Below are 113011 nucleotides of genomic sequence, written 5' to 3' on the forward strand. Positions count from 1 at the left end.
GAAAACTTTATTAATGTTGCTAGGCTTCTATGTGTCCATGGCACTGTCGTCCTCATGCCCTGCAGAGCTGCGCGGACAGGTACCCGGTGCCCTTTAATGTACGGATTACCGACTTTAATGCACAACAGAATTTGGGGAGGTTTTTTTTTTGTTTTTATGATGTTTAGAAATTGTAAGATTCGAAAAATGCTGCTTTTATTTAGTTATCTGTAACTAGGAGGTGACAAGGAAGGAAAAGAGCAGGAAATCGAACCCTTTTCTTCAGTGGGGGCATCTGATAACCTATTTTATACCATCTGGTGTCTCAGGACAAAAAATGCGCTCGCCTGAAAAGCTGCTTGTGCGTCATGCAAAACGCACCCCAGCCAATCCGGTAACTCGTCATAAACCAGGATTGGGGTGGGGGAGGGGTACAATGTACATTTGGTTTTTACTACCACATCTCTGAAGGTTTTTCAGGAGACACTTGGTGCCCCCCAAAGAGCTTCACTTGTCAGCTGGAAGGTCTGATGATGAGAGTTATGCTACATTAACCCTTTCTCTCCTGTTGGGGTTCCTGCAGAGATTTGCAGACTTGCTCTACAACAAATGGGCTATACTCTTGATATAAACTTATATTTCTACATATTATATATAAATATATAATTCTATTGGTTTAGAGGAAACAAAATGTCTCGCGGTCTTTGCTTCGAGTGATCCCAGAGCGATAATGAACGAGATTAGACCTTTATTTATATGGCGCTAATATATCCCGCAGCGCCGTACAGATATGATCATCGGTCCCCCTCGCCACCAAGGCTCACAGTCTAATATCCAAACTAACCCAATAGTATGTTGTAGGGGGGCAGGAAGAAAGCGGAGACCCTGGAGGTCTCCCATAAGGATACAGGGAGGACATCCAAAATCCTTTGTCAAATTCAGCACCAGGAACTCAAGACAATAGTATCGACCCCTGAGCCATCGATGCTCCATAGGTTGGCACCCCACATCTTGCCAGTCACGGCCTCATGGCCGCCTCCACTGTATGCAGGTAATATATAATATATCCTATGTATAAAGGTCCAGCACAAAACGACCACCCATCTGTAATAGGACATTCAGTGAGCACAGGCTGCCGTTGTTCTCGGCAGCACATTCTGTTTACACAAGACAATGCGCTGCCGAGAACGATAATCTTTTGTGCAGGAAAAAAGATCATTTCACTCAACGAACAAGCACATGGGGTGATCGTCAGCCTGTTTAGACTGCAGGATCATCGTGAGTGCACCTTAAGGATTCTTAAAGGGAGAGATTCATTTGATAACTGTACAACAAGCGAATTTCTGATGGAAGCCCCCGTCACGTCCAGAGTCAGCCAGCTCTGTGACTTTCTGTATAGATCATGCCATGGGCCAGCAAACCCAGTGAGCATGCTCCAGATAAGGCGGGCCCGAAGCAGAAAGTCCCTTGTTTGTAAAGCTAAATGATCAACGTAAGCGCGTCTCCTGCCTCCCCCCCCCCCCCCCCCGAGCGCCTCCTGCCTCCCCCCTCTCAGCGCCTCCTGCCTCCCCCCCCCCCAGGGCCTCCTGCCTCCCCCCTCTCAGCGCCTCCTGCCTCCCCCCTCTCAGCGTCTCCTGCCTCCCCCCCCCCGAGCGCCTCCTGCCTCCCCCCTCTCAGCGCCTCCTGCCTCCCCCCTCTCAGCGCCTCCTGCCTCCCCCCTCTCAGCGCCTCCTGCCTCCCCCCTCTCAGCGCCTCCTGCCTCCCCCCTCTCAGCGCCTCCTGCCTCCCCCCTCTCAGCGCCTCCTGCCTCCCCCCTCTCAGCGCCTCCTGCCTCCCCCCTCTCAGCGCCTCCTGCCTCCCCCCTCTCAGCGCCTCCTGCCTTCCCCCCTGAGCCTCCTGCCTCCCCCCTCTCAGCGCCTCCTGCCTCCCCCCCAGGGCCTCCTGCCTCCCCCCCCCCCAGGGCATCCTGCCTCCCCCCTCTCAGCGCCTCCTGCCTCCCCCCTCTCAGCTCCTCCTGCCTCCCCCCTCTCAGCGCCTCCTGCCTCCCCCCTCTCAGCGCCTCCTGCCTCCCCCCTCTCAGCGCCTCCTGCCTCCCCCCTCTCAGCGCCTCCTGCCTCCCCCCCAGGGCCTCCTGCCTCCCCCCTCTCAGTGCCTCCTGCCTTCCCCATCTCAGCGCCTCCTGCCTCCCCCCTCTCAGCGCCTCCTGCCTCCCCCCTCTCAGCGCCTCCTGCCTCCCCCCTCTCAGCGTCTCCTGCCTTCCCCATCTCAGCGCCTCCTGCCTCCCCCCTCTCAGTGCCTCCTGCCTCCCCCCTCTCAGTGCCTCCTGCCTTCCCCATCTCAGCGCCTCCTGCCTTCCCCATCTCAGCGCCTCCTGCCTTCCCCCTCTCAGCGCCTCCTGCCTCCCCCCTCTCAGCGCCTCCTGCCTCCCCCCTCTCAGCGTCTCCTGCCTCCCCCATCTCAGCGTCTCCTGCCTCCCCCATCTCAGCGTCTCCTGCCTCCCCCCTCTCAGCGCCTCCTGCCTCCCCCCTCTCAGCGCCTCCTGCCTCCCCCCTCTCAGCGCCTCCTGCATACAATGATGGTGGACTATCAGGTGCTGTTATATGCAAAGTCAGATGGCACCGCCTGGGACCCATTAGATGGAAATATCCTTATGACCTGCACTCTAGTTATACACAGAAAAAGTAGTCAGGTTATTTGTTTTATCTTGGTATATGTAAAGTAGGGCTCCGACTTTACTTACCACCTCACCTTTAACTCAAGTGATGGCGCCATATAAATACGGCCATATATTTCCTACATAATATTGCAATTCAGTTCCCAAATAATGCCACCATATACCGGGTGTTTTAATTTGCAGCCCCTATTAAATGAGGGTCTTGGACAACTGCCCAGTTTGCCTCCCTGTAATATTGGCTCTGCGTTTGTTGTCCTAATATTAGGTGTCAGATTATGTCACTTATTTCTATTAAATGCTACTTCGACCCCTCCCTGCTCAGTTTATTGATCGTCACCCCCCCCCCCTTTTATCCCGCTCCTTGTGACTGATGGTCCCGTCACCACAGCTTTAAATTGACACGCATGCACTTTAGTTTTAACGTCATTTTTTCCTTTTATCCCGTGCTCTGGCTTCACGTCAAAGCAAAGTCCGCCGTTCGCTTGTTTACTGATTTAAAGGGACGTTAACTTGTTTCTCGGTGTTTTGTGTATTGTATTTATGCCTGCGTTTACTTGCACATGATGGAGGGGAGAGAACGGCATTGATGGCACCTTAGCGGCGGAGCAGACTATGCATATCACAGCTACACGAAAACCTCACCGCCGTCCCGGGCCGCTGCGGTCTCACGTGTGAAATTAAGAATTTCTACTCCTCAAGGTGCCCGGAGTCCACAACTGATAGGAAGCTTAGAAGGGATGTGTATGAAACTGGATTTCAGAGCTCACAACTCCCAGCATCATGCACAAAGGGCGGCACGCTGGGAGTTGTAGTGATGGCGGTACCTACACCATTATCCGAGCCGTGCTACACTTGTCCTTCCTCCTCCAGAAATCAGGCGACTTTAGTGTCATTATTTCTTTAACGCACAAGTTTTAGCTTTGGATTAAGAACCACTAATAATTACCCCAGCGCCAAATGCCGATGTTCTGGAAGCGCCGGCTCGGTGTTGCATGCTATGGTAAGACATACTTGCTTCTTAGCACCAGACTACAATCCACTACTTGCCGTTTGCTAAGGAGCAACCGATAGAATGTTATAAGTGGGAAATCAAAGCGCCGAACTCGTCTCCACGGATCTGCGCCTGCTTAAAGGGCCAGTAGCCTAGGGGTTCATTCCGGGAACTAAAATACCTTTTCGCTGCTTCTGAAACATGGCGGCGTTCCCGCATAGTGAAGCAAAGGCGTCCATACACGCCGCGGCACAACCGGATGTGTACGTGTCATGTTCTCCACTATCTGGGTTTGTTTTCATTCTGATCGTGGCGGATATCTTGTAGCAGATTCACATCACCTTTGTAAAAACATATCAGAATTCTAACGAGGCGCCAAACTATAAGCGATTAAATTGTGCCGCCAAACCGCGCGTCATGTCCTCTATAGTCTGACGGACGGCTTCCCTGTCACTCCGGCTTACGACCACCTAGAAAAAAGCCTGCGGTGGGTTCCTAGCAATCCGCCGCCGTCACATCATCCGCATCTCGTGCTAGAACTTTGTAAAGCTTTGTTATTGTAGGGTTAGCCACTATTTTCCCTTGAATATAGGTAGAGGTGTAGACCAGTAGGGGGCGCTACAGACGAGACAAATGGTGACATATCTATGGTTTCTGATTGTCCGAAGCACTGGATTTAGAGAAGGAACCTAAACCTGCGGCCGGGCAGATGTCACCGCCAGTGACCCATGATTACACAGTCAATGTCTCGGCTCCAGGAACTTTTTATTTTATATGAAATGTTAGTTTCACCTCTTACACTACAATCGGGCCGATCGCTCATTAGCACATGCACACCCTGAATTTAGTAGATTAACATTTAGAATTTATCAGGTATTAAACATAAATTGCCTACGGCCGTCAATGATAATAAAAAAGAAACATGCAACTCATTTAAAGGGGTTGTCCAAGATTAGTAAACCATGCCTGTTCTCTTCCAGAAACAGTGCTGTCTACTGGTGGTGTCTGGTACTGCAGTAGTAAACAGAACTGAGCTGTAACACCACCTGTGGACAGGTGTGGCGCTGTTTCTAGAAGAAGGCCTCCATGCTTACCCCAGCACTGAGATGTAGTAATACGGGATTAGCAGTAGGGACGAGGTTTTGCTTTAATCCCCCAGACCCGCTTCCTCCATGCACTTACCAGGTGATACTTCGTCTTACCTTTTCCAGACATTGGATATTTTATTGGACCAAAGCATTCACCTTTTTAAAAGAAAAAAAAACAATCTTTTAATAAAAAAATAATTTGTGTTTTTATGTCATTTCCAAATCCCAGATTTACAGAATGTCTACAGTCTTTGATGCCCATAATATTCAGGGCGCCCCCTTTAGGACGCAGACTCGTCTGTAGATCACATCTCCTTATTGGTGGCACTTTAGGAGGATACAGCCTGTGACTACACCTGTGACATCACTCCTGCTCCGGTGATGTCATCCGCTGTCAGCACACACAGGCCGCATCCTGACAGATCTCACCTTAGGCCATTTGTCGTCTGGTTATTTGCCTCGGACAAGAGGACGCTTGGTAAGGTTCTTGGCAGTGTAAGGGTCACATACACCCGAGCCTTGGCTCCCATTAAACAGCAAGGAAATACTAATCTCTCTAAAAACAGGACGAAAACTCTCATCACGGTTTTAATTTTTTGTGTTTTACTTTGTAAATATAATTGGACGTGTGGGCTTGAGTATACAAAATGTAAATATATCATGTATTTGTACTAATTCTGATCCATTTGCTGTATAGCCTAGATGTGCAATGCAGATATATATATATAACTCTGTGTATTGGTAATCTTGCACCACTGGAAATGTTAGTGAACAAGACCTAACAATAAAAGTACAAGCCGTGCATTAACAGCTCGGGGCCCCGTGTCTTGTGTATACACCTGCATGATCAAGATTAGAAAAACATGGCTGCTTTCTCCCAAAAACAGCGCCACACCTGACTACTGGTTGTGCCTGGTATTGAAGCTCACACATCAGATGCATCCGCACTGGACTTATCCTTTGCAGACTTTCCACAAGGTGCAAATTTCATTGCAAAATCGCTGTAGATTTGCAAAGGTTGGTAAGCCATGATAAAAATGTGCAGCATTGATTGACATGCTGCAGATGTGATAAGAATGTGCAGCATTGATTGACATGCTGCAGATGTGATAAGAATGTGCAGCATTGATTGACATGCTGTGGATGTGATGACAATGTGCAGCATTGATTGACATGCAGATGTGATAAGAATGTGCAGCATTGATTGACATGCTGCAGATGTGATAAGAATGTGCAGCATTGACATGCTGCAGATGTGATGACAATGTGCAGCATTGATTGACATGCTGCAGATGTGATGACAATGTGCAGCATTGATTGACATGCTGCGGATGTGATAAGAATGTGCAGCATTGATTGACATGCTGCAGATGTGATGACAATGTGCAGCATTGGTTGACATGCAGATGTGATAAGAATGTGCAGCATTGATTGACATGCTGCAGATGTGATGACAATGTGCAGCATTGATTGACATGCTGCGGATGTGATAAGAATGTGCAGCATTGATTGACATGCTGCAGATGGGATAAGAATGTGCAGCATTGATTGACATGCTGCGGATGTGATGACAATGTGCAGCATTGATTGACATGCTGCAGATGTGATGACAATGTGCAGCATTGATTGACATGCTGCAGATGTGATAAGAATGTGCAGCATTGATTGACATGCTGCAGATGTGATAAGAATGTGCAGCATTGACATGCTGCAGATGTGATGACAATGTGCAGCATTGATTGACATGCTGCGGATGGGATAAGAATGTGCAGCATTGATTGACATGCTGCAGATGTGATGACAATGTGCAGCATTGATTGACATGCTGCAGATGTGATAAGAATGTGCAGCATTGATTGACATGCGGATGTGATAAGAATGTGCAGCATTGATTGACATGCTGCGGATGTGATAAGAATGTGCAGCATTGACATGCTGCAGATGTGATGACAATGTGCAGCATTGGTTGACATGCTGCAGATGTGATGACAATGTGCAGCATTGATTGACATGCTGCAGATGTGATAAGAATGTGCAGCATTGATTGACATGCTGCAGATGAGATAAGAATGTGCAGCATTGATTGACATGCTGCAGATGTGATGACAATGTGCAGCATTGATTGACATGCTGCAGATGTGATAAGAATGTGCAGCATTGATTGACATGCTGCAGATGTAATAAGAATGTGCAGCATTGATTGACATGCTGCAGATGTGATAAGAATGTGCAGCATTGATTGACATGCTGCAGATGTGATGACAATGTGCAGCATTGATTGACATGCTGCAGATGTGATGACAATGTGCAGCATTGATTGACATGCTGCAGATGAGATAAGAATGTGCAGCATTGATTGACATGCTGCAGATGTGATAAGAATGTGCAGCATTGATTGACATGCTGCAGATGTGATAAGAATGTGCAGCATTGATTGACATGCTGCAGATGTGATACGAATGTGCAGCATTGATTGACATGCTGCAGATGTGATACGAATGTGCAGCATTGATTGACATGCTGCAGATGTGATAAGAATGTGCAGCATTGATTGACATGCTGCGGATGTGATAAGAATGTGCAGCATTGATTGACATGCTGCAGATGTGATAAGAATGTGCAGCATTGATTGACATGCTGCAGATGTGATACGAATGTGCAGCATTGATTGACATGCTGCAGATGTGATACGAATGTGCAGCATTGATTGACATGCTGCAGATGTGATAAGAATGTGCAGCATTGATTGACATGCTGCAGATGTGATACAAATGTGCAGCATTGATTGACATGCTGCAGATGTGATAAGAATGTGCAGCATTGATTGACATGCTGCAGATGAGATAAGAATGTGCAGCATTGATTGACATGCTGCAGATGTGATAAGAATGTGCAGCATTGATTGACATGCTGCAGATGTAATAAGAATGTGCAGCATTGATTGACATGCTGCAGATGTGATAAGAATGTGCAGCATTGATTGACATGCTGCAGATGTGATGACAATGTGCAGCATTGATTGACATGCTGCAGATGTGATGACAATGTGCAGCATTGATTGACATGCTGCAGATGAGATAAGAATGTGCAGCATTGATTGACATGCTGCAGATGTGATAAGAATGTGCAGCATTGATTGACATGCTGCAGATGTGATAAGAATGTGCAGCATTGATTGACATGCTGCAGATGTGATACGAATGTGCAGCATTGATTGACATGCTGCAGATGTGATACGAATGTGCAGCATTGATTGACATGCTGCAGATGTGATAAGAATGTGCAGCATTGATTGACATGCTGCGGATGTGATAAGAATGTGCAGCATTGATTGACATGCTGCAGATGTGATAAGAATGTGCAGCATTGATTGACATGCTGCAGATGTGATACGAATGTGCAGCATTGATTGACATGCTGCAGATGTGATACGAATGTGCAGCATTGATTGACATGCTGCAGATGTGATAAGAATGTGCAGCATTGATTGACATGCTGCGGATGTGATAAGAATGTGCAGCATTGATTGACATGCTGCAGATGTGATAAGAATGTGCAGCATTGATTGACATGCTGCAGATGTGATACAAATGTGCAGCATTGATTGACATGCTGCAGATGTGATAAGAATGTGCAGCATTGATTGACATGCTGCCGATGTGAAGCCACATAGCTGGTCGCTTTTTGCTGCAGATTTTCTACGTTGTGTGTAGATGAGTTTCTTAAAATATTATCCATAATTCTTGTAACTGTAATAAGCAGTGAAATTTGCAGCTCCTTCATTTCATGTGTACATACCTTGATCCCTTGGCAACATCAACCTTAGGCCACGGCCCCACTATCAGTATTTGGTCAGTATTCGATCAGTATTTTTTCTCAGGAGTGGGAGCCAAAACCAGGAGTGGGCGATAAATGCAGAATTGGTGACTTGTTTCTATTATACCTTTTCTCTGATTGTTCCTCACCTGGTTTTGGCTCCCACTCTTGAGAAAAAACACTGACCAAATACTGATAGTGGGGCCGTGGCCTAACGTAGGATCTGCATGTATGGAGCAGGCTCAGGAGCTGAGCCTTCTCTATACAGCCGGCACCGGAGTGTAATTGCTGCTATTGGAGCTTGCTCCAGTTGCAGCAGTTTAACCCCTTATATGCAGCTGTAAATTCTGACAGCGGTGTTTCAGCAGGTGGAAGTGATCCATTTTGTCACACATGGGCTCCCCTGTTATGCAAATGTGGGGTGCTGAGATTGTGGAGGGAGCTAGGAGGCGTACTGAAGACCCCCATGTGCACCCTTTTTGCACCAGTGTTGCGTAAAAATTTTCAAAGTGTTTCTGTCATAAAAACTTTGAAGAATCGCGTCTTTTTGTGTTGAGACAAAGTGTATAGTATGTGAGTGTATGATAATGAGCAGCAGGATACTATACAGAGGGACACTGCAAAGAAATGCACACCATGCAGTACGCTTTTCTTTTTTTGACAGTGGGTCCCTATTTTGGACAGATGCCTTGGAAACCATCCTGACCGGCCCGGTCGGGCACGGTACCCCCTGGGCGTTTGCGCCGGTCGATAGCCACAAACAGTGTGGACCTAGCCTAACCGTTAGATCCAGGCCGCTTGTTGGGTGTTGGTGCAGGGTTGGCCTAAACTGGGGAGTAGGGTTAGATGCAATATAAACATGAACGGCCACAATCTGCTGCTGACTATGGAAGCTATCCAGCTCATTTAATAAGTCATTTTGACTCAGCAGATTTCGGCACTCCTCCCAGACAGGGCACAATAGAAGCTGACGACGGCCTGGAACCTTCCCTGCCGTGTCCTCACGTCCCACAGATCCATCTGAGATCTCGGCTGCTTTCTTGTCCTCCGCGGAATTCACCAGATTGCAAAAACAAGGAACTTTACATAGAAAGAAATCCATGAATTGTCCTCGTCTTATGTCAAGTTAATCAATGGATTCTCCACAGTTTCATAGTTCTGTATATTGCAGGGAAAGCTGAGTGACAGCCAGTATGGCTGCTATTGATCACGGCTTCTCATTAGGCTTTCCTGCACTCCTGTACGGCACCTCTTATTAAATTTTACAAAACTTTCTCCAGCTGTAAAACAAAATGCCAGTCTTGATCAATTCTCCTGTGACTATTTTCATTTATTTCTTAGTCTGTACTGATTAGGAGGGCACTAGAGAAGAAGCCGAGCAGGACAAGTGTTTGTCCCTTCCATAATGAGCAGAAACACATCTTTAATGCTGTATATCTATCTTCAGACTTTATTTTACAGCGGCCTATGTCTCCATAAACCCTGGAGTGAGGAAATCATAGGATCCCGAGAGAGAAGAGGGACGGTTTCACCACTCAGCGACTTCCACCCAAGAGTTATATTTCACATCCTTCCTCCTATGTAATATTGTAACACACCGACCCACAGTGGGCACATAGCCATCGCTGTTCTGTACATTGGATCACTGACTCGTCATAGACACAGATTCCTTGCTCTCAGTTCTATCCCTGGGAGAATTCGGCACCCGCAAGGACCCCATATCCCACAGGAAGAGCTGCTATGGAGCACATGGGAAGGAATGATGGCTCCTTCACACTTGCCTATGGCCCATTTGGATCCATATGGGAAGGATAACCCATCATCACAGGATAGTTTTTGTTTTTCCCCTTGGTTCATTTGGACCCCAGAACAAAATAGGGTCCAAGTGGGCCATAAGGAAGGAGCTATCGTATATGGAAAGAATAGCCCAGCACAGGCTAACTCCTTCCCGATAACCCACTTGGACCCCATCACATAACGCAAGGATAGCCCAGCACAAGATAGAGCCTTCCCGATGTGCCTTTAGACCCCAATATATATGGAAAGGATAGCCCAGCATAGGATAGTTCTTTCCCCTTGGGTCATCTGGACCACAGCACAAGAGAGAATTCAAATAGGCCATAGGGAAGAAGCTATCACATATGTAAAAAATAGCCCAGCACAGGATAGCTCCTTCCCGATGTCCTTTTAGACCCCAATATATATGCGAAGGATAGCCCAGCATAGGATAGTTCTTTCCCCTTGGGTCATCTGGACCCCAATACAAGATAGATCCTTCCCGATGACCCACTTGGACTCTGTAAGATATGAGAAGGGTAGCCCAGCACAAGATAGCGCCTTCCTGATCTCCATTTAGAACCCAATATATATGGGAAGGATAGCCCAGCATAGGATAGCTTTATCCCCTTGGGACATTTGTACCCCAGCATGAGCGAGAATCCAAGTGGGCAATAGGGAAGAAGTTATCACATATAGAAAGCATAGCCCAGCACAGGATAGCTACTTCTCTAAATCCTTTTAGACCTCAATATATATGGGAAGGATAGCCCAGCAAAGGATAGTTCTTTCCTCTTGGGTCATTTGGACCCTAGCACAAGATAACGCCTTCGCGATGTCCCATCAAACCTCAATATATATATGGGAAGGATAGCCCAGCATAATAGGATAGTTCTTTCCAGTTCAAAAATGACATCTACAGATTGGGAGAAATAGAACTAAGGAGGGCTGCCACCAGGAGTTTCGGGGCCTAATACTGGCAAAACTTTTGGGCCCCCTTGAGACTCCGCCCAGGGTCCACCCCAGCTCCGCCTCCATCCCTCGAACCTTCCACAGTCCCACCGCTCATTCCTGGAAAAACTCCACTTCTGTACCACGTCTTCACCAATCACACATTAACAGTTCCCATTGAACACCAGTTCACATACATAGCCAGCAGCTTTTGTTTTGGCCAAAAGATATTTTAAGTCGCCACCACGACAAGGTGACTCTTCTGGCCGAGTCCTACTCTACTCTAACCTATTAAACATTTCTTATAATACCCAATATTCTTTTTAGGTATATTTTATTTATGGGAATGTGTCACATACATTTTTCAAAATGACCAATAATATCACATGCGAGGCACAAATACCGTCAGACCATGACCATATCGCATATTACCACCACATAGTGACCGAATAATACCACATACAAGAGACAAATACTGCTACACCATGACCAGACCACATATTACCACCACATAGTGACCGAATAATACCACATACAAGGGACAAATACCGCCACACCGTGAGCAGATCACATATTACCACCACATAGTGACCGAATAATATCACATACAAGGGACAAATACCGCCACACCGTGACCAGATCACATATTACCACCACATAGTGGCCGAATACTACAATACTGATCCTTAATAAAAAAAACAGAATACTAATATTACCATAAGTGCCATTATACACAGGAGCTCTGTACATAGTCTACAGTGTATAGTGTCAGTGTACAGATAACACGTTGACTCACCGGTGCCGTCTCTAGTTGAAGTCCTTCATCTTCGCTTTTTCTCTTCATCCAGCGCAGACATCCATCACTTCTTCCAGCCAGGACTCGTCTCTGCATAAAATAACACAGTTATCTAGAGCAGCTTACAGAGCACATTCCCCAATTTTTTCCCAACTTCTACACTACACCAGATGAAGAAAAAAGTGACATATTGTCGCCCCGCACAGTAACAGGACCCCCCCCCACTGAAAACAGTATCCTCAAAAATAAAATACATCACAACAGTAGTAATATCCTTTAATTAGCCTTTACAGTAATAATGACCCACATCCTGCTCCCAATGTCTCCATCCTGCCCCCAATGTCTCTCCATTCTGCCCCTCATGTCTCCATTCTGCCCGCCCCATGTCTCTCCATCCTGCCCCTGATGTCTCCATTTTACCTCCATTCTGCCCCCCATGTCTCCATCCTGCCCCCCATGTCTCCATTTTGCCCCCATTCAGCCTGAATTCTGTCTCCATTCTGACCCCCATGGTGCGGCTTTAAAAAAAAAATGTTTCTTCTTACCTTGCGGAGCTCCAGCAACGCTCAGCTCTCCCATCACCAGAAGCACGATCACTGGTGCATGACAGTGACGTCATACGCCAGCGACATGGGCGCTGACGTCAGCTGCCGGCCTGTGATTGGCTAGCGGCTGTTAACTGTTGCTGTGCGGGAGGCTTCCAGCACGGCAATAGATTTAAAGTGAACCTGTGTCCGAGGATGCACATTCACAGTGACTGAATATGCAGAGGGCAGCTGGGGGCCCAGTGACCACTGCCGCTGGGGCCCGTTGCGCAGAACAACGGGGCCCCCTCTGTTCACCGGGCCCCATACTCCAGTAAGGGCAGTAATACCCTGATGGCGGCCCTGGAACTAAGCAACAGCACGTGTGAAAAAGACTTGGGTATACTAATAGATCACAGACTGCACGAGTCAACAGTGTGATGCAGCAGCAAAAAGGGCAAATACAATTCTGGGATGTAGTAAGAGAAGCATAGAGTCTAGATCACGTGAAGTAATTATCCCACTCTACTCCTCTTTGTTCAGACCTCATCTGGATACTGTGTCCAGTTCTGGCCACCACATTTTAAAAAAGACATTGAAAAACTGGAGCAAGTTCAGAGAAGAGCGACCAGGATGGTGAGCGGACTGCAAACTATGTCCTACGGGGAACAGTTAAAGGATCTGGGAATGTTTAGCTTGCAAAAAAAAAAAGGCTAAGAAGAGACTTAATAGCTGTCTACAAATATCTGAAGTGCTGTCACAGTGTAGAAGGATCATCCTTATTCTCATTTGCACATGGAAACACGAGAAGCAATGGGAAGAAACTGAAAGGGAGAAGATACAGATTAGATATTAGAAAAAACTTTTTGACAGTGAGGGTGATCAATGAGTGGAACAGGCGGCCACGAGAGGTGGTGAGTTCTCCTTCAATGGAAGTCTTCACACAGAGGCTGGACAGACATCTGTCTGAGATGATTTAGTGAATCCTGCATTGAGCAGGGGGTTGGACACGAGGACCCTGGAGGTCCCTTCCAACTCTAACATTCTAGGATTCTTCTTGGATGATTTGGACCCCAGCACAGGATAGCTCCTTCCCGATGGCCCATTTAGACCCATCACATATGGATAGGATAGCCCAGCACAAGACGGTTCACCCTGATGGCCCACTTGGACCCCATCACTCCTACAAGGGGAAGAAAAAAAAATTGCATACTAATCACTGCGTCCTCCTGTATTACTAAGGTCCGTTTACAGACCGCGATGTCCAGACTGGCGCTCAGCATATATGACTATGAGGCTTTAGCATTCGGGTCAGGAGACCCTCGGCCGGTCTGGATTCGGACTGTGAATGTCGGATGTGTGAAATCAGCCTGATGGATTTCTGGAAGCCTCATGACAGCTGCTAAAATTTCTGCCTGAAATCTATAGTGTGAATATACCCGAATACCGGCCATAACGAAGGATCAATGCACAGAAAGGCTACAGAGGGGATTTTTATACTTTATTATCCCAAACAATTATTTAATAACAAGAGCGTCATCACTTCCCCCTGCTGCTCCCCGCCGGCCTTTACTGACTTGATCGCTGCAGCCAATCACTGGGATCTGGTGTGATGTCATCTACGTCAGCGCTGCAGCCTGTTACAGACCAGCAGGAGACTAGGAATGATACTTATTAATTTTAGGGAGAAGAAGCCTTGGGATAGTAAAATTTAAAAAAAAAAGACAACCCCTTTAAGAAATCCTGAACCAGAGGCCGTTCTCGTGAATTGCATTTGCCAAATCTTGAGAATTTTCAGTCTTTTTTTTCCAAGAGAAAAACCTTCCACCCTCCTGACTTCACTGCTCTTGTCGAGGATTAGATAAACATGGTGGGTGTCTTCCACAAACAGCACCACCCTTGTTCACAGGTTGTGCCTGGTACTGCAGCTGCATTGACGTTCATGAGGCTGAGAAGTAATTCCACAGACATCCTGCTGCAATGTGTAGCGCTGTTTTTATTATTACTAAAAGAAGAAAGCAAACGTGTGTGGAAGCTGCAGTATAATCTGCTGACAGCCTGTCGGGGTCACAGTGATGATGATGTAATGGCCTCCCCGGCTGCAGCCAGTCACCCACCTTCCCCCTCCAGGCAGGTGAGGAGCAGCTTCCTGCAATGTCATCGCCCTGTCAGCAGGCGCAGGGTTAACAGCTCGGGCTGTGATTGCTCTGGTCTGATTGGTCGGCTCACTGCCTGACGAGCCACCGTCCCCTCGCATAGGACGAGTCACCACCAGGCCACGCCCCTTTACATGATCCGGGGCCAATCGTAACGAGCCACCGTCCCCTCGCATAGGACGAGTCACCACCAGGCCACGCCCCTTTACATGATCCGGGGCCAATCGTAGAGAGGACAGGGCGTGACGTCAGATGGTTTTTAGAGAACTACACGGACTGAAGTCTGGATCTGTCACACGGCGGCGAGAGGAGGACACGGCAACAACCGGCACCGGCATCACCGAGCAACAAACATGGCGGAGTGAGTGCGGGGGGAGACGTCACTGCGGGGAGACGTGCAGCCCCAGTGTCCTGCTCCTCAGCCTGCGGGCGGCACCTGGCAGGGCATGCTGAGACTTACAGTTCTCAAGCTGCAGCTGGTCACGTTACTTGACATCCGGGGTCACAGTGCAATAGTGACAGGTGTAAGGGTCCCCAGATAGCGGGGTCTGAGGGCGGCTGCCCCCTGTCTGCACCCCTGTAATCTGCACCCCTAGTATTTTATCCCCCTGTATCTGTGCCCCCTATATTCTCCCTCTGTTCCCCAGACAAGGTGCCCACTGCGTCCCTGATCTCTGCGTCCCTGACTGCTCCCTCTGCGCCCTGATGACAGCCACCCCTGACTGCTCCCTCTGCGCCCTGATGACAGCCACCCCCGACTGCTCCCTCTGCGCCCTGGTGACAGCCACCCCCGACTGCTCCCTCTGCGCCCTGATGACAGCCACCCCTGACTGCTCCCTCTGCGCCCTGATGACAGCCACCCCTGACTGCTCCCTCTGCGCCCTGATGACAGCCACCCCCGACTGCTCCCTCTGCGCCCTGATGACAGCCACCCCCGACTGCTCCCTCTGCGCCCTGGTGACAGCCACCCCCGACTGCTCCCTCCGCGCCCTGGTGACAGCCACCCCCGACTGCTCCCTCCGCGCCCTGGTGACAGCCACCCCCGACTGCTCCCTCCGCGCCCTGGTGACAGCCACCCCCGACTGCTCCCTCCGCGCCCTGGTGACAGCCACCCCCGACTGCTCCCTCTGCGCCCTGGTGACAGCCACCCCCGACTGCTCCCTCTGCGCCCTGGTGACAGCCGCCCCCGACTGCTCCCTCTGCGCCCTGGTGACAGCCGCCCCCGACTGCTCCCTCTGCGCCCTGGTGACAGCCGCCCCCGACTGCTCCCTCTGCGCCCTGGTGACAGCCACCCCCGACTGCTCCCTCTGCGCCCTGGTGACAGCCACCCCCGACTGCTCCCTCTGCGCCCTGGTGACAGCCACCCCCGACTGCTCCCTCTGCGCCCTGGTGACAGCCACCCCCGACTGCTCCCTCTGCGCCCTGGTGACAGCCACCCCCGACTGCTCCCTCTGCGCCCTGGTGACAGCCACCCCCGACTGCTCCCTCTGCGCCTCCTATACATATATATATATTATTCTTCCTCTCTGTAGATGTCAGTGACCTTGTTGTTTCAGTGATTTCCATTGACTTCTATGAAGTTCCTGTAATGGGCCCCAACATACAACATGTAGGAAGACTTGTCACCCGCCGTAACCTTAAAGGGGTCACTCACAGACACAACGCATCGCTGGGGTTCAGGGGTCCCGTGTTCTCTCTTTATCGGAGCGGTGGCCGGACTCCTGCGCCTCCATTCCCTTTATTGTCTATACGGGGCTGGGGGTGTTGGGCTCCTGGAGTCTTTGTCCAACATTTACTGACACTTTTACACCAACATTCAGTGTTCTCTGCACTGGAGGATCTGGTGATGCCTTCATTGTAGCTCTATTCTTTGGGTGTTGGGTGCTCTTGGCCCCCTCTTAGTAACGCTTTTTGCCCTTTTAGTGAGTTGGTTCTCGGCCTGGTTCAGTTGGCCATAATTCTCGGTTCTTATATGGACTGTAATTCACCGACCTCCGGCCTCGCAGCCTGAGCCTAGTTTTGCAAGTGAAAAGTCGTTCTACTGGAGATATCGCCCACCCATTAGCATTCAGTCTGTAAGCTGCAGTGAGACCTGCGCCTGTATCTCCGCAGCGGGGAGGCCGCTTCTTTAGCTTTTATACCGTTTGTCTATTGAGAAGATTTTAGACTAACGCGGACACCAATAGACGGAGCAGCGGAGCTGGAGCCGCTGATCGTAGCTGCCTCTCCTGCAGATTGTTCTGTGGATTTCAGACCAGATCCACAGTGGAGATTTCTCGCCATGTGTTCACTTAACCTTAGAGCAGATACAGACACCGACCTTAGAGGATTGGTTGCAGCATATAAAGGGTTAACAGTGACCCCGAGTCCCGGTAATGGGAAATCCTTAACTTCCCTGATTCTAATCCGTCTCTCGGCGGCAGTGATGTAACGTGACAGCGATGGAATCTGGATTTTCCCAAGGAATCCAGTAATCCTGTGTAGTAATGAGATCTCCGGGGGTTATTTATATACCTGTTAGATGATCTATGGTAATTAGCTCCAGAAAACGGTTATGGGCGATATGCAAAACGCCGCTGGTCAGGAGATTACACCTACAGGATATCCTAGAGCTGTGGAACATTGTGAATGCTGGATGATCATACAGAGCCTTCTGGTTCATATCCGGATCTGCTATAAGTGATATTGGGGCAGATGCAGAATTTCTCTTTTCTATTCCAAAATGCGAATGTTTAAAATAGACGCTCCCTCCTCTGATTCACACCAGGGGAGGCGGATGTCAGTGTTCTTCTTCTTCTTCAGGAAGGCGTGTCAGGCCGTGTAGAAATCCGGGACTTTACAGTTTAATCCTGTCCATGCGGGAGAGGGTTAATCCCCGCTGCCCTTGTTTGTTCTAGCTGCATGCCGTGTCATGCCATCGCCTGGTGCATCCAGCGCCTGCACAGAGCGGGCAGGTTTCTATGGCTGTGTATGGGATTGGCATCCGTCGGTGAGGTAGAGAGCGCCTCGTGCCTCCATGACCGCAGTGTCGTTGACTTGTGTCTGCACCTGGGCCCATTACCCGTAGGCCGAAAAAGCGGGAGATTGCAGGATAAGTTTTCCCCAAGTAACGAGATAACAAACTGCTCCAAAATGAAGGAAGACTTGAGTATGTTCCAATAGAGCAGATTTTTGTGCCTATATAGCACAGCAACAGGTTACGAAATCGGCGGAAAAATTGTCAGCGTGCGCTGACCTGAACAGTACAAGTTGCGGATGTCACCGCAGTGCAAGGGGTGAGCAGTGCCGCGGATCTGCCGCAGTGAAGGCTGCACTGGTGTGTGCGCCCCTGCAGCAGGAGGTCTGTGCAGAAACGTCACGTGGGAATATACCCTTAAAGAGAGTTATAACCTCAGGGCTGATGATCAGAGGGGGTCACAGTGGCTCTGCTCCATTCATGCTCTATGGAGAGAGCGGAGAGGTGCAATTGGATATCTTCAGCAGAGTGGATGGAGCGGTGGCGCACATCCCTTGCATGATAACGGAGATAAGACGTGACGTTTATAACAGACATACGCAGTTTTATTATCCACACAAAGTTCCACACTCTTTCCAAAATCAACACCTGAAGTGACTGCGGTGAGTGATGTCCTTTGTGCACGTTCCCCGATCCTGTCATCGCTGCTTGTTCGGCTGGGTGTGTGCGATAATCTCCCCCCGCCGTGTCCTCTGCTGATCTCCGAGTTCATGAAACTTTATTTTTATTTATTTTTTTTTTTCTCTCTACCAGAGCTGATATCGCTCTCATCGGATTGGCTGTGATGGGCCAGAACCTGATCCTGAACATGAACGACCACGGCTATGTGGTAAGTGGTGAGATGGCGAAACGCGTCGTTGGTTCATCTCTGGATTATGTAACGCCCGGCTCTTGGGTGACTTCCTTCCTTGCTGAACATTAAATATGTGCCAATATAGCAAAATAATGGAAAAATTGCAAATTGTGGGCTAATACTACGCCTCCCAGCGGGGCATGATGAGAGCTGAAGCTTTGCAATTGGAAGTCAAAGCCCTATATCACGGGCTTGTATGTCAACCTTCGTAGCATATACGCAGTTGTGCGGGTTATACGTGGTCCGATATGTGACTGTTCTCCTCCACCAGGTTTGTGCATTTAACCGGACGGTTTCTAAAGTTGACGAGTTCCTGGCTAATGAGGCAAAAGGCACCAAGGTGATCGGGGCACATTCCTTACAAGAAATGGTCTCCAAGCTGAAGAAACCTCGTAGGATCATGATGTTGGTGAAGGCCGGGACGGCGGTGGACGACTTCATTAATAGCCTGGTATGTATTGATAGCCGTATAGGGCACCATCGCTGTGTAGGAGTATGGGGTCAACCTGTCGTTGCCCAATTCGATGAGGCCTGGTGCTGCCCATGGCCACCCTGTCATCACATGCTTTTTATAGTCGTGTTGATCCTGTGCGGGCACTAGGGGGCATCTCACAATGCAGGGTGGAGGACGCGTGATCCGGTCTGATTATTACTCCCTATCTGCCCAATATTTAATCACAATCTGGAAATACACAGGATCCTTTGTCCCGGGCCCGCTCCCAATGGGCACGGCCTGCACCCTGTTGACATTACCAGCTTAGTAAGGATTCCCTCGCTGCCAGGTGTGACTACAATCTCCTGAGTCATCTGATCTGGGCATTTCTGGCCGCTGGTAACGTCATCTTGTTCTATGGCTGCAGGTTCCTCTTCTTTCACCTGGCGACATCATCATCGATGGCGGCAATTCGGAGTATAGTGACAGCACGGTAGGTTTCCATCTGGGCTGCCGTGATTACAGCATAGTCGTATCTGCAAAATCTTTACTGTATTTATATTTTTTTGCTTTCCTTTCAGAGGCGCTGTAAGCAGCTGAAGGCCAAGGGCATCCGGTTTGTGGGCAGCGGTGTCAGCGGAGGAGAGGACGGGGCCAGATATGGACCCTCGCTGATGCCCGGAGGAGATAATGAAGCTTGGTAAGAGTTCTGAAAAGTTCACGCACCTGTTAGAGTTTTATTCGCCCCAATAAAGTTGGGGTTAGAGATCAAATGCCCGCCGTGCCCTCTGCAGACGTGCCAGGGAACACTCAGGGGTTTCTCTCTTCTTTTTCAGGCCTTACATTAAGGACATTTTCCAGAGCATCGCAGCGAAGGTCGGCAATGAGCCGTGCTGTGACTGGGTGAGTGAATGTCCATGATGACTCGGGACCAAAGTCCTCGTTATTATATTGCGTCATTAGGATTAGAGAGGGTCTCTAAGAAACCCCCTCCCCCATGAATGAGCAGATACAAAGAGCGCTGCAGAGGAATTGCCCACTGCTGTATAGGATGGGGACCTTAAAGGGTTAACTCAGCATTGGCTGTTACTGGATCCTTTGATTGGCAGGATGTAGTTCCTACATGTATGTGCAGAAGTCGTGTACAGTGCCCCCTGGTGGTTCTGTGCCAGTTTAACCCCGTGTGGATTATGTATACTTTCTTATCTTCAGTCTTCCTCATGCCTTTATACCTGGACCTGACGCCATACTGTGATTCTCTCTTTCTGGGCAGGTGGGTGACGAAGGCTCCGGACACTTCGTGAAGATGGTTCACAATGGCATTGAATACGGGGACATGCAGCTGATCTGCGAGGCTTACCATCTGATGAAGGACATCCTGGGGATGGAGCAGGACGAGATGGCCAAGGTGCAGCGTTGGGACGTGCACTAGAAAAAAAAAAAACTTCCAAAAATTCAACATTTTTTACTTTATTATTTTTGCGCTCATTGTGTATAATTGTTTTCTATTCAGACGTTTGAGGACTGGAACAAGACGGAGCTGGACTCGTTCCTGATCGAGATTACGGCCGACATTCTGAAATTCCGGGACACGGATGGAAAGCACCTGCTCCCGAAGATCCAGGACACGGCTGGGCAGAAAGGCACCGGAAAGTGGACCGCCATCTCCGCTCTAGATTTCGGGGTCCCGGTTACTCTCATCGGTAAGCACTTTATTTATTTTTTTTCTTCTCCAGTCACATCTAAAGCTGCATTCAGAACTTTGCTAGTGCATTGTTGGAGCTGGACGGGTTTTATACGTCAGAGGGCAGGCGGCAGAATTTGGAAAGCATCCTTGGTGTGAATGCACTGATCAAGCTGTATTGCAGCATTTTTGCTTCTTTATGGCTTTTTGCAGCAGCTGCTCTCTAGGGGTCCAGCAGGGGGTCCCCCTTTACTGCGTCCAAACTTACTATTAAGTAACAGCAGAGATCACCTAAAAATGTAGCGTCACATACATGTGGTGTTAATGTAGGATCAGCTGAGGGGATGGAAAAGTAAACTGCATTTTTGGGGTGTTCAGGATTAAACAAAAGAAAAAACATTGCAGCTTTCTTCCAAAACAGCACCATGCCTATCTACAGGTTGTGTCTGGTATTGCAACTCTCGGCTCCTTTTTGAAGTGAATTAAAGATGCATTACCAAACACAACCTGCAAACAAGTGTGGCGCTCTAATTCTGTGCAATGTGATAATCCAGAAGCTTTCTGGACACATTATCTGTTCCTGGTGAAGATACTTCTTATCAGACCTCATAATTCCCTTTTTTTTTTTTTTTTTTTTTTTTACATAAGCTGGTAAATTGACATTGCAGTAAGAGTCGTATAACTTGTTGGGGAGGATTTCATGTTTTTCAGTCCCTTTCGCGCCCGCTCCCCCGCTCACAGTGTTGTAATCCCATCAGGAAGCGCTGCACAACTTTAATTGTGTCATCGTGAAACCAGTTCTGTGGGATGATGCTACTGACGGGGTTAAAATATATAGTCGCAGCGCTGTCCTGATGAAGCGGAGAATCTTACTACCCGCTTCTGCAGAGCATCACATCTGTCTCGGGCAGATCAGGGAATGATGTGGCCGCTGGTCCTGTGAATCTAGTCACTCAGCTTCCTGCACCTCCGCTGCAATAGAGCTGCAGTACCAGGCACAGCCACACTCTTGTGTGGCGCTGTCTGCAGTGATTGCCTGAGCGCCCTTCATTCCTCTGAATCGGGGTTAGGTGATCAGTATTTTTCGTAAGTTTCGTGCAGTGAGAACCTGGCTGGAGATACTGGTGGAAATCTTCTTACACTTGTCCTCCATCCCGCAGGTGAAGCAGTGTTTGCTCGCTGTCTGTCATCCTTGAAGAAAGAGAGGATTGTGGCGAGCCAGCAGCTTCGGGGACCAAAACAGGCGCCATTCAAAGGAGACAAGAAGGCGTTCCTGGAGGACATCCGCAAGGTATGCACTAAAGGAAAGGAGCATTTTGCTAATGCTGAGAACAGACCTAAGACTAATAATATAAATGAAAACTGCAGACCCTGAATCAGCAGGAAATGGGAGACGTAAGCTATGAAATCTGCAGTATTATGAATGCAGCTCTGGAGTATCTTAACAACATGTGTGAACAGTGAATTCTGGCTTCTCATACACTTTGCTGGTACTGCCAGACGCAGCTGAAAATTTACATAAAAATCTGCAGCAAAACACAACGTGTGTGCACTTACCCTAAAAGTATTTTTTATATCTATTTTTTTTATTTTTCCCCTTCAGGCTTTATATGCATCTAAGATCATTTCTTACGCACAAGGATTCATCCTGTTCCGTCAGGCGGCGAAGGATTTTGGTTGGAAGTTAAATTACGGAGGAATTGCAATGATGTGGAGAGGAGGCTGCATCATCCGCAGGTAACGGGAGGGTTTTAGAGCGACTTTCCAGCTGCTTTAAAACTACAACTCCCAGCGTGTCCTGATGGCTCGGTTGTGATTTTTGCAGCAGCTGGAGAGCGAGAGGTCGGATCTCACGATGTAAAGAACTAAATCTCTACATCGACGCCTGTTTCTCATTTTTGCTGCAACTTTAGGATTCTTCCCTTTTTCTATTCTTTTTTATGATTAATAAATGAGAAAAAAAAAAAAAAAAAAAAAGCATGCATATATTTATTTATTTTTATTTTTTACAGTGTGTTCTTAGGCAAAATCAAGGAAGCCTTCGACAGGAATCCTGATCTCCAAAACCTCTTGCTGGATGATTTCTTCAAAAAGGAGATGCACAACTGCCAGGTGAGCGCGGGGGGAGCAGATAAAGGAGGGCGTCCATTAGGTCCGACACTACGCCATCTGTAGCTTAATCCTTTCGGCTCCATTTCCTGAATTAATGTTTGCAGAACTCTTAGCGCCCATGGATGCTTATTGGTCCTATTATCAGGGGTCCGCAGGTTGTGGGTCGTTCACTTGCTATATAAGATGATGGCGATGCTATAAAGTACATGTAGGGGTTGTGGGCCCCTATTAAAGATGTTTGCATTCACTCACTGGTTCCCTCCTGTCCCCCAGGAGTCCTGGCGCCGAGCGGTGAGCACTGGGGTGCAGCATGGGATCCCTATGCCGTGCTTCACCACAGCTTTGTCTTTCTATGACGGCTACAGGCATGAAATGTTACCAGCAAACCTGATCCAGGTGAGGGGTTTATTTCCTGTAATTTGGTGGTCTCCGGCTGCTGCTGAACTACAACTCCCATCATGCCCTGGTGGACTTGGGTTGCAGAGTTGATGGTGTTTCGTTTTATTATTTATTTCAGGCTCAGAGAGATTACTTTGGGGCTCACACCTACGAGCTCCTGACCAAACCTGGAAATTACGTTCACACTAACTGGACCGGTCATGGAGGCAACGTGTCTTCTTCTTCCTACAATGTGTGAGCTGCTCGTCCGTTGTCTGAGAGAGTCGTCCGGACCCATCATAGTCGCTGTCTTATGTGTTGTCCGTTTTATTTTTTATTTTTTTCTAATCTGTTTAGTACGAGAATAAATGTTTTTATATGGTTGCTGCCTTGTGCCGTGACTGAGATATTAATCTGTCTTCCTCATACGGTAACGAGGGTCTAATGACATCAGAACTCTTACAATATTTTCTATAAAAGGGAAGAAAACTTTTTTCTCTGCTCCTGAATCCTCAGATGCGTCGTTTTCTTACTCGCTTTCACTCCAGCTGTACGTTTCCCGCACCTCCATCTTTCTGACTTTGCATTCAGACTGGATTGACTCCCGCCTTCTCTTTTTGTTTCTAGAATATAAAAAGGTAAAATCCTTCATCTGAAAAAAAAAAGGTTCCTTAAAAATCCAAATCCTTCCCTTTATAACACTGTAAGGGAAGAGCAGACGGCCGTATAATTCGAACGAGGATCACAACGCAATCCTCGGACTGGCCGGCAGCTCTCTTTACCCGAGCATGACAGCTGCATAGAAATATACGGCGTCACTCTTGGGTCGGGAGAGCCGCCGGCCAGTCCAAGCAGTGTTGCGATCCTCATCCGTCTGCTCTTCTCTTACAGTGTTATCAGGATGAGCTTTGTCCGTTTTTTTTTTTTAATTATAGGTTTTTGTTACTTGTTTAACGTCCAAAAAATGTTCAGTTCTCCCGCCTTGGTTACCCCGAGGTCTGAATGGCAGTCGGTGATGATGGGATGTTCTCACCTCACCTGAGTGATTTAATCTCCTGCATGTAGAGAACAAAACATATTCTGGAATCGCGACGGGGTCCTACCTAAATCCCGCCATCTGGGATGTGTTGCAGAAGGACTCTGTAGTATTGTACAGTTCTTCCACAATTTTTTTATAGTTGTGCAAAAACTTTGCAACTTTTGTTATTTTTACACCATTATTTTGCTCCGTGTGTAGAATGACAAATTCATAGTTTTTATGTCCAAAAAAATAGCCTAAATTACAATAAAAATATATACTCGGGTCCCTGACAAGAGTAAAATGGATTTGGTGCCTCTTAATCCAGCAAACTCTTCGGAGACCGGCGTGCAATGAACGAGTGTCCCTTTGGCCTCCATCAGGGATGAATAAATTGGTAATGCTGCTCTCCTTTCCCTCCAGATGGATTAGTTTAGTCAGTTCTGCTGTTCTAGCTAGAGACATCGCCGAAAAAAAAAAAACCTGCATCCCTCAACTACAGTGGGGAAATAAGTATTTGATACTCTGCCGATTTTGCAAATTTTCCTACCAACAAAGAATGGAGAGGTCTGTAATTTTTATCGTAGGTCACTTCACCTGTGAGAGACAGAAACTAAAAATAAAATATGTAAAATCCTACAATGTGATTTTTCTGGAATTAAATTGCATTTTATTGCATGAAATAAGTATTTGATCACCGACCAACCAGCAAGAATTCTGCCTCTCACAGAACTGTTCCTTTTTTCTTTAAGAAGCCCTCCTACTCTGCACTCATTACCTGTATTAATTGCAGCTGTTTGAACTTGTTACCTGTATAAAAGACATCTGTCCACACACTCCAACCTCTCCACCATGGCCAAGACCAAAGAGCTGTCTAAGGACACCAGGGACAAAATTGTGGACCAGGACAAAAGGCAAGCAGCCTGGTGAGAAGGCAACAACTGTTGGCGCAATTATTAGAAAATGGAAGAAACACAAGATGACTGTCAATCTTCCTCGGTCTGGGGTTCCATGCAAGATCTCGCCTTGTGGGGTAAGGAGGACTGAGAAAGGTAAGGAATCAGCCCAGAACTACACGGGAGAACCTGATCACTGACCTGAAGAGAGCTAGGACCACAGTCTCAAACATTACCGTTAGTAACACACTACACAGTCATGGATTAAAATCCTGCAGGGCACGCAAGGTCCCCCCGATCATGCCAGCACATGTCTAGGCCCGTTTGAAGTTCGCCAATGACCATCTGGATCATCCAGAGGAGGCATGGGAGAAGGTCATGTGGTCAGATGAGACCAAAATAGAACTTTTTGGTATCAACTCCACTTGCCGTGTTTGGAGGAAGAAGGATGAGTACAAACCTAAGAACACCGTCCCAACCGTGAAGCATGGTGGGGGATACATCATACCTTGGGGGTGCTTTCTGCAAAGTGGATAGGATGACTGCACCGTATTGAAGGGAGGATACATGGGGTCATGTATTGTGAGATTTTGGCCAACAGCCTCCTTCCCTCAGTAAGAGCATTGGAGATGGGTTGTGGCCGGGTCTTCCAGCATGACAATGACCCGAAACACACAGTCAGGACAACTAAGGAGTGGCTCTGTAAGAAGCATTTCAAGGTCCTGGAGTGGCCTAGCCTGTCTCCAGCCCTGAACCCAATAGATAATCTTTGGAGAGAGCTGAAACTCAATGTTGCCCAGTGACAGCCCCAAAACCTGAAAGATCTGGAGAAGATCTGTGTGGAGGAGGGGGCCAAAATCCCTGCTGCAGTGTGTGCAAACCTGGTGAAGAACTAGAGGAAACGTCTGACCTCTGTAATTATATCAAAGGTTTCTGGACCAAATGTTAAGTTCTGTTTTTCTATTGTATTAAATACTTATTTCTTGCAATAAAATGCAAATTAATTATGTAAAAATCATACAATGTGATTCTCTGGATTTTTTTTTAAGATTCTGTCTCTCACAGATGAAGTGACCTATCATAAAAATTACAGACCTCTCCAGTCTTTGTAGGTGGGAAACCTTGCAAAATCGACAGTGTATCAAATACTTATTTTCCCCACTGTATATGAGAAATCTGTCGCTGCTGCCCATAGAGAAGCATCGAGCGGAGGGTCTCACTCTTGGGCTCTTTCTTCCTCTCCACTAAGGGCTCGCTGATATGAGCGAACAAATAGGACAAGTGCACTCCGATAAAAAATCGGATTGCACTCGCCCCAATGTTACCCTATGGTGCAGCTCACATCTGAGATTATTTTCTCATGCCGATTCAGCATGCTGCGAATGGTTTGAGAATCTGAACCTGAAAAGCCACAGGGTCACATGCGCCAATCTGGGGCTGCAGCCTTTCCACCATTGCGGTGAATTCTGAATGTGATGTGTGAAGGTTTTCTTGTCCCCTCACTCTTCCCTGGGGGTGTATGACCCCGGCCCGCGCCCTCACGGCCTAATTGCTCCGCTGTGGGTGTGCACGACCTCCTCGCTCTGCTGTGGTGGTGTACAACCCCGGCCTGCTCCCTCCTCGCTCCGCTATAGGGTTGTACGACCCCGACCCACGCCCTCCTCGCTCCGCTGTGGGGGTGTACGACCCTGGCCCACACCCTAATTGCTCCGCTGTGGGGGTGCATGACCTCGGCCCGCGCCCTTCTCACCCTGCTGTGGGGGTGCACAGCCTCGGCCCGCGCCCTCACACTCCGCTGTGGTGGGTGTACGACCCCAGCCCGCGCCCTCCTCACTCAGCTGTGGGGGTGTATGACCCCGGCCTGTGCCCTCACGGTCTTCTCGCTCCGCTGTGGGGGTGTACGACCTTGGCCCACACCCTAATTGCTCCGCTGTAAGGGTGCATGACCTCGGCCCGCGCCCTTCTCACTCCGCTGTGGGGGTGCACGGCCCCAGCCCTAACACTCCACTGTGGGGGTGTACGACCCCAGCCAGCGCTCTGCTGTGAGGGTGTATGACCCTGGCCTGTGCCCTCACGGTCTTCTCGCTCCACTGTGGGGGTGTACGAACCCGGCCCGCGACCTCACAGCCTAATCGCTCCACTGTGGAGGTGCACAAACTCAGCCCGCGCCCTCCTCGCTCCGCTGTGGGGGTGTACAACCCCGGCCCGCGCCCTCACTCCACTGTGGGTACATGACCCGGCACGCGCCCTCACGGCCTAATTGCTCCCCTGTGGGGGTGCACGGCCTCCTCGCTCCACTGTGGGGGTGTATGACCCCGACCCGCGCCCTCCTCGCTCCACTGTGGGGGTGTAAGACCCTGGCCCGCACACTCACGGCCTCCTCACTCCGCTGTAAGGGTGCACGACCCTGGCTCGCACCCTCACGGTCTCCTTGCTCCACTGTGGGGGTGTAAGACCCCGACCTGCGCCCTCACAGCCTAATCGCTCTGCTGTGGGTGCATGACCCCGGCCCTCATGGCTTAATCGCTCCTCTGTGGGGCCCTCACAGACCTCGGCCCGCTCCTTCACACCCTCCTCGCTCCACTGTGCGAGCATACGACCCTGACCCGCGCCCTCCTCGCTCCCCTGAGGGGGTGTACAACCCCGGCCCGCGCCCTCCTCGCTCCGCTGAGGGGGTGTACGACCCCGGCCCACGCCCTCCTCACTTCAATGTGGGGGTGTACGACCCTGACCCGCGCCCTCCTCGCTCCCCTGAGGGGGTGTACAACCCCGGCCCGCGCCCTCCTCACTCCGCTGAGGGGGTGTACGACCCCGGCCCACGCCCTCCTCACTTCAATGTGGGGGTGTACGACCCCGGCCCACGCCCTCCTCACTTCGCTGTGGGGGTGTACGACCCCGGCCCACGCCCTCCTCACTTCGCTGTGGGGGTGTACGACCCCGGCCCACGCCCTCCTCACTTCGCTGTGGGGGTGTACGACCCCGGCCCACGCCCTCCTCACTTCGCTGTGGGGGTGTACGACCCCGGCCCACGCCCTCCTCACTTCGCTGTGGGGGTGTACGACCCCGGCCCACGCCCTCCTCACTTCGCTGTGGGGGTGTACGACCCCGGCCCACGCCCTCCTCACTTCGCTGTGGGGGTGTACGACCCCGGCCCACGCCCTCCTCACTTCGCTGTGGGGGTGTACGACCCCAGCACCCGCCCTCCTCACTTCGCTGTGGGGGTGTACAACCCCGGCCCGTGCCCTCACCAGCCTCTCTATACGCCGCCATCTCTACACCGTACATATGGTAATGATATAATGAGTATGGACGAGAATTCAGCCTGAAGTTGCACAAAACTGAATTCTGTGGAGTTGTAGGACACAAACTGAACCCGCACCCTGCTAAATGGTGTAATAACGACATGTGGCTCAACCATAGCCCTGATATTGATGACCTGAGGGCATAACCTGCTGGGACTTGTAGTTCTACAGCTGCAGGAAAGTTCTGCTTATAAATACACTGGTACCAGTAGGGAATAGCCTGGAAGAGACCCAGCAGGAGCAGAAAGTGGCCCATATTTACGCTTCGCGCTGCAGCTTGGTCCGCCTCGGTGCCCGTAGTTGACATTTGGCGGTAAAGTGTGGAGGGAGTTGGTGACGGCTGACTCTCGTTACGGGGCGTTATGGCGGAGGAAGAGGAGCAACGACTGCCGCACACCCAGGTAACAGTCTACTAGTAACTTATGTGCCGGTTATTACCGGAGTATCCGGCGAGTTACAGCCCGGTGTACGCTCTGACATCTTACATCTGCTCAGTACAGCGCGGCGGGACTGTGACTGTGCTCACTGCGCCATCTGGCGGTGGTTTTGTGAAATTACATATTTTTTTTCCCCTCAGCGCGCCCTCTGCTGGCCACTTCAGTGATGAGCACCCGTGTTCCTGCTGTGCAGCGTTTTCATTGCTGGTTATGACGTCACATTTGTGCGATGACGTCATAATTGTAGAAGAAAGTCACGAGAGAAACTGTCTCACTTTTTCTTTTTTTTTTAAATGCATTGCTGATCATGTTGTATTTTGTCTATTTGGGATATGTGTTATATTGATAAAACTCATACGGTATATATATATGTATACACACACACTGCAGAATTTTCATTGTCTCTGCTGTTTCTCTTTCTAGGTCTATTGGTATATTTTTGAGTAAAATGGACATTGTTGTTTTAGTCTATAAACTACTGACAACTTGTCTCCGAAATTCAAAGCTAAAAATTTTGCATTTATTTGCAGAAAATGAGAAATCGTCAAAATAATAAAAAAGAAACAGAGATCCAGTGATCCAGAGATCCAGTGCTTCCAGACCTCAAATAATGCCAAGAAAACAAGTTCTTAGTCATTTAGAAACAACAATCCTCGAGCTTTATCTCAGGCAGAGTTCAGACATCAATACTTGGTGGAATATCCATGATTTTTGATCCCGGCTTTCCTGCGTCTTGGCTGCTTTCCTCCAGTCTTTCACGCTGCTTTTGGGTGACCTTATGCCACTCCTGCCGTTCTTCTTTGATGGCTTGTGACCGTCCATCTTCCTCTTGATTACATTCCAGAGGTTTTCCATGGGGTTCAGGTCTGGAGATTGGGCGGCCATGACAGGGTCTTGATGTGATGCCCCTTCATCCACACATTGATTGACCTAGCTGTGTGGCATGGGGCATTGTCCTCAGAGTTGGGGACCATTGCCTGAGCAGAAGGAAGCAAGTGTTTTTCCAGGATAACCTTGTATGCGGCTGGATTCATACGTCCTTCGCCCAATTCCAGCCTTGCTGAAGCATCCCCAGATCATCACCGATCCTCCACCAGATTTCACAGTGGGTGCAGACACTGTGGCTTGTACGCCTCTCCAGATCTCCGTCTAACCATTAGACGACCAGGTGTTGGGCAAAGCTGAAAATTAGACTCATCAGAGAAGATGACCTTACTCCAGTCCTCTATGGTCCAATCCTTATGGTCTTTGGTCATCTTCAGCCTGGCTCTCCATTGCTTCTCATTGATGGAAGGCTTTTTCCTAGCTTTACATGACTTGAGGCCTCTAGGAGCCGGTTATGAACTGTTCCTGCCGTGCTCTTCACCCCGGCTGCCATTCCTTTTGTCGGTCACTTGATGTCATCCTGCGGTTGCTGAGTGACATTGGAATAAGATGACGGTCATCCCGGTCAGTGGAGAGTCGCTTTCGCCCTCTGCCGGTCTGTAGCTTTGTTGTCCCCAATGTCTGCTGCTTGACCTTGTTGTAATGGACTGCCGTCTTCCAAATTTTATGGATGGAGGCAACATGACGCTCACTGTATCCCTCTGCTAGTAAAGCCAGAATTGAGCCCTTCTTTTCCTCACTCAAGACTTTTCTTTTCAGCTCCTTTGGCATGGTGAAAAGTTATTTTTTCATTCCAATTACTTTTGGGCTCTTCCTAGCACTTGTTTTGCCATCCAGCTTGTCCTATTGCCAGAGGATTGTGAAGACCACCGCAGTTGTTTTTTTTTTATACTTTCCCTCATTACATAAGATTTGGTTCAGGTGATCACGATTCACTGATCAGTATTTACCAGAATGGTGTAAATCTGCTTGAAATGTAACTACATTTTCGCACAACTTTTAGAAAAGTGGGTGGAGTTTATGCCGACGGGGCGTGGCCAAGGGGCGCCCGACAAATTTACCATAATTTACGCCGGACTCGTCGGTACCATAGACCTGTACTTTTATTATTTTCTTTACTTATTTTTAGCCATATTGTATCTTTTTTTTTGTACAGAAACATTTTTTTTTTTTTTTTTTTTAATCTCAAATTCTCAGAATATTTTTTTCACTATTTTTCTTTATTTTATTTTTTATAAAAATTCTGATGGTTCTTTAGACTTACAGATGTTCAAGGTTTTTCTTTTAAATTCCTCACTTATTTTTATTTTTTTTCGCCCCAGAACAGGATATTATTACTTTTCGGACTCGTTAGGGAGTTTTTGTTTTTTTTGTTTTTTTTTTCTTGGGTTACAAAAAAAAAAATGCAAAATCAATGAGATCTCCAACATCTCATTCACATTGTGTCTTTTTTTTTTTTCTTCCCCTTTTGTAAGTTGACCTGCTTTGCCGTATGTTAATTATTTTACCATTTCTACTGCTATTTTTTTTTTTTTTTTTTTTTTTTTTGAGATCAATTCGAAAAAAAAAGGAAAAAACGTTTTCTACAGAAAAAAAAAAAATCACATAAAAAAAAAAAAATGAACAATTTAAAGTGGAATGGCCGCTGCAGCGAGGACGCTCCGGCGATCAGAACCTCCGATCTGCTTTGTAATATTTCTGTAGTTGCAGTTTTCTTGGCGAATCCCCAGCAGTGAGAATTACCCGATTGACCGTCGGGATCGGGGGTCCCATTCTTCGGACCCTTATCCTTTTGATTTGTTTTCATTCTGGACACCCCGCTTTAGGAGACTGATCCTTTCTTGCTTATTTTCCCTCTTTTTTTCCCAGCAGTTGAGGGCTGCGGTGCATTATACTGTGGGGGGCCTCTGCCAGGAGATTGCCGAGGAAAAGCAAGTTGCTTTCAGTAAGCAAGCTGTCGCAGCGATTTCAGAAATCACCTTCAGACAATGCGGTAAGAGAGAACTCGAAAGTCAAAATTAAATTAGAAAGCTACATAAGTTTTCATTATACGATGATTAAGTTGTATTTCCTAAACCAGAAACCCCCCCCCCCCTTTAATTACTACCCTCCTCCCGCCCTCGCAGACCCCATCCCCCCCATCTGTGACTTACCGCCACATTGTCCTTTTTAGGTTGCTGACGAATTCACGTGAAGCGCTCGCTCCTCTGTCTTGATGTCCTTCCAAGGTTTTTAATGATGAGTTTTCCCAGCCGCGCTAATTAAGGATCTCATTTCCATTTTTTTTCTCACTCAACAGAAACGTTTGCAAAGGACCTTGAGATATTTGCACGGTAAGTGTGAGAGCGATGAGACATGATGATTGCAGATCCCGGCACCCCACAGTCATGTGACCAGCGGCAGCACCAGATCTCATGTCATACGTGTGTAACTGCACAGGAAAGCTGTATCTCCAGTATTGTGCTCCAGAGCTGCACTCACTATTCTGCTGGTGGAGTCACTGTGTACATACATTACATTACTGATCCTGAGTTACATCCTGTATTATACTCCAGAGCTGCACTCACTATTCTGCTGGTGCAGTCACTGTGTACATACATTACATTACTGATCCTGAGTTACATCCTGTATTATACTCCAGAGCTGCACTCACTATTCTGCTGGTGCAGTCACTGTGTACATGCATTACATTACTGATCCTGAGTTACATCCTGTATTATACTCCAGAGCTGCACTCACTATTCTGCTGGTGCAGTCACTGTGTACATACATTACTGATCCTGAGTTACATCCTGTATTATACTCCAGAGCTGCACTCACTATTCTGCTGGTGCAGTCACTGTGTACATACATTACATTACTGATCCTGAGTTACATCCTGTATTATACTCCAGAGCTGCACTCACTATTCTGCTGGTGCAGTCACTGTGTACATACATTACATTACTGATCCTGAGTTACATCCTGTATTATACTGCAGAGCTGCACTCACTATTCTGCTGGTGCAGTCACTGTGTACATACATTACATTACTGATCCTGCGTTACATCCTGTATTATACTCCAGAGCTGCACTCACTATTCTGCTGGTGCAGTCACTGTGTACACACATTACATTACTGATCCGGAGTTACCTCCTGTATTATACTCCAGAGCTGCACTCACTATTCTGCTGGTGCAGTCACTGTGTACATACATTACTGATCCTGAGTTACATCCTGTATTATACTCCAGAGCTGCACTCACTATTCTGCTGGTGCAGTCACTGTGTACATACATTACTGATCCTGAGTTACATTCTGTATTATACTCCAGAGCTGCACTCACTATTCTGCTGGTGCAGTCACTGTGTACATACATTACATTACTGATCCTGAGTTACATCCTGTATTATACTCCAGAGCTGCACTCACTATTCTGCTGGTGCAGTCACTGTGTACATACATTACATTACTGATCCTGAGTTACATCCTGTATTATACTGCAGAGCTGCACTCACTATTCTGCTGGTGCAGTCACTGTGTACATACATTACATTACTGATCCTGAGTTACATCCTGTATTATACTCCAGAGCTGCACTCACTATTCTGCTGGTGCAGTCACTGTGTACATACATTACATTACTGATCCTGAGTTACATCCTGTATTATACTCCAGAGCTGCACTCACTATTCTGCTGGTGCAGTCACTGTGTACATACATTACTGATCCTGAGTTACATTCTGTATTATACTCCAGAGCTGCACTCACTATTCTGCTGGTGCAGTCACTGTGTACATACATTACATTACTGATCCTGAGTTACATCCTGTATTATACTCCAGAGCTGCACTCACTATTCTGCTGGTGCAGTCACTGTGTACATACATTACATTACTGATCCTGAGTTACATCCTGTATTATACTGCAGAGCTGCACTCACTATTCTGCTGGTGCAGTCACTGTGTACATACATTACATTACTGATCCTGAGTTACATCCTGTATTATACTCCAGAGCTGCACTCACTATTCTGCTGGTGCAGTCACTGTGTACATACATTACATTACTGATCCTGAGTTACATCCTGTATTATACTCCAGAGCTGCACTCACTATTCTGCTGGTGCAGTCACTGTGTACATACATTACTGATCCTGAGTTACATTCTGTATTATACTCCAGAGCTGCACTCACTATTCTGCTGGTGCAGTCACTGTGTACATACATTACATTACTGATCCTGAGTTACATCCTGTATTATACTCCAGAGCTGCACTCACTATTCTGCTGGTGCAGTCACTGTGTACATACATTACATTACTGATCCTGAGTTACATCCTGTATTATACTGCAGAGCTGCACTCACTATTCTGCTGGTGCAGTCACTGTGTACATACATTACATTACTGATCCTGCGTTACATCCTGTATTATACTCCAGAGCTGCACTCACTATTCTGCTGGTGCAGTCACTGTGTACACACATTACATTACTGATCCGGAGTTACCTCCTGTATTATACTCCAGAGCTGCACTCACTATTCTGCTGGTGCAGTCACTGTGTACATACATTACTGATCCTGAGTTACATCCTGTATTATACTCCAGAGCTGCACTCACTATTCTGCTGGTGCAGTCACTGTGTACATACATTACATTACTGATCCTGAGTTACATCCTGTATTATACTCCAGAGCTGCACTCACTATTCTGCTGATGCAGTCACTGTGTACATACATTACATTACTGATCCTGAGTTACATCCTGTATTATACTCCAGAGCTGCACTCACTATTCTGCTGGTGCAGTCACTGTGTACATACATTACTGATCCTGAGTTACATCCTGTATTATACTCCAGAGCTGCACTCACTATTCTGCTAGTGCAGTCACTGTGTACATACATTACATTACTGATCCTGAGTTACATCCTGTATTATCCTCCAGAGCTGCACTCACTATTCTGCTGGTGCAGTCACTGTGTACATTCATTACATTACTGATCCTGAGTTACCTCCTGTATTATACTCCAGAGCTGCACTCCCTATTCTGCTGGTGCAGTTACTGTGTACATTACAGTACTGATCCTGAGTTACCTCCTGTATTATACTCCAGAGCTGCACTCACTATTCAGCTGGTGCAGTCACTGTGTACATACATTACATTACTGATCCTGAGTTACTTCCTGTATTATACTCCAGAGCTGCACTCACTATTCTGCTGATGCAGTCACTGTGTACATACATTACATTACTGATCCTGAGTTACATCCTGTATTATACTCCAGAGCTACACTCACTATTCTGCTGGTGCAGTCACTGTGTACATACATTACTGATCCTGAGTTACATCCTGTATTATACTCCAGAGCTGCACTCACTATTCTGCTGGTGCAGTCACTGTGTACATACATTACATTACTGATCCTGAGTTACATCCTGTATTATACTCCAGAGCTGCACTCACTATTCTGCTGGTGCAGTCACTGTGTACATACATTACATTACTGATCCTGAGTTACATCCTGTATTATACTCCAGAGCTGCACTCACTATTCTGCTGGTGCAGTCACTGTGTACATACATTACTGATCCTGAGTTACATCCTGTATTATACTCCAGAGCTGCACTCACTATTCTGCTGGTGCAGTCACTGTGTACATACATTACATTACTGATCCTGAGTTACATCCTGTATTATACTCCAGAGCTGCACTCACTATTCTGCTGGTGCAGTCACTGTGTACATACATTACATTACTGATCCTGAGTTACATCCTGTATTATACTGCAGAGCTGCACTCACTATTCTGCTGGTGCAGTCACTGTGTACATACATTACATTACTGATCCTGAGTTACATCCTGTATTATACTCCAGAGCTGCACTCACTATTCTGCTGGTGCAGTCACTGTGTACATACATTACTGATCCTGAGTTACATCCTGTATTATACTCCAGGGCTGCACTCACTATTCTGCTGGTGCAGTCACTGTGTACATACATTACATTACTGATCCTGCGTTACATCCTGTATTATACTCCAGAGCTGCACTCACTACTCTGCTGGTGCAGTCACTGTGTACATACATTACATTACTGATCCTGTGTTACATCCTGTATTATACTCCAGAGCTGCACTCACTATTCTGCTGGTGCAGTCACTGTGTACACACATTACATTACTGATCCGGAGTTACCTCCTGTATTATACTCCAGAGCTGCACTCACTATTCTGCTGGTGCAGTCACTGTGTACATACATTACTGATCCTGAGTTACATCCTGTATTATACTCCAGAGCTGCACTCACTATTCTGCTGGTGCAGTCACTGTGTACATACATTACATTACTGATCCTGAGTTACATCCTGTATTATACTCCAGAGCTGCACTCACTATTCTGCTGGTGCAGTCACTGTGTACATACATTACTGATCCTGAGTTACATCCTGTATTATACTCCAGAGCTGCACTCACTATTCTGCTGGTGCAGTCACTGTGTACATACATTACATTACTGATCCTGAGTTACATCCTGTATTATACTCCAGAGCTGCACTCACTATTCTGCTGGTGCAGTCACTGTGTACATTCATTACATTACTGATCCTGAGTTACCTCCTGTATTATACTCCAGAGCTGCACTCCCTATTCTGCTGGTGCAGTTACTGTGTACATTACAGTACTGATCCTGAGTTACCTCCTGTATTATACTCCAGAGCTGCACTCACTATTCAGCTGGTGCAGTCACTGTGTACATACATTACATTACTGATCCTGAGTTACTTCCTGTATTATACTCCAGAGCTGCACTCACTATTCTGCTGGTGCAGTCACTGTGTACATACATTACATTACTGATCCTGAGTAACATCCTGTATTATACTCCAGAGCTGCACTCACTATTCTGCTGGTGCAGTCACTGTGTACATACATTACATTACTGATCCTGAGTTACATCCTGTATTATACTCCAGCGCTGCACTCACTATTCTGCTGGTGCAGTCACTGTGTACATACATTACATTACTGATCCTGAGTTACATCCTGTATTATACTCCAGAGCTGCACTCACTATTCTGCTGATGCAGTCACTGTGTACATACATTACATTACTGATCCTGAGTTACATCCTGTATTATACTCCAGAGCTACACTCACTATTCTGCTGGTGCAGTCACTGTGTACATACATTACTGATCCTGAGTTACATCCTGTATTATACTCCAGAGCTGCACTCACTATTCTGCTGGTGCAGTCACTGTGTACATACATTACATTACTGATCCTGAGTTACATCCTGTATTATACTCCAGAGCTGCACTCACTATTCTGCTGGTGCAGTCACTGTGTACATTCATTACATTACTGATCCTGAGTTACCTCCTGTATTATACTCCAGAGCTGCACTCCCTATTCTGCTGGTGCAGTTACTGTGTACATACTTTACATTACTGATCCTGAGTTACATCCTGTATTATACTCCAGAGCTGCACTCACTATTCTGCTGGTGCAGTCACTGTGTACATACATTACATTACTGATCCTGAGTTACTTCCTGTATTATACTCCAGAGCTGCACTCACTATTCTGCTGGTGCAGTCACTGTGTACATACATTACATTACTGATCCTGAGTTACATCCTGTATTATACCCCAGAGCAACACTCACTATTCTGCTGGTGCAGTCACTGTGTACATACATTACATTACTGATCCTGAGTAGCATCCTGTATTATACTCCAGAGCTGCACTCACTATTCTGCTGGTGCAGTCACTGTGTACATACATTACATTACTGATCCTGAGTTACATCCTGTATTATACTCCAGAGCTGCACTCACTATTCTGCTGGTGAAGTCACTGTGTACATACATTACATTACTGATCCTGAGTTACATCCTGTATTATACTCCAGAGCTGCACTCACTATTCTGCTGGTGCAGTAACTGTGTACATACATTACATTACTGATCCTGAGTAACATCCTGTATTATACTCCAGAGCTGCACTCACTATTCTGCTGGTGCAGTCACTGTGTACATACATTACATTACTGATCCTGAGTAACATCCTGTATTATACTCCAGAGCTGCACTCACTATTCTGCTGGTGCAGTCACTGTGCACATACATTACACTACTGATCCTGAGTTACATCCTGTATTATACCCCAGAGCAACACTCACTATTCTGCTGGTGCAGTCACTGTGTACATACATTACATTACTGATCCTGAGTAACATCCTGTATTATACTCCAGAGCTGCACTCACTATTCTGCTGGTGCAGTCACTGTGTACATACATTACATTACTGATCCTGAGTTACATCCTGTATTATACTCCAGAGCTGCACTCACTATTCTGCTGGTGCAGTCACTGTGTACATACATTACATTATTGATCCTGAGTAACATCCTGTATTATACTCCAGAGCTGCACTCACTATTCTGCTGGTGCAGTCACTGTGTACATACATTACATTACTGATCCTGAATTACATCCTGTATTATGCCCCAGAGCTGCACTCACTATTCTGCTGGTGCAGTCACTGTGTACATACATTACTGATCCTGAGTTACATCCTGTATTATACTCCAGAGCAACACTCACTATTCTGCTGGTGCAGTCACTGTGTACATACATTACATTACTGATCCTGAGTAACATCCTGTATTATACTCCAGAGCTGCACTCACTATTCTGCTGGTGCAGTCACTGTGTACATACATTACTGATCCTGAGTTACATCCTGTATTATACTCCAGAGCTGCACTCACTATTCTGCTGGTGCAGTCACTGTGTACATACATTACATTAGTGATCCTGCGTTACATCCTGTATTATACTCCAGAGCTGCACTCACTATTCTGCTGGTGCAGTCACTGTGTACATACATTACATTACTGATCCTGAGTTACATCCTGTATTATACTCCAGAGCTGCACTCACTATTCTGCTGATGCAGTCACTGTGTACATACATTACATTACTGATCCTGAGTTACATCCTGTATTATACTCCAGAGCTGCACTCACTATTCTGCTGGTGCAGTCACTGTGTACATACATTACATTACTGATCCTGAGTTACATCCTGTATTATACTCCAGAGCTGCACTCACTATTCTGCTGGTGCAGTCACTGTGTACATACATTACTGATCCTGAGTTACATCCTGTATTATACTCCAGAGCAACACTCACTATTCTGCTGGTGCAGTCACTGTGTACATACATTACATTACTGATCCTGAGTAACATCCTGTATTATACTCCAGAGCTGCACTCACTATTCTGCTGGTGCAGTCACTGTGTACATACATTACATTACTGATCCTGAGTTACATCCTGTATTATACTCCAGAGCTGCACTCACTATTCTGCTGGTGCAGTCACTGTGTACATACATTACACTACTGATCCTGAGTTACATCCTGTATTATACTCCAGAGCTGCACTCACTATTCTGCTGGTGCAGTCACTGTGTACATACATTACATTACTGATCCTGAGTTACATCCTGTATTATACCCCAGAGCAACACTCACTATTCTGCTGGTGCAGTCACTGTGTACATACATTACATTACTGATCCTGAGTAACATCCTGTATTATGCTCCAGAGCTGCACTCACTATTCTGCTGGTGCAGTCACTGTGTACATACATTACATTACTGATCCTGAGTTACATCCTGTATTATACTCCAGAGCTGCACTCACTATTCTGCTGGTGCAGTCACTGTGTACATACATTACATTACTGATCCTGAGTTACATCCTGTATTATACTCCAGAGCTGCACTCACTATTCTGCTGGTGCAGTCACTGTGTACATACATTACACTACTGATCCTGAGTTACATCCTGTATTATACTCCAGAGCTGCACTCACTATTCTGCTGGTGCAGTCACTGTGTACATACATTACATTACTGATCCTGAGTTACATCCTGTATTATACCCCAGAGCAACACTCACTATTCTGCTGGTGCAGTCACTGTGTACATACATTACATTACTGATCCTGAGTAACATCCTGTATTATACTCCAGAGCTGCACTCACTATTCTGCTGGTGCAGTCACTGTGTACATACATTACATTACTGATCCTGAGTTACATTCTGTATTATACTCCAGAGCTGCACTCACTATTCTGCTGGTGCAGTCACTGTGTACATACATTACATTACTGATACTGAGTTACATCCTGTATTATACTCCAGAGCTGCAGTCACTATTCAGCTGGTGCAGTCACTGTGTACATACATTACATTACTGATCCTGAGTTACATCCTGTATTATACTCCAGAGCTGCACTCACTATTCTGCTGGTGCAGTCACTGTGTACATACATTACATTACTGATCCTGAGTAACATCCTGTATTATACTCCAGAGCTGCACTCACTATTCTGCTGGTGCAGTCACTGTGTACATACATTACATTACTGATCCTGAGTTACATCCTGTATTATGCCCCAGAGCTGCACTCACTATTCTGCTGGTGCAGTCACTGTGTACATACATTACTGATCCTGAGTTACATCCTGTATTATACTCCAGAGCTGCACTCACTATTCTGCTGGTGCAGTCACTGTGTACATACATTACATTACCTATCCTGAGTTAGATCCTGTATTATACCCCAGAGCAACACTCACTATTCTGCTGGTGCAGTCACTGTGTACATACATTACATTACTGATCCTGAGTAACATCCTGTATTATACTCCAGAGCTGCACTCACTATTCTGCTGGTGCAGTCACTGTGTACATACATTACATTACTGATCCTGAGTTACATCCTGTATTATACTCCAGAGCTGCACTCACTATTCTGCTGGTGCAGTCACTGTGTACATACATTACTGATCCTGAGTTACATCCTGTATTATACTCCAGAGCTGCACTCACTATTCTGCTGGTGCAGTCACTGTGTACATACATTACTGATCCTGAGTTACATCCTGTATTATACTCCAGAGCTGCACTCACTATTCTGCTGATGCAGTCACTGTGTACATACATTACATTACTGATCCTGAGTTACATCCTGTATTATACTCCAGAGCTGCACTCACTATTCTGCTGGTGCAGTCACTGTGTACATACATTACTGATCCTGAGTTACATCCTGTATTATACTCCAGAGCTGCACTCACTATTCTGCTGGTGCAGTCACTGTGTACATACATTACCTTACTGATCCTGAGTTACATCCTGTATTATACTCCAGAGCTGCACTCACTATTCTGCTGGTGCAGTCACTGTGTACATTCATTACATTACTGATCCTGAGTTACCTCCTGTATTATACTCCAGAGCTGCACTCCCTATTCTGCTGGTGCAGTTACTGTGTACATTACAGTACTGATCCTGAGTTACCTCCTGTATTATACTCCAGAGCTGCACTCACTATTCAGCTGGTGCAGTCACTGTGTACATACATTACATTACTGATCCTGAGTTACATCCTGTATTATACTCCAGAGCTGCACTCACTATTCTGCTGGTGCAGTCACTGTGTACATACATTACATTACTGATCCTGAGTTACATCCTGTATTATACTCCAGAGCTGCACTCACTATTCTGCTGGTGCAGTCACTGTGTACATACATTACATTACTGATCCTGAGTAACATCCTGTATTATACTCCAGAGCTGCACTCACTATTCTGCTGGTGCAGTCACTGTGTACATACATTACATTACTGATCCTGAGTTACATCCTGTATTATACTCCAGAGCTGCACTCACTATTCTGCTGGTGCAGTCACTGTGTACATACATTACTGATCCTGAGTTACATCCTGTATTATACTCCAGAGCTGCACTCACTATTCTGCTGGTGCAGTCACTGTGTACATACATTACATTAGTGATCCTGAGTTACATCCTGTATTATACTCCAGAGCTGCACTCACTATTCTGCTGATGCAGTCACTGTGTACATACATTACATTACTGATCCTGAGTTACATCCTGTATTATACTCCAGAGCTGCACTCACTATTCTGCTGGTGCAGTCACTGTGTGCATACATTACATTACTGATCCTGAGTTACATCCTGTATTATACTCCAGAGCTGCACTCACTATTCTGCTGGTGCAGTCACTGTGTACATACATTTCTGATCCTGAGTTACATCCTGTATTATACTCCAGAGCAACACTCACTATTCTGCTGGTGCAGTCACTGTGTACATACATTACATTACTGATCCTGAGTAACATCCTGTATTATACTCCAGAGCTGCACTCACTATTCTGCTGGTGCAGTCACTGTGTACATACATTACATTACTGATCCTGAGTTACATCCTGTATTATACTCCAGAGCTGCACTCACTATTCTGCTGGTGCAGTCACTGTGTACATACATTACATTACTGATCCTGAGTTACATCCTGTATTATACCCCAGAGCAACACTCACTATTCTGCTGGTGCAGTCACTGTGTACATACATTACATTACTGATCCTGAGTTACATCCTGTATTATACTCCAGAGCTGCACTCACTATTCTGCTGGTGCAGTCACTGTGTACATACATTACTGATCCTGAGTTACATCCTGTATTATACTCCAGAGCTGCACTCACTATTCTGCTGGTGCAGTCACTGTGTACATACATTACTGATCCTGAGTTACATCCTGTATTATACTCCAGAGCTGCACTCACTATTCTGCTAGTGCAGTCACTGTGTACATACATTACTGATCCTGAGTTACATCCTGTATTATACTCCAGAGCTGCACTCACTATTCTGCTGGTGCAGTCACTGTGTACATACATTACCTTACTGATCCTGAGTTACATCCTGTATTATACTCCAGAGCTGCACTCACTATTCTGCTGGTGCAGTCACTGTGTACATTCATTACATTACTGATCCTGAGTTACCTCCTGTATTATACTCCAGAGCTGCACTCCCTATTCTGCTGGTGCAGTTACTGTGTACATTACAGTACTGATCCTGAGTTACCTCCTGTATTATACTCCAGAGCTGCACTCACTATTCAGCTGGTGCAGTCACTGTGTACATACATTACATTACTGATCCTGAGTTACATCCTGTATTATACTCCAGAGCTGCACTCACTATTCTGCTGGTGCAGTCACTGTGTACATACATTACATTACTGATCCTGAGTTACATCCTGTATTATACTCCAGAGCTGCACTCACTATTCTGCTGGTGCAGTCACTGTGTACATACATTACTTTACTGATCCTGAGTTACATCCTGTATTATACTCCAGAGCTGCACTCACTATTCTGCTGGTGCAGTCACTGTGTACATACATTACATTACTGATCCGGAGTTACATCCTGTATTATACTCCAGAGCTGCACTCACTATTCTGCTGGTGCTGTAACTGTGTACATACATTACATTACCTATCCTGAGTTACATCCTGTATTATACTCCGGAGCTGCACTCACTATTCTGCTGGTGGAGTCACTGTGTACATACATTACATTACTGATCCTGAGTTACCTTCTGTATTATACTCCAGAGCTGCACTCACTATTCTGCTGGTGCAGTCACTGTGTACATACATTACATTACTGATCCTGAGTTACATCCTGTATTATACTCCAGAGCTGCACTCACTGTTCTGCTGGTGCAGTCACTGTGTACATACATTACATTACTGATCCTGAGTTACATCCTGTATTATACTCCAGAGCTGCACTCACTATTCTGCTGGTGCAGTCACTGTGTACATACATTACATTACTGATCCTGAGTTACATCCTGTATTATACTCCAGAGCTGCACTCACTATTCTGCTGGTGCAGTCACTGTGTACATACATTACATTACTGATCCTGAGTTACAGCCTGTATTATACTACAGAGCTGCACTCATTATTCTGCTGGTGCACTCACTGTGTACATACATTACATTACTGATCCTGAGTTACATCCTGTATTATACTCCAGAGCTGCACTCACTATTCTGCTGGTGCAGTCACTGTGTACATACATTACATTACTGATCCTGAGTTACATCCTGTGTTATACTCCAGAGCTGCACTCATTATTCTGCTGGTGCAGTCACTGTGTACATACATTACATTACTGATCCTGAGTTACATTCTGTATTATACCCCAGAGCTGCACTCACTATTCTGCTGGTGCAGTCACTGTGTACATACATTACATTACTGATCCTGAGTTACATCCTGTATTATACTTCAGAGCTGCACTCACTATTCTGCTGGTGCAGTCACTGTGTACAGACATTACATTACTGATCCAGAGTTACATCCTTTATTATACTCCAGAGCTGCACTCAAGATTCGGCTGGTGCAGTCACTGTGTACATACATTACATTACTGATCCTGAGTTACATCCTGTATTATACTCCAGAGCTGCACTCACTATTCTGCTGGTGCAGTCACTGTGTACATACATTACATTACTGATCCTCAGTTACCTCCTGTATTATACTCCAGAGCTGCACTTAGTATTCTGCTGGTTCGGTCATTGTGTACATACATTACATTACTGATCCTGAATTACCTCCTGTATTATACTCCAGAGCTGCACTCAGTATTCTGCTGGTTCGGTCATTGTGTACATACATTACATTACTGATCCTGAATTACATTCTGTATTATACCCCAGAGCTGCACTCACTATTCTGCTGGTGCAGTCACTGTGTACATACATTACATTACTGATCCTGAGTTACATCCTGTATTATACTCCAGAGCTGCACTCACTATTCTGCTGGTGCAGTCACTGTGTACATACATTACATTACTGATCCTCCGTTACCTCCTGTATTATACCCCAGAGCTGCACTCACTATTCTGCTGGTGCAGTCACTGTGTACATACATTACATTACTGATCCTGAGTTACATCCTGTATTATACTCCAGAGCTGCACTCACTATTCTGCTGGTGCAGTCACTGTGTACATATATTACATTACTGATCCTCAGTTACCTCCTGTATTATACTCCAGAGCTGCTCTCACTATTCTGCTGGTGCAGTCACTGTGTACATACATTACATTACTGATCCTGAGTTACCTCCTGTATTATACTCCAGAGCTGCACTCACTATTCTGCTGATGCAGTCACTGTGTACATACATTACATTACTGATCCTGAGTTACATCCTGTATTATACTCCAGAGCTGCACTCACTATTCTGCTGGTGCAGTCACTGTGTACATACATTACTGATCCTGAGTTACATCCTGTATTATACTCCAGAGCTGCACTCACTATTCTGCTGGTGCAGTCACTGTGTACATACATTACCTTACTGATCCTGAGTTACATCCTGTATTATACTCCAGAGCTGCACTCACTATTCTGCTGGTGCAGTCACTGTGTACATTCATTACATTACTGATCCTGAGTTACCTCCTGTATTATACTCCAGAGCTGCACTCCCTATTCTGCTGGTGCAGTTACTGTGTACATTACAGTACTGATCCTGAGTTACCTCCTGTATTATACTCCAGAGCTGCACTCACTATTCAGCTGGTGCAGTCACTGTGTACATACATTACATTACTGATCCTGAGTTACATCCTGTATTATACTCCAGAGCTGCACTCACTATTCTGCTGGTGCAGTCACTGTGTACATACATTACATTACTGATCCTGAGTTACATCCTGTATTATACTCCAGAGCTGCACTCACTATTCTGCTGGTGCAGTCACTGTGTACATACATTACCTTACTGATCCTGAGTTACATCCTGTATTATACTCCAGAGCTGCACTCACTATTCTGCTGGTGCAGTCACTGTGTACATACATTACATTACTGATCCTGAGTTACATCCTGTATTATACTCCAGAGCTGCACTCACTATTCTGCTAGTGCAGTCACTGTGTACATACATTACATTACTGATCCTGAGTTACATCCTGTATTATACTCCAGAGCTGCACTCACTATTCTGCTGGTGCAGTCACTGTGTACATACATTACTGATCCTGAGTTACATCCTGTATTATACTCCAGAGCTGCACTCACTATTCTGCTGGTGCAGTCACTGTGTACATACATTTCTGATCCTGAGTTACATCCTGTATTATACTCCAGAGCAACACTCACTATTCTGCTGGTGCAGTCACTGTGTACATACATTACATTACTGATCCTGAGTAACATCCTGTATTATACTCCAGAGCTGCACTCACTATTCTGCTGGTGCAGTCACTGTGTACATACATTACATTACTGATCCTGAGTTACATCCTGTATTATACTCCAGAGCTGCACTCACTATTCTGCTGGTGCAGTCACTGTGTACATACATTACATTACTGATCCTGAGTTACATCCTGTATTATACCCCAGAGCAACACTCACTATTCTGCTGGTGCAGTCACTGTGTACATACATTACATTACTGATCCTGAGTAACATCCTGTATTATACTCCAGAGCTGCACTCACTATTCTGCTGGTGCAGTCACTGTGTACATACATTACATTACTGATCCTGAGTTACATCCTGTATTATACTCCAGAGCTGCACTCACTATTCTGCTGGTGCAGTCACTGTGTACATACATTACTGATCCTGAGTTACATCCTGTATTATACTCCAGAGCTGCACTCACTATTCTGCTGGTGCAGTCACTGTGTACATACATTACTGATCCTGAGTTACATCCTGTATTATACTCCAGAGCTGCACTCACTATTCTGCTGGTGCAGTCACTGTGTACATACATTACCTTACTGATCCTGAGTTACATCCTGTATTATACTCCAGAGCTGCACTCACTATTCTGCTGGTGCAGTCACTGTGTACATTCATTACATTACTGATCCTGAGTTACCTCCTGTATTATACTCCAGAGCTGCACTCCCTATTCTGCTGGTGCAGTTACTGTGTACATTACAGTACTGATCCTGAGTTACCTCCTGTATTATACTCCAGAGCTGCACTCACTATTCAGCTGGTGCAGTCACTGTGTACATACATTACATTACTGATCCTGAGTTACATCCTGTATTATACTCCAGAGCTGCACTCACTATTCTGCTGGTGCAGTCACTGTGTACATACATTACATTACTGATCCTGAGTTACATCCTGTATTATACTCCAGAGCTGCACTCACTATTCTGCTGGTGCAGTCACTGTGTACATACATTACTTTACTGATCCTGAGTTACATCCTGTATTATACTCCAGAGCTGCACTCACTATTCTGCTGGTGCAGTCACTGTGTACATACATTACATTACTGATCCGGAGTTACATCCTGTATTATACTCCAGAGCTGCACTCACTATTCTGCTGGTGCAGTCACTGTGTACATACATTACATTACCTATCCTGAGTTACATCCTGTATTATACTCCGGAGCTGCACTCACTATTCTGCTGGTGGAGTCACTGTGTACATACATTACATTACTGATCCTGAGTTACCTTCTGTATTATACTCCAGAGCTGCACTCACTATTCTGCTGGTGCAGTCACTGTGTACATACATTACATTACTGATCCTGAGTTACATCCTGTATTATACTCCAGAGCTGCACTCACTGTTCTGCTGGTGCAGTCACTGTGTACATACATTACATTACTGATCCTGAGTTACATCCTGTATTATACTCCAGAGCTGCACTCACTATTCTGCTGGTGCAGTCACTGTGTACATACATTACATTACTGATCCTGAGTTACATCCTGTATTATACTCCAGAGCTGCACTCACTATTCTGCTGGTGCAGTCACTGTGTACATACATTACATTACTGATCCTGAGTTACAGCCTGTATTATACTCCAGAGCTGCACTCACTATTCTGCTGGTGCAGTCTCTGTGTACATACATTACATTACTGATCCTGAGTTACAGCCTGTATTATACTACAGAGCTGCACTCATTATTCTGCTGGTGCACTCACTGTGTACATACATTACATTACTGATCCTGAGTTACATCCTGTATTATACTCCAGAGCTGCACTCACTATTCTGCTGGTGCAGTCACTGTGTACATACATTACATTACTGATCCTGAGTTACATCCTGTATTATACTCCAGAGCTGCACTCACTATTCTGCTGGTGCAGTCACTGTGTACATACATTACATTACTGATCCTGAGTTACATCCTGTATTATACTCCAGAGCTGCACTCACTATTCTGCTGGTGCAGTCACTGTGTACATACATTACATTACTGATCCTGAGTTACATCCTGTGTTATACTCCAGAGCTGCACTCACTATTCTGATGGTGCAGTCACTGTGTACATACATTACATTACTGATCCTGAGTTACATCCTGTATTATACTCCAGAGCTGCACTCACTATTCTGCTGGTGCAGTCACTGTGTACATACATTACATTACTGATCCTGAGTTACATCCTGTATTATACTCCAGAGCTGCACTCACTATTCTGCTGGTGCAGTCTCTGTGTACATACATTACATTACTGATCCTGAGTTACAGCCTGTATTATACTACAGAGCTGCACTCATTATTCTGCTGGTGCACTCACTGTGTACATACATTACATTACTGATCCTGAGTTACATCCTGTATTATACTCCAGAGCTGCACTCACTATTCTGCTGGTGCAGTCACTGTGTACATACATTACATTACTGATCCTGAGTTACATCCTGTATTATACTCCAGAGCTGCACTCACTATTCTGCTGGTGCAGTCACTGTGTACATACATTACATTACTGATCCTGAGTTACATCCTGTATTATACTCCAGAGCTGCACTCACTATTCTGCTGGTGCAGTCACTGTGTACATACATTACATTACATTACAGATCCTGAGTTACATCCTGTATTATACTCCAGAGCTGCACTCACTATTCTGCTGGTGCAGTCACTGTGTACATACATTACATTACTGATCCTGAGTTACATCCTGTATTATACTCCAGAGCTGCACTCACTATTCTGCTGGTGCAGTCACTGTGTACATACATTACATTACTGATCCTGAGTTACATCCTGTGTTATACTCCAGAGCTGCACTCACTATTCTGCTGGTGCAGTCACTGTGTACATACATTACATTACTGATCCTGAGTTACATCCTGTATTATACTCCAGAGCTGCACTCACTATTCTGCTGGTGCAGTCACTGTGTACATACATTACATTACTGATCCTGAGTTACATCCTGTATTATACTCCAGAGCTGCACTCACTATTCTGCTGGTGCAGTCACTGTGTACATACATTACATTACTGATCCTGAGTTACAGCCTGTATTATACTACAGAGCTGCACTCATTATTCTGCTGGTGCACTCACTGTGTTACATACATTACATTACTGATCCTGAGTTACATCCTGTATTATACTCCAGAGCTGCACTCACTATTCTGCTGGTGCAGTCACTGTGTACATACATTACATTACTGATCCTGAGTTACATCCTGTATTATACTCCAGAGCTGCACTCACTATTCTGCTGGTGCAGTCACTGTGTACATACATTACATTGCTGATCCTGAGTTACATCCTGTATTATACTCCAGAGCTGCACTCACTATTCTGCTGGTGCAGTCACTGTGTACATACATTACATTACAGATCCTGAGTTACATCCTGTATTATACTCCAGAGCTGCACTCACTATTCTGCTGGTGCAGTCACTGTGTACATACATTACATTACTGATCCTGAGTTACATCCTGTATTATACTCCAGAGCTGCACTCACTATTCTGCTGGTGCAGTCACTGTGTACATACTTTACATTACTGATCCTGAGTTACATCCTGTATATACTCCAGAGCTGCACTCACTATTCTGCTGGTGCAGTCACTGTGTACATACATTACATTACTGATCCTGAGTTACATCCTGTATTATACTCCAGAGCTGCACTCACTATTCGGCTGGTGCAGTCACTGTGTACATACATTACATTACTGATCCTGAGTTACATCCTGTATTATACTCCAGAGCTGCACTCACTATTCTGCTGGTGCAGTCACTGTGTACATACATTACATTACATTACTGATCCTCAGTTACCTCCTGTATTATACTCGAGAGCTGCACTCAGTATTCTGCTGGTTCGGTCATTGTGTACATACATTACATTACTGATCCTGAATTACCTCCTGTATTATACTCCAGAGCTGCACTCAGTATTCTGCTGGTTCGGTCATTGTGTACATACATTACATTACTGATCCTGAATTACATTCTGTATTATACCCCAGAGCTGCACTCACTATTCTGCTGGTGCAGTCACTGTGTACATACATTACATTACTGATCCTGAGTTACATCCTGTATTATACTCCAGAGCTGCACTCACTATTCTGCTGGTGCAGTCACTGTGTACATACATTACATTACTGATCCTCCGTTACCTCCTGTATTATACTCCAGAGCTGCACTCACTATTCTGCTGGTGCAGTCACTGTGTACATACATTACATTACTGATCCTCAGTTACCTCCTGTATTATACTCCAGAGCTGCACTCACTATTCTGCTGGTGCAGTCACTGTGTACATACATTACATTACTGATCCTCAGTTACCTCCTGTATTATACTCCAGAGCTGCACTCACTATTCTGCTGGTGCAGTCACTGTGTACATATATTACATTACTGATCCTCAGTTACCTCCTGTATTATACTCCAGAGCTGCTCTCACTATTCTGCTGGTGCAGTCACTGTGTACATACATTACATTACTGATCCTGAGTTACCTCCTGTATTATACTCCAGAGCTGCACTCACTATTCTGCTGGTGCAGTCACTGTGTACATACATTACATTACTGATCCTCAGTTACCTCCTGTATTATACTCCAGAGCTGCACTCACTATTCTGCTGGTGCAGTCACTGTGTACATACATTACATTACTGATCCTGAGTTACATCCTGTATTATACTCCAGAGCTGCACTCACTATTCTGCTGGTGCAGTCACTGTGTACATACATTACATTACTGATCCTCAGTTACCTCCTGTATTATACTCCAGAGCTGCACTCAGTATTCTGCTGGTTCGGTCACTGTGTTATTGTTGGGGGCTGACATCTGGTGACTATAACTACATCACAATAGGCCGCTGTTTGCTCTTGAGCCTTCTCTTTGTTCTGATGCGTGAGTTTCGCTGTGACACTTGCCTCCGGCCCCGGGATGTCACGCTGCGCATTGTTGATGATGCACGACGCCTGGTCGATGTGATCGGAGCGATCTCTGCGCTCTATGACATTCTTTCCTGACGTCACGGCATTAGTGCGACGCTCTCCTCCGTGCTGAGCTCAGTGTTTGCCGAGATCCGATCCATCACATTACCTGCAGGTGTCAGGAGATTGTGGGGTAATTGTCTCCATTGTCCTGAGACCCTTCAATCTGCCAGTAGAAGGGTCTGCAGTATCACAGGGTCCTCAGTCCTCGCAGGTGCCTCGCGCTCGTGTGCGGTGACGGCTTTCTGTAATGGGATGTAATTGCTTTTCTATATCCAGATTGCTTTCATCTTCCACCAACACCCACTCCGCCGCCGCTTCTTCACCGTTTGCATTGACTTTTCTTTTTTCAGCTTTGAAGATCTTAAACTTTCTTTTTATGAAAATGTTGTTTTTTTTCTTTAAAAGAGACTTTCTGATTTCAGAAAAGTTGTTTCCCCAGGTCCAACGCAGCTCTCCTGATCTCTTTTAATTGCCCGCAGAGGTAACGTCCCATTGACAACGCTGCAGCCAATCAGTCAGCTCAGCAGCTCGCGCCAACTACATTTATGCCTGGGGAAAACTGGAAAATCCTTTATTTTTATTTTTTTATCTGCATGAAAATCACAATATTTCTATGTGCAAAAAAATAAACAAAAAAATTCACTTTCATTGTCTTATAAAATTAAAAAATAAATGTTCCGGAGCTTCTAATTGCAAGAATATAAGACTTTACAGTTGCAGCGTCTGCCGCGGCCTGGACGAGCTCTCGCTTTTATCTTCAGATCTGTAAAATCCTTTTCTTCACTTCTTACATAGACATGGAAAAAGGAGCACGATCAGCATGGACGACGTGAAGCTGCTCTGCAGGCGCAGCCGATCGCTGGTAAGTATATTTCTATACGGTGAATGTATCCTAAGGGGAGACTCCGGAGGACTTCTCATTCTTGGGCTGTGTTCACATTTTGCTTTTTTATGCAAATACTGATCTGTTGCGTAAATGATACAGACAGATTATGGGGTCTCTCTGGGCTCCTTTTTGTGTTTGTTTTTAGAATGAAGAATAAATTCTGCTGCTGCTTTTTTCTCTTTCTTCTTCTTCTGTTCTGAAAACGAACAACTGACAGAATCCAAACGGCCTCCAAAATAATAAATGGAGGACCTCCTCTTTTGTGTAGTACAGGCCCAGTTTCTGTGTTATACAGTCACTCATACTCATTCCTGTTTTCTAGCTCAATCACATCTCCACCCACAGTGATGAGATTGCGGCCAGCAACCAGGAGCAGAAAGCGAAAAGAAAGAAGTCTGTCACCGCCGGGAAGAGGCGGTCGGATGGTAATTCAGAGGTGGCCGAGAGCGAGGACCACAACATGGATTGAAGGAGTCATGTACGGGTCTCCTCTGCGACAGATCACAAAATAATGTAAATATACCTGGAATTATCTCCCAGGTCTGAGGTGTAAAATATCTGTTTGTCTTTTTTGTGTGAAAATGTCAGTATTGTTTAAAAATAAATAAATCCGTTTTATAGATATTCTCATTCTGTGTGGAACTTTTTTTCTTGTAATAAATACATTTATTTCAGTGGGGAAATGGGAGTAAGACCTTTCCGTTCTCCCTCCTCCACTCCCGTCTGTACGTCCTTTCTCCCTCCTCCGCTCCCGTCCGGCCATTCTCCCTCCTCCGCTCCCGTCCGGCCGTTCTCCCTCCTCCGCTCCCGTCCGGCCGTTCTCCCTCCTCCGCTCCCGTCCGGCCGTTCTCCCTCCTCCACTCCCGTCCGGCCGTTCTCCCTCCTCCACTCCCGTCCGGCCGTTCTCCCTCCTCCACTCCCGTCCGGCCGTTCTCCCTCCTCCCGCTCCCGTCCGTCCGTTCTCCCGCTCCCCCCGTCCGTCCGTTCTCCCTCCTCCCGTCCGTTCTCCCTCCTCCCGTCCGTCCGTCCGTTCTCCCTCCTCCCGTCCGTTCTCCCTCCTCCCGCTCCCATCCGTTCTCCCTCCTCCCGCTCCCGTCCGTCCGTTCTCCTGCTCCCGTTCGTTTTCTCTCCTCCCGTCCGTTCGTTCTCTCTCCTCCCGTCCGTTCGTTCTCTCTCCTCCCGTCCGTCCGTTCTCTCTCCTCCTGTCCGTCCGTTCTCCTGTCCGTCCGTTCTCCCTCCTCCCGTCCGTCCGTTCTCCCTCCTCCCGTCCGTCCGTTCTCCCTCCTCCCGTCCGGCCGTTCTCCCTCCTCCCGTCCGGCCGTTCTCCCTCCTCCCGCTCCCGTCCGGCCGTTCTCCCTCCTCCACTCCCGTCCGTCCGTTCTCCCTCCTCCCGCTCCCGTCCGTTCTCCCTCCTCCCGTCCGTTCTCCCTCCTCCCGTCCGTCCGTTCTCCCTCCTCCCGCTCCCGTCCGTTCTCCCTCCTCCCGTCCGTCCGTTCTCCCTCCTCCACTCCCGTCCGTCCGTTCTCCCTCCTCCACTCCCGTCCGTCCGCTCTCCCTCCTCCCGCTCCCGTCCGTCCCCTCTCCCGCTCCCGTCCGTCCGCTCTCCCTCCTCCCGCTCCCGTCCGTCCGTTCTCCCTCCTCCCGCTCCCGTCCGTCCGTTCTCCCGTCCGTCCGTCCGTTCTCCCTCCTCCCGCTCCCGTCCGTCCGTTCTCCCGCTCCCGTCCGTCCGTTCTCCCGTCCGTCCGTTCTCCCTCCTCCCGCTCCCGTCCGTCCGTTCTCCCTCCTCCACTCCCGTCCGTTCTCCAGAAAAACGAAGAGTCTGGAAAAGTCAAACTGCAAAATTTCTAGTTAAACCCAATTTGATTTATTTATTTTTTTTAGCCCCAAAGACATTCATTTGATTAAAAAAAATTCCCCAGAGAACACCGCAGCAGCTTTACCACATGAGTATCCTGCATACAGCAGCTCGTGTCTCAGCTTCCTGAAAACTATTATTTATGGGGATTAAAGTTGACTTGAAATTAGGACTCGGTTCTATTGTTAGACACAACAACCCCCTTTGAACTTTTGCAAAAATTAATTAAAAAGAAAGAAAAAAAAGTATCCCCTTACCGTTCCTTTCACATCGTACGTATTGTGCGTACAAAGCTGCAGCTGGTTTCCAAGAAGTGGAATTAGGATTTGATTGAATGTATGTGACGATCCTGTAAATGAGGGCTGACAATAAGTGTGAACACACGCATAGGAGACGCAGGAAGCTATTTCTTCTCATTTCAGCCCCTTATGTAACGTATCACCTTTTCATAAGTTTCTACTCACAAAAGAAGGTGCTTTACCCTCCTCCAGTATAAAGCGTGTTCTCTAATCACCGCATTAAACCCTCCTAGCAAATTGCTCTCCATTAAGCGTCACAGTCGAGGTTCTCTGCTTATATAAAGAGCTGCCAGGTGATGGCAAGGAAGCTGTGAACGATCCGCCAGCTGCGTCCCATCAGACATGTGCCAGTCGCTCAGCACCACACAACTCTTACTGGTCCTCCTGGCGAGCTGCACAGTGAGATCGACTGCGCCCATGAAACAGGACAGGGGAACAGCAAGTGACAGCATGGTAGGTATCAAGGCGGGGCAGTATTATAGTAGTTATATTCTTGTACATAGGGGCAGTATTATAGCAGTTATATTCTTGTACATAGGAGCAGTATTATAGTAGCTATATTCTTGTACATAGGGGGCAGTATTATAGTAGTTATATTCTTGTACATAGGAGCAGTATTATAGTAGTTAGGGGCAGTATTATAGTAGTTATATTCTTGTACATAGGGGCAATATTATAGTAGTTATATTCTTGTATATAGGAGCAGTATTATAGCAGTTATATTCTTGTACATAGGAGCAGTATTATAGTAGCTATATTCTTGTACATAGGGGGCAGTATTATAGTAGTTATATTCTTGTACATAGGAGCAGTATTATAGTAGTTATATTCTTGTACATAGGGGCAGTATTATAGTAGTTATATTCTTGTACATAGGGGCAGTATTATAGTAGTTATATTCTTGTACATAGGGAGCAGTATTATAGTAGTTATATTCTTGTACATAGGGTGCAGTATTATAGTAGTTATATTCTTGTACATAGGGGGTAGTATTATAGTAGTTATATTCTTGTACATAGGAGCAGTATTATAGTAGTTATATTCTTGTACATAGGGGCAGTATTATAGTAGTTATATTCTGTACATAGGGGGCAGTATTATAGTAGTTATATTCTTGTATATAGGAGCAGTATTATAGTAGCTATATTCTTGTACATAGGGGGCAGTGTTATAGTAGTTATATTCTTGTACATAGGAGCAGTATTATAGTAGTTATATTCTTGTACATAGGGGGCAGTATTATAGTAGTTATATTCTTGTACATAGGGGCAGTATTATAGTAGTTATATTCTAGTACATAGGGGCAGTATTATAGTAGTTATATTCTTGTATATAGGAGCAGTATTATAGCAGTTATATTCTTGTACATAGGAGCAGTATTATAGTAGTTATATTCTTGTACATAGGGGGCAGTATTATAGTAGTTATATTCTTGTACATAGGGGCAGTATTATAGTAGTTATATTCTTGTATATAGGAGCAGTATTATAGCAGTTATATTCTTGTACATAGGAGCAGTATTATAGTAGTTATATTCTTGTAGATAGGAGGCAGTATTATAGTAGTTATATTCTTGTACATAGGAGGCAGTATTATAGTAGTTATATTCTTGTACATAGGGGGCAGTATTATAGTGGTTATATTCTTGTACATAGGAGGCAGTATTATAGTTGTTATATTCTTGTACATAGGAGGCAGTATTATAGTAGTTATATTCTTGTACATATGGGGCAGTATTATAGTGGTTATATTCTTGTACATAGGAGGCAGTATTATAGTAGTTATATTCTTGTACATAGGAGGCAGTATTATAGTAGTTATATTCTTGTACATAGGGGGCAGTATTATAGTGGTTATATTCTTGTACATAGGAGGCAGTATTATAGTAGTTATATTCTTGTACATATGGGGCAGTATTATAGTGGTTATATTCTTGTACATAGGGGGCAATATTATACTAGTTATATTCTTGTACATAAGGAGCAGTATTATAGTAGTTATATTCTTGTACATAGGGGCAGTATTATAGTAGTTATATTCTTGTACATAGGGGGCAGTATTATAGTAGTTATATTCTTGTACTTAGGGGCAGTATTATAGTAGTTATATTCTTGTACATAGGGGCAGTATTATAGTAGTTATATTCTTGTACATAGGGGGCAGTATTATAGTAGTTATATTCTTGTACATAGGGGCAGTATTATAGTAGTTATATTCTTGTACATAGGGGCAGTATTATAGTATATTCTTGTACATAGGAGGCAGTAATATAGTAGTTATATTCTTGTACATAGGAGGCAGTATTATAGTAGTTATATTCTTGTACATAGGGGCAGTATTATAGTATATTCTTGTACATAGGAGGCAGTAATATAGTAGTTATATTCTTGTACATATGGGGCAGTATTATAGTGGTTATATTCTTGTACATAGGGGGCAATATTATACTAGTTATATTCTTGTACATAAGGAGCAGTATTATAGTAGTTATATTCTTGTACATAGGGGCAGTATTATAGTAGTTATATTCTTGTACATAGGGGGCAGTATTATAGTAGTTATATTCTTGTACTTAGGGGCAGTATTATAGTAGTTATATTCTTGTACATAGGGGCAGTATTATAGTAGTTATATTCTTGTACATAGGGGGCAGTATTATAGTAGTTATATTCTTGTACATAGGGGCAGTATTATAGTAGTTATATTCTTGTACATAGGGGCAGTATTATAGTATATTCTTGTACATAGGAGGCAGTAATATAGTAGTTATATTCTTGTACATAGGAGGCAGTATTATAGTAGTTATATTCTTGTACATAGGGGCAGTATTATAGTATATTCTTGTACATAGGAGGCAGTAATATAGTAGTTATATTCTTGTACATAGGGGGCAGTATTATAGTAGTTATATTCTTGTACATAGGGGGCAGTATTATAGTAGTTATATTCTTGTACATAGGGGCAGTATTATAGTAGTTATATTCTTGTACATAGGGGCAGTATTATAGTATATTCTTGTACATAGGAGGCAGTATTATAGTAGTTATATTCTTGTACATAGGAGGCAGTATTATAGTAGCTATATTCTTGTACATAGAGTCAGTATTATAGTAGTTATATTCTTGTACATAGGGGCAATATTATAGTATATTATTGTACATAGGAGGCAGTAATATAGTAATATTCTTGTACATAGGAGGCAGTAATATAGTAGTTATATTCTTGTACATAGGAGGCAGTATTATAGTAGTTATATTCTTTTACATAGGGGGCAGTAATATAGTAGTTATATTCTTGTACATAGGAGGCAGTATTATAGTAGTTATATTCTTGTACATAGGAGCAGTATTATAGTAGTTATATTCTTGTACATAGGAGCAGTATTATAGTAGTTATATTCTTTTACATAGGGGGCAGTATTTTAGTAGTTATATTCTTGTACACAGGAGCTGTATTATAGTAGTTATATTCTTGTACATAGGAGCAGTATTATAGTAGTTATATTCTTGTACATAGGAGCAGTATTATAGTAGTTATATTCTTGTACATAGGGGGCAGTATTATAGTAGTTATATTCTTGTACATAGGGGGCAGTATTATAGTAGTTATATTCTTGTACATAGGAGCAGTATTATAGTAGTTATATTCTTGTACATGGGGGCAGTATTATAGTAGTTATATTCTTTTACATAGGGGGCAGTATTATAGTAGTTATATTCTTGTACATAGGGAGCAGTATTATAGTTATATTCTTGTACATAGGGGGCAGTATTATAGTAGTTATATTCTTGTACATAGGGGGCAGTATTATAGCAGTTATATTCTTGTACATAGGAGCAGTATTATAGTAGTTATATTCTTGTACATAGGGAGCAATATTATAGTAGTTATATTCTTGTACATAGGAGCAGTATTATAGTAGTTATATTCTTGTACATAGGGGGCAGTATTATAGTAGTTATATTCTTGTACATAGGAGCAGTATTATAGTAGTTATATTCTTGTACATAGGGGGCATTATTATAGTATATTCTTGTACATAGGAGGCAGTAATATAGTAGTTATATTCTTGTACATAGGGGGCAGTATTATAGTAGTTATATTCTTGTACATAGGGGGCAGTATTATAGTAGTTATATACTTGTACATAGGGGCAGTATTATAGTAGTTATATTCTTGTACATAGGGGCAGTATTATAGTATATTCTTGTACATAGGAGGCAGTATTATAGTAGTTATATTCTTGTACATAGGAGGCAGTAATATAGTAGTTATATTCTTGTACATAGGAGGCAGTATTATAGTAGCTATATTCTTGTACATAGAGGCAGTATTATAGTAGTTATATTCTTGTACATAGGGGCAGTATTATAGTATATTATTGTACATAGGAGGCAGTAATATAGTAATATTCTTGTACATAGGAGGCAGTAATATAGTAGTTATATTCTTGTACATAGGAGGCAGTATTATAGTAGTTATATTCTTTTACATAGGGGGCAGTAATATAGTAGTTATATTCTTGTACATAGGAGGCAGTATTATAGTAGTTATATTCTTGTACATAGGAGCAGTATTATAGTAGTTATATTCTTGTACATAGGAGCAGTATTATAGTAGTTATATTCTTTTACATAGGGGGCAGTATTTTAGTAGTTATATTCTTGTACACAGGAGCTGTATTATAGTAGTTATATTCTTGTACATAGGAGCAGTATTATAGTAGTTATATTCTTGTACATAGGAGCAGTATTATAGTAGTTATATTCTTGTACATAGGGGGCAGTATTATAGTAGTTATATTCTTGTACATAGGGGGCAGTATTATAGTAGTTATATTCTTGTACATAGGAGCAGTTTATAGTAGTTATATTCTTGTACATGGGGGCAGTATTATAGTAGTTATATTCTTTTACATAGGGGGCAGTATTATAGTAGTTATATTCTTGTACATAGGGAGCAGTATTATAGTTATATTCTTGTACATAGGGGGCAGTATTATAGTAGTTATATTCTTGTACATAGGGGGCAGTATTATAGCAGTTATATTCTTGTACATAGGAGCAGTATTATAGTAGTTATATTCTTGTACATAGGGAGCAATATTATAGTAGTTATATTCTTGTACATAGGAGCAGTATTATAGTAGTTATATTCTTGTACATAGGGGGCAGTATTATAGTAGTTATATTCTTGTACATAGGAGCAGTATTATAGTAGTTATATTCTTGTACATAGGGGGCATTATTATAGTATATTCTTGTACATAGGAGGCAGTAATATAGTAGTTATATTCTTGTACATAGGGGGCAGTATTATAGTAGTTATATTCTTGTACATAGGGGGCAGTATTATAGTAGTTATATTCTTGTACATAGGGGCAGTATTATAGTAGTTATATTCTTGTACATAGGGGCAGTATTATAGTATATTCTTGTACATAGGAGGCAGTATTATAGTAGTTATATTCTTGTACATAGGAGGCAGTAATATAGTAGTTATATTCTTGTACATAGGAGGCAGTATTATAGTAGCTATATTCTTGTACATAGAGGCAGTATTATAGTAGTTATATTCTTGTACATAGGGGCAGTATTATAGTATATTATTGTACATAGGAGGCAGTAATATAGTAATATTCTTGTACATAGGAGGCAGTAATATAGTAGTTATATTCTTGTACATAGGAGGCAGTATTATAGTAGTTATATTCTTTTACATAGGGGGCAGTAATATAGTAGTTATATTCTTGTACATAGGAGGCAGTATTATAGTAGTTATATTCTTGTACATAGGAGCAGTATTATAGTAGTTATATTCTTGTACATAGGAGCAGTATTATAGTAGTTATATTCTTTTACATAGGGGGCAGTATTTTAGTAGTTATATTCTTGTACACAGGAGCTGTATTATAGTAGTTATATTCTTGTACATAGGAGCAGTATTATAGTAGTTATATTCTTGTACATAGGAGCAGTATTATAGTAGTTATATTCTTGTACATAGGGGGCAGTATTATAGTAGTTATATTCTTGTACATAGGGGGCAGTATTATAGTAGTTATATTCTTGTACATAGGAGCAGTATTATAGTAGTTATATTCTTGTACATGGGGGCAGTATTATAGTAGTTATATTCTTTTACATAGGGGGCAGTATTATAGTAGTTATATTCTTGTACATAGGGAGCAGTATTATAGTTATATTCTTGTACATAGGGGGCAGTATTATAGTAGTTATATTCTTGTACATAGGGGGCAGTATTATAGCAGTTATATTCTTGTACATAGGAGCAGTATTATAGTAGTTATATTCTTGTACATAGGGAGCAATATTATAGTAGTTATATTCTTGTACATAGGAGCAGTATTATAGTAGTTATATTCTTGTACATAGGGGGCAGTATTATAGTAGTTATATTCTTGTACATAGGAGCAGTATTATAGTAGTTATATTCTTGTACATAGGGGACATTATTATAGTAGTTATATTCTTGTACATAGGGAGCAGTATTATAGTAGTTATATTCTTGTAAATAGGGGGCAGTATTATAGTAGTTATATTCTTGTGCATAGGAGCAGTATTATAGTAGTTATATTCTTGTACGTAGGAGGCAGTATTATAGTGGTTATATTCTTGTACATAGGGGGCAGTATTATAGTAGTTATATTCTTGTGCATAGGAGCAGTATTATAGTAGTTATATTCTTGTACATAGGGGGCAGTATTATAGTGGTTATTTTCTTGTACATAGGGGGCAATATTATACTAGTTATATTCTTGTACATAAGGAGCAGTATTATAGTAGTTATATTCTTGTACATAGGGGCAGTATTATAGTAGTGATATTCTTTTACATAGGGGGCAGTATTATAGTAGTTATATTCTTGTACATAGGGATCAGTATTATAGTTATATTCTTATACATAGGGGGCAGTCTTATAGTAGTTATATTCTTGTACATAGGAGCAGTATTATAGTAGTTATATTCTTGTACATAGGGGGCAGTATTATAGTAGTTAAATTCTTGTACATAGGGGCATTATTATAGTAGTTATATTCTTATATATAGGGGCAGTATTATAGCATATTCTTGTACATAGCAGGATGTAATATTGTAGTTATATTCTTGTACATAGAAGGCAGTATTATAGTAGTTATACTCTTGTACATAGGGGCAGTATTATAGTATATTCTTGCACATAGGAGGCAGTAATATAGTAGTTATATTCTTGTACATAGGGAGCAGTATCATAGTAGTTATATTCTTGTACATAGGGGCAGTATTATAGTAGTTATATTCTTGTACATAGGGGCAGTATTATAGTAGTTATATTCTTGTACGTAGGAGGCAGTATTATAGTGGTTATATTCTTTTACATAGGGGGCAGTATTATAGTAGTTATATTCTTGTGCATAGGAGCAGTATTATAGTAGTTATATTTTTGTACATAGGGGGCAGTATTATAGTAGTTATATTCTTGTACATAGGGGGCAGTATTATAGTAGTTATATTCTTGTAGATAGGAGGCAGTATTATAGTAGTTATATTCTTGTACATAGGAGGCAGTATTATAGTAGTTATATTCTTGTACATAGGGGGCAGTATTATAGTGGTTATATTCTTGTACATAGGAGGCAGTATTATAGTTGTTATATTCTTGTACATAGGAGGCAGTATTATAGTAGTTATATTCTTGTACATATGGGGCAGTATTATAGTGGTTATATTCTTGTACATAGGGGGCAATATTATACTAGTTATATTCTTGTACATAAGGAGCAGTATTATAGTAGTTATATTCTTGTACATAGGGGCAGTATTATAGTAGTGATATTCTTTTACATAGGGGGCAGTATTATAGTAGTTATATTCTTGTACATAGGGATCAGTATTATAGTTATATTCTTATACATAGGGGGCAGTATTATAGTAGTTATATTCTTGTACATAGGAGCAGTATTATAGTAGTTATATTCTTGTACATAGGGGGCAGTATTATAGTAGTTAAATTCTTGTACATAGGGGCATTATTATAGTAGTTATATTCTTATATATAGGGGCAGTATTATAGCATATTCTTGTACATAGCAGGATGTAATATAGTAGTTATATTCTTGTACATAGGAGGCAGTAATATTGTAGTTATATTCTTGTACATAGAAGGCAGTATTATAGTAGTTATACTCTTGTACATAGGGGCAGTATTATAGTATATTCTTGCACATAGGAGGCAGTAATATAGTAGTTATATTCTTGTACATAGGGAGCAGTATTATAGTAGTTATATTCTTGTACATAGGGGCAGTATTATAGTAGTTATATTCTTGTACATAGGGGCAGTATTATAGTAGTTATATTCTTGTACATAGGGGCAGTATTATAGTAGTTAAATTCTTGTACATAGGGGCAGTATTATAGTAGTTATATTCTTGTACATAGGGGGCAGTATTATAGTAGTTATATTCTTGTACACAGGGGCAGTATTATAGTAGTTATATTCTTGTACATAGGGGCAGTATTATAGTATATTCTTGTACATAGGAGGCAGTAATATAGTAGTTATATTCTTGTACATAGGAGGCAGTATTATAGTAGTTATATTCTTGTACATAGGGGCAGTATTATAGTATATTCTTGTACATAGGAGGCAAGTAATATAGTAGTTATATTCTTGTACATAGGGGGCAGTATTATAGTAGTTATATTCTTGTACATAGGGGGCAGTATTATAGTAGTTATATTCTTGTACATAGGGGCAGTATTATAGTAGTTATATTCTTGTACATAGGGGCAGTATTATAGTATATTCTTGTACATAGGAGGCAGTATTATAGTGGTTATATTCTTGTACATAGGAGGCAGTAATGTAGTTATATTCTTGCACATAGGAGGCAGTATTATAGTAGCTATATTCTTGTACATAGAGGCAGTATTATAGTAGTTATATTCTTGTACATAGGGGCAGTATTATAGTATATTATTGTACATAGGAGGCAGTAATATAGTAATATTCTTGTACATAGGAGGCAGTAATATAGTAGTTATATTCTTGTACATAGGAGGCAGTATTATAGTAGTTATATTCTTTTACATAGGGGGCAGTAATATAGTAGTTATATTCTTGTACATAGGAGGCAGTATTATAGTAGTTATATTCTTGTACATAGGAGCAGTATTATAGTAGTTATATTCTTGTACATAGGAGCAGTATTATAGTAGTTATATTCTTTTACATAGGGGGCAGTATTTTAGTAGTTAAATTCTTGCACATAGGGGCAGTATTATAGTAGTTATATTCTTGTACATAGGGGCAGTATTATAGTATATTCTTGTACATAGGAGGCAGTATTATAGTAGTTATATTCTTGTACGTAGGAGGCAGTAATATAGTAGTTATATTCTTGTACATAGGAGGCAGTATTATAGTAGCTATATTCTTGTACATAGAGGCAGTATTATAGTAGTTATATTCTTGTACATAGGGGCAGTATTATAGTATATTATTGTACATAGGAGGCAGTAATATAGTAATATTCTTGTACATAGGAGGCAGTAATATAGTAGTTATATTCTTGTACATAGGAGGCAGTATTATAGTAGTTATATTCTTGTACATAGGGGCAGTAGTATAGTAGCTATATTCTTGTACATAGGGGCAGTATTATAGTAGTTATATTCTTGTACATAGGGGCAGTATTATAGTATATTCTCTTACATAGGAGGCAGTAATATAGTAGTTATATTCTTGTACATAGGGGCAGTTTTATAGTATATTCTCTTACATAGGAGGCAGTAATATAGCAGTTATATTCTTGTACATAGGAGGCAGTAATATAGTAGTTATATTCTTGTACATAGGGGCAGTATTATAGTAGTTATATTATTGTACATAGGGGGCAGTATTATAGTAGATAATAGTTATATTCTTGTACATAGGGGCAGTATTGTAGTTATTTTCTTGTACATAGGGGGCAGTATTATAGTAGTTATATTCTTGTACATAGGGGCAGTATTATAGTAGTTATATTCTTGTACATAGGAGCAGTATTATAGTAGTTATATTCTTGTACATAGGGGCCGTATTATAGTAGTTATATTCTTGTATATAGGGGCAGTATTATAGTATATTCTTGTACATAGGAGGCAGTAATATAGTAGTTATATTCTTGTACATAGGAGGCAGTAATATTGTAATTATATTCTTGTACATAGGAGGCAGTATTATAGTAGTTATAGTCTTGTACATAGGGGCAGTATTATAGTAGTTATATTCTTGTACATAGGAGCAGTATTATAGTAGTTATATTCTTGTACATAGGGGCAGTAATATAGTAATTATATTCATGTATATAGGAGGCAGTAATATAGTAGTTATATTCTTGTACATAGGAGGCAGTATTATAGCAGCTATAATCTTGTACATAGGGGCAGTATTATAGTAGTTATATTCTTGTACATAGGGGCAGTATTATAGTATATTATTGTACATAGGAGGCAGTATTATAGTAGTTATATTCTTGTACATATGAGGCAGTAATATAGTAGTTATATTCTTGTACATAGGAGGCAGTATTATAGTAGTTATATTCTTGTACATAGGGAGCAGTATTATAGTTATATTCTTGTAGATAGGGGGCAGTAATATAGTAGTTATATTCTTGTACATAGGAGGCAGTATTATAGTAGTTATATTCTTGTACATAGGAGCAGTATTATAGTTATATTCTTGTAGATAGGGGGCAGTAATATAGTAGTTATATTCTTGTACATAGGAGGCAGTATTATAGTAGTTATATTCTTGTACATAGGAGCAGTATTATAGTAGTTATATTCTTGTACATAGGAGCAGTATTATAGTAGTTATATTCTTTTACATAGGGGGCAGTATTTTAGTAGTTAAATTCTTGCACATAAGGGCAGTATTATAGTAGTTATATTCTTGTACATAGGGAGCAGTATTATAGTTATATTCTTGTAGATAGGGGGCAGTATTATAGTAGTTATATTCTTGTACATAGGAGCAGTATTATAGTAGTTATATTCTTGTACATAGGGGGCAGTATTATAGTAGTTATATTCTTGTATATAGGGGTCAGTATTATAGTAGTTATATTCTTGTATATAGGGGCAGTATTATAGTATATTCTTGTACATAGGAGGCAGTAATATAGTAGTTATATTCTTGTACATAGGAGGCAGTAATATTGTAGTTATATTCTTGTACATAGGAGGCAGTATTATAGTAGTTATACTCTTGTACATAGGGGCAGTATTATAGTACATTCTTGTACATAGGAGGCAGTAATATAGTAATTATATTCATGTATATAGGAGGCAGTAATATAGTAGTTATATTCTTGTACATAGCAGCAGTATTATAGTAGTTATATTCTTGTACATAGGGGGCAGTCTTATAGTAGTTATATTCTTGTACATAGGAGCAGTATTATAGTAGTTATATTCTTGTACATAGGAGGCAGTATTATAGTAGTTATATTATTGTACACAGGGTCAGTATTATAGTAGTTATATTCTTGTACATAGGGGGTAGTATTATAGTAGTACATTCTTGTACATAGGAGCAGTATTATAGTAGTTATATTCTTTTACATAGGAGCAGTATTATAGTAGTTATATTCTTGTACATAGGAGCAGTATTATAGTAGTTATATTCTTGTACATAGGGGGTAGTATTATAGTAGTACATTCTTGTACATAGGGGGTAGTATTATAGTAGTACATTCTTGTACATAGGAGCAATATTATAGTAGTTATATTCTTTTACATAGGAGCAGTATTATAGTAGTTATATTCTTGTACATAGTGGGCAGTATTATAGTAGTTATATTCTTGTCATAGGGGCAGTATTATAGTATATTCTTGTACATAGGAGGCAGTATTATAGTAGTTATATTCTTGCACATAGGAGGCAGTATTATAGTAGCTATATTCTTGTACATAGAGGCAGTATTATAGTAGTTATATTCTTGTACATAGGGGCAGTATTATAGTATATTATTGTACATAGAAGGCAGTAATATAGTAATATTCTTGTACATAGGAGGCAGTAATATAGTAGTTATATTCTTGTACATAGGAGGCAATATTATAGTAGTTATATTCTTTTACATAGGGGGCAGTAATATAGTAGTTATATTCTTGTACATAGGAGGCAGTATTATAGTAGTTATATTCTTGTACATAGGAGCAGTATTATAGTAGTTATATTCTTGTACATAGGAGCAGTATTATAGTAGTTATATTCTTTTACATAGGGGGCAGTATTTTAGTAGTTAAATTCTTGCACATAGGGGCAGTATTATAGTAGTTATATTCTTGTACATAGGGGCAGTATTATAGTATATTCTTGCACATAGGAGGCAGTATTATAGTAGTTATATTCTTGTACATAGGAGGCAGTAATATAGTAGTTATATTCTTGTACATAGGAGGCAGTATTATAGTAGCTATATTCTTGTACATAGAGGCAGTATTATAGTAGTTATATTCTTGTACATAGGGGCAGTATGATAGTATATTATTGTACATAGGAGGCAGTAATATAGTAATATTCTTGTACATAGGAGGCAGTAATATAGTAGTTATATTCTTGTACATAGGAGGCAGTGTTATAGTAGTTATGTTCTTGTACATAGGGGCAGTAGTAGAGTAGCTATATTCTTGTACATAGGGGCAGTATTATAGTAGTTATATTCTTGTACATAGGGGCAGTATTATAGTATATTCTCTTACATAGGAGGCAGTAATATAGTAGTTATATTCTTGTACATAGGGGCAGTATTATAGTATATTCTCTTACATAGGAGGCAGTAATATAGCAGTTATATTCTTGTACATAGGAGGCAGTAATATAGTAGTTATATTCTTGTACATAGGGGCAGTATTATAGTAGTTATATTCTTGTACATAGGGGGCAGTATTATAATAGATAATAGTTATATTCTTGTACATAGGGGCAGTATTGTAGTTATTTTCTTGTACATAGGGGGCAGTATTATAGTAGTTATATTCTTGTACATAGGGGCAGTATTATAGTAGTTATATTCTTGTACATAGGAGCAGTATTATAGTAGTTATATTCTTGTACATAGGGGCCGTATTATAGTAGTTATATTCTTGTATATAGGGGCAGTATTATAGTATATTCTTGTACATAGGAGGCAGTAATATAGTAGTTATATTCTTGTACATAGGAGGCAGTAATATTGTAATTATATTCTTGTACATAGGAGGCAGTATTATAGTAGTTATAGTCTTGTACATAGGGGCAGTATTATAGTAGTTATATTCTTGTACATAGGAGCAGTATTATAGTAGTTATATTCTTGTACATAGGGGCAGTAATATAGTAATTATATTCATGTATATAGGAGGCAGTAATATAGTAGTTATATTCTTGTACATAGGAGGCAGTATTATAGCAGCTATATTCTTGTACATAGGGGCAGTATTATAGTAGTTATATTCTTGTACATAGGGGCAGTATTATAGTATATTATTGTACATAGGAGGCAGTATTATAGTAGTTATATTCTTGTACATAGGAGGCAGTAATATAGTAGTTATATTCTTGTACATAGGAGGCAGTATTATAGTAGTTATATTCTTTTACATAGGGGGCAGTATTATAGTAGTTAAATTCTTGCACATAGGGGCAGTATTATAGTAGTTATATTCTTGTACATAGGGAGCAGTATTATAGTTATATTCTTGTAGATAGGGGGCAGTAATATAGTAGTTATATTCTTGTACATAGGAGGCAGTATTATAGTAGTTATATTCTTGTACATAGGAGCAGTATTATAGTAGTTATATTCTTGTACATAGGAGCAGTATTATAGTAGTTATATTCTTTTACATAGGGGGCAGTATTTTAGTAGTTAAATTCTTGCACATAGGGGCAGTATTATAGTAGTTATATTCTTGTACATAGGGAGCAGTATTATAGTTATATTCTTGTAGATAGGGGGCAGTATTATAGTAGTTATATTCTTGTACATAGGAGCAGTATTATAGTAGTTATATTCTTGTACATAGGGGGCAGTATTATAGTAGTTATATTCTTGTATATAGGGGTCAGTATTATAGTAGTTATATTCTTGTATATTGGGGCAGTATTATAGTATATTCTTGTACATAGGAGGCAGTAATATAGTAGTTATATTCTTGTACATAGGAGGCAGTAATATTGTAGTTATATTCTTGTACATAGGAGGCAGTATTATAGTAGTTATACTCTTGTACATAGGGGCAGTATTATAGTACATTCTTGTACATAGGAGGCAGTAATATAGTAATTATATTCATGTATATAGGAGGCAGTAATATAGTAGTTATATTCTTGTACATAGGAGCAGTATTATAGTAGTTATATTCTTGTACATAGGGGGCAGTATTATAGTAGTTATATTCTTGTACATAGGAGCAGTATTATAGTAGTTATATTCTTGTACATAGGAGGCAGTATTATTGTAGTTATATTATTGTACACAGGGTCAGTATTATAGTAGATATATTCTTGTACATAGGGGGCAGTATTATAGTAGTTATATTCTTGTACATAGGAGCAGTATTATAGTAGTTATATTCTTGTACATAGGGGCCGTATTATAGTAGTTATATTCTTGTATATAGGGGCAGTATTATAGTATATTCTTGTACATAGGAGGCAGTAATATAGTAGTTATATTCTTGTACATAGGAGGCAGTAATATTGTAATTATATTCTTGTACATAGGAGGCAGTATTATAGTAGTTATAGTCTTGTACATAGGGGCAGTATTATAGTAGTTATATTCTTGTACATAGGAGCAGTATTATAGTAGTTATATTCTTGTACATAGGGGCAGTAATATAGTAATTATATTCATGTATATAGGAGGCAGTAATATAGTAGTTATATTCTTGTACATAGGAGGCAGTATTATAGCAGCTATATTCTTGTACATAGGGGCAGTATTATAGTAGTTATATTCTTGTACATAGGGGCAGTATTATAGTATATTATTGTACATAGGAGGCAGTATTATAGTAGTTATATTCTTGTACATAGGAGGCAGTAATATAGTAGTTATATTCTTGTACATAGGAGGCAGTATTATAGTAGTTATATTCTTTTACATAGGGGGCAGTATTATAGTAGTTAAATTCTTGCACATAGGGGCAGTATTATAGTAGTTATATTCTTGTACATAGGGAGCAGTATTATAGTTATATTCTTGTAGATAGGGGGCAGTAATATAGTAGTTATATTCTTGTACATAGGAGGCAGTATTATAGTAGTTATATTCTTGTACATAGGAGCAGTATTATAGTAGTTATATTCTTGTACATAGGAGCAGTATTATAGTAGTTATATTCTTTTACATAGGGGGCAGTATTTTAGTAGTTAAATTCTTGCACATAGGGGCAGTATTATAGTAGTTATATTCTTGTACATAGGGAGCAGTATTATAGTTATATTCTTGTAGATAGGGGGCAGTATTATAGTAGTTATATTCTTGTACATAGGAGCAGTATTATAGTAGTTATATTCTTGTACATAGGGGGCAGTATTATAGTAGTTATATTCTTGTATATAGGGGTCAGTATTATAGTAGTTATATTCTTGTATATTGAGGCAGTATTATAGTATATTCTTGTACATAGGAGGCAGTAATATAGTAGTTATATTCTTGTACATAGGAGGCAGTAATATTGTAGTTATATTCTTGTACATAGGAGGCAGTATTATAGTAGTTATACTCTTGTACATAGGGGCAGTATTATAGTACATTCTTGTACATAGGAGGCAGTAATATAGTAATTATATTCATGTATATAGGAGGCAGTAATATAGTAGTTATATTCTTGTACATAGGAGCAGTATTATAGTAGTTATATTCTTGTACATAGGGGGCAGTATTATAGTAGTTATATTCTTGTACATAGGAGCAGTATTATAGTAGTTATATTCTTGTACATAGGAGGCAGTATTATTGTAGTTATATTATTGTACACAGGGTCAGTATTATAGTAGATATATTCTTGTACATAGGGGGTAGTATTATAGTAGTACATTCTTGTACATAGGAGCAGTATTATAGTAGTTATATTCTTTTACATAGGAGCAGTATTATAGTAGTTATATTCTTGTACATAGGAGCAGTATTATAGTAGTTATATTCTTGTACATAGGGGGTAGTATTATAGTAGTACATTCTTGTACATAGGGGGTAGTATTATAGTAGTACATTCTTGTACATAGGAGCAATATTATAGTAGTTATATTCTTTTACATAGGAGCAGTATTATAGTAGTTATATTCTTGTACATAGGAGCAGTATTATAGCAGTTATATTCTTGTACATAGGAGCAGTATTATAGTAGTTATATTCTTTTACATAGGAGCAGTATTATAGTAGTTATATTCTTGTACATAGGAGCAGTATTATAGTAGTTATATTCTTGTACATAGGAGGCAGTATTATAGTAGTTATATTCTTGTACATATGGGGCAGTATTATAGTGGTTATATTCTTGTACATAGGGGGCAATATTATACTAGTTATATTCTTGTACATAAGGAGCAGTATTATAGTAGTTATATTCTTGTACATAGGGGCAGTATTATAGTAGTGATATTCTTTTACATAGGGGGCAGTATTATAGTAGTTATATTCTTGTACATAGAAGGCAGTATTATAGTAGTTATACTCTTGTACATAGGGGCAGTATTATAGTATATTCTTGCACATAGGAGGCAGTAATATAGTAGTTATATTCTTGTACATAGGGAGCAGTATTATAGTAGTTATATTCTTGTACATAGGGGCAGTATTATAGTAGTTATATTCTTGTACATAGGGGCAGTATTATAGTAGTTATATTCTTGTACATAGGGGCAGTATTATAGTAGTTATATTATTGTACATAGGGGCAGTATTATAGTAGTTATATTCTTGTACATAGGGGCAGTATTATAGTAGTTATATTCTTGTACATAGGGGCAGTATTATAGTAGTTATATTCTTGTACATAGGGGGCAGTATTATAGTAGTTATATTCTTGTACTTAGGGGCAGTATTATAGTAGTTAAATTCTTGTACATAGGGGCAGTATTATAGTAGTTATATTCTTGTACATAGGGGGCAGTATTATAGTAGTTATATTCTTGTACATAGGGGCAGTATTATAGTAGTTATATTCTTGTACATAGGGGCAGTATTATAGTATATTCTTGTACATAGGAGGCAGTAATATAGTAGTTATATTCTTGTACATAGGAGGCAGTATTATAGTAGTTATATTCTTGTACATAGGGGCAGTATTATAGTATATTCTTGTACATAGGAGGCAGTAATATAGTAGTTATATTCTTGTACATAGGAGCAGTATTATAGTAGTTATATTCTTGTACATAGGGGGCAGTATTATAGTTGTTATATTCTTGTACATAGGAGCAGTATTATAGTAGTTATATTCTTGTACATAGGAGGCAGTATTATAGTAGTTATATTATTGTACACAGGGTCAGTATTATAGTAGTTATATTCTTGTACATAGGGGGTAGTATTATAGTAGTGCATTCTTGTACATAGGAGCAGTATTATAGTAGTTATATTCTTTTACATAGGAGCAGTATTATAGTAGTTATATTCTTGTACATAGGAGCAGTATTATAGTAGTTATATTCTTGTACATAGGGGGTAGTATTATAGTAGTACATTCTTGTACATAGGAGGTAGTATTATAGTAGTACATTCTTGTACATAGGAGCAATATTATAGTAGTTATATTCTTTTACATAGGAGCAGTATTATAGTAGTTATATTCTTGTACATAGTGGGCAGTATTATAGTAGTTATATTCTTGTACATAGGGGCAGTATTATAGTAGTTATATTCTTGTACATAGGGGCAGTATTATAGTATATTCTTGTACATAGGAGGCAGTATTATAGTAGTTATATTCTTGTACATAGGAGGCAGTAATATAGTAGTTATATTCTTGCACATAGGAGGCAGTATTATAGTAGCTATATTCTTGTACATAGAGGCAGTATTATAGTAGTTATATTCTTGTACATAGGGGCAGTATTATAGTATATTATTGTACATAGGAGACAGTAATATAGTAATATTCTTGTACATAGGAGGCAGTAATATAGTAGTTATATTCTTGTACATAGGAGGCAGTATTATAGTAGTTATATTCTTTTACATAGGGGGCAGTAATATAGTAGTTATATTCTTGTACATAGGAGGCAGTATTATAGTAGTTATATTCTTGTACATAGGAGCAGTATTATAGTAGTTATATTCTTGTACATAGGAGCAGTATTATAGTAGTTATATTCTTTTACATAGGGGCAGTATTTTAGTAGTTAAATTCTTGCACATAGGGGCAGTATTATAGTAGTTATATTCTTGTACATAGGGGCAGTATTATAGTATATTCTTGTACATAGGAGGCAGTATTATAGTAGTTATATTCTTGTACATAGGAGGCAGTAATATAGTAGTTATATTCTTGTACATAGGAGGCAGTATTATAGTAGCTATATTCTTGTACATAGAGGCAGTATTATAGTAGTTATATTCTTGTACATAGGGGCAGTATTATAGTATATTATTGTACATAGGAGGCAGTAATATAGTAATATTCTTGTACATAGGAGGCAGTAATATAGTAGTTATATTCTTGTACATAGGAGGCAGTATTATAGTAGTTATATTCTTTTACATAGGGGGCAGTATTTTAGTAGTTAAATTCTTGCACATAGGGGCAGTATTATAGTAGTTATATTCTTGTACATAGGGAGCAGTATTATAGTTATATTCTTGTAGATAGGGGGCAGTATTATAGTAGTTATATTCTTGTACATAGGAGCAGTATTATAGTAGTTATATTCTTATACATAGGGGGCAGTATTATAGTAGTTATATTCTTGTATATAGGGGTCAGTATTATAGTAGTTATATTCTTGTATATTGGGGCAGTATTATAGTATATTCTTGTACATAGGAGGCAGTAATATAGTAGTTATATTCTTGTACATAGGAGGCAGTAATATTGTAGTTATATTCTTGTACATAGGAGGCAGTATTATAGTAGTTATACTCTTGTACATAGGGGCAGTATTATAGTACATTCTTGTACATAGGAGGCAGTAATATAGTAATTATATTCATGTATATAGGAGGCAGTAATATAGTAGTTATATTCTTGTACATAGGAGCAGTATTATAGTAGTTATATTCTTGTACATAGGGGGCAGTATTATAGTAGTTATATTCTTGTACATAGGAGCAGTATTATAGTAGTTATATTCTTGTACATAGGAGGCAGTATTATTGTAGTTATATTATTGTACACAGGGTCAGTATTATAGTAGATATATTCTTGTACATAGGGGGTAGTATTATAGTAGTACATTCTTGTACATAGGAGCAGTATTATAGTAGTTATATTCTTTTACATAGGAGCAGTATTATAGTAGTTATATTCTTGTACATAGGAGCAGTATTATAGTAGTTATATTCTTGTACATAGGGGGTAGTATTATAGTAGTACATTCTTGTACATAGGGGGTAGTATTATAGTAGTACATTCTTGTACATAGGAGCAATATTATAGTAGTTATATTCTTTTACATAGGAGCAGTATTATAGTAGTTATATTCTTGTACATAGGAGCAGTATTATAGTAGTTATATTCTTGTACATAGGAGCAGTATTATAGTAGTTATATTCTTTTACATAGGAGCAGTATTATAGTAGTTATATTCTTGTACATAGGAGCAGTATTATAGTAGTTATATTCTTGTACATAGGAGGCAGTATTATAGTAGTTATATTCTTGTACATATGGGGCAGTATTATAGTGGTTATATTCTTGTACATAGGGGGCAATATTATACTAGTTATATTCTTGTACATAAGGAGCAGTATTATAGTAGTTATATTCTTGTACATAGGGGCAGTATTATAGTAGTGATATTCTTTTACATAGGGGGCAGTATTATAGTAGTTATATTCTTGTACATAGAAGGCAGTATTATAGTAGTTATACTCTTGTACATAGGGGCAGTATTATAGTATATTCTTGCACATAGGAGGCAGTAATATAGTAGTTATATTCTTGTACATAGGGAGCAGTATTATAGTAGTTATATTCTTGTACATAGGGGCAGTATTATAGTAGTTATATTCTTGTACATAGGGGCAGTATTATAGTAGTTATATTCTTGTACATAGGGGCAGTATTATAGTAGTTATATTCTTGTACATAGGGGCAGTATTATAGTAGTTATATTCTTGTACATAGGGGCAGTATTATAGTAGTTATATTCTTGTACATAGGGGCAGTATTATAGTAGTTATATTCTTGTACATAGGGGGCAGTATTATAGTAGTTATATTCTTGTACTTAGGGGCAGTATTATAGTAGTTAAATTCTTGTACATAGGGGCAGTATTATAGTAGTTATATTCTTGTACATAGGGGTCAGTATTATAGTAGTTATATTCTTGTACATAGGGGCAGTATTATAGTAGTTATATTCTTGTACATAGGGGCAGTATTATAGTATATTCTTGTACATAGGAGGCAGTAATATAGTAGTTATATTCTTGTACATAGGAGGCAGTATTATAGTAGTTATATTCTTGTACATAGGGGCAGTATTATAGTATATTCTTGTACATAGGAGGCAGTAATATAGTAGTTATATTCTTGTACATAGGAGCAGTATTATAGTCGTTATATTCTTGTACATAGGGGGCAGTATTATAGTAGTTATATTCTTGTACATAGGAGCAGTATTATAGTAGTTATATTCTTGTACATAGGAGGCAGTATTATAGTAGTTATATTATTGTACACAGGGTCAGTATTATAGTAGTTATATTCTTGTACATAGGGGGTAGTATTATAGTAGTGCATTCTTGTACATAGGAGCAGTATTATAGTAGTTATATTCTTTTACATAGGAGCAGTATTATAGTAGTTATATTCTTGTACATAGGAGCAGTATTATAGTAGTTATATTCTTGTACATAGGGGGTAGTATTATAGTAGTACATTCTTGTACATAGGAGGTAGTATTATAGTAGTACATTCTTGTACATAGGAGCAATATTATAGTAGTTATATTCTTTTACATAGGAGCAGTATTATAGTAGTTATATTCTTGTACATAGTGGGCAGTATTATAGTAGTTATATTCTTGTACATAGGGGCAGTATTATAGTAGTTATATTCTTGTACATAGGGGCAGTATTATAGTATATTCTTGTACATAGGAGGCAGTATTATAGTAGTTATATTCCTGTACATAGGAGGCAGTAATATAGTAGTTATATTCTTGCACATAGGAGGCAGTATTATAGTAGCTATATTCTTGTACATAGAGGCAGTATTATAGTAGTTATATTCTTGTACATAGGGGCAGTATTATAGTATATTATTGTACATAGGAGGCAGTAATATAGTAATATTCTTGTACATAGGAGGCAGTAATATAGTAGTTATATTCTTGTACATAGGAGGCAGTATTATAGTAGTTATATTCTTTTACATAGGGGGCAGTAATATAGTAGTTATATTCTTTTACATAGGGGCAGTATTTTAGTAGTTAAATTCTTGCACATAGGGGCAGTATTATAGTAGTTATATTCTTGTACATAGGGGCAGTATTATAGTATATTCTTGTACATAGGAGGCAGTATTATAGTAGTTATATTCTTGTACATAGGAGGCAGTAATATAGTAGTTATATTCTTGTACATAGGAGGCAGTATTATAGTAGCTATATTCTTGTACATAGAGGCAGTATTATAGTAGTTATATTCTTGTACATAGGGGCAGTATTATAGTATATTATTGTACATAGGAGGCAGTAATATAGTAATATTCTTGTACATAGGAGGCAGTAATATAGTAGTTATATTCTTGTACATAGGAGGCAGTATTATAGTAGTTATGTTCTTGTACATAGGGGCAGTAGTATAGTAGCTATATTCTTGTACATAGGGGCAGTATTATAGTAGTTATATTCTTGTACATAGGGGCAGTATTATAGTATATTCTCTTACATAGGAGGCAGTAATATAGTAGTTATATTTTTGTACATAGGGGCAGTATTATAGTATATTCTCTTACATAGGAGGCAGTAATATAGCAGTTATATTCTTGTACATAGGAGGCAGTAATATAGTAGTTATATTCTTGTACATAGGGGCAGTATTATAGTAGTTATATTCTTGTACATAGGGGGCAGTATTATAATAGATAATAGTTATATTCTTGTACATAGGGGCAGTATTGTAGTTATTTTCTTGTACATAGGGGGTAGTATTATAGTAGTACATTCTTGTACATAGGAGGTAGTATTATAGTAGTACATTCTTGTACATAGGAGCAATATTATAGTAGTTATATTCTTTTACATAGGTGCAGTATTATAGTAGTTATATTCTTGTACATAGGGGCAGTATTATAGTATATTATTGTACATAGGAGGCAGTATTATAGTAGTTATATTCTTGTACATAGGAGGCAGTATTATAGTAGTTATATTCTTTTACATAGGGGGCAGTATTATAGTAGTTAAATTCTTGCACATAGGGGCAGTATTATAGTAGTTATATTCTTGTACATAGGGAGCAGTATTATAGTTATATTCTTGTAGATAGGGGGCAGTAATATAGTAGTTATATTCTTGTACATAGGAGGCAGTATTATAGTAGTTATATTCTTGTACATAGGAGCAGTATTATAGTAGTTATATTCTTGTACATAGGAGCAGTATTATAGTAGTTATATTCTTTTACATAAGGGGCAGTATTTTAGTAGTTAAATTCTTGCACATAGGGGCAGTATTATAGTAGTTATATTCTTGTACATAGGGAGCAGTATTATAGTTATATTCTTGTAGATAGGGGGCAGTATTATAGTAGTTATATTCTTGTACATAGGAGCAGTATTATAGTAGTTATATTCTTGTACATAGGGGGCAGTATTATAGTAGTTATATTCTTGTATATAGGGGTCAGTATTATAGTAGTTATATTCTTGTATATAGGGGCAGTATTATAGTATATTCTTGTACATAGGAGGCAGTAATATAGTAGTTATATTCTTGTACATAGGAGGCAGTAATATTGTAGTTATATTCTTGTACATAGGAGGCAGTATTATAGTAGTTATACTCTTGTACATAGGGGCAGTATTATAGCACATTCTTGTACATAGGAGGCAGTAATATAGTAATTATATTCATGTATATAGGAGGCAGTAATATAGTAGTTATATTCTTGTACATAGGAGCAGTATTATAGTAGTTATATTCTTGTACATAGGGGGCAGTATTATAGTAGTTATATTCTTGTACATAGGAGCAGTATTATAGTAGTTATATTCTTGTACATAGGAGGCAGTATTATTGTAGTTATATCATTGTACACAGGGTCAGTATTATAGTAGTTATATTCTTGTACATAGGGGGTAGTATTATAGTAGTACATTCTTGTACATAGGGGGTAGTATTATAGTAGTACATTCTTGTACATAGGAGCAATATTATAGTAGTTATATTCTTTTACATAGGAGCAGTATTATAGTAGTTATATTCTTGTACATAGGAGCAGTATTATAGTAGTTATATTCTTGTACATAGGAGCAGTATTATAGTAGTTATATTCTTGTACATAGGAGGCAGTATTATAGTAGTTATATTCTTGTACATAGGAGGCAGTATTATAGTAGTTATATTCTTGTACATAGGGGGCAGTATTATAGTAGTTATATTATTGTACACAGGGTCAGTATTATAGTAGTTATATTCTTGTACATAGGGGGTAGTATTATAGTAGTACATTCTTGTACGTAGGAGCAGTATTATAGTAGTTATATTCTTGTACATAGGGGGCAGTATTATAGTAGTTATATTCTTGTACATAGGAGCAGTATTATAGTAGTTATATTCTTGTACATAGGAGCAGTATTATAGTAGTTATATTCATGTACATAGGAGGCAGTATTATAGTAGTTATATTCTTGTACATAGGGGGCAGTATTATAGTAGTTATATTCTTGTACATAGGGGGCAGTATTATAGTAGTTATATTCTTGTACACAGGGGCAGTATTATAGTAGTTATATTCTTGTACATAGGGGGTAGTATTATAGTAGTACATTCTTGTACATAGGAGCAGTATTATAGTAGTTATATTCTTGTACATAGGGGGCAGTATTATAGTAGTTATATTATTGTACACAGGGTCAGTATTATAGTAGTTATATTCTTGTACATAGGGGGTAGTATTATAGTAGTACATTCTTGTACATAGGAGCAGTATTATAGTAGTTATATTCTTGTACATAGGAGCAGTATTATAGTAGTTATATTCTTGTACATAGGGGGCAGTATTATAGTAGTTATATTCTTGTACATAGGGGCAGTATTATAGTAGTTATATTCTTGTACATAGGGGGCAGTATTATAGTAGTTATATTCTTGTACATAGGGGGCAGTATTATAGTAGTTATATTCTTGTACATAGGGGGCAGTATTATAGTAGTTATATTCTTGTACATAGGGGGCAGTATTATAGTAGTTATATTCTTGTACATAGGGGGCAGTATTATAGTAGTTATATTCTTGTACATAGGGGGCAGTATTATAGTATTTATATTCTTGTACATAGGGGCAGTATTATAGTAGTTATATTCTTGTACATAGGGGGCAGTATTATAGTAGTTATATTCTTGTACATAGGAGCAGTATTATAGTAGTTATATTCTTGTACATAGGGGCAGTATTATAGTAGTTATATTCTTGTACATAGGGGCAGTATTATAGTAGTTATATTCTTGTACATAGGAGCAGTATTATAGTTGTTATATTCTTGTACATAGGAGCAGTATTATAGTAGTTATATTCTTGTACATAGGGAGCAGTATTATAGTAGTTATATTCTTGTACATAGGAGCAGTATTATAGTAGTTATATTCTTGTACATAGGGGGTAGTATTATAGTAGTACATTCTTGTACATAGGAGCAGTATTATAGTAGTTATATTCTTGTACATAGGAGCAGTATTATAGTAGTTATATTCTTGTACATAGGGGGCAGTATTATAGTAGTTATATTCTTGTACATAGGAGCAGTATTATAGTAGTTATATTCTTGTACATAGGAGCAGTATTATAGTAGTTATATTCTTGTACATAGGGGGCAGTATTATAGTAGTTATATTCTTGTACATAGGGGGCAGTATTATAGTAGTTATATTCTTGTACATAGGGGCAGTATTATAGTAGTTATATTCTTGTACATAGGGGCAGTATTATAGTAGTTATATTCTTGTACATAGGAGCAGTATTATAGTAGTTATATTCTTTTACATAGGGGGTAGTATTATAGTAGTACATTCTTGTACATAGTAGCAGTATTGTAGTAGTTATATTCTTGTACATAGGAGCAGTATTATAGTAGTTATATTCTTGTACATAGGGGGCAGTATTATAGTAGTTATATTCTTGTACATAGGAGCAGTATTATAGTAGTTATATTCTTGTACATAGGGAGCAGTATTATAGTAGTTATATTCTTGTACATAGGAGCAGTATTATAGTAGTTATATTCTTGTACATAGGGGGTAGTATTATAGTAGTACATTCTTGTACATAGGAGCAGTATTATAGTAGTTATATTCTTGTACATAGGAGCAGTATTATAGTAGTTATATTCTTGTACATAGGGGGCAGTATTATAGTAGTTATATTCTTGTACATAGGAGCAGTATTATAGTAGTTATATTCTTGTACATAGGGGCAGTATTATAGTAGTTATATTCTTGTACTTGGGGGGCAGTATTATAGTAGTTATATTCTTGTACATAGAGGCAGTATTATAGTAGTTATATTCTTGTACATAGGGGGCAGTATTATAGTAGTTATATTCTTGTACATAGGGGCAGTATTATAGTAGTTATATTCTTGTACTTGGGGGGCAGTATTATAGTAGTTATATTCTTGTACATAGATTCAGTATTATAGTAGTTATATTCTTGTACATAGTGAGCAGTATTATAGTGGTTATATTCTTGTACATAGGGAGCAGTATTATAGTAGTTATATTCTTGTACAGAGGGGCAGTATTATAGTAGTTATATTCTTGTACTTGGGGGGCAGTATTATAGTAGTTATATTCTTGTACATAGGAGCAGTATTATAGTAGTTATATTCTTGTACATAGGGGGCAGTATTATAGTAGTTATATTCTTGTACATAGGAGCAGTATTATAGTAGTTATATTCTTGTACATAGGAGCAGTATTATAGTAGTTATATTCTTGTACATAGGGGGCAGTATTATAGTAGTTATATTCTTGTACATAGGGGGCAGTATTATAGTAGTTATATTCTTGTACATAGGGGCAGTATTATAGTAGTTATATTCTTGTACATAGGGGCAGTATTATAGTAGTTATATTCTTGTACATAGGAGCAGTATTATAGTAGTTATATTCTTTTACATAGGGGGTAGTATTATAGTAGTACATTCTTGTACATAGGAGCAGTATTATAGTAGTTATATTCTTGTACATAGGAGCAGTATTATAGTAGTTATATTCTTGTACATAGGGGGCAGTATTATAGTAGTTATATTCTTGTACATAGGAGCAGTATTATAGTAGTTATATTCTTGTACATAGGGAGCAGTATTATAGTAGTTATATTCTTGTACATAGGAGCAGTATTATAGTAGTTATATTCTTGTACATAGGGGGTAGTATTATAGTAGTACATTCTTGTACATAGGAGCAGTATTATAGTAGTTATATTCTTGTACATAGGAGCAGTATTATAGTAGTTATATTCTTGTACATAGGGGGCAGTATTATAGTATTTATATTCTTGTACTTGGGGGGCAGTATTATAGTAGTTATATTCTTGTACATAGAGGCAGTATTATAGTAGTTATATTCTTGTACATAGGGGGCAGTATTATAGTAGTTATATTCTTGTACATAGGGGGCAGTATTATAGTAGTTATATTCTTGTACATAGAGGCAGTATTATAGTAGTTATATTCTTGTACATAGTGAGCAGTATTATAGTGGTTATATTCTTGTACATAGTGAGCAGTATTATAGTAGTTATATTCTTGTACAGAGGGGCAGTATTATAGTAGTTATATTCTTGTACTTGGGGGGCAGTATTATAGTAGTTATATTCTTGTACATAGAGGCAGTATTATAGTAGTTATATTCTTGTACATAGGGGGCAGTATTATAGTAGTTATATTCTTGTACATAGGGGGCAGTATTATAGTAGTTATATTCTTGTACACAGGGGCAGTATTATAGTAGTTATATTCTTGTACTTAGGGGCAGTATTGTAGTAGTTATATTCTTGTACATAGGGGCAGTATTATAGTAGTTATATTCTTGTACATAGGGGCAGTATTATAGTAGTTATATTCTTGTACATAGGGGCAGTATTATAGTAGTTATATTCTTGTACATAGGGGGCAGTATTATAGTAGTTATATTCTTGTACATAGGGGCAGTATTATAGTAGTTATATTCTTGTACATAGGGGCAGTATTATAGTGGTTATATTCTTGTACATAGGGGCAGTATTATAGTAGTTATATTCTTGTACATAGGGGGCAGTATTATAGTAGGTATATTCTTGTACTTAGGGGCAGTATTGTAGTAGTTATATTCTTGTACATAGGGGGCAGTATTTAAAAAAGAGGAGGAAAGCTCAGCATATCATTGCAAAAAGAGTGTCTTTATTAAACATATGTAAAGAGGTAACTGAGTAGGAACACACTAGTACTCCAATATATGCACTAATAGGACAAAGGTTATAGCCCTTGGTAAAATTGCACACTAGCCCAAGATAGAACATAAAACATAAATAGTAGAAGCCATAAATGTGCTAAATATAATACAAGCATTTCACTATGTCAGGTAAAAGGGTACTCTTAATGTGGCAGAGCAAAATATTGCTATATATCAAGGGGGCGCACCAACATTAACCAAATATCAGGGCAAAATTTATAAAGAGGAGTATGTTACCTGTAGAAGGAACTCCCAGTCACAGTGGAAAGGAGGGGGAGAAAAGAAAGGGTGGTGATAACACGGAGCCCGACGCGCGTTTCGCGGTAAAACCGCTTTCTCAAGGGCGGGTAATGGATGTATGGCGCCCCCAAGGCATATATATATGTCCATATCCCTTTGATATTAATAAAACTAGATGCAGCTGTGATGCGGGACTCGCACCCGGAAGTGGCCAGCTAAACCGGGGGCGTGTCCCGCAAGTCACATGAAGTGAGATGAAACTGATAGCGGCGCATGCGCACGGGCGAGACGTGCGCGCCGTGTGCGAACCGGCCGTCAAGCCGCTACTGCGCACGCGCGAATCAAAAAAGGTTCGCGCAAGCGCAGAGAGGCATAAAGACGGCCAGGCGAGCGCGCGACACAATCCCCCACACCACACACGCACGCGCACATCACGTCAGTGAATAGCACCGCCAGACTACAGGTATGAAAAGGAAGAAACGGGAACAAGGGCTATAACCTTTGTCCTATTAGTGCATATATTGGAGTACTAGTGTGTTCCTACTCAGTTACCTCTTACCTACAATTTGTCTGGTCTTAATATTTACCTCTTTACATATGTTTAATAAAGACACTCTTTTTGCAAAGATATGCTGAGCTTTCCTCCTCTTTTTTATATGATGTTTTCAGCGTGCGTTTGGATGGATGCCCGCCCCCTCTTTCGTAGCTATATGTGGCTTTTTTCTGTATTTTTATAGGGGGCAGTATTATAGTAGTTATATTCTTGTACATAGGGGGCAGTATTATAGTAGATATATTCCTGTACATAGGGAGCAGTATTATAGTGGTTATATTCTTGTACATAGGGGCAGTATTATAGTAGTTATATTCTTGTACATAGGGAGCAGTATTATAGTTATATTCTTGTACATAGGGGGCAGTATTATAGTAGTTATATTCTTGTACATAGGAGCAGTATTATACTAGTTATATTCTTGTACATAGGAGCAGTATTATACTAGTTATATTCTTGTACATAGGAGCAGTATTATACTAGTTATATTCTTGTACATAGGAGCAGTATTATAGTAGTTATATTCTTGTACATAGGGGCAGTATTATAGTAGTTATATTCTTGTACATAGGAGCAGTATTATAGTAGTTATATTCTTGTACATAGGGGCAGTATTATAGTAGTTATATTCTTGTACATAGGGGGCAGTATTATAGTAGTTATATTCTTGTACATAGGGGCAGTATTATAGTAGTTATATTCTTGTACATAGGGGGCAGTATTATAGTAGTTATATTCTTGTACATAGGGGGCAGTATTATAGTAGTTATATTCTTGTACATAGGGGCAGTATTATAGTAGTTATATTCTTGTACATAGGAGCAGTATTATAGTAGTTATATTCTTGTACATAGGGGCAGTATTATAGTAGTTATATTCTTGTACATAGGAGCAGTATTATAGTAGTTATATTCTTGTACATAGGGGCAGTATTATAGTAGTTATATTCTTGTACATAGGGGGCAGTATTATAGTAGTTATATTCTTGTACATAGGGGGCAGTATTATAGTAGTTATATTCTTGTACATAGGGGGCAGTATTATAGTAGTCATATTCTTGTACATGAGGGGCAGTATTATAGTAGTTATATTCTTGTACATAGGGGCAGTATTATAGTAGTTATATTCTTGTACATAGGAGCAGTATTATAGTAGTTATATTCTTGTACATAGGGGGCAGTATTATAGTAGTTATATTCTTGTACATAGGGAGCAGTATTATAGTAGTTATATTCTTGTACATAGGGGGCAGTATTATAGTAGTTATATTCTTGTACATAGGGGGCAGTATTATAGTAGTTATATTCTTGTACATAGGGAGCAGTATTATAGTAGTTATATTCTTGTACATAGGGAGCAGTATTATAATAGCTATATTCTTGTACATAGGGGGCGGTATTATAGTAGTTATATTCTTGTACATAGGAGCAGTATTATAGTAGTTATATTCTTGTACATAGGGGGCAGTATTATAGTAGTTATATTCTTGTACACAGGGGCAGTATTATAGTAGTTATATTCTTGTACATAGGAGGCAGTATTATAGTAGTAATATTCTTGTACATAGGAGCAGTATTATAGTAGTTATATTCTTGTACATAGGGGGCAGTATTATAGTAGTTATATTCTTGTACATAGGGAGCAGTATTATAGTTATATTCTTGTACATAGGGGGCAGTATTATAGTTATATTCTTGTACATAGGGGGCAGTGTTATAGTAGTTAGAATTTGTACATTATCTCTTAATATAGTTAATGTTACATAAAAAAAATGGCTGCGTTATTCATTCACTTCCCAATTAGTTGCTAAAGCCGCGTACCCTGTTGTTTATGGAATAGGGTAGATAATCCAGTAAAAAAAAAATGCTTTACGGGGCCACTTGTCACATAAAAGTTTACTGACATGGAAGTCAGATCCAATGTAGCCGCTCGGCTGATTTGTGTCCGCGCACAACACGGCTGTTTGCAGATAAGTGCCTTTATATGTTTAGCTTAATAAGAGGCTGCATCTAAAGAACGGAAAAAAATATACAAGAAGGTGAATTGAAAGGAAATCAATGGTAAAATAAAGTTATGTATGACGGATGAAATCCTGCGATTGGCTGCGACTTCAGGCCTGGACAGTTAATTAAATCCTCTCCGTTTTACAGGCTCCTATTTCAGAGATTCATTTACTTCTTAGTTTTCTTTTTTTTTTTTTTCCATTTTTTTTTTTTTTTTGAAAAAGTTCCAGGAAACAGTCCATAAATGTAACCATTAAAGCGGATTATTACATTAAAATGGTGCGGGGAAGTGCAGGACTGGAGCCCGGCAGTAGATTATCTGTCAGAATCTGTCATATTCTTCTGAATTGCCTCCAGACTGATGTGGAAAAGGTTAGGACCCCTTATATTTAAAGAACCACTGATGTCACGCAAAAATAATGAGGGTGCGGAATAATGAGGCCGGTGATTTGTTCTCTCCGTCCCTTTTTAACTAACATCTGTGTAAAAAGGAAAGAAGAAAAAAAAAATACAAAAGGAAAATAATTTTATTTTACCATCATCAAATGCCACAGGCGTAAATCAAAAGCATCGTGCGTGTCCAGGGAGGAGAAAAATGGCCATTTGTGGAAGATTTAGCAAATGTAACGTATTAACCTGCCGAGACGCTTCTAAATTAAATTCCGAAGATCGGGCTCATCATCATTTATTCTTCCCATAAAGCCGCAGAATTGGATTTAAAGGGGTTGTTTCCACTAAAATAATCAATTTTCTTATACCCCTTTAAAGGGATACAGACGTCATCGAGGTTAGGGGGTTCCCACCTGGATAACCAGGGAGGACTTTGGACCATGTTCACACAACAACAATCCATGTGCAAAGTGGAGAGGACGTGGACTAATGGCGGCCACATGGAATATTACAGCATGTTATATGCTGGCGCATTTTACAGCCGAGAACAGTGCATGTAATGGACGAGGGCACGGAGCTGGGCACTGATCCTACCACGTATGCAATTGAAGGCAGGAAGACATCCAGCCACCGCAATGTAAAGAACTATAAAAAACATTATTTGTTAGTAACTATTAAAACATCAAAAGAGTGAAAAAATAAAAAAAAAAACACATTAAGCCGACGCGTTTTGAGCACTAAGGCTCTTAATCATAGGATTGAAAACGCGTAGGTCTAGCGTGTTTTTTGTTTGTTTGTTTGTTCCTTTTGATATTTTAATAGTTACTAATAAATAATGTTTTATGGTCCCATCCATTGCGGTTGCTGGATGTCTTCCGGCCGTCATCCTGATCATTTTCACCCCGGAGCCGGCCCGGGGTCTCTGTCCTTATTAGATTAAAGGATATCTGGACAGGCAGGATGAGCCGATGTGATATTTTTCTTTGCCTTTGTTCAACTTTTAGCTATGAGTGGCCCAATTATTTCCTCGACTGTCTTCAATCGTAACGCCTTAGTGCTGGAAACGCGTCGGTTTAGTTCCGGATAATGAAGCCGTCCGGTTCCTTTTAAATTAATGTTTTGTAATCTTGTGTCTTATTTTCTGCAGGATGCGGATGATGACGTTAAGAGGAGTAACCTTCTGAATGTCCTGGCTGCCATATTTGAACGGCAGATACCAGAGAGCGACGCAGAGATAAACTTCGAGGGTCCCGAGCTGCCCTTTAGGCCGCAGAGGTCTATGTATAACCCACAGCTGGGAAGAGAAAAGACCACGTGTAAAAACTTCTTTTGGAAGACATTTTCTGCTTGTTGAGCTCAGGGTCCTCTTATAAGAAGTCCTGTGGGGTCCGCTCCCCGTCCCGTGCATGCAGTCATGGTGTCGGCCATTTATGGGTCATGCGGCCTGAGCCTTAAAGGGGTTATCCAGGACTTCACAATTAATTACTTTCCCATAAAATAGGTTATCAATATGATTGATGGGGGTCCCACAACTGGACATAAGCAATGTATGGGGGGAAAGACAGCAGCCCTATAAGTTACTATAAGTGGCCGCTGACTTCAGTGGGAGATAAACTCGTTAACAGCCACAAGTGGGAATTGCTTATGGCACAGACCTCAGTTGATAGGTGGGGGGCGCCGAAGGTCAAACTCCCACCAATCTCATATTGACGACCTATCTCATTGCTAGTGTTTAAAGGAGTTTTCCAAAAACCCCCCAAAAAACATTCTAAGTCCTGAACATCCCCTTTAAGCTAATGGTAGATACTACCTTGATATTTGTATATATTTCTTGTATATATTTTGTCTCTCCGTCTTTGTGTGAAGGATGGATTCAGCTTAAATGAAGGACTTCGGGTTATAAGTATAACTATATGGCGGTATATATGTATCCAGGGAAAACTAGAGAAAAGCAGCCGCCATTTTTATGACTACACAGATGATTTTAGTTTTGTTGATTTTTTTGGCATGGGGTGTCACAATGTATATAAAATGCATAAAAAGCATGAATGTACCTGCAAAATAAAAGCATTGTGTGCACAAGCGTTACCGACGTTCCTGAGCACAGCCTGCGACTGGACCGAAAGTTCTGGAGTATCTGAGTCCAAGGTGCCGGTACTGCATTTACTATAAAGAGGTAAGCTGCAGTACCAGGCACTACCTATGAACAAGGGTGGTGCTGTTCCCAGAGAGGGAAAAGCATTTTTTTTTCTACTCTTTTAACTATTGTAATTACTTTGTCTCCTGGTATTAAAAAAATACAAAAAAAAATGCAAATTCCAAATGAATAATATCCAACTAACAGATCACATTCAATCTACATGGATTCTAGTTTTCAGGGCTGCAAAGCCCAAAATATTATATTATCTTCCTTAGCTGCAGAGTTGAAAGTAGATGTATTTTTTCCCTTGTTACCAGCCATTATTGAATGGATTTCATTGTGAACTCTCATAAAAGGTTTGAACTTTGTTATATTACAAAGCTCCAAATGCCCAGCTGGGTCTCTTCCCACCACTAGGGGGAGCCTACTGCATATTCTAGTTCAATAGCGAGCTGTGATTGGTGAGCTCCCTCTAGTGGTGGCTGGAGGAAATTAGAATTTTATTCCTAATAATAATAATTTTTTTTTTCTTTATATAGCGCCAACATATTCCGCAGCGCTTTACAATTCAGACAATTTACAGACATTGTCATCGCTGTCCCCATTGCGGCTCACAATCTACATTCCCTATCAGTCTTTGGAGTGTGGGAGGAAACCGGAGAACCCCAGCGAGAACATACAAAGTCCTTGCAGATGTTGTTCTTGATGGGATTTGAACCCAGGACCCCAACGTTGCAAGGCTGTAGTGCTAACCACTGAGCCACTGTCGGAGAACCCAGGGGAAATCCACACAAACACAGCGAGAACATACAAAGTCCTTGCAGACGTTGTCCTTGGTGGGATTTGAACCCAGGACCCCAACGTTGCAAGGCTGTAGTGCTAACTACTGAGTCACTGTATACAGTGCTAACTACTGAGCTACTGTATACAGTGCTAACCACTGAGCCACCATACAGTGCTAACCACTGAGCCACCATACAGTGCTAACCACTGAGCCACCGTGCAGTGCTAACCACTGAGCCACCATACAGTGCTAACCACTGAGCCACCATACAGTGCTAACCACTGAGCCACCGTGCAGTGCTAACCACTGAGCCACCATACAGTGCTAACTACTGAGCCACCATACAGTGCTAACCACTGAGCCACCGTGCAGTGCTAACCACTGAGCCACCATACAGTGCTAACCACTGAGCCACCGTGCCGCCCCTTTTGTTTTGTAAAGAAAAAATGGAGCTCTCATCCTAAGCTTTTACTTTAAAGGTAATTATTATTATTTTTTTTTTTACCTAGAGATGAAACAATAGGCACTATTTAAGTTAAAATATTAGTATATGCCCCAATACCGGAGGGGCTAAGATTTGGCATAGGGCTTTGAATTGTCGTCATAAAGCCATTACGTAAAGCGCCGACCTCAAGGACACGCATGTAAGTGCCGCTGTGTTTAATGCTGCAAATAAAAAAAAATAAAAAATCCCCGTCCATATCGGCTTTCAGATCCATATTTTAGCTGATTTAAATCATCAAAAAAAAAAAAAAAATCAATAGATATGAACTAATTAAACATTTTACATTATAATCTACAGATCCGAATGAAGGAATGAATCACGCTCGGGGGGTAATTCATGCGCAGATCCACCTCCAACCTCACTTTGTAAAATTGATTAACGAAACATTTGCAACTCCGCGTTTAAATCTCCGGCGATGTTTCACCGTAGAAAGTGAATTATATTCTGTAGGGGGTTAATTCCTCCCCGGGTTTTTCGCTTCCTTCAGCAGTTTCGATAACATCCTATAGAAATAGAAAGGTAAACTCTCGCAGCTTGTATAATGTTTGAATCATGTTTCCCGGCCAAGCAATTTGCTTCACTTTTCATTAAGCCATAAATCAGTTTTAGTATCAATGAACACGTTGTAATTCTCCGGTCGTTGGCTGGCAGATATGGTCAGGTTACCATAAAGTAACAATGCCCTTTCTGAAACAGAAGAAGTAAAAAAAAAATCTATCTGTTGTCGCCACATCGTAACACCATATTGTTTTTATGATATATCTTTACTATGGTCTGAGATCCTTTTTTTTCCCGATACAATCACCCGCAGAGACAAAGGAATAGGTTATAAAATTTTGCTTTTTTGAAGACAACACTAGGGGGAGCTCAAGAACTGATGTAAACTTTGAACTTAAAGGGGTATTCTAACGTTTGGACGTTACATAGTTACATAGTTTATAAGGCCGAAAAAAGACAAGCGTCCACCGAGTTCAGCCTATTTCTTGTGCACTGCAGCTATTCCGCAGCGTTGATCCAGGGGAAGGCAAAAAAAAACACCATGCGGTATAGGCCAATTTACATCATTGAGGAAAAATTCACTTCCCGACTCCAATCTGGCAGTCAGATTAAATCCCTGGATTAATTAACTATCACTAAGCATAAAATCTAAGCATAAGACGTTATCTCCTATCACACGGAGATTAAGGGATACCTTCCGACCTCTGGGACCCCCCACAGATTCTGAGGAGCCCATGTGAATGGAGCAATGCACTGTCGTTCCATTGTTCCATTCATCTGTAACGGGTCCGCCGGAGATCTGCGCTCGGCTGGTCTCCGACACTCCAATAAGAATGAATGGAGCAGAGATGCGCATGATCGACCACTGCTCCATTCACGTGGGCTCTTTAGAGCTCCGGTTTTCTGGATTAGTGGGGGTCCCAGAAGTCGGACCCTCAGTGAATGGACAGTTATCCCCTCTCCAATCAAAATCCCTTTAAAGGGGTTTTCTACTTTACCCTAACACTTTTATACCTGTAAAATAACAGAGAGCAGGTATTTCTCCTTTTCCGGTCCGAGACCGCTGCTGCTACTCCAGTCTCTGTCTTTAGGCTACAGAAGTGAAATCATATCAACAGTGCATATCACCGCTGCAACCAATCACTGAGCTCAGCAGCTTTTGCCATTTGATTGGCGGCATTGTGCACTTTAATGGTGACGGCAACGCAGCAGCCAAAACAGAGAGACGAGGGTCCGACACTCGACGCCCCCCGATGTTATCAGCTTTGACGGTACCTGGCTGTGCAGAGTATACGGAGCAGGACGTCACAGCGCTGTACCACTATTCAGAGGCCATTGCCGAGAACTGAATGGGTGTCAGACTCACACCAATCTGATAGGTCTTCACAATCAAAGCGGTGGACATGGACAACCCCTTGAAATTCAGAACAATACGTCAACTTTTTGGAGGAAAGTTTTTAAAATCCCCCACAACCCTGGAGCCAGAGCAAGATGGCTGATGTTCCTGTACTTGATGTCACTTGCGACTGACGGTGGAGCGAAAGGATTGTCTGGGACTTGTAAATTGATGACCGGTCTATAAAGAAGGGAGGCCGCAAAAGTAGTTTCAAACAATTGTATTACTGTAAAATCCAAAGTGCCACATTTTCTCCTACATCGTCGCCTTTCTCCAGCATATACGGTATGTTGTAGCTGAAACGTCCCTTTTTGGATTATAATACCTTTGTTTGCGCCCACTTTTGGAGTGCTGCCTCCCTTTTTTTATACTTGGATTTACTTCTTGGTGGATTAATGAGACCATGACGCGTGTCATGACAGGTGCGTGTATGACATGAGACCCTAAGGGGATCACAGGCGTATAGAGGGCATAATAATGGGGGATATCTACCCAATATCTATGGCGGGCTTTGTCTTTGTGTTCATACATTTCTTTCCTCCTTATGTTTGCAATGGGGCAAGTTGCAGTGTATCATAAAGAGCAGGGGACCCCCCTTTTATATGAGGATACCCTGAGTAGCAACGAGAGACACAAGGTTTCCTTAGAACATTTATCATTTATTGTTAGCAATGCATTAGATCTGTTATCGAGATATAATGCAAGTCACCTTATACAAAAAAAAACTACAGCGTAACAGCAATAACATGGATATAGGAAATGCGGAGGTTTCCAAACCACAGATGAATATATGGATACTATTGTCATAAATGGTGACCTAATGAAGAACAAATCACTATAATAGGGCTTGTGCACACAGCAGTATTATCGATGTGACCGCTGTTAGCCTATGGGGCCGTGCACATGTCAGATCTCTACCTCGGACCCCACTCGGGTGACACCAGTGGAGTCCGATTTCCACGGAATGAGACAATGGAGAAGATGGAATGAGACAATGGAGAAGATGGAGAAATTATTTTCTCCATCTTATCCACATTTGAGAGAATCTGAGCCGCACTCGTGATCGGCATAATTGATTTCGATTTTCTCAGATGCCAAAGAATACTCTCATCTGCACATAGCCTAAGAGGAAGAAAGTTATCACACTGCAGGAAAGCAAAGCATAGCTGCTGCTGCAAAACTTACAGTGGTTAGAATTGGAAAAAAAAAAGGCACATGATAACTTTAATACATAAGTTCATGTTAAAAATATCAAGAAGATATAGTGGATACAAAGTATAATTATACACATAATTACATATGTACTGTAGTTCTAAAAGGGGCATCTTATAAAATATAGATCAGCAATCCACAGGATAGATAATAAATGTATGACCGATGCGGATCCAATCACCGCATCTCTCATTAATCACAAATGTCCCAAAAACATTTATCACCTACCCAGAAAATAGCTGAGGACCCGCCTAATGTGAGGTGTCCCAAATTCGCTAATGTGAGTGGAGCCGTACTGAGCATGTGCGACCACTGCTCTACTCACTGTACATAGAAGTGGTCGCATATGCTCAGTACAGCTCCAGAGGAATTTGGTACATTCGCTCTTAGGATCAGTGTGGGGGCTACAGCAGCTGGACCCCAGCAATCATACAGTACATTTATCATCAATTTTATGTTTAAAGTGATGAATGTTAAACCAAAGTAATGAGCGGGAACATAAGCTGGTATACGTGCTCATACATCAACTTACGTTCCGGCTCATTTCTTTGGTTTTGTTGTATTTTTTTTGTTCTCTGTACAAAGAGGTGCGTGGCCCCCTTTTTGAGCTAAGCATTTAGTCTATATAGCTCCCCATGGGCAGGTGTCTAAACAGTCAGGCCCGGGGTCCTGCTCTGCTCTCATCTATATTGAGGTCGGCTGACACAAGGAAAGGAGATTGGAGGGTCCCGATTGGGTCACCTTGTCGTGGTGAGATGGTTTTACACTTTTTTTTTTTTGACCAAAATAGTGACCAAGTCCCCCATGCTATTTACATGTACTATTACTATTTACTTAGTACTGGGTATAAGCTCATTTTGTATATTTTTTTCTTGGGTTTCGTAAGTGATAAAGATTGTTTATGAGAAAACCCCTTTAACCCCTGGGTGAGGAGGCCATTTTTTTTTTGTTATATTTGCGCTTTCCAATAGTTTTCCGTTCATATAGCCAAGTGAGAACCTCTTTTTTTTTTTTTGTTTTGCGGGGCGCGTTGTAGTTTTCAATGACATAATTCACTGTACCATATAAAGTACTGGAAAAAAAACCCATCTTTGTGGGGTGGAGTAGAAAAATGTTCGGGTTCACTTTTACGGCATTGGCAATTGTGCGGTTTTTATCATTTGCTAAAACAAATTCTAAGAAGCTGATAGAAAACAAAATAAGTTTATTCCAAGATGAAGACCCCGGTTATATCCACCTTTAAAATACCAATGAAATCCCACAAAATAATACTGAAGCCATAGAAAATACTGGCAGGGTCATGAAGCATTCGCATTGTAACGCCCTGTAAACCATAATCGTACACCAGAAATATTAGTGATGATGTCATTGTCAGCAGTGACATCATCACTTCAGTAGTAGAACGTTCTCTGCGGGAGGTTTTTTTTTTTTTTTACCTTTCACCAATGATTTGTAATGGCCGTTGGAAAAAAGACTTATCGCAGCTATAGGAAGAGATTAGAAGGATTTATCAAGACTGTAGACCCCAGTCTTGAACCTATAAGCCCCCTTGGTTAAGGTGCCACATATTTGGGCTTCCCCTGCACCAGAAAATAAAATCTACAAGAGCCCCAGGTTTTCATCTTCTTGCCCTTTTCCATTATTGGGTAAGAAGTCAACTCGCTGTGATATGTTGTCTAACCAGGGAGTGTCACACCCAAGCCTTAACTTTTCACATGATTTTTTTTTTCTCCCCAGGGCAAATTATGCCATTCGGCTTGTGATAAAATAAAAAACCTAAGACGTTCAGGCCAAGAAAGGTAAGAAAAAGTGCAAATAGTGCGAAATTCTTACGGAGACTCACATAACCAGAGAAGAGGTAGTGACCATACGAGTGTCATCTTCTCCATCCACAGCAGGGGTAATATAACATAACCAAAGTTTATTTAGACTCCAAGGAGTAACGCACAGGCCTTTTTCTCAGGAGTAGATACAAAGCATATATGGCATATAAAACTTTACTAATGCAGTATGGAGAGGAGCATGTAAGCAGAACACATGCAAAACTGTAATCGGATGTGTAAAACACGAGGCACGTTAACTTTATAGAAACACTCAAAAGTTTCCTAAAACTTATATTGCACTAAATGCAGATAGTGAAAAAAAAACAGGGAGGTGGTCAATGCGTTCCTCCATGGAAAGTGTTGGTGCCAAGAGTGCGATGGGTAGGTGGATTAAGACACTGCTACATGAGGAAATGTACATATTTTTTTGAGGTGGGTGATTTCCAACTATCCTGCAACGTCCCCTTTCTTTACACTTCTGGAATGCATTGATAACCTCATTTATGGCCACTTCTTCAGGCAGCGACTTCACGACCAGCCTCCGTCCATATCTTCTCTTTCTGGTGAAGTGTTGCGCCCCCCCTCCGTCATTTCCACGACCCTTAGAGGCAGCGGTTCCAATGATTTTTCACGTCATCTGCATTTTGCGCTTTATGATTTTTTTATGTTACTTTTGAGTGCTTTCAGTACGTTACCTGCTTTGGGGTTTTAAACATTTTGATTATTTTGTACCCTACAATACTATGAGCCGATGGGCTGCTATGTAAAAGTTTCAGGCTATAGCACTTTCAGTCCTGTTTATGTGCATGTACTCTGTACTTAAAGGGAATCTGTCAGAAGGCTTTTGCTATGTAATCTGAAGGCAGCAGGAGATGGAGGCTGAGACACAGAATTCAGGGATGTGTCACTTGTCACAGTGCGTGCTGTAGTTTACTAACTGTGAAGGATTTATCACTAAGCACCTCACTGTCTATGGACTTTGTATATGGAGAGCCTGGTGTGGGTGGGGTTAGCTGTGGTGTGGGCGGGGTTAGCTTGCTCAGCTCTGCTTCATGCCAATTCTAAAAGCTTTTATTGTGTCAGAACGGCTGCACCCAGTAATCTAACTGATACATCGTTGGATTCAGGATCTCTTTGCCTACATCATGCTGCTCTCAGATGAGGTACCAAAACTTGCTGACCGATTCCCTTTAAAGCCACCACTCTGTACTAAATTGATAGTGTTATATTATGTCGTATGCTTTCTCCTGAATAAGAGGATATATATTAGTCCACTCAATTATATTGGAATTATATTATATTACACCTTCTTATTTCCTCCACCTGACCAGGGGATACCTGTGAGAAGGTTCTGCCCCGCTGTGACCCGACAGACATGATTTAAGGAGATGAACTGCAGCGTGCGGTCACAGGACACAGGACTTTGGGGGGTTCTGTCTCTGCGGGGATTTCTTGGCACCCCCTCTTCATGGACTCTTTGTGTTTGTTCTGCTGCGATACACTTGACAAGGAGTTCAGGTATTGCACTTGCTCGTAGCGCTTTGTTAGCTCTTCTTCGCAGTCGTATTGCAGTTGGCGCGTGCGTTTTGTATCCCAGTTTAAGTCCGCAGACAAAGCATCAAGATTCTGTTTCTGTACATCCTGGAAACACGGAAGCAAAATTACAGATATTATATTGACAACAAGAAGAGCTCACGTCTGTCAAGTAACTTTACTCCCCTAGTCCTGTCCAATAAATGCACAACTACAACTCTCAGCAGTGTAATATAATACAATAGAGCCACCATCATGGCCCCCACCCATTTTCTGCATGGCAGATATGCCGCGGTACATCTCCAATTCAACTTTTGTTTATTCCTCAAATAAGTTATCGCATCATTAAAAGAGCTATTCCCATCTTATAAAATGATGGCATAACTCTAGGATATGCAGTCGCTATATAAATCGGTCGAGGTTTGATTCCAAGATGCCACTGAACTGTCACGGGTGTGTCGGGTATGACAGTCAATCTGGATCCGGCTGTAGAAGGTCGCTGCGCTTGGATTTGCAGACATCGTCCTGATCTTTTCACCATCCTTCCCTCTCTAAGACCCAGCGGTGAGCTCTCCTTTTTGCTGCTAATTAACACACTCTTGCTGGAGCTTTAAATAACACCCAGTCTCTCCAGAGAATCACTGGTGATAGAAGCATTTTCCTCTGTTCAGGCCTAGATTCTTCTTGGAGTTCCTTTGTGATTGTTGTCGTGATCGCTCTGGGGTCTTCTCAAAGCTAATCGTATCCCCTTGTCTGTTTACCTTGTTTGTCTTTATTTGCAGTGGGGCTGATTAGTGCTCACCTCTCCCCCCTCCCTACCCAGGGCCTAGCTCTAGGGGCAGTAAGGATTAGGTATCCTGCTCGGGGATAGGTGAGGAACCTATTTAGGGACGATGGTGTTGTAAAATCTACCTAGGGGTCTCCACTCCCTCTTTCCCTAATTGCTGGGCTTCCCTCCCACAGTCTCTCATACCTAGCATGACATGATCCTAAGCAAAGGGGCCGAGACGAAACATCACAGCTCCATACATTACTGGGTACTACAGCTCAGCTCCCGATCACTTCAGTAGGAGCTGAGCTGCAGCACCCAAGGATGGTCACTACACTGCTACCATGTCCCGTGTACATCCGGCCACCGTTGGACCTGCAAACAGCTGATGGGTGAGAGTGGTGGGTACCGGACCTCCATCATTCTGATACTGATGATCGGGTCCTACTGATGGGGCATTAACGTCCTTGACAAACCCTTTTAAAGAAGTCTGGTGATGTTGCGCCAAAAGTGTCACCTGGTAAAGCGGTTTCGGTACTCACTTCCAGCTGCTGATTGGATAAGCTGAGTTGCGGCGACGTCTTCTCCTTCAGTACATTAATCACATGGCTCGGGAGCTGGGTCTTCTTACTCGATTCTTCCAGTGCACACGCCTTGGAATCAGTGTCATCCACATTGGCTTTCTCTAGTATAAGAATAAAATATTTTTCAATAAAGTTTGATGGGAAGGAGTTGTAAAAAAAAACAAAAAAAAAAAAACCTTGTTCCTTTATATCGCTGCCCGAACCTTTATTCACAGCCTTTAAATAAAGCTGCAGCAGTTCCTTGGACTCTCGCTCTTCCGCCCTGCGATCCAGCAGGTTCTGCAGAGTTTCCTGCAGCATTGCCGCCTGCCTGTCTGGTATTGCCATCTCCTTACAAAGCTCCTCAGTCTGAACATCGATGAGAGCCTAAAAGAGGAGCAGAGAAATACTTTACATTAGATTTCTGGCTTCCTGCGACCACCACTAGGGGGAGAATAATGGATGCATTGGATCCATATGCGCTGAGATGCCCCCTACTGGTTGCTACAGATGTGGGGCTGCAAATTGATGGCCAATGTTTGCAGCGCACTTGTGTGACCTGTAAGTTTTACCGCAGATTTGTTGTGGAATTGCCGCAGATTTGTTGTGGAATTGCCGCATACTTTATCTATACATTGCAAGGGTGAAGTCTGCATCAAGCAGTAAACATTTGACATGCTGCCTATTTGAAAATATAGATCACATTAATTCACTAGAGGCAAAAAGTATAATTTACTGAGCGGTTATCAGATTTAGTGTTGGAAAACCTTAACCCTCCGAACCTCAACCCTATGTGTGCAAGGACCTCTGAAGGGGGGAAAGGGGTTCCTGAACGTTAACATTGACTGCTTAAACCTAAGATAAGTGATAAACATCAGATCAGTGGGGGTCCGAGTGCTGGCACCCCCACCACTCGGTGACTGAAGGAGCCACGGCGCAGCAGAACTGGCACAGCTTGGTACTCTGTTGCGGCCCCGAATGGTTCGTTTCCTGTGATCCAGCTAATCAGTAGGGTACTGGGAGTACAACCCCCACCGTTCTCATATTGATCACTGATCATAAAGATAGGTTATCAATGTTGTAGTTCCTGAAAACCTCTCTGATTTTGTTGCAATTAGAAAACATCTACGGCCATAAAGGATCACAAAATGAAAAATCAGAAACAGTTACAATTCAGAGGAAAGTATCAGACTGAAAAGGAAACAATACAAGTAAAGAAAAGTAACAATGTTCCTTGAAGCAAAGGAGGCCGCCACAGGCGAATGAACCATACCTGAAAGTCAGAGTCTGAAAACAGAACGATGTTGGCCAGGTTTTGTTTCAGTTGTGCGGCCAATAATTTCCACTGCGGACGCTCATTACTACTGTCCACATCATCCATGTCTTCTGACTCCTGAGCCATCCACATGGTGCCTCCATCTAGGAGAAAGTAACAGGATGGTGGGTGCTCTGTGCCCCTCACAAGAGCACTGCTGGATTATGGTACATTTATTTTTCATTTGCATTGTCTACTGAAATACTCTGTGCCACTGGTGGACCTTGCGTGTGTCTGTGGGTGTGACTTGCAAACTTTTTTTTTTTTTTACAAAAAAAGTTTATAAAGTCTTAATTTTTATTTTGTATTATATTATCAGCAGGGGTTCAACCTATGAGACTCACATCAATCCCAAGAGTGCACATACAGCAGCTCCTCTGCTACTCCCTATCCATGTGGGGGAAGAACTATGAAAGAAATGAAGTGCTAACACCAGTGCTGCGTCCCCCTTCATTCTCAGGGTTAATGGGGTCCCAGAAGACAGATAGACCATCAATATTATCATGACGGAACATCCTAGATCCTTTAACCACTGTAGAAATAAAAAAAAAAAAAAAAAAGTCCTTTCTAAGACCACGTTCACACGTTCAGTATTTGGTCAGTATTTTACATCAGTATTTGTAAGCCAAAACCAGGAGTGGAACAATCAGAGGAAAAGTATAATAGAAGCAGGTCACCACTTCTGTATTATCACCCACTCCTGGTCTTGGCTTACAAATACGGATGTAAAATACTGACCAAATACTCAACGTGTGCACATGGCCTAATATACTTTTTGTTTTACCACATCATAGTTTTCAAGATTTCAGCTTGTTGTCAGTGAATGGAAGCATTCTTGTTTATACTATGAGTTACTTTGTGTGCAGGCAGCAAGAAAGAGGACTTCTATCTGCATGCTGTCAATCATGGTGCTGGGGGCACGCAGACAGCAAACTGTGGGATGAGTGACAGCGGTCCCAGAATTAAACATCACTTTAAGGCCACGGACCCACTATCAGTGTTCGGTCAGTATTTTCTCAGGAGTGGGTGATAAATGCAGAATTGGTGACTTGTTTCTATTATACCTTTTCTCTGATTGTTCCTCACCTGGTTTTGGCTCCAACTCCTGAGAAAAAATACTGACCGAATACTGACAGTGGGGCCATGGCCTTACACAAATTGCAGCAATGCCTAGGTACAATTAGGGGATCATTAAAAACAGAGCTCCTAATACATCATAGGGGTAAATCCCCATATCAGGTTCCCTTTAATATACAGGATGCTTTATCTTGCTACACCCCATTACCATTGGCTTCTACTGTAAAGAGGACTGAAGGAAGCAGCCGGTTCCATTGTCCTGTCCCACTGTGTACTGATCCAAAGATACATAAATATCAAAACTATAAAGCAAACCTCTCATCAAGATGCAAAAATATGATGTGCCCACAATCCAGGGGCTAAAATCCTGAGCAGGCTGAATGACCCTCAGGTGAAAGTTCATCACTATTGTATCCAATCTACAGAATGATGCGCAGTCTAAGTCCAGGAGCCGCACTAATGTCTTCCCACTTCATAGTTTATGGCAATGCATCAGTGCAAGTAAAATGTGTCAGGAATGGATGGATGGATGGATGGAGTCACTGGACACTTTTGTTTCAAGTGGCAAAAAGCGTTCTGCCAGTGCAGGTTTTCAGCCTATTCATGTATAACAAGAAAAGCCAGTGAGCAAGGAAAGATAGTGCAGGAAGTCCGGTCTCCTCATAGAGCAGGTGCTTCTACGACAGTGCACTGCAGCCTCCCTCCCTGCAGCCTCCCCTCCCCGCAGCGCGCCCCGCAGCCTCCCCTCCCCGCAGCCTCCCCTACCCGAAGCGCGCCCCGCAGCCTCCCCTACCCGAAGCGCGCCCCGCAGCCTCCCCGCAGCCTCGCCTCCCCGCAGCGCGCCCTGCAGCCTCCCCTCCCCGCAGCGCGCCCTGCAGCCTCCCCTCCCCGCAGCCTCCCTCCCAGCAGCGCGCCCTGCAGCCTCCCCTCCCCACAGCCTCCCTCCCAGCAGCGCGCCCTGCAGCCTCCCCTCCCCTCCCCGCAGCCTCCCTCCCAGCAGCGCGCCCTGCAGCCTCCCCTCCCCGCAGCCTCCCTCCCAGCAGCGCGCCCTGCAGCCTCCCCTCCCCGCAGCCTCCCTCCCAGCAGCGCGCCCTGCAGCCTCCCCTCCCCGCAGCCTCCCTCCCAGCAGCGCGCCCTGCAGCCTCCCCTCCCCGCAGCCTCCCTCCCAGCAGCGCGCCCTGCAGCCTCCCCTCCCCACAGCCTCCCCTCCCCGCAGCGCGCCCTGCAGCCTCCCCTCCCCGCAGCCTCCCCTCCCCGCAGCGCGCCCTGCAGCCTCCCCTCCCCTCCCCGCAGCGCGCCCTGCAGCCTCCCCTCCCCTCCCCGCAGCCTCCCTCCCAGCAGCGCGCCCTGCAGCCTCCCCTCCCCACAGCCTCCCTCCCAGCAGCGCGCCCTGCAGCCTCCCCTCCCCACAGCCTCCCCTCCCCGCAGCCTCTCTTTTTGCTTGTGGCAGTGATATTTATGTTGTGTTTTATTAATGTTCCGCTGATGTCATTTAGCATTAACAAGCTGCATTTTTTTCACCAAAACTGCCACCAAATTGTGGTGAAAAACAACATTTGGTTTTACCTACGATTTTGCAGAAATCACAATGAAAATAAATGCCACAAACAAAGAGAAGAAAGACTGTAGAGCAACATGAAGCGCAGCCGGGTAGAAGAGATGCACAGGCTCTACGAGGAAACGCTTCGGCTTATGGCGGCCCCGCACTTCCTCCAGTCCTTCTCTGCTATTACACGGGGGGCAGTGGCCGCACTTCACAGGAGTTTTTACAAGGTAAAACAACAAAGTTAAATAACAGTTTGGATACACAACTTTTATAACTTTATCCATGAGTATACTATTCCTGAAATACTCGGCGCTCCGCGAGGACTCCACTTTTCCACGCACATCCAATACGGTCACATGCAGCCCTGTCCTCACCATTACAGGAAAGGGCTGATCGATATATCCTACAAGATTAGGCCTTTTATCTCCAGAAACCCTCTGTGCTGCTGCTCCCACTACATCAGAATCTTATTGATGTCATCATGTGATTGCCTCCTCTCTCGTGCTCCGTGCATGCACCTTCCATAGGAGCATGTGGGGTTCATAGCGCCACCACATACCTGTCTGGCACGGAGACCATTTCTGGTTCCCGGTGAGCAGAACGAACTCTGTATTCTCAGGTAAGCAGAGGAAGTAGTCCTTATCGTCCACGATCGTCCCATCCTCCGCCAGGACCAGTGTGACCGGGGCCTTAGGGTCCACGTTCAGCTGCTTCACGGCTAATAAAGACACGGACGGGGATCAATAGAAAATACATATAGATTGCAAAATTAATATTCGAACGTCCCTTTAAAATGAATGTTATGTCTCCAAGTGCTGCAAAACTATCATGCTCATCTGAAAGGGCATGCTGGGAGTTGTAGTTTTGGAGCAGCAGCAGCAGAAGTGGCTGATAACAGGGAATAGTAAAACAGGAACAATAAAAAATACTTTAGGATATGTGCCCCTTTAAGAAGAGACCCGCATTGCATGCTGGGGCTTGTAGTTCTCCGGCAGAGGCCGCACTCACCTTTCTTACTTAGCTCCTTTAAAGAGGAGGCCGCGACCCCGTACCTTTCTTTTGACCCCTTCACCCTGACCAAAAAACGCTTCATGTCTGCACAGTCGTCCTCAGAAAGAAAACCGCCCCCTGCTCTCGGTCACTTCCGCATTCCTGGCCGCAAGGCATGACGGGAGTGGTAGTTATAGAAAATCGTTAACCCATTCACTGACAAACAGAAATTATAATTGTAGAATTAGGGTGTTGGGGTATTTTTTTTTTCCTTTTCCTAGTGTTCTGAGAAGAATTAAAAGTCACAGCAAGTTATTATAGAGAAAACATTCATCTGTAGACATCACAAGCCGATGAGTAGAGTCGGGGCTCGACTACTCAGGCCTGACTGAGCGCGGCCGGGTGATGGTGTGCGCTCTGCGCTCGGCTGCTCGGGGCTGGGAAAATGGCCTCCTCGGATCAGGCTGAGGCTCCTGTGCAGGTGAGAGCGGGGTCAGTCCTGGGGGTGCGGGAGGGGGCGGACACCAGAGCGGGCTCCTGTCACTGCTGCCCCGGGGAGATGGGGGGAGGCTGGCACCTGTCACCCCAACACACAGCCCCTGTATAACGCCCTGAGCCCCCTCCTCTGTTATATTACCCCCTGTATAATGTGCCCCTGAGCCCCCTCCTCTGTTATATATTACCCCCCTGTATAATGTGCCCCTGAGCCCCCTCCTCTGTTATATATTACCCCCCTGTATAATGTGCCCCTGAGCCCCCTCCTCTGTTATATATTACCCCCTGTATAATGTGCCCCTGAGCCCCCTCCTCTGTTATATATTACCCCCTGTATAATGTGTTCCTGAGCCCCCTCCTCTGTTATATTACCCCCCTGTATAATGTGTCCCTGAGCCCCCTCCTCTGTTATATATTACCCCCTGTATAATGTGCCCCTGAGCCCCCTCCTCTGTTATATATTACCCCCTGTATAATGTGTTCCTGAGCCCCCTCCTCTGTTATATATTACCCCCCTGTATAATGTGCCCCTGAGCCCCCTCCTCTGTTATATATTACCCCCCTGTATAATGTGTCCCTGAGCCCCCTCCTCTGTTATATATTACCCCCTGTATAATGTGCCCCTGAGCCCCCTCCTCTGTTATATATTACCCCCCTGTAAAATGTGTCCCTGAGCCCCCTCCTCTGTTATATATTACCCCCTGTATAATGTGCCCCTGAGCCCCCTCCTCTGTTATATATTACCCCCTGTATAATGTGCCCCTGAGCCCCCTCCTCTGTTATATATTACCCCCTGTATAATGTGCCCCTGAGCCCCCTCCTCTGTTATATATTACCCCCTGTATAATGTGTCCCTGAGCCCCCTCCTCTGTTATATTACCCCCCTGTATAATGTGTTCCTGAGCCCCCCTCCTCTGTTATATATTACCCCCTGTATAATGTGTTCCTGAGCCCCCTCCTCTTATATTACCCCCTGTATAATGTGTTCCTGAGCCCCCCTCCTCTGTTATATATTACCCCCTGTATAATGTGTTCCTGAGCCCCCTCCTCTTATATTACCCCCTGTATAATGTGCCCCTGAGCCCCCTCCTCTGTTATATATTACCCCCTGTATAATGTGTTCCTGAGCCCCCTCCTCTTATATTACCCCCTGTATAATGTGCCCCTGAGCCCCCTCCTCTGTTATATATTACCCCCTGTATAATGTGCCCCTGAGCCCCCTCCTCTGTTATATATTACCCCCTGTATAATGTGTTCCTGAGCCCCCCTCCTCTGTTATATTACTGCCTGTATAATGTGCCCCTGAGCCCCCTCCTCTGTTATATTACCCCCTGTATAATGTGTTCCTGAGCCCCCTCCTCTGTTATATTACTGCCTGTATAATGTGTTTCTGAGCCCCCTCCTCTGTTATATATTACCCCCTGTATAATGTGTTCCTGAGCCCCCTCCTCTGTTATATTACCCCCTGTATGTGTTTCTGAGCCCCCTCCTCTGTTATATTACTGCCTGTATAATGTGTTTCTGAGCCCCCTCCTCTGTTATATTACCCCCTGTATAATGTGTTTCTGAGCCCCCCTCCTCTGTTATGTTACCCCCTGTATAATGTGTTTCTGAGCCCCCCTCCTCTGTTATGTTACCCCCCTGTATAATGTGTTTCTGAGCCCCCTCCTCTGTTATATTACCCCCTGTATAATGTGCCCCTGAGCCCCCTCCTCTGTTATATATTACCCCCTGTATAATGTGTTCCTGAGCCCCCTCCTCTGTTATATTACCCCCTGTATAATGTGTTCCTGAGCCCCTCCTCTGTTATATTACTGCCTGTATAATGTGCCCCTGGGCCCCCTCCTCTGTTATATATTACCCCTGTATAATGTGCCCCTGAACCCCCTCCTCTGTAATATAACCCCCCCTGTATCATGTGCCTCTGGACCCCCTTCTCTGCTATATTATCCCCCCTGTAAAATGTGCCCTTGAGCCCCCTCCTCTGTTATATTACTCCCTGTATAATGTGTTCCTGAGCCCCCTCCTCTTATATTACTGCCTGTATAATGTGTTCCTGAGACCCCTCCTCTGTTATATATTACCCCCTGTATAATGTGCCCTTGAGCCCCCTCCTCTGTTATATTACTGCCTGTATAATGTGTTTCTGAGCCCCCTCCTCTGTTATATATTACCCCCTGTATAATGTGTTCCTGAGCCCCCTCCTCTGTTATATTACCCCCTGTATGTGTTTCTGAGCCCCCTCCTCTGTTATATTACTGCCTGTATAATGTGTTTCTGAGCCCCCTCCTCTGTTATATTACCCCCTGTATAATGTGTTTCTGAGCCCCCCTCCTCTGTTATGTTACCCCCTGTATAATGTGTTTCTGAGCCCCCCTCCTGTGTTATGTTACCCCCCCTGTATAATGTGTTTCTGAGCCCCCTCCTCTGTTATATTACCCCCTGTATAATGTGCCCCTGAGCCCCCTCCTCTGTTATATATTACCCCCTGTATAATGTGTTCCTGAGCCCCCTCCTCTGTTATATTACCCCCTGTATAATGTGTTCCTGAGCCCCTCCTCTGTTATATTACTGCCTGTATAATGTGCCCCTGGGCCCCCTCCTCTGTTATATATTACCCCTGTATAATGTGCCCCTGAACCCCCTCCTCTGTAATATAACCCCCCCTGTATCATGTGCCCCTGAGCCCCCTCTGTTATATTATCCCCCCTGTAAAATGTGCCCTTGAGCCCCCTCCTCTGTTATATTACTCCCTGTATAATGTGTTCCTGAGCCCCCTCCTCTTATATTACTGCCTGTATAATGTGTTCCTGAGACCCCTCCTCTGTTATATATTACCCCCTGTATAATGTGCCCTTGAGCCCCCTCCTCTGTTATATTACTCCCTGTATAATGTGTTCCTGAGCCCCCTCCTCTTATATTACTGCCTGTATAATGTGTTCCTGAGCCCCCTCCTCTGTTATATTACCCCCTGTATAATGTGTTCCTGAGCCCCCTCCTCTGTTATATATTACCCCCTGTATAATGTGCCCCTGGGCCCCCTCCTCTGTTATATATTACCCCCCCCGTATAATGTGCCCCTGAGCCCCCTCCTCTGTTATATATTACCTCCCCCTGTATAATGTGCCCCTGAGCCCCCTCCTCGGTTATATTACCCCCTGTATAATGTGCCCCTGAACCCCCTCCTCTGTAATATATTACCCCCTGTATAATGTGCCCCTGAGCCCCCTCCTCGGTTATATAACCCCCCCTGTATCATGTGCCTCTGGGCCCCCTCCTCTGCTATATTATCCCCCCTGTATCATGTGCCCCTGAGCCCCCTCCTCTGTTATATTATCCCCCCTGTAAAATGTGCCCTTGAGCCCCCTCCTCTGTTATATTACTCCCTGTATAATGTGTTCCTGAGCCCCCTCCTCTTATATTACTGCCTGTATAATGTGTTCCTGAGCCCCCTCCTCTGTTATATATTACCCCCCTGTATAATGTGCCCCTGAGCCCCCTCCTCTGTTATATATTACCCCCCTGTATAATGTGTCCCTGAGCCCCCTCCTCTGTTATATATTACCCCCTGTATAATGTGCCCCTGAGCCCCCTCCTCTGTTATATATTACCCCCTGTATAATGTGTTCCTGAGCCCCCTCCTCTTATATTACCCCCTGTATAATGTGCCCCTGAGCCCCCTCCTCTGTTATATATTACCCCCTGTATAATGTGCCCCTGAGCCCCCTCCTCTGTTATATATTACCCCCTGTATAATGTGCCCCTGAGCCCCCTCCTCTGTTATATATTACCCCCTGTATAATGTGTTCCTGAGCCCCCCTCCTCTGTTATATTACTGCCTGTATAATGTGCCCCTGAGCCCCCTCCTCTGTTATATTACCCCCTGTATAATGTGTTCCTGAGCCCCCTCCTCTGTTATATTACTGCCTGTATAATGTGTTTCTGAGCCCCCTCCTCTGTTATATATTACCCCCTGTATAATGTGTTCCTGAGCCCCCTCCTCTGTTATATTACCCCCTGTATGTGTTTCTGAGCCCCCTCCTCTGTTATATTACTGCCTGTATAATGTGTTTCTGAGCCCCCTCCTCTGTTATATTACCCCCTGTATAATGTGTTTCTGAGCCCCCCTCCTCTGTTATGTTACCCCCTGTATAATGTGTTTCTGAGCCCCCCTCCTCTGTTATGTTACCCCCCTGTATAATGTGTTTCTGAGCCCCCTCCTCTGTTATATTACCCCCTGTATAATGTGCCCCTGAGCCCCCTCCTCTGTTATATATTACCCCCTGTATAATGTGTTCCTGAGCCCCTCCTCTGTTATATTACTGCCTGTATAATGTGCCCCTGGGCCCCCTCCTCTGTTATATATTACCCCTGTATAATGTGCCCCTGAACCCCCTCCTCTGTAATATAACCCCCCCTGTATCATGTGCCTCTGGACCCCCTCCTCTGCTATATTATCCCCCCTGTATCATGTGCCCCTGAGCCCCCTCTGTTATATTATCCCCCCTGTAAAATGTGCCCTTGAGCCCCCTCCTCTGTTATATTACTCCCTGTATAATGTGTTCCTGAGCCCCCTCCTCTTATATTACTGCCTGTATAATGTGTTCCTGAGACCCCTCCTCTGTTATATATTACCCCCTGTATAATGTGCCCTTGAGCCCCCTCCTCTGTTATATTACTCCCTGTATAATGTGTTCCTGAGCCCCCTCCTCTTATATTACTGCCTGTATAATGTGTTCCTGAGCCCCCTCCTCTGTTATATTACCCCCTGTATAATGTGTTCCTGAGCCCCCTCCTCTGTTATATATTACCCCCTGTATAATGTGCCCCTGAGCCCCCTCCTCTGTTATATATTACCCCCCCTGTATAATGTGTTCCTGAGCCCCCTCCTCTGTTATATTGCTGCCTGTATAATGTGCCCCTGAGCCCCCTCCTCTGTTATATATTACCCCCTGTATAATGTGTTCCTGAGCCCCCTCCTCTGTTATATATTACCCCCTGTATAATGTGTTCCTGAGCCCCCTCCTCTGTTATATTACTCCCTGTATAATGTGTTCCTGAGCCCCCTCCTCTGTTATATTACCCCCCTGTATAATGTGCCCCTGAGCCCCCTCCTCTGTTATATTACCCCCTGTATCATGTGCCCCTGGGCCCCCTCCTCTGTTATATATTACCCCCCCCCCGTATAATGTGCCCCTGAGCCCCCTCCTCTGTTATATATTACCTCCCCCTGTATAATGTGCCCCTGAGCCCCCTCCTCGGTTATATTACCCCCTGTATAATGTGCCCCTGAACCCCCTCCTCTGTAATATATTACCCCCTGTATAATGTGCCCCTGAGCCCCCTCCTCGGTTATATAACCCCCCCTGTATCATGTGCCTCTGGGCCCCCTCCTCTGCTATATTATCCCCCCTGTATCATGTGCCCCTGAGCCCCCTCCTCTGTTATATTATCCCCCCTGTAAAATGTGCCCTTGAGCCCCCTCCTCTGTTATATTACTCCCTGTATAATGTGTTCCTGAGCCCCCTCCTCTGTTATATTACCCCCTGTATAATGTGTTCCTGAGCCCCCTCCTCTTATATTACCCCCTGTATAATGTGTTCCTGAGCCCCCTCCTCTGTTATATTACTGCCTGTATAATGTGCCCCTGAGCCCCCTCCTCTGTTATATTACTGCCTGTATAATGTGCCCCTGAGCCCCCTCCTCTGTTATGTTACCCCCCTGTATAATGTGTTCCTGAGCCCCCTCCTCTGTTATATTACTGCCTGTATAATGTGTTCCTGAGCCCCCTCCTCTGTTATATTACTGCCTGTATAATGTGCCCCTGAGCCCCCTCCTCTGTTGTATTACTGCCTGTATAATGTGTTCCTGAGCCCCCTCCTCTTATATTACCCCCCTGTATAATGTGCCCCTGAGCCCCCTCCTCTGTTATGTTACCCCCCTGTATAATGTGTTCCTGAGCCCCCTCCTCTTATATTACTGCCTGTATAATGTGTTCCTGAGCCCCCTCCTCTGTTATATTACCCCCTGTATAATGTGTTCCTGAGCCCCCTCCTCTTATATTACCCCCTGTATAATGTGTTCCTGAGCCCCCTCCTCTGTTATATTACTGCCTGTATAATGTGCCCCTGAGCCCCCTCCTCTGTTATATTACTGCCTGTATAATGTGCCCCTGAGCCCCCTCCTCTGTTAGGTTACCCCCCTGTATAATGTGTTCCTGAGCCTCCTCCTCTGTTATATTACTGCCTGTATAATGTGCCCCTGAGCCCCCTCCTCTGTTATATTACTGCCTGTATAATGTGTTCCTGAGCCCCCTCCTCTGTTATGTTACCCCCCTGTATAATGTGCCCCTGAGCCCCCTCCTCTGTTATGTTACCCCCCTGTATAATGTGTTCCTGAGCCCCCTCCTCTGTTATGTTACCCCCCTGTATAATGTGTTCCTGAGCCCCCTCCTCTGTTATGTTACCCCCTGTATAATGTGCCCCTGAGCCCCCTCCTCTGTTATATTACCCCCCTGTATAATGTGTTCCTGAGCCCCCTCCTCTGTTATGTTACCCCCCTGTATAATGTGTCCAGAGCCCCCTCCTCTGTTATGTTACCCCCCTGTATAATGTGCCCCTGAGCCCCCTCCTCTGTTATATTACCCCCCTGTATAATGTGCCCCTGAGCCCCCTCCTCTGTTATATTACCCCCCTGTATAATGTGTTCCTGAGCCCCCTCCTCTGTTATGTTACCCCCCTGTATAATGTGTCCAGAGCCCCCTCCTCTGTTATGTTACCCCCCTGTATAATGTGTCCAGAGCCCCCTCCTCTGTTATGTTACCCCCCTGTATAATGTGTCCAGAGCCCCCTCCTCTGTTATATTACCTCCCCTGTATAATGTGCCCAGAGCCCCCTGCTCTGTTATGTTACCCCCCTGTATAATGTGCCCAGAGCCCCCTGCTCTGTTATGTTACCCCCTGTATAATGTGTCCAGAGCCCCCTCCTCTGTTATATTACCTCCCCTGTATAATGTGTTCCTGAGCCCCCTCCTCTGTTATATTACCCCCTGTATAATGTGTTCCTGAGCCCCCTCCTCTTATATTACCCCCTGTATAATGTGTTCCTGAGCCCCCTCCTCTGTTATGTTACCCCCCTGTATAATGTGTCCAGAGCCCCCTCCTCTGTTATATTACCTCCCCTGTATAATGTGCCCAGAGCCCCCTGCTCTGTTATGTTACCCCCTGTATAATGTGCCCCTGGTAACTTTCATTTGTTATAAACTTTTATCTGGAGTTGAGTTAAAAAATGTTGCTGGTTGGAAAGAAACCTAATGTACAGGTGTCCTCTACGGCGGCGGCAGAGGGGTCTTTGGGCCTTTTTCGTGGAGTATCTGTCTCTCCTACAGATTTAATCCATGATACGTATTGTTTTTCAGTTTTCTCCCCTCCCCCTCATTCGCCTTGTGCCTTGGGGTCTAATGTGATGACTTTCTTGCTCTGTCTCCCTTTCCATCTTCTCCTCAGATATGATGTTTGCACTCTTGCATCACACGGCATTGTACCTTCAGCCTCACTCCCGACCTTCGTCCTCTTTTACTCTGCCTGTGGTGCAGCCTGTAATTGTGTCACAGAAATAAATCAGTTAAAGGGGTTGTCCAGGATTACAAAAACAAGGCTGCTGTTTTTAGGAAACGGTGCCACCTCTGACTATGAGTTGTCTGGTTTTGCAAGTCGGCCCTTTTGATATGAATGGAACTGCGATACCAAACACAAGCCATGGTCAGAGTTTAAGAAAGCAGCCTTGTTTTTTTTTTAATCCTAGACATCCCCTTTAAATAGAGAGGATCTTTGTAAACTGGGTATATTTTACAATAAAAAAATGTTCTGCACCTTCATGTATGGTTTATTTCACAATCCCTGGTTGCTGTCAGTGAATAATAACATGTTTCTTCAATAACCACAGACCAAGTCTGTACAGGTTACCGGTCCAGCTGCCAGTTTGCTTTAGCTATAGTCTCTCTAGACAATCCTCCTAGAACCAAACTACCCGGACTCCAGACGGACACCATTTTCACACGTCTGACGTTGGTCATAGAATGTTAGAGTTGGAAGGGACCTCCTGGGTCCTCGAGTCCGACCCCCTGCTCAATACAGGATTCACTAAACCATCTCAGACAGATGTCTGTCTGGCCTCTGTGTGAAGGCTTCCATTGAAGGAGAACTCACCACCTCTCGTGGCCGCCTGTTCCACTCATTGATCACCTTCACTGTCAAATTTTTTTTTCTAATATCTAATCTGCATCTTCTCCCTTTCAGTTTCTTCCCATTGCTTCTCGTGTTTCCATGTGCAAATGAGAATAAGGATGATCCCTCTACACTGACATCATTTCAGATATTTGTAGACAGCTATTATGTCTCCTCTCAGTCTTTTCTTTTGCAAGTTAACCGTCCCCAAATCCTCTAACCGTAAATGGGCTAAGTGTTCCCTCACTATCTCTCTGTTTATGCATAGTGTGGATTCTTTTATTCCTTTGATAACACAGTGAAGATCAGTTGATGCTACATTTGGTTTCTTAGAGAACACAGATGCAAAATGTGAATTTAAAAGTTCGGCCTTCTCAACATCATTTTTGACCACTTCACCCTTTTCATCCTATAAAAATCCTATATCATCTTTGACTTTTCTTTTGACATACCCCCAAAATCCTTTATTGCTTTTGGTCTCCCTTGCAAGCCTCACTTCATTACTGGCTTTAGCTCTTCTAATGCTTGCCCTGCATTCCCTGCAGACAGCATTATATTCCCCTCTTTCCATTTGTTATACATTTCTTTTTTAACGAGTGTTTAAGTTCTGTGTTCATCCTTCCTGGTCTCTTTAAATGTTTCCAGTTCTTTTGTCATTTTGGGATTGTTACTGATTGTGCAGTAAGAATTTCATTTATAAAAATCTTCCATCCTTCTTGGACATTTCTGTCCTTTAGGACATCTGGCTATTGGACCTTTCCTACCCTCAATTTGAGTCCATTAAAATCTGCCTTTCTGAAATCCAACCTTAAAGTGTAAGTCCTCGCAGGTCTTCCTCCTCTTGTAATCCATAATTCGAAGATAACATAATCGCTGCCTCCTAAATTCCCAGCCACCTTTACTTCCTCAACCATTTCCTCCTTGTTGGTAAGAATTAGGTCCAAGATCCTCTTGTCCTCTCTTCTAACTTTTGAAAGATAAAGTTGTCTGTGAGAGAAGATGAGAATTTTCTAGACCCATTACTTTTGCCTGAGAGAGATTCCCAACAAATATCTGGATAGTTAAATCTCCCATGATCACTATGTCGTACATTTTTGAGAACTGAGACATCTGATGTAAAAAGAGTTCACCCATATCTTCAGTCTGTCCAGGTGACCCATAATAAACACCTACAATAGTGTCCTTTCTGTTCTTCTCTCCTTGTATTCTTACCCAAACAGTTACTACAGAGCTACCATTCTCTGAAGCTTGGATCTCTGTGGAGATATACGTTTTTCTAACATACAATGCAACTCCTCCTCTCCTCTTGTTAAGCCTGTTTCTAGTAAATAAGTTGTAGCCTTCAAGGTTTGTTTTCCAATCGTGTATTCATAGGCATGTATAAGACCGTTGCTTTTGGGGTCTGGAGACCCGCAGTCTGTACTCAGACCATTGGCTAAATGCAGTTTACCTGTGCTGATACATTGAAGCAAACTCTGGATAAATGAGATATTGAACCTAGATGATTGTCTGCAAGTGTAACAAGCTCCCAGCTCTACTAATTATCAGGCCTTTTGTATATGAAAAATGTTGGGAAATTGAGTCACACAGTATATTCAAAAGTTTTGGGACTCATTTAATCAGGCCGTCAGTCAGGGGCTGCCATGAAGGTTAGGTGTTTATCTGAAGATCAGCGGCATCGGGTACAGTGAGCTGCTTATCTCCTCTTTTCTATTAATCAGGCTCTGATTCGATGCTGAATGTGATTTTTAGTGTAAAAATCCGGCTGAGATTTTCTTTCTATTTTACAGAGTGGATCTTTGCTGGGTAATGAGAAGAGAGTTCCCCGGGAGCAGCTGGTGAGTGACTGGAGGAGCGCCCCACTTTTCCTATTTTCTAAACTTTTAGCCCATGAAATATTTGGAGCCTGTCTGTCATTTCTGCTTTGTTACTTTTGTGTGTTTATTTACTTGTTTATTCATAAGTCGTTTTATATGTAAAGTTATGTATTTTTTTTTTATGGAAATGTATGTAGAAGCTAGAAAAAGTTGACTCTTGTGACAGAAGACACCACAATGGCTTTTTATTTCATGCCATTGTCAGGTCTCAGGTGTGTGTGACCTGTGCTTTTGTGCTTTTCTGTAAATTATGACCTTGCACCATTTTTACTCTGCCCTACTGCATTGTATAAACTGTGTCGCTTGCCCCTGAGGTAATGAGGCGGCCTGAAAAGAATCAAAGACTTTCCACAAAAGATATATTAATAGGCCTAGAACTATGACACAATTATGGTAACTAATGTTTCGGTATGTATGGATTATAAGAATATTCATCCCTGAAGAGTGCGTGCACCATATTATACTGTATCTGCAGATAAAATATACATTACTAATCCTGGTTTACAATTCTGTATTATACTCCAGAGCTGCACTCACTATTCTGCTGGTGCGGTCACTGTGTACATACATTACATTACTGATCCTGAGTTACATCCTGTATTATACTCCAGAGCTGCACTCACTATTCTGCTAGTGCAGTCACTGTGTGCATACTTTACATTACTGATCCTGAGTTACATCCTGTATTATACTCCAGAGCTGCACTCAATATTCTGCTGGTGCAGTCACTGTGCACATACATTACTAATCCTGGTTTACAATTCTGTATTATACTCCAGAGCTGCACTCACTATTCTGCTGGTGCGGTCACTGTGTACATACATTACATTACTGATCCTGAGTTACCTCCTGTATTATACCCCAGAGCTGCACTCACTATTCTGCTAGTGCAGTCACTGTGTACATACTTTACATTACTGATCCTGAGTTACATCCTGTATTATACTCCAGAGCTGCACTCAATATTCTGCTGGTGCAGTCACTGTGCACATGCATTACATTACTGATCCTGAGTTACCTCCTGTATTATACTCCAGAGCTGCACTCACTATTCTGCTGGTGCAGTCACTGTGTACATACATTACATTACTGATCCTGAGTTACATCCTGTATTATCCTCCAGAGCTGCACTCACTATTCTGCTTTTAAGGCATAAAAATGCCTTAAATCAATCAATCTCTCTCTCTCTCTCTCTCTTTCTCTTTCTCTTTCTCTTTCTCTTTCTCTTTCTCTT

At 42.3% G+C, this 113011-nt stretch overlaps 4 protein-coding genes across 6 annotated transcripts; 3 read left to right on the forward strand and 1 right to left on the reverse strand.

Annotated features, from left to right (window-relative positions):
* The first annotated feature begins 14956 nt into the window (after positions 1-14956).
* LOC141246890 (6-phosphogluconate dehydrogenase, decarboxylating) lies at positions 14957-23611 on the forward strand. Its single transcript, XM_073669162.1, has 13 exons — positions 14957-15112; positions 18521-18596; positions 18892-19071; positions 19481-19546; positions 19635-19753; positions 19890-19956; positions 20327-20461; positions 20567-20756; positions 21898-22028; positions 22341-22474; positions 22750-22849; positions 23123-23245; positions 23367-23611. Exons 1-13 carry the CDS (start codon positions 15105-15107, stop codon positions 23484-23486), a joined length of 1449 nt encoding a protein of 482 aa, XP_073525263.1. The 5' UTR covers positions 14957-15104; the 3' UTR covers positions 23487-23611.
* Positions 23612-28715: 5104 nt separating this feature from the next.
* Positions 28716-52459, forward strand: LOC141246892 (centromere protein S-like). 2 transcript variants are annotated; one of them, XM_073669163.1, is made up of 5 exons: positions 28716-28844; positions 31635-31758; positions 32065-32098; positions 51739-51805; positions 52152-52459. In XM_073669163.1, the coding sequence occupies exons 1-5, from the start codon at positions 28806-28808 to the stop codon at positions 52296-52298; spliced, it is 411 nt and encodes a 136-aa protein (XP_073525264.1). In that variant the 5' UTR covers positions 28716-28805; the 3' UTR covers positions 52299-52459. The 2 variants fall into 2 exon arrangements, with proteins under 2 accessions (XP_073525264.1, XP_073525265.1); XM_073669164.1 differs by having other exon boundaries at positions 31638-31758.
* Positions 52460-54182: 1723 nt separating this feature from the next.
* On the forward strand, positions 54183-87094 carry CORT (cortistatin). Its single transcript, XM_073669165.1, has 2 exons — positions 54183-54436; positions 86178-87094. Exons 1-2 carry the CDS (start codon positions 54326-54328, stop codon positions 86382-86384), a joined length of 318 nt encoding a protein of 105 aa, XP_073525266.1. The 5' UTR covers positions 54183-54325; the 3' UTR covers positions 86385-87094.
* A 3897-nt stretch (positions 87095-90991) lies between these two features.
* Positions 90992-101359, reverse strand: LOC141246889 (DNA fragmentation factor subunit alpha-like). 2 transcript variants are annotated; one of them, XM_073669160.1, is made up of 6 exons: positions 101200-101359; positions 100751-100909; positions 97527-97672; positions 96451-96640; positions 96233-96375; positions 90992-95029 (listed from the first exon to the last, which is right to left on the reverse strand). In XM_073669160.1, exons 1-6 carry the CDS (start codon positions 101282-101284, stop codon positions 94769-94771), a joined length of 984 nt encoding a protein of 327 aa, XP_073525261.1. In that variant the 5' UTR covers positions 101285-101359; the 3' UTR covers positions 90992-94768. The 2 variants fall into 2 exon arrangements, with proteins under 2 accessions (XP_073525261.1, XP_073525262.1); XM_073669161.1 differs by having other exon boundaries at positions 96478-96640; positions 101200-101358.
* Positions 101360-113011: the final 11652 nt, after the last annotated feature.

This window comes from Phyllobates terribilis, unplaced genomic scaffold (genome assembly GCF_046119375.1).
Source record: "Phyllobates terribilis strain yellow unplaced genomic scaffold, ASM4611937v1 Scaffold_2692__1_contigs__length_113010, whole genome shotgun sequence".
Lineage (NCBI taxonomy): Eukaryota > Metazoa > Chordata > Amphibia > Anura > Dendrobatidae > Phyllobates > Phyllobates terribilis.

Bases quoted from the DNA above. Each gene is read 5' to 3' on its own strand.
- CORT (XM_073669165.1), top strand. From the start codon at position 54,326: ATGTGCCAGTCGCTCAGCACCACACAACTCTTACTGGTCCTCCTGGCG. The intron at 54,437-86,177 runs GTAGGTATCAAG...TATTTTCTGCAG, and splicing joins GAACAGCAAGTGACAGCATG to GATGCGGATGATGACGTTAA.
- LOC141246892 (XM_073669163.1), top strand. From the start codon at position 28,806: ATGGCGGAGGAAGAGGAGCAACGACTGCCGCACACCCAG. The intron at 28,845-31,634 runs GTAACAGTCTAC...TTTTTTTCCCAG, and splicing joins AACGACTGCCGCACACCCAG to CAGTTGAGGGCTGCGGTGCA. The intron at 32,099-51,738 runs GTAAGTGTGAGA...CTTCTTACATAG, and splicing joins GACCTTGAGATATTTGCACG to ACATGGAAAAAGGAGCACGA.
- LOC141246890 (XM_073669162.1), top strand. The intron at 19,547-19,634 runs GTAGGTTTCCAT...CTTTCCTTTCAG, and splicing joins CGGAGTATAGTGACAGCACG to AGGCGCTGTAAGCAGCTGAA. The intron at 20,757-21,897 runs GTAAGCACTTTA...TCCATCCCGCAG, and splicing joins GGTCCCGGTTACTCTCATCG to GTGAAGCAGTGTTTGCTCGC.
- LOC141246889 (XM_073669160.1), bottom strand. From the start codon at position 101,284: ATGAAGCGTTTTTTGGTCAGGGTGAAGGGGTCAAAAGAAAGGTACGGG. The intron at 96,641-97,526 runs GTATGGTTCATT...CTCCTCTTTTAG, and splicing joins TTTCAGACTCTGACTTTCAG to GCTCTCATCGATGTTCAGAC. The intron at 96,376-96,450 runs GTTTTTTTTTTT...TTCTTATACTAG, and splicing joins CAGCGATATAAAGGAACAAG to AGAAAGCCAATGTGGATGAC.